The following is a 121,896-nucleotide window of genomic DNA, read 5'->3' on the forward strand; positions in this document are numbered from 1 at the left end:
GAAACTGTAGAGTTGAAATTAAATTGCCTGGAGGTCCTGACATTATATGCTACATTGAACAGGGCTCTTAAACAGGGCAACCATACGAGAAGGAGACTGTAAAGAGAAGAGAGAGATTGCATGGACAGTATGGGGATCACCCTGCCCAGAATCTCTAGGTCAGAGGTGATTGTCACGTGGATGAGACACCAGTGAGATCTGATGGAATCCAGCCAGGGAAGAAGGTGGAGACAGCACATCAGGTTGCTAAGAAGGGATAGAGGTGAGTAGGTGAAGGGGAAAGATGAGTGATGGTGATGTCAACTATAGCTAATGACATAGTGAGGAATGCTTTACAATTGTAACCAGAGCTCCAAAGCCCATTGGTATGGGACTCTTTCCTCATTGGTGGATGAGAGGCAGGTTGGAGCTGGAGAGTTCAGGAAAGAAGAGAGATCTGGTTTCTTTAGTCTCTTTGGGTGCTGCTGGCTTCCAGCTTTGAGAAAGAGATGGGTCATTCCATCTCTTCTCATCAAGTTGCTAAAGGGAGACAAAGACTTTTGGAAGAGGCCAACATGAAGGGAGCTGGAAATCTCCAATATGTCCCTGTCCACAAGTTGATGCATAGATACTTTGGAGAATGTTCTCTTTGAGTGACACCTGGTATTCTCTCTTGGGTTAGCGGAGTTCACTCCCAATGGAGAATCCCATCACTTTGTATTTCTAGTATACATTCTCATATTTATACTTTCTTGGAGTTTTGTTTGGCTATCAATTTAGATAACTGGATTTATTTGAGGAATACAACATTTGGTGGGAATAGAATTAAGCCTTGGATACATAGCTTGGGACACTCCATCAAGAAATAGAGATCAAGTCTTTAACTTGAACTTAAAAATGATATCCTCTATATTTAAGAGAAGAGGTAGATATAATTCTAGCCCAGTACCTCCTATCTTTGAGGAGAACAGAGTGTCCTGCCTCTGGCTCCAATCTCTTGTTTCCCTTCCAGACAGGAATTAAAGCCTTCCTTGAAAAAAAAGTGGGAGGTGGGGCAGCTAAGTTGGCGCAGTGGATAAAGCACCAGGCCTAGATTCAGGAGGACCTGAGTTCAAATCCAGCCTCAGACACTTGATACTTGCTACCTGTGTGACCCTGGGAAAGTCACTTAACCCTCATTGCCCTGCAAAAAGAAAAAACAACATCAAAAAACAGAAAAGTGGGAGGAAGAGACTCTAGAGATGTATCTCTTCTGGCCTCCATGCAAACCAGATTGAGATAGCCTCACTTCATGTGGGAGCTCTGTCTGTATGGACACAATTTCTGGTGCTTATTTTTGCAAGAAATTGTGGGGTGTTAGATAGTTTCTCTAAGAAGGCTTGGACATTTTTCCCTTTAACCGCCCTCTTTTTTTGGCAGAGCAGTCCCTAATTTTATGAATGGGTTAGTTGAGTGCAGTTTTTTTATTCATATCAACTCGGTTTTTATCGGATGACCACCGAAAGCTCTACCCTTCAATTCTATAAAGCCCTTTGTTTTGGGAGGTTTAAAAAAATATACTTTTACTGTCCTGGAATAAGTTTAACTAGAAATTGTTTTCTACAAATCACCTGGTTTATAGTTTGCATGCTACTAACAAAGTTTTTGTGAGAAACTTTACAGGGAGGATTTCCACCCCACCAGACTGATTTGTTTTTAAACAATGCATCTTGTGGTCATCTTCTTGACCTCTTGTCTTTTTTTTTTTTTTTGGTGAGGCAATTGGGGTTAAGTGACTTGCCCAAGGTCACACAGCCAGTAAGTGTTAAGTGTCTGAGGACAGATTTGAATTCAGGTACTACTGAATCCAGGGCCGGTGCTCTATTCACTACACCACCTAGCTGCCCCTTGACCTCTTGTCTTACCTAGCCCTTCAGAAATGAGTGAATGTTGCCTTAGGCTAGTAGTCTAAGCCTTCAATAACACATTTGACTTTAAAAGTATCTGGCAATTTTCCTTCCTGTGATCAGTTTCTGTTTCAGAGTGAATTTTGCCTTCTCATCCTGAAAAAACACTTTTGTTTGCATTTTTGTCTTTTTTTTTCTTTATAGGAAGCATTGTTTTTAGTTACAGATAACTTTGTTTCTTCCTGGTTGTATCCTGGAATTTATGTAATTATAATTCTTTTTTTGGAAGTGAAACAAGCTTATTTAAACTGACTTTTTCTCAAAAAAAATAATAATTAGTGATCATAAAGCGCCCACTATATGCCAAGCACTATGCTAAGAGTATTACAAACATTAACTCATTTTATCCTTGTAACAACCCTGTTAGGTAGGTGCTATTATTATTCCCATTTCACAGTTGAGGTAACTGAGGCAGACAGAGGTTAAGTGACTTGCTCAGGGTTACACAGCTAAGAAGTTTGTGAGGTTGGATTTGAATTCAATCCTTTCTGAATCCAGGACCAGGACTCTAACCACTGTGACACCTAGTTGCCTCAGTATGAAAATACTGTAATGCAATTGCTGAATTCATTGACATGGTGTATTTCTTAAAAGTCTGAATGAGGAGAGAGTGAGGTTGGTGACCTTGCACAGCCTTCCTTCACTTAAATCTAATTCACTGCAAGTTATGACATCACCTCCAGATGCCATGGTTCTCTTCAAGATTGAAGGACAGGGGGCAGCTAGGTGGCACAGTGGATAAAGCACCAGCTCTGAATTCAGGAGGACCTGAGTTCAAATCCGGTCTCAGACACTTGACACTTACTAGCTGTGTGACCCTGGGCAAGTCACTTAACCCTCATTGTCCCACCGCTCCCCCACAAAAGATTGAAGGACAAACAACAATATGTTGACATGAGAAAAGGTCATAAGTACTGTTTTCCTCATTTGAATTCAGGGTTTGTTTGGGGTTTGGGGTTATTGCTTAAATACAGTATAGTAATCTATAGACCACTGCTGCTACAACACTGTACATAGATCAATTGCATTGATATTTGTGCATTAATGTGGGCACATGTGGAACATTCTCTTGAAAAGAAGGGAGGTAAAGTAATTGAAGGGTACTGTCTTGATTCTGCAGTTGAGAAGCATAGAGATCTCTTAACACTATGAGTAGACCTAGACAGAGGTCAGAAGAAGCAATACAAGGACACTCTCAAGGTTTCTCTGAGGAACTTTGGAATCAGTTGCGAAACATGGGAGACACAGGCACAGGACCACATCCAAGAAGGTGCCGTGCTCTAAGAGCAAAGCAGGGTTACAGTAGCTCAAAAGAAATGTGAGATGCACAAATTTAGAGACATATCCCTCCCAAATGGTCACGTGGGCTATTTGTGCTCGACCTGTGGTAGAGCCTTCTGAGCTCCTATTGGTTTGTCTGATCAGCCACAGTTGGACACACTGTACCTTAACCCTGTCACAGTGATGTCATTTTGGTCCTCTTCAAGGGCAACAACCATAACCAAAGTCATGGAGCACCCTGGAGTTTAATATTGATAGGTTCATAGCTTTCAAGCTGGAAGATACAGACTCAGACATCATCTAGTCTAACTCCCTCATTTTTTTTTACAAATGTGGAAACTGAGACCCCAGGAGGTTATGGGTCTTGCCCCAAGGTCACACATGTAGTAAATATCAGAAGTAGGATTTGAACCCATGCCTTGAATTCCATATATAATGCTTTTCCCATTGTACCATACAGTCTTTTAAATTCTTAAATGCACTTTTAAGCTATAGTTTGAGTGTATTTTCCTTTGTGGGTCAAAGGAAGTTGGGAAGGAAGTAAGAATCTAAATGGGAAATGGAGGATGAGCTGCCTTTGGAAACTTTCCCAGGACTTAAATTCCAGATAGGAACTAACGATAATGAAAATAATAAAAAATACATAAAACACTGTAAGGTTTGCAAAGAGCTTTACACATTTTAACTCATTTGCTTCTCACACCAACCCTCTGAAGTAGGTGCTATTATTATCACCATTTTACTGATGAGGAAATGGCGACTGAGAGAGGAGAGGGTGGAAGGGAGCAGGCATTTATTAAGCCTCTACTATATACCAGACACTGTGCTAAGACTTTACAAATATCTCATCTGCTTCTCACAATAACACTGGGAGATAGGTGCCGTTATTATCATTCCCATTTCACAATTAAGGAAAATGAGGCAAAAATAGTATAAGTGACTTGTGCAGGGTCACACAGCAAATAAGCGAGGCAGGATTCAAGGGGTTTTCCTGACTCCAAGTCCAGTATTCTATCCACTATGGCATCTAACTGCAAACAAGCCACTCTAATAACTATTGTATGTGGATGTTTTTAGCCTAGAAGAATCTGGTCCGCGACCCTAGGAGGCATGGGTTCATGAGGACTCCTGACTGTTGATGCCCACTGATCTGTCCTTCTTCTTCTGCACAGAGGAAAACTTTCTGGGCTGCTGGCAACTCTATCATCAGAACCTTCCAGGTAAGCGGTACCTACTCTCTGCACTAAGACATGGAGGGATTGTAATCTTATCAGTGGAGAAATTATGTTCTTCAAAGAAATCTCAGACTTCAGAAGACAGTCAGACCCTGGGTTTAATTATCCTGGGAGAGCTATCAAGTCTGATGCTCAACCTGGTAATGGTTGGGGGGAACGGACATGGGTCCAACAAAAGGTGACCTTTCATAAAGTAAGCCTCCACAAAATTCTCACAGACATCAGTGTATATGTATAACATCACACTGTGTATTGAAAGGGAATCTACAGGAAACTGGAAAAAGCTAGTTCATTATAGGGGGATGGCACCTCTCAGGTGGGGATGGGTAGCCACAGACATCCAGAAATAGATACCTAGAGTTCAGAACTCAGGGTAGAAAACAAGCCCAGAGATGTAGAATTGAGAATCAGAGCAGAAACCATGCAGGGAAGTCTAAGAGATGGTGTAGGGGGAAGAGTTTGTATTAAGGATCTCAGGGAACTTCCACTTTAATAATGCTAGGATCAAATCCGGCCTCAGACACTTGACACTTACTAGCTGTGTGACCCTGGGCAAGTCACTTAACCCCAATTGCCTCACCAAAAAAAAAAAATAATGCTAGGAAATGGGCCAGATTCACAGAAAGATAAACTGAGATACGAGGGTTAGAGAATCCAGCACAGTTTGGGTTCAAACTCAGGAGTTATGGTTCTCATCACCCTAACCCCTCTCCTTTCCTCTCCTTTCCTGCCAAGAATGCAGACTATACACACACACACACACACACACACACACACACACACTCCAACCCTGTGCCAAGACTGCTGTACCCAGACACACCCCTTCCCACTATTTCTTTTTTTTTTTTTCTGTCTCTATTTCCAAAGATCCTTTCTTGGAAGGAAAGGAAATCTCAGTTTGGTATGTTTGGACCCCCTAAATCCCCTAGCCTTCCCAGACATAAGGAGGCCAGAACATCTGAGAGCAGCTTAAGAAATACTTTTTGGGTCATAGAAAATTTTTTTTTAATTTTCCTTGTGAGAGTGGAGAGGGGAGCTTCCTAAGGGATCCAGGAAACCCCCAATAGCGTATGATCTCTAGGGCCCCAGAACTTGAAGGCCCTTTCCAAGGTGAGATTCTTCCTGTTCCCTGCCCATACACACACACACCCCTAGAGGGGAAAACCAAACTTTCTCATAAAACAAAGCTCTCAGCTACAACAAAAATGGTTCCCAAGGCCCAGTTTCCTTCTGAAGGGACAGGATGTCTGTTCGCAGATAGGGCCAAAGACTCAAAACCAACTTGAGGCTGAAAGGAAGTACTGATTCTAGGGAGAGATGCTGATTCTTGGGGAGAGGGAGGTCAAAGAGGCCAACACTAACTATAAGAAGAGATCCGCTTCTGAAGGGCGGTGGTTGACTCTGGGGGTTGAAGAGGAGGCAATGCCTGGGGTGGGGGGACGATGCTGATTTGGGGGGGATGCAATGACTGAGGAGAGCAGATGCTGATTCTAGGAGGAGTTCTTAACCTGTAGTCTGTGAACTTGCTTTAAAATGTTTTTATATTTAAACTATATCTAGCTGTATTTCAACATGACTGATTTCCTTTGTAATCCCATGCATTTTATTTTATATATTAAAAACATGATTCTGAAAAAGGGTCTATAGACTTCTTCAGACAGCAAGAGGAGTCCAAGACCTAAAAAAAAGGTTAAGGGGCTGTAGGGTAACACTGATGAGGAGGAGGAAATGCTGCCTCTTGGAGGAGAATTGGCTGGGGAGAGGCACTAACCAGCTTTTGGAGGGGAAGGGAGATGATGGAGACATTGGTTAGGGATAGGGTGGGAGGCCATTGGTTTATTAGAGGGAGATGCTAACTCTGGAAGGAGGAGGGTGATTGATTCTTCTAGTCAAAGGGGGAGTAGCTGGGACTACTCTTCATTCCATGACAATGAGAATAGAAGGTATTGACTTCTGATTCCTAAATCCAGCTCTGATGCTGGAGTTTCAGGCATCAACTTAAATGGTGTAAAGATGGGGGTGAGTGTCCTGGGATTCCTTTAAGGAAGAAGTAGACACTTACTTCCTCCCCACCTTGGGTCTTTGGGCTATTGACTGTGAGACTGAGACTGAGGACAATTCCATCCACCCAGTGCCAAGTGTCCCCTTTTTTTGTTCACTCTTCCCCAGCCTCTTATGAGATGAGGGTGTCTCTGCCAGCATCCTCAGGGAATTCTGAGGGAATAAGCTGAAACATGGTCTCCAGCCAGGGCTGGGCGACTGTCAGGGCATCTTCATTCATTTCACTCAGTCCTTCAAGAAGCCTTTATGTGCCCAAAACTATAGATAAAAAGACCAAAATGAAGTCATCTCTGCTTTGGAGGATTTTTCATTCTATGAGGTGACATAACATGTTTACATATAAACATATACAAAGTAAATACAAGGTAGTTTCAGTGGTAGGGTGGAGGGAGGCACTAGAAACTATGTTGATCAGGAAAGACTTCATGGAGAAGATGAAAATTGAGCTAATCCTTGAAAGCAGCTGAGGATTCCAAGAAGAGATAGAGACAAGACAGAATCAGAGGAGAGCACTTATTAAATGCTTACTGCATTCAGGCAGTGTGCTAGGCACTGGAAATGCAAATACAGGCAAACAAGACAGGTTCTGCCCTCAGGGACCTTGTGCTCTCATAAGTGATACCATGTATAAAGGGGTTCTAGAAATGCTATGGGATACTTGGGTGGGGACATGGTGTAGAAACTGTCAGGAAGTGTCGTGGAGGCCTGGGCCCTGGCAAGATGAGGCAAAAACTCATCTATCAGAGCCAAATTACCCCAATGTGGAGTCCAAGGTTCTGCTGGGCAGAGGTAAGGAGGGAGAACAAGGAATGAGGCACAGAGACAAGAGATGAGGCTGGTTTGACTGGAAAGTGTGTAAAAGGGAGTAATTATAATAAACCTGGAAAGGTCAGTTAAAGCCAGATTGTAAAGGATTTTAAATGCCAAACAAAGGTAATTGGATTCTAGAGGTAATAGGAGTTCGTTGAGCACACATTGAGCTGAGACACTGCGTTTAAATCATATCTCTACTGCTTATTGCTTGTGTGATCCTGGGCAAGTTATTTGCCCTTTCTAAGCCTCCTCTGCTCTAGTATAAATTAAAGAGATTGGACTAGATTATCTCTAAAGTGTCTTCTGTTGTAAATACTTTGTTCCTACTCCCCATAGACTAAGCCCACGTGCTGTTGTTCCTTCTCCCACAATGACAGGTCATAGCTAGCATTATTATTTTTATTATTTTTTTAATTTTTTTTAGTGAGGCAATTGGGGTTAAGTGACTTGCCAAGGGTCACACAGCTAGTAAGTGTTAAGTGTCTGAGAACCGATTTGAATTCAGGTACTTCTGACTCCAGGGCCAGCGCTTTATCCACTGTGCCACCTAGCTGCCCCAAAATGTATGCATGACACACTTTTTTTTTTAAGTTTAATCTGAATCATTAATGTTTTCTCCATACTTTCTTTTTTTTTTTCTTTTTTTGGCAAGGCAATTGGGGTTAAGGGTTGCCTAGGGTTACACAGCTAGTAAGTGTCAATTATCTGAGGCTGGATTTGAACTCAGGTACTCCTGAATCCAGGGCCGGTGCTTTATCCACTGCGCCACCTAGCCGCCCCCGCATTATTATTATTATTAAGTATCAATGTTATCTTTATTTCCATAAATCTTCTTGAGGGCTTGGCTCTGATTTTTGTTAACAAATTATAATTTGTTATAATTGGGACATGTTACCATAGGGCAGCTAGGTGGCACAGTGGACAGAGCACTAGGCTGAAGTTAGGAAGATTCATCTTTATGAGTTCAAATCCTGCCCCAGACACTTACTAGGTGTATGGCCCTGGGCAGATCACTTAACTCTGTTCAACTCCATTTCCTTATCTGTAAAATGAGCTGGAGAAGGAAATGGCAAACTACTGCAGTATCTTTGCCAAGAAAAACCCAAATGGAGTCACAAGGAGCCAAGCATAACTGAAAAATGACACAACAAAGCCGGCATCTGTGAGTTGGTTCCTCCTAGTTCTTTGGAGGTGTGCATCTCTCATACATGTGTTCAATATGGAGACCTGTTGTGATTTTCCAAGCTCCTTGGTCTCGCTCTGATGTATCCTAGCACATTTATGATATGTGCAACATGCAGATTCCATGCCCACAACACCTGCTGTCCTGGGCATGATGGCTATGCTGACTTGCTGATCTTCACTTCCCTGGGACTTTTAATGCTCATCTATTGCCCCAAATTCAGAATAACAGAATAATTAAGTCTTAGAGTAGAAAGGAACCTTAGTCAACATCTATTCCAAACCTTATCTGAGCAAAGTTCTCCTAAGCCATACCTAACAAGTGGTCATCCATCTACTTAAAGACCTCTAATGAAAGGGAGCCTTCTGAGAAACCCTTTTTATTATTTTAATAGTTTTAAATATTAGGAATTTTTGTCATATATCTGTGCAATCAGTCTAGATCTTTTTGTGTGGCTCAAGACTACATAAAGACAGGTTGTCACTGTATGAATAATCCAGCAAGGAAGTACTGGATAATATCTTAATTGTCTACCAGGTGGTACTCTATCTCAGCTATCAACCCATTGTCCTAAACAGTTTCTGTCTGGGGCACATGTGGAATAGTATCCCTAAAAGGCTGCCCTTGTGCCATGAAGCACCATTAAATATTCCTGGGAAAGGGGAAAAAAATCCATGGGTTCAACCCTTCTTCTCCCTCTGCCTTTCCCCCAGGATGCAGGTCTGCTCTACTGCACTATGATCTGTCTCCTCAGAGAGAGAGGGGGGGGGGGAAGAGAATGAGCTGGTCAAAAGTGGTCAGAGTTTGATGTAATCACTGTATAAATACCAAAATTGTATTCATGATTCTTATGGTTTCAAATTATTATAGATGTAATTTATACATCAAATATACACATGCTTATTGTCACAGAGGAAAATATCTTTGCTAACATAGTCAATTATTTACTGATGAAGGTGTCACTAAAGAATTTTTGGCATGAACAGCTTAGATTATCTTTGCAAATCTCCAGGGGTTTTTATTTATTTATTTGTTTTGTGGGACAATGAGGGTTAAGTGACTTGCCCAGGGTCACACAGCTAGTAAGTGTTAAGTGTCTGAAGCTGGCTTTGAACTCAGGTCCTCCTGAATCCAGGGCCGGTGCTCTATCCACTGTGCCACCTAGCTGCCCCCCCCAGGGGTTTTTATAAACCACTGAATGGAAACCAGTGTTCTAGAGATAAAAACTCAGTGAGCATAAGTTCCAAAGATTTACTGGCACTTGTGTGCTCCAAATATGGAGTACAAAAAGGTAATATGATTCCCTGAACACATCAAACTCAGGTCTTACACATTTTAGTAATATCTGCTGCCATCTTGGACCAGTAAACATGGTTTCCATCTAGTTCTAAGGTTCTCTCTTGAGCTTTCTGTGAAAAACCTTGATGTAATTCTTTCACAATTGTAGAGCAATATGCCTTGGGGAGTACCAATTTCTTTCTGGAATCATAAATGGAGTCATTTGAGTGTGCTACAACACTGTTGCACAGTTCCAACTTCTACCATTGTTTTAGCAGTAAGATGTTTTCTAGAGAATAGGACTAGAGTTCTTTAGGTTTGCTTCCTTGTTTCTTGATTTTTATCTGCTCTGAAAGACCTTCATCATCCCTTTACTCTGCTTCCAGTCACCCAAGGAAGACATGGTTAATTCAATGAAACAGAGTTCACATATATTGCTGATATAGTCTAGTGGAAGACTCACATCCTGAGTTTTACTTCCTTTGGGCTATGTTGAAGGTCCCTAGGTACACAGATAGCCTTCACCCCTTCTCATGGTATTGCCATGGGTGCATAAGATTAAAGACTTCATTGTAAATAGTTTATATTTTTTATTCATTCATTTATTTGAAATTTCTGGACCTTCTGAGTCATATAGTCTCTGGATCATAGCATCTACACTCACATTCTTTTTCCTTGGATGATACTGTATGCTGAATTCATAGCTGACCAGTGGTGCTTCTCATCTCTGACAAGTAGCATTCTACTTGGTGTGGAGCTGAGACTTTCCACTCATTTTATTTATGATAACTTAATTGAGAATGTGACTCAATCAATCAATCATTTTTTTTTCTTTTGCTTTTTTTTTGGTGTGTGTGTGTGTGTATGAGGCAATTGGGGTTAAGTGACTTGCCCAGGGTCACACAGCTAGTAAGTGTTAAGTGTCTGCAGCCAGATTTGAACTCAGGTCCCCCTGACTCCAGGACCGCTGCTCTATCCACTGCGCCACCTAGCTGCCCCTCAATCAATCAATCATGCATAGAGCTTATATTGAGTGTTAAAAGACCTTCTGAACTGGAATTATACTGAGCAAGAATCATGTTCAGATAGGCTGAGGAAGCCCTGCTGAATTTTCACCCAGAGTTGAGAAGTGATTGAATGCCAGAACTTGGGGCAAATTGACTTTCCAGTACATCCCTGAAGAGCAACCTCTATGTGTGGAGGTGGAGGGCAAGTGGGGATGATGGTGGTGTTGGTGTTAGCCTTGGACAGATTTCCTCCCCATCTATATATACTTTGGAGGAGGACCTTTGAACTTCAAAGGGTCTGAATGATGCAGTGTCTAAATTGGGACCAAAAGCCAGACATATGGCTCAACAAAGGAATCCAGCAAAGAAACTATATCATGCCTACAGAAAGTTTCTTGAGCATCCTACAAATAGGAGAAAAGTTTGATTTTTTGCAAAAAAAATGGCATTTGGGAGTCACCTCTTTACCATATGTGCTCTCTAAGCATGAGTCTTCTTTCTTCTGGATTCAGTACATACATGTAGTAGATTATCACAGACTTTGGAGAAATGGTTTATACCAATCATTATTACTACTCCTTAGAAAATATCCCTTTCTGAAAGTTATTTAAGGGGGCAGCTAGGTGGCACAGTGGATAAAGCACCAGCCCTGGATTCAGGAGGACCTGAGTTCAAATCCAGCCTCAGACACTTGACACTTACTAGCTGTGTGATCCTGGGCAAGTCACTTAACCCCCATTGCCCCACCCCACCCCCAAATAAAAGTTATTTAAGATTGACTGACTAAAAGGATTCTCAACTTGAGTTCCACCCCAGGGTTCTTGTCTTACCTTCTTGCTGGAGTCACACCCACTTCCCTAGGTTAGATTGAGTCAGGGAGATATGAAATCCATAACTTCTCCTTTCTGGAAAGTAGTGCTGAGTACTTAGTGTTGACTCACAAACTTCCCAGAAACAAAGAGGAAAGGATGGCCTTTCCATCACAATCCAGTCAGTTCCCCTGACTCCTTTGATGCTGAGTGGACATAGTGATGTCAGGGGCCAGGGAAGCAGAGAGACAGCTCTCCCCTGTCTACCACTACAGTCCCCATCTGCTACCCACTCACTTTCTGCAGACCCCAACTGCAACTAGTTGAGGCTTTGAGATAAGCTTCTTTGGAGCCAGGAAGGTGGGGGAAGAGAAGGCTTAATTTTGGACAGAGACATTGGAAAAGTGAGGAGATACAAGAAAGAGCTGAAGGACCCTTGGGTGGTAGTGGCAAGGAGGAAGGATGTAAAGAGGAGGTCATATCAAAAAGGACTTAGATGTCTGCTTAGCTTGAGGGGCAGAAATAGGAATAATGGGAAGAAGTCACAGGAAATAGATTTTTTTTTTCCAGGGCAATGAGGGTTAAGTGACTTGCCCATGGTCACGCAGCTAGTAAGTGTCAAGTGTCTGAATCCACATTTGAACTCAGGTCCTCCAGAATCCAGGGCAGTGCTTTATCCACTGCACCACCTACCTGCCCCCATGGATTTCATTTTAAGAAACAATCAGGAAGGAAGAGGCTGGATTCACAATTCAATGACCTGGCCACGAGGTGGGGGGGGGGGGGGGTTTGAGCTGGATAATATTAACAAATAGACTCATGATCATCCTGTTCAGGACAGACAGAAAATAGGGAAGACCACAAGAGGGTCAGGGAGAGAATACTGCTAACTACATAGTGCTCTCATCTGAAGCCATTGTGTGGGAGTTGTAGGGGACCTTAGAAATCTATTCAAGCTCTTTCTCCTCACACCACATCACCTGTAGACAACCCCAGGGTGTACTCATTGGGATGGATAACATTCAGTCACACCCCCTCACTGGGATATGATACCCACAGACACAAGACTCACCACTGAGGAGAGAAAGACTGTTTGTCAAGATCTCACACTGAGAAAAAAACCAACTCCACCCCTGATGACTTGCCCTCCCATTGACAGGTCCCTAGCTAAGTGGTGGTGGGAAGGTTTTCCAGCTGGGTGGTACACTAGATAGAGCACTAGACCTGGAGTCAGGAAGATCTGAATTCTAATCCAGCCACAGACACTTACTAGTGGTGTGACCCTGGGCAAACCACTTCACCTCCATTTGCTTTGGTTTCCTCATCTCTAAGTTGGTGTGATAATAGCACCTGCCTCCCAATATTATCCAATGTTGTGAGGGTCAAATGAGATAATATTTGTAAATTTCTTTACTATCCTTAAAACCCCATATAAATATTAGATATCATCTCCCACTTCCTCCTTTACCTTCCTTCCTCATCATGCTACCCATCCATGCATTCATTTATCATATATTTGTGAGCTATGGGTGTTAAGAAAGGTGGGGGGGAAATAGTAACTGATTTCTATAGCACTCTAAGGTCCAACCATCTGACAACAACCTTGTGAGACAAAGTAAGGGGAATCTCATCATCCCTATCTTACAGATGGCTCTGCGGGGTTAAATGAATTGCCTTTACCTTTCTTTATGCTCTATCCCCACCACTTAGTGCAGTGTCTGGCGCAGAGTAAGAGCTTAATAAATACTGTTTGACGGGCTGACTTGCCCGTGATCACATGATTGAGGGTCTGAGGCAGCATTTGAAACCCCCAGGTCTCTCTACTAAACCACAAGATGAGGAGGGTGAAGGCTTGTGGTCCCTGACCTGTGGGATGTAGAGCCCCAGTGGGGCAAAAAGACAAACCAAATCCCAAATTTGGAAGGGGTGCCACAGGATATACGGTCTAACTTGTACTAACACAGAAATCCTTCCTATCCTACCCCTAGCAATGAATGGGCAGCCAGGCTCTGCTTGAAGACCACTCATGATAGAGAACTCACCGTCTCCATTCCACTTCTGGAAAGCTCCAACCATGGGGAATAGCTCTTCACAGTGACTGAAACCTAGTAGTTTCTTAATAAATACTTATTGACTGATTAATAGGAAGACTTACATTGCATGAAGCCCAAGTTTCTCTCTGTATCATTCTCCCACTAACTCATTCCCACCCCCAAATGCTCCTAGTTTTGTTCTCTAGAAAAAAAAAAATAGGACAAGTTTAATCTCTCTGTCCTCTGATAGTCCTCAAAATGCAAGTTTTCAAAAGTCAAGTTTTCTCTTCCTGGGACAAATATAGTCCAATTTTAATCCTTTTGTGTCTTGGTTTCTAGTCTTCTCACCATCCTGGTGAATGGATAGAAGAGCCAGAAGGGACCTTCATATGTAACCTGTATATAGCTTACTTTGTATATATTTGTTTCCATGTTGTCTCCCCCAGTAGATTATAAGCTCCTTGAGGGCAGGGACTGTCTTTTGCTTTTTTTATATCTCCAGAGCCTGGCACATAGTAGGCACTTAAGGAATACTTATTGATTGATTACTTGAAATGGAGTCCAGAGTGTAGTGTGTGTGTGTGTGTGTGTGTGTGTGTGTGTGTGTGTGTGTGTAAGCTCTTGCAACTGTATCCTTGACCCATCACTGAGTTTCCTGAATAAAGCATCTTCTGGAAACTTGACAAATGATACATAGCTTATTAAATATATCAAAGCAACAAGAAAAGAAGGAAAGTTGATGACCTCGAAGGTTCCTTCCAGCTTTAAGTCTATGATTCTTGACCTATGCCGATCATTAGTAAGAGAAGGGGTGTGGGGGGAGGAAGTTGGAAACTTCTGGGGAATGAGGATATGAAAAATGTCATGCCAAGAATGTTAAGGCTTGGCTTTCTAGCCAAGGGCCTGGATATCAGATTGACTTCCTCTGGGGAAGGGGGCTCAGTAACGCAACAAAGGCAGGAGAGAACCACACAGAGGCTAGATGGAAACCAAGACCCACCTGGGCACTGCACTGGAAGTCAAAAGACCCGAGTCCCAATGCCCACTTTGCCACTAACTAACTGCATGGCTTTGGACAAGTAACTGCACATTTCTGGGTTTCTCTATTTCATCTTCTATACAATGATGGGCTTGGGGGAGCTTAGACAGCATGATCGCTAAGGTCCCTTCTGGTTCCACATCTATGATCTTATGATCTTATAGACAGAGACCGAGAGCTCTTAGACATGGACCTGACTAAACTGTGCGTCTGGGTCTGGTCCCCAGGGGGAAGACAAGGGGCCTTCTATCTCAGAAGGTGTGATCCTTACTGTCTCATACTCAGTAGGGACCAGCTGGAAAAGGAAGAGCAGAATGGAGGAGGAGGTGACCAGAGTTTCTTTACTTGCTGACTTGACACCCAGCATCTGAGTGGTAATCTGAAAAGGAAGGGAGGGCCTGATAAACGTGACACATACAAGTGAGGATTGTACGGGACGGGCTCATTTCTCCCCTTTGAGTGTCACAGGCTGCATCCTCACCATGAATTCCTACCACAAATGGGAAGAAGACCAGAATTATCCTGCTTCGGACAAGTCCCAGCAAGCTGGGAGCTCACAGGGCACAGGTACCAGGCACGGGTCCCCAGTGTCTCCAGGGGCTTCCTAACATGGGGAGGCAGGATATTAGGAGTCACTTGTACTCTTATGGGTCCAGCCTCTCCTTTTTCTTTTGATTTACCCAGCTCCAGAACCCCCACAAGAGTTGCCCAGGGCCCTACAGGGAAAGAAAGTGCTAGCCTATCCCCTTGACTCTAAGATTAAGGCAATCCCACCCCGTCTCTCCCTACTCCAGAAATGGGACCCAGGTGGCCTTGGGTCTCCTCTGGTTGGGTCGGGCTTGTAAGTTTTAGTATTCTTGTGAGGGTGTCTCTAGGATCCTTATTTCCTGTTTTCCCTCAGGCTGGTGGAGGAAACTGCTTCCCAGAGATCTGCCCTCGAAATCTGTCTTCTTGATGCTAGCTGTGATTCTATTGCTGTGGGTTCTCCTCATTGTGGTGCTGGTCAAGGGTGAGAATACCAGGGGGGAGGGAAGCTTGATAGCTGACGGCCTCCATGGAGTGTGGGTTGCGGGGTGGGGTGAGGAAGGAGAAGAGGGAGGAGAGAAACTTAATCAGGCTTGAGCGCAGGTGCTAGAGGCCTTTAGAGCATTGCTCCCCATTCTAGGTGCCCTTCCCTTCTCCTGGGTCTCACCAACTCACTCCTCCTAATTATCTGTCTTCATTGTCCTGCTCCTTTCCCAGCCCTGACTGAGCTCTGTAAGTCACGATGAGTGGGGATCCTGTACAAGTGTGCATATGTGAATGTGTATCTCTGTATGTATTTGTACACATTTGTGTCCATAGGCTCAAAGACTTCCCAGGAGCTGAATCAGCTGAAAAATGAAGTGAGAACTAATGGTAGGTGGGGTCAGATGCCTGGGGCAATGTGGTCCAGATAGCCCTTTGCAACCCCTGGTGGGGTACAATCCCATGAATCTGTGGAACTAAGGAACTATGGGTGGATCTTTCCAGCTTCTATCCAGACAAAGGATGTGGGGCAACTAAGAGAGGACATCGCTGCTGCCCGGAAAAATGGTGAGAAGAAACAGAGTGGTGGGAGCTAAGAAGGATGGATTGAAGAGGTGGAGAGAGAGAGAGAGAGAGAGAGAGAGAGAGAGAGAGAGAGAGAGAGAGAGAGTGCTGAGGACACAGAAGGAGAGGAAATCTGGCTCACCTTGTTCCAGATCCCTCTTCTGTTACTATGCCTAGGCTCTGCCTTGTGGACTGACTTGGGGAACTGGGAGAATAAAGTGAGTGAGTCCCATGCCAGGCTGCTGAAACTAGAAAGCAAGCACAATGAGTTCAGCACCCAGAGTAAGTCCTCTTCCCAGAAACAGAAGCCTCAGCCACCCCTCAAGGCCAAGGTTATTCCCTAGAGCCCGCCCCACTTTTTGGACTTTGTTTTATCCATCTCTGCCAGACCTCTCCACATCAGACCCTGCTGCATGTCCCCACACCAAGCGTCTTGGACAGTCCAACATGGATCCTGCTGAGCATTCCCATAATAACCTACCCTAACCCCTTCCTGACAACCTCACTGGCTGTCCTCAGAATCAGTCCTCCCAGAAACCCACTGGAGGGCTTGCCAAATATCTTGATGCTTCCACCAGACATCGCCACACTCACTCTTTTGGACACACTCCTCTTTCCCCACTCAGTGACTCAGGCCCTGGCAGAGGCCGGGAAGGACCGACAGGACATTCGCAGCGAGATGTTCCGGGCTGTGGCTGCTGTGAAAACTGAGAACAGTGAGTTGATTCAGCCAAGAGATGCTTGACCGTGGGTTGGAGCTGCTTGGACTGAGGGAAGCTGGAGTAGGAGAAATGGGTATCAGAGACCCTCAAAGGGGCCTGGCCTTAGACTTAGCTGTCTGATACTTGCTTCTCATGGATCCAAGGACAAGGCTGCAGCTCTTCCCCATGGCTGTCCCATTGGGTGGTACCTCTCCATCCTTAGCACTGATCTCTCAGCATACTCAGGGTCCTGCTGGGGCCCTAGATTTACAGAGCCTGGCTTAGCAGCCAGGCTTAGTATGGTCTCCAGGGGTCCATGGTAGCTCAGGAGTCATCATTCAGCATCCTTCCTTGACTTCTCACAAGGGGATGGATGCTGGGATACAGCACAGGAAGGGAGACCCCTTTCTCAGACTAGAAAGGAGGGGGGTGGTCTGTCTTGTCCCTGGAGCAAACTCTAAGTACCATTCCCAGGCTCCTGCTCCCCATGCCCTGATTCCTGGCTGGCTTTTGAGGGTTCTTGCTACTTCTTCTCCACCACAAAATATCACTGGGACAAGTCACAACAGAACTGTGCCAAGATGCAATCACACCTGGTTATTGTTAACAACCTTGAGGAACAGGTAGAAACTAGAGAGCAACATGTGCTCGGGGACAGACCCTAGGGGAGCCTATGGCTTTAGAGGGATGAGACATGGCACCTGGGGGAGCCACTGTCCTGGGGGAAGGGAGGTAAGACATTTCACTTGCCCTCAGGACATCCTTGGTTTGAGGAGAAAGAGATGATACCTGCACTCTCAGCTCCTACCCTGAGGGGATGGGGAAGAACTGCCCCTGTCCCTTGATAGCCCTTTATACAATGGGAAAACCTGGCCCCTAAAGTAGCCACCAGTGTGAATCAAGGAGATATATGTCCTGGGGAGGGTGGAGATCATGCTTCCACTGATAGCTCTTACTCTTTGCTAAGACCTTCCTGACCCAGAACACCAAAGGCTTGGGTTACTGGATTGGACTCACAGCAACTCGTGCCAGAGGAAGGGTCAATGGGTACACGTGGATTGATGGGACCAAACTCACTTTCAGGTAAATGTTTTCCCCAGGAACAGAGGGTGAAGCTCTCAAGGCACACACTCATAGGTCCTAATCATTGCACAGAGTCTGAAGGCCCATTAAATAGGCCACAGAATGTCCAAAGTTGAAGGACTCTTTCCTGGAAAACTAATATGGGAGCAGCTAGGTAGCACCAGCCCTGGAGTCAGGAGGACCTGAGTTCAAATCTGGCCTCAGACACTTGACACTTACTAGCTGTGTGATCCTGGGCAAGTCACTTAACCCCAATTGCCTCACCAAAACAAATAAACAAACAAAAAAGAAACTAATATAAAAAAAATCCAAGTTGGAGGATCCTTCAAATATAAATCAGAGTATCAGAGCTTGAGAGGCCTTAGAACATAGATCATTGAAAAGAAGACCTTAGAGGGACTTTAGACCATACCACATATACTATGTCAGCACTGATAAGGATTGGAGAACAAAGAATATGGAATATTCAACCTAAATGAGATCTTAGAACATAGAGCACGGAACACTGTAGCATAGAATATCAGAGCTGAGAGGGACTTTAAAACACAGGATGTTGGAGGTAGGGCCTTTAGAACATGGGATGTCCGAGATGGGAGAGCCCTTAGAACACAGGATGCCAGAGGTGGGAAGGTCATTAGAATATAAGTTAGTTCCTTCAAGTCATCAGGTCTAAACAAATGACCTCCCCAGGCACTAAAAGCACAACCACCACTTGTTGAGTGATCTGGTGTAGTGGATGAGATACGAATTGATTCAGAAGACCAGAGTTTGAATTCAGCCTCTGCCTCTCACTCCTGATGTGAAAAATCTCTTTCTTTTCCCAGACTTTACTTACATCATTATTAGGGGAAGGGACCAGCACAGATTATCTCTAAGGTCTTGTCCATTTTTCATCTGATAACATTATGACCTTTGAAAAAAATTATGAAGAATAGGAGATTTACCTTAGGACCAGAGAGTAGCAAATGTCCTGATTTTTAAAAAAAGAAAGGAAGGTGGAGTCTGTAAATTATGGGCTGGTGAACTTGACTTTGACTCCCGGGCGAGATTCTATCATGCATTATTGAAGGAGTAGTTTGTGAGTTGGTATAAAAAGAGAAGCTGGGAATTCCTAATGAAGGCTCTCCTGAATGGTCTCTGAGGTCCTGTTCAACTTTGAGATTCAGTGATCTTGTGATAGTGAAGAAACTAGAAAGCAGAAGAACTGGGGCAAGGGGAGGGACAAGGAGCAAGTATTCAAAGGGCTGTCATATGGAAGAGAAGCTGAATTTTTTTCTGCTTGGCCCCAAAGAACAGAGCCAGGAGTAGAGGAAGAAAGGGGGCACATTTCGGATTTAGAGAAAACTTGCAAATAATGAGAGCTCTCCCAGAGTAGAAGGGCTGAGATATACAGTGAGGTCCCAATTAGTGTGAATAAATGAATGTGTGAAGTGATTACATATATTAGAATCCACACTATTTGACAACTACAATTATGTGAAATATGATTATTGGAAATCTGAATATGTGCCCATTTCAGGGGATTCATTATTCTCATGAATTGGGACCTAGCCATTGTGAGCCCTCCACCTAAGCCTTGGACGTCTTTAAGCAAATGCCAGATGACTCTTTTTAAGGATGCTGAAGAACTGGACATTATGTTAGAACTTTGAGTCCCCTTCTGAGAGAGAAAGAAAGAAAAAGAGAGACAGAGACACAGAGAGACACACACAGAGACAGAGAGACAGAGGCAGACAGAAACAGAAAAGAAACAAAGAGAAACAGAGAGAGAAAAAGAGAAGAGAGGAGAGAGAGAGAGAGAGAGAGAGAGAGAGAGAGAGAGAGAGAGAGAGAGAGACTGACTCTGTGATTCTTAGTGGGTCATTCCAGACATCCCTTGGGAATTGCGGACAAGAAGAGCAGATGGCTTTTTACTTGTCCCTTTCTGTTCTATCATTCCCTCCCAAGTGTGTAAGGTCCCCAAGTTTGAAAGTACCAGCAGGTGTCCTATGTCATTTACTAGAATTCCAGGACACCACTGACTTTTGGCTTGGTGTGAGTCTGGAACATAGTGTCTTCTGTTATCATGCTTATGGAACCTCCTGCTTCCTTCCACCCATATAGCTACTGGAATGAAGGGGAGCCCAATGATTCAAGAAGAAATGAGAACTGTGTCATGATGCTTTACTCGGGTCGATGGAATGATGCACCTTGTAACAACCTCAATGACAACTGGATCTGTGAGAAGAGGCAGCAGTGCTGAGCTGAAACCTACTGTCCAGGCTTGGTCTGGCCCAGAGAAGGGACAATAAAAGATTTTCTCTTCTTCCTCCCAAGAATGGATTGTCTAAGGATCCCTGTCTTCTCTTCAAACTGGGAACTCCCTAATGGTTGTTTTCCACTTCAAATTGCCTGAAGGACAGGCCTCAATCTCTCTCTCTCTCTCCCTCCCTCTCTCTCTCACTCTCTCCCTCCCTCTCTCTCTCTCTCTCTCTCTTTCTCTCTCTCTCTCTCTCTCTCTCTCTCTCTCTCTCTCTCTCTCTCTCAGATTTTGATAGGCAGGAATGATGGTCACATATAATAAGACAAAATTTAACAATGTGTTTTTAAAATTAATTAAAATTAGGTTTTATAAATTAATTACTATCGCACCAGTTTGGGCAGTAAGCATCTATTATTTATTAATATTAAATACCAATAAAAGATTGACCACATATCCCCCTAACTTCTCATTGTTTCAGGACATCAGACATACACTGTCCTAAGAGGAAGGGCCAAACCAAGAGCACATCCCAGGAGAGAGAGAGAGAGAGAGAGCGCGCCTGGCATGGCCAAGGATTTTTATCCTCTTTTGACAGAAGCAGGTCATTATACATTGATAAAAGCTAATGGGTTTGCCTCATTCAATTCCATTGCTTGGCATTACTTGAGGATGGTCTAAATTAAAATGAACTCTACAGGTGACATCAGGAAAAGACCCTCACTCAAGTTCCTTATGGGAAAGTTCGTTATCTATTTGATTCCATCACTGAGCTAGACAAAAGAATCAATCTCCATTTCTTTTGTTCCCTTGGGTTTGTCAAAGACAAGATCTGAACTTTCTGGAGCTGGGGGGGGGGAAGGGAGGCGAAGCACTGAGAAGCTGATCTCTGGGTCCCCCAAGAAATCCATTATTAATAATTATTTTCTCACAACAATGATGAATAACTTTAGGTTCAAAAAAATAATTTGATAAATTCCTACTATATACCAGGCACTGTGCTAGGCACTTTATAAATATTATTTTGTTTGATCCTCACAATGACTCTGAGAGGTAGGTGCTGTGATGATCCCCATTTTACAGTTGAGGAAACTGAGGCAGATAGCAGTTAAATGACCTAAGTGACTTAAGCAGGGTCACACAACTAGTGTGTGAGGCCAGATTTCAACTCAAATCTTCCTGATTCCAGACTCAGGGTTCAATCCATTGTGCCATCTAGCTGCCTCATGTGGTAGAAGATGAAGTAGGCATGTCTAAATAGCACTTTATCTGAAGAAAATCTGAGGGTTTTAGTGAACTGAAAAGTCAATATGAATCAAGAATGCAATATGGTGATCCAAGAAGCTTATGATACATAACCCTTTAAGGTTTGCAAAGTACTTTTCAAATATCATCTTTTATTCCTACAACAACCCAAGACACTGGCAAGACATCTATTGCACCTAAGGTGACCATTCGCCAAATTAGAATCACCCTCATGAACCATAATCTTAAAACACTTTAGAAGGCATATGCTAACCTAGTTAGAGGAACCAAAGAAAAGAATGAATTTGAAAGTGAAGGAACCTGTGCATATGTTCACTGAGACACTTTGGATCACAACTAGAAAAACTCCTAGTGGTGAAGGTTAAAAGACTTGGGATCAGTTCCAGATGAAAATCCACAAATACCTTATTGATTTGCACAGTCCCATTGAGATAGCTAAACAGATTGCTTCTATCAGTATTGAATAGTAACTGAGGTCGCCATTACAGATGTCTAATTATCCCTTTCAATAAATTGATTACTTATTTTAAAAATCTATTGATTGGGGCAGCTAGATGGCGCAGTGGATAGAGCACCGGCCCTGGAGTCAGGAGTACCTGAGTTCGGATCCGGCCTCAGACACTTAACACTTACTGGCTGTGTGACCCTGGGCAAGTCACTTAACCCCAATTGCCTCACTAAAATTAAAATAAATAAATAAATAAATAAAATCTATTGATTAAATAACTTATTTTAAAAATTACTTTTTAAAGAAAAAAAGAAGAAAATCAAACAAAAAAGAAAAAGATTGAATTCAAGAAGGAAACAGGCAGGGATAGGAAGAGGATAAAGGAGGATTGTAAGATTGAATGTTGTATCAGAGAGGGAAAAGTCATAAGCAAACCAAACTTTAACTTTTGTCATGGGGCCCAAAGTACCCCAGAAGTTCTCTGGGGCACACTAAGGAATCTTCTCCTTGAGAAACTAAACCAGAAGATAGATATGCCTAGAGAGATAAGCAGAACCAGATCGGATTGAACTAGCTTCAGGACCTCCACCCTTGATTCTGATCTCCCTTACCCCTGGGGAGATAAGTTTGGGTGTGGCTGTGGCCTTTGTGTCCTGAAGAGAGAGATGGCTTGAGAGATCCATAGCCATCCCTCATCCAATTCCCCAGCTACCACTAGTGGGGGATGGTCCTCCCTCACTAAAGGAACTTTCCACAGTCAAATGGTCACCCCGTCCCCACATCAGTCCTCTATAAAAGTACCTGCCAGTCTCCTGCTCAAGGAGATTGGTACCTCAGAGCCATGTGCTTTGTTCCATGCCTCTCTCCCCATGTGAAGTCCAAGGATTTCTTTCATGGTTCCCCCCTTCCCTTCCCTTGCCCCTAAATAAACTACCATCTTATTCTAACTGTTTTTGTGTGCAAAAGGGTGTAATTCTTTAAAGAGGAATTCCTAAGAACCCCAACCCCTAACCCAACCCCATTTTCCCCATAACATTTTGGTGCCCAACATGGGGCACAAGCCATCATTTCTCTCTCTTTGGCTACTGCCAGGTCCCTGTTATTAAAAATCTTAAAAGCAATATCAAGGAGTTGTGAGGATGGGATCTGGGGACCCCGCTCTAACTTCTGGAGTTCTCTCCTAATGTCAGGAAGAGACTGGCTGATAAAATGAATATTGAGGACAGTTATTCCTACATCTTTTGGGGGGTCTAGGTTGGTATATTTCTTCAGAGAGTCCGCTAAGCGGCTTATGAAGACAGCAGGATTTTCATCAGAACCCTGTGTTATCTCTTTCACCTTTTCATAATTGACTTGTTTTTTAACCCCCCTTCTCAAGAAAAGGAAAAAAGTACAAGAGGACAGGATAGAGAGAAATATCAGAAATTAACAATCATAACTGTGAATGTGAATGAGAGCAACTAATCATAGGATCAATCATTTAGAAGTAGGAATGACTGGGGGCAGCTAGGTGGCGCAGTGGATAAAGCACTGGCCCTGGATTCAGGAGGACCTGAGTTCAAATCAGGCCTCAGACACTTGACATTTACTGGCTGTGTGACTTTGGGAAAGTCACTTAACCCTCACTGCCCCACAAAAAAATTTTAAAATTAAAAAAAAAAAGTAGGAATGACCTTAAAAAAACAATGACCCTGGGGGCAGCTAGGTGGCACAGTGAATAAAGCATCAGCCCTGAATTCAGGAGGAGCCGAGTTCAAATCCAGCCTCAGACACTTGACACTTACTAGCTGTGCGACCCTGGGAAAGTCACTTAACCCTCATTGCCCAGCAAAAGACAAACAAACAAACTAACAAAAAAAAACCCAATGACCTCATTTTACAGATGAAGAAACTGAGTCAAAATAGAGGGTAAGGACTTTCTTAGGATCAAAAAGCAAATGTCTGAGACAGGACTTGAATCTAGGATTTGAATCTAGGATTTGAATCTGACTCCAAGTACAGTGCCCTGTCCAGAATGAATCAGAAAGCAGAACTTAACCAGATGTTGTTAAGAAACATACTTGAAAGATAAAGATTTATATAGCATTAAAATAAGGGACTAAAGCAGAATTTATGATGACTTAGCAGAACTAAAAATCAACACAGTAGTAGCAACCATAATTTGATACAAGTAAAATATATCAGTAAAATAAATATAGATATGATTAAATAAAATAAAAATAAAATAAAAATGATTATGATTAAAAAATAAAAGGAAAACTACAACATGCTTAAAGTAGAATGATAACAATCCATATGAACTTAATGGCAAAGTATCTAAGTACTTAAAGGAAAAGTTAACTGAATAACATGGAGAAATGACCAGAAAAACTATATAATAATTGAAAACCTCAATGTACCCCCCAATCAGACTTAGACAAATCAGAGATAAACAAGAATGGGGTGGGGGGGCCGCTGGTGGCACAGTAGATAAAGCACCGGCCCTGGATTCAGGAGGACCTGAGTTCAAATGTGACCTAAGACACTTGTCACTTACTAGCTGTGTGACTCTGGGCAAGTCACTTAATCCTCATTGCCCCGCAATGACCCTGAGCAAGTCACTTTAACCCTATTTGCCTTAGTTCTTCATCTGTAAAATTAGCTGGAGAAGAAAATGGCAAACCTCTATAGTATTTTTGCCAAGAAAACCCCAAATAGGGTCACTTAGAGTCAGCCACAACCTAAACAACTCAACAATAGCAAACTGAAGAAGTGATCAATGAAATAAAAATGTTTGAACTGATCAATAAAACTAGGAGTTTTTTAAACTAATAAACTAGACAAATTATTAGTCTGATTTAAGGAAGTTCAGAAGACCAAATTACCAACATCAGAAATGAAATTGAAGGATGCACAACAAATTAAGAAGGAATAAAGGAAATTTTTGGGAACCATTTTGCTCAACTGTGAACAAAATTGATATCTTAGATGAAATGGTGAATATTTATACAAATGTAAGATTTCTACATTAACAGAATAAGAGATAAATAATTTAAGTTGCCTAGCCTTAGAAAGTGGAAATTGAATAAACTATAAATGAATTCCTAAAGAAAAAAAGAAAAAAATAACCCAGGACCAGATAGTTTTATAAGTGAATTCTACAAAATATTCAAAGAGCAATTAATTCCAATATTATGTAAGGGTGGGGCTAAGATCATCGCAATGAATTTAGCCCTCATTTTTTTTTATCAGGTAAGAATACATCTCTCTCTCTTTTTTTTTTTTTGGCGGGCCAATGGGGGTTAAGTGACTTGCCCAGGGTCACACAGCTAGTAAGTGTCAAGTGTCTGAGGCCGGATTTGAACTCGGGTCCTCCTGAATCCAGGGCTGGTGCTTTATCCACTGGGCCATCTAGCTGCCCCAGAATACATCTCAATGACATCACCTTAATACTCTTAGCAAGTCAGAATATATTTCTCTTGGAGTGAACAAGCCCTGGACACCTCCCTAGGTATGACTGGAAGTCTGCTCAAATTGGCTGAAGGACTTGGTAATGCTCTGTGGGACCTCTATAAAACCAGGAAGCTGGTTGGAATCAGAAATTCACCATTGGAGAAGGAAATGATAAACCATTCTAGTTTTAAGAAAGAAAGGAAGGAAGAAAGAAAGAAAGAAAGAAAGAAAGAAAGAAAGAAAGAAAGAAAGAAAGAAAGAAAGAAAGAAAGAAAGAAAGAAAGAAAGAAAGAAAGAAAGAAAAGGGGGGGAAGAGCAGCTAGGTGGTCAGTGGATAAAACACCAGCCCTAGATTCAGGAGGACCTGAGTTCAAATTTGGCCTGAGACACTTGACACTTACCAGCTGTGTGAGCCTGGGCAAATCACTCTGAAATTAAAATATCTAGCAATGGGGGCAGCTAGGTGGCGCAATGGATAAAGCACTGGCCCTGGATTCAGGAGTACCTGAGTTTAAATCCGGCCTCAGACACTTGACTCTTACTAGCTGTGTGACCCTGGGCAAGTCACTTAACCCCCATTTCCCCGCAAAAAAAAAAAAAAACCAACCAAACAAACAAAAAAATATCTAGCAATGGAGAGGAATTGCATGACAGTGGGGAGATCCTTAGCCTTAACCTAGATCTCCTTCCCCTCCTGTGGTTGAAGGAGTACACTCTGAACTTTGAAGGATCCGTATGAATGTGGACTTCCCATCTGTGTCCTAGGAGTGTGCCCATAACAGCTGACAGCAGTGTCTGCATTGGGAGCTAAGGTTAGATTAGATGCAGATTTGAGGCTCTACAAAGAGTCCAAAAGAAGGGCTATAGGGGAGCATATTCAGGATTTTAGCAAAAGTGAAAAGCTAAATGTATAAATCATTTGGGATTCTGCCTACTAAGACCCATATAGAAACTATGTAAATACAACTATGACAGTGGTGTCAAATTCAAATAGAAAGGGCCATCAAACAATACAGAAGGGCCCATATTAACTTAAGAAAACCATATATTAACATTATCTATATTCTATTTTATTTTATTTATTCATTCATTCACTCACTCACTCATTTATTTATTTGTTCATTTATTTGTTTGTTTATTTTTTTATTTTGCTGAGCAATGAGGGTTAAGTGACTTGCCCAGGGTCACACAGCTAGCGTCTGAGGCTGGATTTGAATTCAGGTCCTCCTGAATTCAGGGCCAGTGCTTTATCCACTGTACCACCTAGCTGCCCCCTCCCAATTCTATTTTAGTCCGGCTTAGGTATTGGAAGTGTTACAATTGGAATGCAACCTCTAGACAAGTGTTTGACATCTTTGCTGTAGAAAATGGTATTTTCATTGGGATTTAAAGGTAGCCAAGGAAGCCAGAAGGCATAGAGGAGGGATGACATTCCAGGCATGGGGAACAGCTAGAGAAAATGCCCATAGCTGAGATGAAACAGTCAGGAGGACAGTGACCCTGTATCAAAGATTACATGTTGATGAGTAAGGTGTAAGAAAGCTGGAAAGATAAGAAGGGGCTAGGGGGCAGCTAGGTGGCACAGTGGATAGAGCACTGGCCCTGGATTCAGGAGGAACTGAGTTCAAATCCGACCTCAGACACTTGACACTTACTAGCCGTGTGACTCTGGGCCAGTCAACCCCAAATGCCTCATCAAAAAAAAAAGGGGGGGGGCAGGTAGGTGGCGCAGTGGATAAAGACTGACCCTGGATTCAGGAGGACCTGAGTTCAGATCCAGCCTCAGACACTTGACACTTACTAGCTGTGTGACCCTGGACAAGTCACTTGACCCTCATTGCCCCAGAAAAAAGGGGGGGCTAGGTTAGAAAGGGCTTTGAATGCCCAAAAGAGCATTTTGTATTTGATGCTAGAGGCAATAATAATAGAAAGTCACTAGCATTTATTGAGTATGGGGCGGGGGTGGCATGGTTGCACCTGTGCTTTGGGAAAATCACTCTGGTGGAGGAATGGATGATGAATTGATTGGAGTGGAGAGAGATTTGAGGTAGGCAGACCTACTGACAGGCTATTGCAATAGTCCAGGTGTGTCCTCCACTAGAATGGTAGTAGTGTCAGAGGAGAGAAGGGGTTATATCTGAGAGATGTTGCAAAGGTGAGTTGACAAGGCTTGCCAACAGATCAGATATGGGGGACTAGAGTTATTCCAGGTTGATTCATAGCTTGTGGGCCTGAGCAACTGGGAGGATGGTGTTGCCCTCTACAGAAACAGGGAAGGTTTATGAAGAAAGAGAATGAGTCTAGGGGCAGCTAGGTGGTGCACTGGATAAAGCACCGGCCCTGGATTCAGGAAGACCTGAGTTCAAATCCGGGCTCACACACTTGACACTTACTAGCTGTGTGACCCTGGGCAAGTCACTTAACCCCTGTTGCTCCGCAAAGAAAGAAAGAAGGAAGGAAGGAAGGAAGGAAGGAAAGGAAGGAAGGAAGGAAGGAAGGAAGGAAGGAAGGAAGGAAGGAAGGAAGGAAGGAAGGAAGGAAGGAAGGAAAGAAAGAAAGAAAGAAAGAAAGAAAGAAAGAAAGAAAGAAAGAAAGAAAGAAAGAAAGAAAGAAAGAAAAAAGAGAACGAGTCTTGTATTGAATGTATTGAATTGGGGGGGAGGGCATGGCAATGAGAGTTAAGTGACTTGCCCAGGGTCACACAGCTAGTAAGTGTCAAGTGTCTGAGGCTGGATCTGAACTCAGGTCCTCCTGAATCCAGGGCTCTATCCACTGCAGCGCCACCTAGCTGCCTCCTGAACATATTGAATTTAAGAAGACTACTGGACATCCAGTTCCAGATGTCTGAAATGCAATCAGAGGTGTGAGATTGGAGGTCAACAGAGAGGTTGGTGGTCAACAGAGAGGTTGGTGAAGGAAAAGTAGATCTGAGAATCATCAACATAGGGATTGCTAATTAAATCCATGAGAGGTGATGGGATCACTAAGCAAAATAGTATAGAGGGAGAAGAGATGCCCCAAGGTTCAGTGACTTGTACAAGGTCATACACATATTAAGGAACAGAACTGGGACATGAACCCAGGTCCTCTGTCTCTAAATCCAGTGGTCTTTCTGTCTTACCATGCTGTCTCAGTGCAGAGTTGATGGTAATGATGATAATAGTTATGCATGATTAGGATGGCTCACAATCCCCCGTTTTATCACAATCCCTGACCTTATCCTCGGGGACTTCAGTTTTGGCCGCCCCAGTAAACAGCCTCTTTAACTTGCACATCTGTCACCACTCTACCTCACCCCCAAACAGGACTGGCCATACCCAACACCCCCAACCCTCATGCAAAATTGGCCCACTTCCAAGCTCCTGAACCATGAAAAGCCCGTTTCTCATTCCAATTGTTTGTCTTTCTGTCCACCTCTCTCTTTGTCTCATTCCTCCTGTATCTTTGTTCTCATTACAACCTGTGGTCTCTCAGCCTCTCCTTGTTCCTCCAGTTCCTCCCCCTGTTTTGGTCTCCCTTCTCCCCCTTTCTATGTCTTGACCCTATCAATAAGTTCAACAAGTCACTATCCTCTCTCAGTTCCCACTTGTCCTTTTTCTCCTGTTCTGCTAATCCTTTACCCTGAGCCACCTCCACCATCTGCCTTCTCTGCTCTATTTCCCAAGTCATCTCTGTAGGAAGCATAATACATAACAGAGCATTCCAAAATCCTGTTGTCTGACTTCAATTGGACCCAAACCACTGCATAGAAATGATTTGATTCATCTGCCCCCAAACCTCTCCTCGCTCCTCAAGTGCCAAATTCCCAAACCACCAACACCTGCCACTCCTTCTTCTCAGCAGGAGCCTTTGCCTCCTATGCTATTGTGAGGGATCAATCTGTCACCACTCAGAACCTCTCTACCCCCTTTCCCCTTGTTCTCAGAGGATGAGAGCTAACCCCTCCACTGAAACCTTGAATACCCTCCCTTCACATCTCTTCCAGGAGATGCTGCAATCATCATTTATCTTCAGTGTCTCCCTTGTTGCTGGCTTTCTCTCTGCTGCCTGGAAACATTTCCAGGCACCCCCATCATTAAAAAACAAAAAGGCAAACCCTTTTCTTGTCCCTGCTATCCCTTCATGCTGTTGACCTATAGCACTTTTCCCCTTCCTTGCAAAACTTCTAGGCAATGATGAACCCGCTACTCATTCACTGGAAGGAGTTGCCCTTCCAGTCTGGCTTCTATAACCACCCCCAACTGAAACTGCTCTCTCCAAGGTGACCAGAGATACCTTAACAATTAAGGCTTAATTACTCCATCCGATCACCTTTTCTCCGTCTTTATCCTTCCTGGTATTTTTGCTTCATCTGACATGGTTGATCACCTCTTTATCCTGAAAATCTCCCTGAAACCTTGACTCCTGTAATACATCTCTCTCATGGTTTTACTTCTACCTATATGCTATATCTAGGTCTCCTAGGGGTTTTTCCTCCTCCTGCTGCTTCTGGAAAGGGAGTTTCCCCTCATTCCTCAACCCTTTTCCACCCTCTCTCCATACTCTTTCTCTCTCTTGTGACAGGTAAAACTGAATGTGGTCAGGCATATTACTGTCCCAAGTGTAGGGAAAATTAGCTGGGGTTTATCATATATTTGTTATTTAGAAATTAGAGGCTACCGCACCAGTTTGGGGCATTAAGCATTTATTAAAGTATATTAAATATTAGTAAAGAGAGTGCATATGGGGGCAGCTAGGTGATGCAGTGGATAGAGCACGAGCCCTGGAGTCAGGAGGACCTGAGTTCAAAGCTGGCCTCAGACACTTGACACTTACTAGCTGTGTGACCCTGGGAAAGTCACCTAACCCCAATTGCCTCACCCAAAAACCAAAAAAAACAAAAGAGAGAGAGAGAGAGAGTGAGAGAGAGAGAGAGAGAGAGAGAGAGAGAGAGAGAGAGAGAGAGAGAGAGAGAGCATATGGCTCTGAAAGATAGGAAAGCCTAGAGAAGAGAGAAAATGGGGAACCCTAGAGAGCTGCATCTGTACTCACCCAGTTCCTGCGCCAAAGAGAGGTGAGTGTCTGTGCAAGTTCACTGAGAGCAGGAGCAAAGACACCCCCCCACCCCGTAAATACTGTTCAAAGCTCATTGGCTAGCATCACCCAAATCTATTGGCTCACTGGATTTGAGGGCAGTTTGGTGCAGTCATGCTGATGTCAGAGCCCAGAGAACGGATCCTCTGGCAGAACTAGGTTTCAGGTAGGTGTGGTTTGGGGGCCCCTGGAAGTCCCAAAACCCCTATTATTTTCTCACACTCTGGAGGTGGTGCATCCCTTAATAAATTCCTGTTGGTTTGACTATTCATTTTATTTAATCCTTGGCTTCAACTACCATCTCCAGGCTAATGACTTTCACACCTATGACTGGAGTGTTATCTCCCTCCTTGACCTGCAGATCTGTATCTTACACCAACCACAAGACATCTCCATCCGTGTGTTGCACCAACACCTGAAATTCAAATATCCCAACCGGAAATTAACATGTTCCCCCTTAAATATGTGTCTCTTACTGATTTCTTTATTTTTATTGTTGCTCTCCACCAACCAGGCTCAAAACCTTAGATTGCTAGCTTTGATTTTCCCCTTTCTTACTCGCACATTCAATTTAAAACCTGACTAGGTTTTGTTTTTGTGTTTTTTTTCCTTCTCTCTCTCCTCTTTTTAATCCATCATTCATTTAGCTTTTCCAGAATAATATTCCTGAGGTACAGATGTGGTCATGTCCCTCTCCTGATGGAAGATTTTCAGTGGCTCCCTTTTACCTAAATGATAAAATAAATCTTCAGTTGGTCTGTTGGTTGCTGTCCTTCATAGTCAAAGAGGACCAAAATGACATCACTATGTTAGAGTCAAGGTACAGTGTGTCCGACTGTGGCTGATCAGACCAACATGAGCTCATAAGGTTCTACCGCAGATCAGGCACAGAGAGTCTATATGAACATTTGAAGTGGAGATGTCTCGAAGTTTGTGCATCTCATGTTTCTTTTGAGCTACTGAAATTAGGCTTTGGTCATAGAGCACAGCACCCTCTTTGATGTGGGCAGCCACCCTGGGTGGCCCTGCTCCAGTGTCTCCCATGTCTCACAACTGATTCCAAAGTTCTTCAGAGAGACCTTGAGAGTGCCTTTGTATCGCTTCTTCTGAAGTCCATGTGAGCACTTGCCTTGTGTGAGTTCTCTGTAAAACAGTCCTTTAAGCAAATGTACATTTGTCATTCAAACAACATGGTCAGCCCATTGGTGTTGTGCTCTCTGCAGTGTAAAGTTTGAATCCCTGGCAATTCAGCTCAAGAGAGGACCTCAGTGTCCGGTAGCTTATCCTGCCAAATGATCTTCAGAATCTTCCTAAGACAATTCAAATGGAAGTGATTCAGTTTCCTGGCATGGCACTGGTAGACTGTACAAGTTTCACAGGTATACAACAATGAGGTCAGCACAATGGCTCTGTAGACCTTCAGTTTGTTAGGTAACCTAATATCTCTTCTCTCCCTCTTCTCTTCTCTCTTTCTTTCAGCACCTCCCAAACACTGAGCTAGCCCTGGTAATGCATGCATCAATCTCACCATCTAGGCGTATATCCCTGAAAAATATACTACCAAGTTAAGTGAATTTATCCACATTATTCAAAAATTTTCCATTTTCTGTAAAAAGATGGTTCCACATATGGATGGTACGGTGCTAATTGGTAGAGAACCTCTGTTTTCTTGGTATTAATTGGTAGGCCCAAATTAGCATGAGCAACAGAAAATTAATCCATACTTTGTTGCAACTCAGCTTCAGACACTGCACTGAGTGCACAGACATCTATGAACAAAAAATCATGAACCAACTCTCCCTCCACATTAGTCTTTGCTTGTAGCCTTTTTGAGTTAAATATTTCACCGTCAGTTGATAGCTAACTTTGAATTGCACATGTATAACCCATACTGATTGTTTGAAACCTCGGGGAAGGGAGGGAATAAAAGAGGAATAGAATTTGGAACTCAAAACTTTAAATAAATAAATATTGGATAGCTAACTTTGACTCTGTTTTTGTCCTTGTTCAATGTGTCCAACAACATGGCCGAAGATATCATGCTAAAAAGCATAGAAGTCAGCACATAGCCCTACTTCATTCCATTGGTGACTTGGAAAATGAGAGAATATCATCCATTATCCAAAACCTGTGCAAGCATACAGTCATGGAACTAGTGTATAATACTAATGAACTTCTCTGGGCAACCAAATTTTGCCATGATCTTCCATGGGTCCTCAGAACTGACAGTATCAAAGACCTTGGTCAGATCAATGAACATTGTGTCCAGATCTCTTTTGGGCTCCTGACATTTCTCCTGGAGGTTTTGGGCAGCAAACACCATATCAACCATTCCTTGGCTCTTTCTGAAGTCTGCTCTTGGGCAGATGACCATCTTCCAGGTTGAGGATCAGCCTAATAAGGAAGACTCTAGCAAGAAATCTTGCCAGCAATGACTAAAAGAGATCCTCTCCCTGCCCCATTGGTTGTTACAGGACAACCTATTTCTTTTTCTTTTATAGAGATGGACAATGGAGGCGTTCTTGAACTCCTGGAGGGATAACCTCTTCTTGCCACCATAACGCAGATGATTTCAGTCAGCTTTTGTTTAAACAGTATACCCCTGCCTTGTAAATCTCAGCTGGAATAGAATCAGCACCAGGTGCTTTGCCACACAAGAGGAGCTGAATAGCATTCAAAGCTCTTCTTCAGTTGGAAGTTCGGCTAAAGCAGGATTGGCTACAATCTGAGATATATGGTCAATAGCTTCAGCACTGATTTATGATGATCTGTTAAGCACATTATGGAATTGTCCTTATCACCACATCAGTAGCTGAGATGCACCATAGGTCTTCGGTCCATAAATAGCCTTTAGGGCATTATAAAACCATTTTGGATCATTATTATCAGTGTAAAACTGGATTTTATCTGCCTTCTTGGTGACCCAAGAAATCTAGCATCTCTCTAAGCTTCACTAGCACTTTACTTTTGATGGAGTTAAAAACTGTCTTCTTAGGGATAGATAAACTATCCTGCTGGTAAACCCTGTGGAGTTCTTGTTTTTTTTGTTTGTTTGTTTAGCAGCTTCTGAACTTCCCCATCATTTTCATTAAACCAATCTTGATGTTCGTGGGTGTTCTGGCCCAGATGAGTAAAGCACTACAATGCTATACACCCCAAAAGCTGCCCACTTTTTTTCTCCTCCACTGTTGCCAACTGTGTGTTGGCTTGGTTTTCCCTCCAAGTTAGCAACGAACTGTTCATGCCTAGAGAAGCACTCTAATCTATTGACATTAAGCCTTCTGGTAGTTGTCTTACCATGGGACTGATGCTTTTGTTGAATGTGAATTTTTACCTTGGAGAGGGTGTCTATGACCAGTCCAGTACTCTGTACCACACATAGCCTTCATTACCCTCACATTCTGTCTAGTCTTCTTACAATGGCTATTGAAGGCCAATGTTTGCTGTGTTTGTTTGTTCATCCACAGAGTTTTATTGTGCTTAAGTAAACAGAAGACAGTGTTGATGATGAGAAGGTCATGAGATGCACAAGTCTTCTGTGGTAAGTGACCATTGCTGTTTCCAACTCCATTCCTCCCAAGAATTCCCTGACATGTCTGATAGTCTGTGCCTACTATTAAAGTCACCCAGAATTAAAAGTTTATCTCTTTCAGCACATTGATGAGGAGAGTCTCCAGGTCTTCATAAAATTTTTCTTTGACCTCATCATGGTTCATTATGGTAAGGACATATACACTAATGATGGTGGCACGGCCTATCATTCACTCCTTTCAGGAGGCATACAAGCTTATTGACTATATTAGCCAACACCAGCTTCACCACATCCTCCTTACTGTGACTACTCCAGAAAAAAAAGTGTGTCCAGCTCTGATTTCAGTAAGATACCTGCCGAGTTCCCTTCCAACAAGAACTGTTCATCTTTCAGGTCTATTGGATTTCTTGTTGTCCATAAGTGTGTACATATTTCATTTACCAAAGGAAAGTGGAAAAATCTTTGTAAAAATTGTTGTACTTTTTTGTGTGTTTCAACCACAGAGTAAGCAGTAAGCAGGCCAGGGTTGGGTGAAGCAGACAATTTTTAGGGCACCTTTTCTAGTCTCTTCTTCACTCCAGGAGGTGAGCAGTGCAGTCCTTTAAAAAGACTGCTCAGACACCCGGGGGCTATTGAATCCTACTGAAGATAACCCTGTGGGCTGGGCCTCCTGTGAGCAGGATTGTGACTACAACCCCCAGTGTATTCACATATGGTACTTCATCATGTGCCCGTTGCCACGGGACTTTGAAAAAGGAAAAAAAGGCTAAACTGGTATGGTTGATGTATTTTGACTCACGCACACATTTGTATTTAAGTGAGACATAGTTGTGTGATGTCATCAGTCTCATTCTCTCTTCCAGAGCCATCAGAGTCAAGTGGCAAGACAAAAGTCAAGGTGGCTGGTGATGGCTTGGAATGCAGTGCATGGCCTTGTTGTCTTCAATGTCTAAACAAAGTCTAAGTGCTCCACAGCCCCTACATCAGCCACCTTCATGGCCGTTGGAACAGATTGTTCACATCTGCCTATTGTACAAGGGAAATCTTCATATACGTGGGGTAGACACCCTCCTCACTCACCAATAGGTTTAAGGCCCTTTACTTACTATCAATCTGGGTTAGCCCATCTGCTGAAACAGTTTACCAGAATGTGTCCACTGCACATGCTACAGCTTCTTGGAGCCACAGGAGAGAGCTGGATGACAGGTGGACACCAAAGGGAAATGAGCAGCACTCACGCCAGAGGTACCTGAATACCCGCACACATCTAAATATCCTTGGTATAACATTCAAGACTCCTTACAATCAGTCTCAAAACAATCTTAGTTCACATTACTTTTTCACATACACTACTAAAAATCAAATGAGATGATTAGATCCTTCCCAATCTCATCCTACCTTCTCCTAGCCACCTTGTGTTCCTTTTTTAAAAATCATAAGAGTAGGGGCAGCTAGGTGGTGCAGTGGATAGAGCACTGGCCCTGGATTCAGGAGGACCTGAATTCAAATCCAGCCTCAGACACTTGACACTTACTAGCTGTGTGACCTTGGGCAAGTCACTTAAGCCTCAATGCCCAACCCCCTCCCCCAAATCATAAGAGTATTTTATTATTTTCCAGTGACATGTAATGATAGTTTTCAACATTTGTTTTCATAGGATTTTTGGTTCCAAATTTTTCTCCCACCCTCTCTTCCCTCCCCAAGACAGAAAGCAATCTGATATAGGTTATATATGTACAATCACATTAAACATATTTCTGCATTAGTCATCTTGTGAAAGAAGAATCAGAACATGGGGGGAAAAGCCTCAAAAAAGAAAAAAAAAGCCTAAAAGTAGAAACAGTATGGTTCAACCTGAATTCAGAATCCATAGTTCTTTTTTCTGGATGTGGAAAACATTTTCTATCATGAGTTCTTTGAAATTGTTTTGGATCATTGCACTGCTGAGAAGAGCCAAGTCTATCCCCATTGTTCATCACACAATGTTGCTGTTACTGTGTACATTTTTCTCCAGGTTCTGCTCATCTCACTCAGCATCAGTCCACTTAAGTCTTTCCAGGTTTTTCTGAAATCTTCCTGCTCGTTTCTTACAGCACAATAGTATTCCATTACATTCATATACCACAACTTGTTTAGCCATTCCCCTATTGATGGGCATTCCCTCGATTTCCAATTCTTTGCCACCACTAAGAGAGCTGCTATAAATATTTTTGTACATGTGGGTCCTTTTCCCTCTTCTATGATCTCTTTGGGATACAGACCTAGTAGTAGCCACATTGTATTCTTACAGTCTAGCTCCCTAAAATGCACCCCCTCTGCATCTGTACCTGTTGAACCTTCCTTTTCTTTCGAGACTCAGATCTTTTCCATGAACACTCCTCTGACCAATCCCTCCCAATTCCCAGGTCCCAGGCAGAAAGTGTTCTTTCTCTTCTCCATTTTTACTAGAGCATTGTTTCTGGATTTCTCTATGCTCCTCACCCTGTTCTTCATATTAGTTAGACTTATTTGTGTGCATGCATATCCCTCACCTGCCAGGAAAGCAACTTGAGGGTAAAATCTCTATTTTAAAAATTATTGGGGCAGCTAGATGGTGCAGTGGATAGAGCACCGGCCCTGGAGTCAGGAGGTCCTGAGTTCAAATCTGACCTCGGACACTTAACACTTACTAGCTGTGTGGCCCTAGGCAAGTCACTTAACCCCAATTGCCTCACCTATATATATATATATATATATATATATATATATATATATATATATATATATATATATATATATATATATAGTATCACAAATGCCAAATTCAGTCTCTTTTACCCAGTTGGTACTTAAAAAGTAGTTGTCTACCATCCAAGAACTAGCCCAGCTTAATATGGAGAAACTCATCATAATAAACTTGGTTATTAAGTGATTAATGTATTGGCCATTGAAACCCATGAAACAAAGAAAAATACAATGTGGCCCTCGATCCTTATGTGTTCTTTTTCCAGTTCTGCAATGATGGTGGCAGAGTGTTAGAAAGGGATAAACTACCCACAAACTAATACTGAGAATGTGAAGATCCTTGTTCAAAGGACTAATGAATTGGAGGAACTGAATCATTATGAATATTGACGTGCTAATATAGTGGTTTTGGGGTTTTTTTTGGTTTTTTGGGTTTTGTTTTGTTTTTTTGCAGGCAATAGGGGTTAAGTGACTTGCCCAGAGTCACACAGCTAGTAAGTGTCAAGTGTCTGAGGCGGAATTTGAACTCAGGTACTCCTGAATCCAGGGCCAGTGCTTTAACCACTGCGCCATCTAGCTGCCCCTAATATAGTGTTTATATCTGACTCTTGGTCCTCTTTGAGAATAAAGGACCAACAACCACAACCTAGAATCCATAAACTCTAAAAAATATATATTTTTTTGGAACTGCATTTCATTATACTTGGTTTCCTTTGTCTTCCTATATATTTTACCCTATGTGTCGAGAGAGAGTTTGCTGAGAAGGGGTATGTGGGCTTGACCAGTCTACCAAAGGGGATCAGGACCCCAAAGCTCTTACCTTGTCCAACATCCTTCTCTTTTAGACAAGATGAAGCTGAAGCCCATAAAAGTAACTTCAGAAAAAAGAGAAAAGGGAAAAAAATTGTACCAAAAATATTTATAGTAATTCTTTGTGGTGGCTAAAAAATGGAAATCAAAGGAATGTCCATCCCTTGGGGAACAAGAGGTGGTATATGATTGTAATGGAATATTATTGTGCTATAAGAAATGACAAGCAGTGGGGCAGCTAGGTGGCACAGTGGATAGAGCACCGGCCCTGGATTCAGGAGGACCTGAGTTCAAATACGACCTCAGACACTTGACATGTACTAGCTGTGTGACCCTGGGCAAGTCACTTAACCTTCATTGCCCTGAAAAAAAAAGAAATGAAATGACAGGCAGAATGATTTCAGAAAAACCTGAAAAGACTCATATGAACTGATGTATAGTGAAGTGAGCAGAACCGGGAGGACATTGTGCACAGTGACAGCAGTATTGTTCTATGAGCAATTGTGAATGACTTGACTACTCTCAGCAATGCAATGATCCAAGACAACCCCAAAGGGCTAATGATGAAGCATACTAGCTACTCCTAGAAAAAAAAAGAGTACTTGTGGATTGTACATATATAACCTATATCAGATTGGTTGCTGTCTTGTGGAGGGGGGAGGAAAGGGAGGGAGGGAGAAAAATTTGGAACTCTAAATCTTATGAAAATGAATGTTGAAAACTACCTTTACATGTAACTAGAAAAAATAATATAAATGTTTGTTACCAAAAAAAGGGACTTCACACTCTGCCAGGGGAGGGGGTAGGATTAGAACCCAAGTTCCCCTGCAATAACTAAACCCTTTGCCCTTTCCAATACACTACACCGCAGCTTCTTTGGGGCCTACTATGCAGGCATTTTGCTTCCTCTCACTGGAACTACTGGGTAGTCCTGGCAGAAAACATTTCCAGGGAGGAAATCTCTTTATCCAAGGGGACACAACCTTCCTCACTTTGCATATCTGGCAAAAACAAGTCATCTTCCTGACTTTGGCTCGTGACTTCTGTCAAAATGTTTTGAGCAGCAACAACAGCTCGTGGAATTGTGGTGGGGTAAACAAGGGAAAGGTGTTTTTGTAAGGAGGATTCTATTCCCTGGGTTCGAGGGAGTTCTCTGTCAGGCAGGTAGGGAGGCAAGAAGCATTTATTAAGCATCTACTATATGCTGGGCACTGTGTTTGGCCTTGGGGATACAAAGAAAGGTAAAAGACTAATTCTTGCTCTCAAGGCCAACAATCCTATACAAAGAAGATGTATACAGCTGCGTGACACAGTGGATAGAATATTGGACTTGGAGTCAGGAAGACTCATCTTCATGAGATCAAATCTGGCCTCAGAGACTCACTAGCTGTGTGACCCTGGGCAAGTCACTGAACCCCAATTGTCTTAAACATCGGGGGCCATCTCCGGCTCCTCATCTATAAAATGAGCTGGAGAAGGTAATGGCAAACCACTCCAATACCTCTGCCAAGAAAACCCCAAAATGGAGTCACGGAGAGTTGGACGTATCCAAACAAATCAGTACAGGGTAAATTGGACATAATCAACAGAAGGAAGCTAGGAGATTGTGGAGCCGTGGGAGGTCAGGGGTAGCCAGAAATCCAGCCTCCCAAGTAAAATGAGGCAGCCCCCAAGGTTCAAAGTCACAGGTTTGGGTCAAGGGATCACATAGAATGGAAGGGATCTTAGAGGTCATTTCATTCAGTCCATTCTTTTACAGATGGGGAAACAGGCCAAGAGAAGTTAAGAGACCACAGTCACATTGCTAGGAAGCAGTAAAGCCAGAATTCCAATTCACTACTGACTCTGAATCAGCACTGTGCCTGGGAGGGAATTAGCCTGAAAAATACCTACTGGAGATATGAGGTGGGGGAGCTAAAGGCCAGTCAGTTAGCACTTATTAAGCACCTAGGGAGCAGTTAGGTGGTAGCTAGTGGATAAAGTCATGGGCCTGCAGTCAAGATGACCTGAGTTCAAATCTGGCCTCAGACAATCTGAGAGAAGTGAACAAAGCACCTACTCTACTAACTAGTATGGTTTGTGTAATTCAGCCTCCTCGTTTTACAGATGAGGAATTTGAAGCCCAGAGAAGTCAAGTGGTTTGCTCAGGGTCACACAGTAAACTAGTTAACTAGGAGGATCAGAATTTGAATCCAGGACCTGGGATTCCAAATCCAAATGTTTTTCAGTGCTGTGAGACCCAGGCAGTTGGGTGTCACATCGCCCCTCCTTCTTGACGCTTCATTGGCTGATTCAGCTGTCTCTCTTTACTGGTTATACGTATTAGACTCCTTGGTGGGGTTCGAGGGTTGGTGTAGATTGATGGCTATTTCAGGTGCCCAAGTCACAGGACTAAAAGACAGCTCGCAGGCGGAGCCTCCTCCGCAGCGCCTCCGCCTCTCCCTGGGGACACACCCCTCTCTTCCGTTCTTTCCTCACTATTGGTTCTTTCTGGATGTCGTTCATTCACTCCCCAAATCTTCATAGGCAAAAATACCTATCCTTTACTGTCTCCCTCCTTCCCATTCGTTCCATTTTGAAGGGGCGGTGATGTTTTTACGTAAACACGGAGTATCCTCTGATTGGCTATTCTCCTTGTCACTCTTGTCGGTAGGCCCGGCGACGGGAAGTTTAGGGCTCTCGGATTGGGTCGGCAGACGGGCGTAGGGCGGGGCTCAGGCTCCTGTCAGTGAGGTGAAATGGCAGCGGCAGTGCCGGCGGCGGCTGCGGTCCCGGGGGGCGGCTGAGGGGGCCGGGACGAGTCGGGGGGCGGGTGGGAGGGAGGAAGGGGGCGGCGGCCCAAGCCCGAGCCGGAGACGGAGACGGAGCCGGAGAACAGAAGGCGGCGGCGGCGGCGGTGGAGGAGGAGTAGACCATGGCGGCGGCAGCGGCGGCGCAGGTAGGGCCCGGGCTGTCCCCGCTCCCGGGAGCCGGCGGGCGGGCGGGCGTCTCCTCAGGGAGCCTCCGCGGAGCGAGCATCCCCACCCCGGGACCCCGGCCCCGGGCCCGCACCGACGATGCACCTGCCGGGCCGGACCGTCTCCCCTGGCCCAGCCCTCTGCTGAGGATGCCCAGCCCGGCCGGTGGAGGGGCCAGGACCCCTCCCTCTTTCTGTCCCTCTCCAGCCCAGCCTTCCTGCCCTCCGCCTCCATCAGCCCCCTCCCATCCAGGGCCTTGGAGACCGTGGGGTTCGTCTGACAGGTGGGGGAAACTGAGGTCCAGAAGGAGGAAGGGGCTGGCCCAAGGTCACCAGCGAGCCAGGGACACCGATGGGATTCGAAATCAGGTCCTCTGGTCCCCAAACCCAGGCATCTTTTCGCTCTCCATCCTTCCCCCCGCCCCCCGAATCCCCCTCCCGCTTTCTCCCTCCCCTCCCTCCGCAAAATGCGGAAGGGGAAGGGGGGGCTGGGAAGTTGCCTAAAATCCTTCCCCACCCATCTTCTCCCCAAGCATGGGGTTGTTGGGGACAGGACCCAACCCCCGGCCCCTGATAGCCCCTAGAGCCCGGCCCTCTGAACCGGCTTGGCTTCCGGCCCCTGGGGGGCCAGGGGGGCTGGGGTAGACATCCAAAGGCATCCATTGGGCGCAGGTGACTGTCCTAGGCAGCTGGGAAGGGCTACCACCCCATGCATACACACGCCTTCCTCCCCTTGGCCTCCTCAGAGGGCACGGGGAGCTCCCCCTTCTCCCCGAACTTCTTCTACCTTGGCTTTCAGGATGAGGCAGAATAATCATGTAGTAGGAAAAAGCACCAGGCTTAGAGTCAAGCCCAGGCTCTGCCTCTTATGCCACCTGTGTGTCCTTGGGCAAGTAATGTAACCTCCCCGCATCTCTGCAAGACCAAGGGATTCCACTAGATGCTCTCCAAGATTCCTTCCGGCTCTAAAGCAGATGATACCAAGATCTCTAAGGTCCTTTCCAGCACTGATGTTACTCAGAACCCTTTCCTTGTCCTCAACCCCATTTCTTTCTGGTCATGGGAACTGCTCTTAGCCTTACCCTCAGAATTGTCATGTATTCTGACCTGCCTTGGAAGTCATGGGCTATGGTGGAGTCAGACCAGTGCCCTCCCAGGCTGATCCCAGGACAAGTGAGGTCCAGTGCAGGGAAGGGGGTGTGATCTGGTACCTGGGGAGGTGAGGAGAGCCATTCCAAGAACAGAGAATATTGATGAGAAACTTGGGGAAAAGGCTGAGGTCAAGGCGAAACAAGCAGAAGGGATTTGCCAACCAAAATCGGGCAAAGAGAAGACTCTATGATGACTTGTTGGGAATGTTGTAGCAGAGAGTTCTGTGCAGAGGTCATCCAGCCTAATCCATGCCTAAGGTCCCTTTCAACTCAGATTCTATGAGTCGACACTATTCTCCCTCCAATACATACATATCCCATCCCAATTTATATCACTTAGCCAGCCCACTAACTCAGTCTGTTCAGTGACAGGAGGTGCATAAGTTGCTAGTCTTAAGGGCTGACCAGACTGGTTGGGTGGCATCCTGACTCCATCTGATGATGCCGACCTTCAGATGGCATTAGTCTGCTCCCCTTTTCTATGGCTGTTAATTGGGGCCGCACCTTGATAGCAAGAATCTAGTCTCTCACCTTTGATTGGATTGTTTTGTCAGAATGAAATATCTTCAATAGGTTGTGGCATTTGGGGCACAGTGGGATTGGATGCAAGTCTGCCAAGAGCAGGCGTTTCTTTGTTAAGGCATTTTTTTTTTTTTTTAGAAAGGAAGATGTACTAAAAGGCTTGGGTAAAAAATTAGTGAATAGGTCACTTCATTTTTCTCTTGCTTCTGGGCTGAATTGAGATTTAGCAGAAGAAAGCTTCCTGTTCTGTCTGAAGCTATCTGTTTCCATCTTTCCAGGTGGCATTAACTATCTATCATCTTGCCTCTATCCCAGTTTCTGCTTTCTGGCAAGAGGACAGTGCCAGAGCAGTTGGTTTGACCTGTGGGTTCCCATGAGCTCCTGTACATAGCTGTGGGGTGGTTTGGGAAAAATGCCATGTGGGTTAGCAGCTGGCAGAGAAAGCTGGCTAGATAGTCAAGTCACCCATATAGAGCTGGTGAGGTGGCATGGAGAAGGATGACAGGGACAGTTTGGAGTATGTGGCAGCAGCAAGGTTGCCCTGCTTCCCATTCCTGGTGGGCTGTTGGGAGAATGAAAACGATAACCTATTAGATCCCTGACCGTATCATTTAGGCTAGGAAACTGTTTTACAGACTTTCTCATGGAAAGAGTTGTAAAACACCAAAAGAGGAAGGAGCCTGGGACTCTCTTGATGATTAACACCTCTGAGTAAACACTTCCCCTCTCAGTGCCTCAGTTTCTCTGTCTGAAAAAGGGGAAAAAAATTATTGAGAATTCCCAGGGCTGAGCCTTGCCCTAAATTCAGTTCAATCCAACAAATATTTACTATTCTCTTTTCCTTATGCCTTCTGTGGTGCAGTATAAAGAGTGCTAGGTTTATAGTGAGAAGACCTGGATTCACATCATCCCAGCTCTGCTACCAACTAGCTATATAACCTTGTGAAAGTCATTTTAACCTCCCCAAGTCTTATTTTCCTCATCTATAAAATGGGGGGCTTAGACTCAATGGCTCTAAGGTCCCTTCCAGTGCCATCTCTGTGGTCCTATGTGACCCACTGTGGACTGTAGGGACTCCAGATAGTTGAAGGTAAGGAAACCACGGGAATGTGGTGGCCCCTCTTCCCTCCAGGTAGTCTGTGTTCAGGTAGAGGAGATCAGCAGGAACTTGGAAGGAGCCGTTTCAATTCCAATGAACTTATCCTGCCTGGTATATGGCCAGGTAGCTACAATAGAAGCCTGCAATGTCTTGTTACTGCTATACTTAGGTTGGGGGTGGGGAGGGGGGTCTCCTTAGTTAACCCTTTGTGTCTGATATGTGTCTTTGTTTTGATTGGAACTGGCAGGTAACTGAGGGACTGGGCCAGTCTGTCCTGTATAGCACAAAGGAAGGAAATTCTGGGAAAGGGACTGTTAAGTGCTGAAGAAAGGACGAATCTCCATGTGCTTTCTTGAAAGCACCACAGCCTCCTGGGGTAGTTTATTTTTCACCATAGGGAGTATAGAGCTAAGTTCCATAGAATACTTAAAGCTTCACCTTCGTAGGCAGAGCTCGGGGACAATTCGAGAGCCATTATGAGCTGAGGGCACCACAAAGATTGTAGCAGTCAGGAACGTCAATATGCCATTGAGAAATAGTAGCACCTGGAAATAGGATTTGAAATTCCCTTGTTAAAGTACAAGCACTCTGGATGATCTTCAGGACGGCACCAAATGGGAAAGCTCTGTCCATTGAAGAAAAAGAGACGTTCACTTTGTAAATGGGCCCACTGAGGCAAGGATGTGTCACAGGATCTTAGAATGTAGACCTGGGAGGCATGCCACTTATTGTTTACAAATCAGGAAACTTGGGGCGGCTGGGTGGTGCAGTGGCCCTGGAGTCAGGAGGACCTGAGTTCAAATCCGACCTCAGACACTTAACACTTACTAGCTGTGTGACCCTGGGCGAGTCACTTAACCCCCATTGCCTCACCAAACAAAACAAAACACACAAAAACTTCAAATCAGGAAACTGAGGCTCCAAGGAGCAACGTGATTTTCCAAAGTAGAGTAGGATTTGAACCCAGGTCTTCTAACTCCACATCTCGTGCTCTCTCTGGGATACCGTATTGCCTCTGCTATTTCATTTGACTCTCATGATCTGGAGAGGTTCTGTTTCAGTGCGTAGATCGGGTCCTGAGAACTGTTCCTCAAGTCAGGAAGCAGAAAGGTCAGATGTCCAGATGTCATTTGGACCAATCTGTCTCCTTTTCCTCTGAGAATTCCCAAGAGATGAGTTGTTCTACCTTCTTCATTGTTCTCCCATCAAGGCTTTTATAGGCTTTGGGGAAAGCTTCTCTTATAGCTCCACTTCTAACCAAACCTTATAATAATGATGGCAATTATCACCTACCTATTCTTCCTGCTCCTTGGTTCTGGACTTTGAAGGGACCAAGAACCCTTGCTGGATACCAATGCATCGTCTCCCTGCTTCTCTCCTGGCTTAACAAGTTCATTCTTTCTCAAATGTTCAGAAGGAAACTGAGCCACTGTGGGAGACAGAGAATGAATTAACCTGGCTAACAGTGAACTGGTCACAAAGGCAGAAAACCTGCAAGGTGTAGGTTGAATTCTACTTTCCAGGTCAGACGGAATATTCCAGTAATGACAGTCCTTCTCTTTAGGCATCAGGGCCTTAGATATGTTGCTGCTGTTATTACTAATACTATTAATAGTTATAATCAATAATAATAATAGCTTACTGTGAACTAGCATCTATCATCAAACAAGGCACATGCAATGGGCATTAAGAGTCTGAATAAGATGAGAAAAAGCAACACACAGTGCCAACTGAAATGGATTTAAGTGCCAGCTCTGTCACTTACTTGCTTTGTAACCTTGGACAAATTCCTTCCCAAGGGATGCTGTGATATATTAGGAATTGTACTGGATTTGAAGTAAGGAGAGACCTTCTTCCTCTGACACTAGGTATTTGACTATCAGGGAGTCACTTCACTTCTCTGAAGTGAATTTCATTATCTGTAAAATGGGGATTATCATCCCTCAAGTACCTGCCTCCCAGAGTTGTTCTAAGACTCAAATGAGATAATGTATGTAAAATACTATAGCACTATATAAATGACATTTACTTTAATCACTGTTGTTTTCCTCTCTGGGCACATTTCCCCATCTGCAAAATGAAGGGGCCAGATTAGATGACCTGTAAACTCTCTTCCTGCTTCACCATTCTCTAAGGATGAGAGAAGTCAGAAACTGGAAACAGAGCCCGGCCTTTGGCCCCAGAAGCCCCAAGACAGTTTTTACACCTTTCCCAAAAGTTAGCAGAGGAATAGGAGTTGAATAGATATAGGATGGTAACACTGGCACAGTTGAGATGGCAGCAATAGGAATAGGTTATGTTAGTCCAGGGGAAGGTTTCCATTATTACCCTGTTATAATGTCCCTGTTGACCAGTGACTGAATTCTGAAATGACTGTGTTTATGTCAGAAGAGAATGTCCTGGGGCAGCTAGGTGGCACAGTGGATAGAGCACCGGCCCTGGATTCAGGAGGACTTGAGTTCAAATCCGGCCTCAGACACTTAACACTTACTAGCTGTGTGACCCTGGGCAAGTCACTTAACCCCAATTGCCTCACTTAAAAAAAAAAAAAAGAAGAGAATGTCCAATTTTGCCATCCTGAGAATGGGAAAACTTTTTTGGTGTTCCTTAGGGAAAGTAGTGCCCAGGGAAAAGAATGTCGCATTTTATTGGGATCATCAGATTATTCTCTCTAGATTGAAGCCAGTTAACATCTAGGAAATACCAGGTGCATATTTATCTCTAAAGGCTAATAGCTATATTAGACAAACTAGAAAATGTGGTTCCCTTTGAGGTCTTTGAATTAGGAATGAGTCTGTGTTAAGGACCTAAATGCCTGTTATATACGCGTAAGTGGGAGATCAGGAACTCGGTGCAGGATGGGGGAAGGGACAGGAAATTCATGTGGGAGGGTAGAGAAGCTGGAGAGTATGAACTTAAATGTTTCCACAGGCAGGAAAATTTGGGTTCCTTGATCCTTCTTGGCAGGGAGAACTCTCCTTGCTTTGTTGGTATACAAAGATCTGGCTGTATTTCTGAAAAGGAGATGCCATTTTGAAGAAGGATGAAATTTTGCATGAAATAGATAGCCAAAAAGCCAGCAGCCCAAAGTCTATTCTAAACTGTCTCAGGGTGAGGATGTTGAGATATCATTTCAGGATGGGGCTAGTCATAGCCGTCAGTGTCAAGAAGGGATGTGTCACATAGCCAGTAGAAGACTTTTCTAGTGCCCAGGCATTGTGCCCAAGCAGAAGAGAAGATCGCTAAGGGGTCAGAAGCAGCAAGGACGTTATGGGAAGTGATGGGGAAATGAATTTTATGCTAGTCTAATGAACGTCTTGTCCTGAAGTTTGAAAATCTCAGACTGATGTTGCTTAATAATTTCGGCTCCCTGCAAAAACTGCTCATTCATTTGAGAAACGCCTGGCTGATCTCCAGTAATTTCCCACTCTAGTTTTGGTTTGGAAATCCAAGTTTATGCTATCCCCTCACCTTATTTGATGTAGTGGAATGGGAGAGAGGAGTAAGGAATCAGAACTCCTATGTTTTCTTCCTAGAACTGATATTAAGAATATTCACTCCTCCTCAATATCAATGCCCCTCCCTGTTTAAAAAAAAAGGGACCAGAAGAGTCCTAGTTCCATCTCCACTGGCCACATATGGTCTGATGTATGCTTTGAGCCTCTTGGACAAGTTTAAGGTAGTAATTATAATGATCCCATAATTCCAGCTAGTTTGGAAATCTCCCTTGTGCACTTATTTTGCCCTCTCTCCTTCCCTCCCTTCCCCCCAAATTCTTGGGTGAATCCTTTAGACTCAGCATTTTCTGTTCACAATTCAATTCCTTCCAGCCCCAGCTGCAGACTTTGACTCTCTCAGGAAGCGCTTGAGTGGACTGCGTTGTCAGAATCTTAAGAATGATTAACCCCCACTTAGGCTGAAGTCATCTTCGCTGAGTCAAAACACCTCCCTTGGACTCATTGGTAGGTTGTTTCTAGGATAGGAGGGTCAGTATACTGGCAAAGATCTATCTAGAATGGGAAAGGTGGCCCTGTTGCTTGGGACTGTCAGCTGGAAAGGGGATGTGGGAGGGGGCATTTCCAAAAGTCATTTACTTTGCTTGAAAATTGAAAAGGGAACTGTTTCAAAGGTTGTTTGTGGCATTTGGAGGTTGTGGGTAGAATAGAAGGATGTTTCCTACGAGGTAAATGGGAATTGGTGAAGCTTTCACATGTTTTAGACATCTAAATATGGCCAGTTCCTTTTCTTCCTAAAGAGAAGGGCAAGGGCATTTCTGTCATAATATCGGAGCAGGAAAAAGCAATCTGTGCTATAATGGAAGAAGAGGGTAGAGGGAATCAGGAGTCTAAGTTCTTATGCCCATCTCCATTGTCCTTGGCAATTCCTTTCCTGGTGTATTGGGCAGGTGTGCACCTGTCCACCCATGGCAAATGTGACTAAGCCGGAGCAGTAATATCACTTCATTTCCCAGAGCTGTATCTGACCTGTGGGATCTGGCCACATACTCTAAAGCTTTGATCCTGGTGCCTACTTATGGAAAAGGAACAGGCTTGTTAACTGAACAGCATCAGGCATGCTGAAGCCCCTATATCTTGACTCTTGGTCCTCTGGGCTACATGGCAGAAAGTATATTTTGATTATTCTGCCTTTTGCCTCCCAGCAGGAGGTGAAAAGGTAGTATTTTTGAAGATAGGTAGATGGGGATACCAAGGAATAAGTAGGTAAGAGCCTTGATACTCATCAGGAATGCCAAGGCAGAGCCCCAAGAGTTCCACTGGGTATGCGAGAAGGGGGGAATGAAATCAGGAGCCGTCTGACTCTGGCCCATACAACCAAGAGGACAAAATGCCAGTGCTTTGATCAATCCTGGGCTCCCTGCTAAGGAAAAACTGACTTCTGGGTCCATTAACAAACAGCCACATAATTAATGGTGAGTGGTAATTGCCCCTGTCAGTGCCAATAGCACACTTTAGTAAATGAGATGAGAACTGTCAGATGCTCAGTTTGGAGGCTAGGATGGTGGGAGAGGATTGTGAGGGGGACAGGGGTGATCAGGACAGAATGCAGAAACAGTAACAGCCATAGCATTAACAGCCCATATTCTCTAGGCACTGCGCCTGAATTCTTTCAGCATTTTGGAGCACTGTGGTGTATTGTGGGACTCAGGCAGGAACCTTAAGTACTATAGAATACTGTTGTACTATGGGGTATTGTTAAGGTTTGTGGAGTATCCGTTTCTTGGATGCTGTTGAGTTGCATTTGATACTTGAATACAATCTGAATATTCAAAAATCAAGTCTTGTTGCTTACTGTTCACTTAAAATTTATCTATGACCCCATGTGTCATGTGGGAAATGACCTTCCTTATTCCCTAAGGATCCATTCTGATCTTCCCTCCTTCAATGAGAAAGCCATGTGGAGGAGTCAGGTTCTGAAAATGGAAAGGATATTGACTAACTTTGTAGGTTTGGCTAGAAGGCAAGTGGAGCAGGGATAGACTAGGGAGAATTGGTTAATTGGTTAGTAAGTAAAGGAAATGATGTTAATGGAGTAGGGCTGAAAAAAGATGATTGGTTAACTCTTATTGGTGTAGACAGAATTGAAGAAGGAAGAGGAGAACATGAATAGAAATCAATCAGATATTTATTGAGTGCACACACTGTGTGGTCAGTATTTTGTATACCTAACCTGTGCTTCTCTTTTGCTACAGATGGAGTTGTAACCTCCCTCATTTGGGCCTTCTGTGAACCTCTTCTCTTCCCCTTCAATTTCCTTCATCCCTAACCATTTCTGATGAACATCCCTGAGACCCTGAGCCTTCCCGGCATGGCGAGCCCAGCCCTCAGCCCTGATTCCTCTTCCCATGAGGCCCTTTCAGGCCCTGCCTGTTCCCCCACCTCAGATTCTGAGAACCTCAGCCCAGATGAACTGGAGTTGTTGGCAAAACTGGAGGAACAAAATCGGTAAGTGGAGAAAGGGACGTTTGCTTCCTAAGTAAGGCCTGGAAAAAGGGCTGTCATTTTTACCAACCCTAGAGTATTTCTTAAAAGGTCGAATTGTACATGATGCTATATTAGGAATTGCATAAAGACCTGCATGGATTCATTTCTTGGGCTTGAAATACTATTCAAGGTAGACACATGAAGAAGGGGAGAATCCAAGGAATTAGGGGAGAAAGGCAGAAAGTCCTGGGGAAAGCCTGGGATGAGGGGAGATTGTGGGGAAGTATAAAATGAGCATTAGAACTGGGAAATTGGACAGGGCCTTACTGATTTAGGGTTGAACTGGCCTGATGTTAGAGGCCTTGGGATCCTGCTGTTGCAGTAGCTACTGCAGCTCTTCCCACTCCTTGCTCCCTAGCTGCAGAACAAGGCCCCTAAAAACTCCATTGTCACTGAGCTGCATAAATGGGCCCACCCAGGCAAAGGGTGACAAGGTAGAGACCTAAGGATTCATTGAGGCCCACGGCCCACTGCCAGGACCGTGGCACCCAGTGCCCAGGAAGGAGAGGAGTCATTCAGATTGGTGGTGACAGTTGTTTCTGTGCTATTTGCCCTCCTTCCCACCCAGGCTTCTGGAGGCTGACTCCAAGTCTATGCGCTCCATGAATGGCTCCCGGCGAAACAGTGGCTCTTCCTTGGTCTCCAGTTCCTCAGCCTCTTCCAACCTCAGTCACCTGGAGGAGGACACTTGGATTCTTTGGGGCCGTATTGTTAATGAGTGGGAAGAGTGGCGTCGCAAAAAAGAAAAACTGCTCAAGGTAGGTCTCCTGGGGAATAGCATGAGCACTTCCTCCAACTCTAGTGGCAAAGCAGAGTTCACCAGACAGGAGGAGGTGGGGGGGGGTGGGGGGGGTGGGGGGAATCCATTTACTGCATGGGTTGACTGGTCCTTCCCTCATGATCGCTGTTGGCACCAGTAAACACTGCCACCCACTATTTGGAGGAAACTCCACTAAGCAGTCTGAGAAATAAACAAGACATGATTCCTCTGGAGTTTTCATTCTTGAGGAGCTGGAATTTAGAACATACAGATAAATTAATAACTAAAATAGCAATTAATAAAAGTGTTTATTAAGCACCTATAGTGCCAGGCACTATACTAAACACTTAGGATTCGAGAAAGGGGCCAAAAATAGTCTCTGCCTTCACAGAGCTTAAAATCTAATGGGGCCGAACACATCTATGCAAATCAATATATACAGGATAAATTCCGAGTAGATAGAAACTAGCCTTAGAGGAAAAGGAACTGATAACTGAGAGGATTTAGAAAGGTTTCCTACAGGAGTAAAGGAAACCACGGACAGTCTAAGATTCAGAGGGTATGAGATGAGTCCTTCCAGTATGGGGGAAGCCAGTGCAGAGAAGCCTCAACGAGAGAATGAGTTTTTTTGTGAACAGCAAATAGGCTATTTATGACTGGATTGTAGAGTTTGTGGAGGGTAGTAAATGTGTTAGACAACTGGAAAGATAGCAAGGGGCAAGGTTGTAAAGAGCTTTAAATGCCAAACAGAGTAGCTTATGTTTGATTCAAAAGCAATAGGAAGCCATTGAGGTGTATTGAGTAATGATATGAGGTATGACCTATGCTTTAGGAATCTCTTTCACAGCTGTGCTGAGGAGGGATTGGAGGAGGGAGACTTGAGGTAGGGAATCTGTAAAGCCTTCCCTAACCCCCCAGCCAATGGCGGTCTCTCCCTGGGAACTCCATGACCCCTACTCCACACTGTCTCTCAGAGCCTCATTGGCCTTCTAAGTAGACTGATCCATTTGAATCAAACATGACCTCCTAATGGGCTATGAGAGGCAGTGTGGGCATCAGGAGTGTAGTGGGTCATACACTAGAATTGGAGTCAGAAAAGCAAGATACTTCACTGTGACCCAGAGCAAGTCATTTCACCTGCCTTGCCTCACTTTGCACCTCTGTAAATTGGGGGGGGTTGGACATGATGGCCTAGACAGTAGGAATATGAAGCTACCATCCTACTTGGGGAATAGGAAAAGTACACAGTGAGATCAGTCAGAAGGAGAGAGATCAGTAACTGGGGAGATCAGGAAGGACTTTGAGTAGGAGGCTGAGCCCTGTAGGAACTTAGGGGTTTAAAAGCATTTCCAATGGGGGGGGGGGGCAACCTGTGTGTAAAGGCCTGGAGGAGGGAAATGGAATCTTAGTCCCTGGGAATGTTGAATAAGCCAGAACATCACTTGTAGGTAGAGGAATAGTGTATAAATCCGAAAAGGCAAGCTGGAGCAAGGCTGCGAAGGCAAATTTAAAGATAAATGGCGGGGGTGGCAGGGCAGCTAGATGGGGCAGTGGATAGAGCACCAGCCCTGGAGTCAGGAGTACCTGAGTTCAAATCCAGCCTCAGACACTTGACACTTACTAGCTGTGTGACCCTGGGCAAGTCACTTAACCCTCATTGCCCTACCCCCCCTAAAAAAAGATAAATGGAAGGAGGTTGTTTTTTATCTGACCCTCTAGTAACAAAGTGAGGTGATTCCCAAAAGGAGTATATAGGTGACTAACCAGGCAGCTGCCCTTATACACAGTAGCAAGAACAGTACTGAGGGTGACTCAAAGGATTGTTGACTTGTCAACTTAACTTGGTCCTCTAGATAGAAATAGGGAAGTTTGGAAAAGGGGTGGGTTTGGGGGAAAAGATAATAAGTCGTCAGGTAAGTGGCATAGTAGATAGAGTCAGGAAGTCTTAAGTTAAAATCCTGCCTCAGACACTTACTGGCTGTGTAACCCTGGGCAAATCACTTAACCTCTGTTTACCTCAGTTTCACCATCTGTAAAATGAGGTTAATAATAGTATCTATTTTCTAGGGTTGTTATGAGGGTAAAAATGAGAATGTTTCTAAACCACTTTGCAAACATTAAAGAGTTGTATAAATGCTAGCTTTTATTATTATTTCACTTAACCTCTCTGGGTCTTTTTCCTCATCTGAAAAAAGAGGGGATTGGTCCACATGATCTCTATCTCATCCAGCCAACCCTTCTAGGATTCTAGACAGGATCAGAGATGTTAACCAAGAAAGTAAATGAAAGAACATGTCACTGAGAATGAAGGGGAAAGAATTGAACCGTTGGAGCCACATGCAAGGTTCTTCTGGTAGTTCATGGATCTGGAGCTTTTGAGGCAAAAGCCGTATCTGGTGCTCTTTGGAATAATAAAGATGTATGGGTACCAGGATATGTGAGAAAAGAATTGACTGGGCATAGAAGGAAGAGATATGTTGTAACCCTGCTCAGTAGTAGGGAGAGTGACTATGTACCCCCTGACATAGCCATTTAAGAGATATGTTGTCATTTTGGAATATATGCTCAGGATGTAAGAACCTTGTGAAACTCATCAAATTCATCAGCTAATCCCCATAATGATTTGCATGGGGATGAATTATGCTGCCATAAAACATATGCAGGGACTAGGAAGCCCTGAGCAATAAAATGAAGGTCTTGGGGAGGGGGCACAAGTAAGATTTTAACCACTACTTTTAATTAAATGATGAAGCTTTTAGAAAGGGAGATGCTGAAAGTGAACAGCAGCCTATGGAGATAGTATCAAAAAGTAAGATTTGCGGATCTGCTTCGTGACTCACAATATCAGAATGATGGATGCTTGCCTAAGGATGGAGGGTGTCTTAAAAATACTAGGAAGAGGGGGCAGCTGGGTGGCACAGTAGATAGAGCACTGGCCCTGGATTCAGGAGTACCTGAGTTCAAATCCAGCCTCAGACACTTGACACTTACTACCTGTATGACCCTAGGCAAGTCACTTAACCCCAATTGCCTCACTAAAAAACCCAAAACAAAACAAAAAACAAAAAACACCAATAAATTAGTGTATTTAAAAAAAGAATACTAGGAAGAACATGCTTGGCAACCTGATCAACAGGACATTAAACTGTAATTAGAGGCAGAGACAGAAGAATTCATAGATATAATCGCAAAACTAGACACTATAGAGAATACCTGAGGCATATACCCTATTTATTCTTAATAGATGCTCGTAAGTAAAAGGACTAAAAACATTGTTGACAACTTCAGATAGCTGTATATCATCATACAGGATATGGATAATAAACAAGGTGAACTTAAAATTTAAACATAAATATGTAAATATGACTTCATAAGAGTCCCCAAGACTTAGTGGGTTGGGAGAGAATTTCGTTTCTTCAATACAAATTTATTAAGTGCCTATTGTGTCTAGTTCACTGTACTGAGAACTGGAGGAAATCCAGCAATAAATGAATGTGGCTCCTAATTACATTCTAGCAAATACATAACTAGGGCAGCTAGGTGGCACACTGGATAGAGTGCTGGGCCTGGAGTCAGGAAGACCTGAGTTTATTTTGTTTTTGTTTTTGTTTTTTTGCAGGGCAATGAGGGTTAAGTGACTTTCCCAAGGTCACACACGTATTAACACAGCTAATACGTGTTAAGTGTCTGAGGCCGGATTTGAACTCATATCTTCCTGCATCCTGGGCAGTGCTTCATCCACTGTGCCACCTAGCTGACCCTGAAGACCTGAGTTTAAATCCAACCTTACTGTGTGACAGTCACACCTGGGCAAGTCATTTAACCCTGTTTACTTCAGTTTCCTTATTTGTAAAATGAGCTGAAGAAGAAAGTGGCAAACTACTCCAGTATCTTTGTCAAGAAAATCCCAAATATGGGATCATGAAGAGTCAGACACAACTGAAAAACAACTGAACTCAAGATCCATAACTAGAATGTAGCAATGGAAAAAGTCAAAGGAAACAGATCTTCCATAGTCAAAGGGATAGTGACTAAGCCTGTGATGCAATTTCATTGGTGAGGAAACTCCATCTACCAATGCAGGTTGATACCCTCTCAGCAACTTTTAACGTCAAGGAGGTGCCCTGAGAGGTTAAACAACTTGCCCAGGGTCACACAGCAATCATGTGTCAGAGTGGGGACTTGAACACTATGTTAGGTTGGCTGCCTCTCTTTACGGTAAAATCCCTAGAATAAAAAAGTCATAGACTGGGGCAGCTAGATGGCGCAGTGGATAGAGCACCGGCCCTGGAGTTAGGAGTACCTGGGCTCAAATCCGGCCTCAGACACTTAACACTTACTAGCTGTGTGACCCTGGGCAAGTCACTTAACCCCAATTGCCTCACTAAAAAAAAAAAAGTCATAGACTTGTTCAATCAACTTCCTCTTCTTCCACTTGTTTCTCAAGTCCTTGCAAAGTACTTTCCAACTTTACTTCTTATCTGAAACTGCTATTTACAAGATTATGATAATATCTTCATTGAAAAAAATGAATGTCCTTTTTTAAAAACTCTCCATCCTTCTTGACCTCTCTAATATTTTTTCTACTAGAATGTAAGACTTCCCTTTCCTCTTAGATTCTTCCTCTTTCCTAGTTTTTTGTGACACTCATTTTCCTCCTGTCTGACCACCTCTCACTCTGCTTTGCTAGATCGTTTTTCTCTTGGTGTCTAACCATAGTTATTGCTGAGGCTCTGTCCTGGGCGTTTTTTTTCCTTTTTCTTTACAACTTCTTCGTGCTTTCATCAGGTCCTATGACCTCAGTTATACTAGATCTATTTGTCTAATCTTTTCTCTGAATTTGAGTCCTACATTACCAGCTACCTAGTGAACATCTCCAATTGGAAGTCTTAAACACACCTTTCCACTAAATTTCTCTATTTGTTGAGGATCCATTATCCTTCATTCCTCTCTTCTTCACTCACCCCAAATGCAATTAATTGCTTCATATGTTTCTTTCTGACCCTCGTTCAGGCCTCTTACCCAGATTATTACAATAGCCTCATTGAACTCTTAGCTTCCAGTTTTTTCCTTCTCCAATCCATCCACATAATTGCCAAGATATTCTTTGTAGAACACTGACAATGTTACTTTCCTGCTCAAGAACCTTCAGCATTTCCCTGTTGCCTCTAGAATAAATGCCCTCTTGGTATTTACAGCCTTTTACAACCTAGCACCAGCCTACTTTTCCCAGCTTATTGCTTATTACTCCCTGATACTGACCTGATATTTTTTTCTCTTATTAACATTTTTATTTAAAGTTTTGAGTTCCAGATTCTCTCTCTCCTTCCCTCCCTAAAGCAGTAAACAATCAGATATAGGCTATACATGTATAATTATGTAAAACATTTCCATATTAGTCATTTTATATAAGAAGACTTGAATAAAAGAAAAAATGAAAGAAAGAAAGTGAATAATAGCATGCTTCAGTCTGTGTTCAATCAATATCAGTTCTTTCTCTGGAGGCAGATAGCATGTTTCATCATTAGTCCCTTGAGATTGTCTTGGATCATTGCATTGCTGACAATACTTTAGTCATTCACAGTTCTTCATCGAACAATATTGCTGTCACTGTGCACAACATTCTCCTGGTTCTGCTCACTTCACTATACATTAATTTATACAAGTTTTTCCAGGCCTTTCTGAAACCGTCCTGTTTGTCATCTTATATCACAATGACATTCCATCACAATCATATACCACAGCTTGTTTAGCCATTCCCTAACTGATGGGCATTCCTTTGCTTTCCAATTCTTAGCCACACACACAAAAAGAGCTACTATAAAGACTTTTGTACAAATGTGTCCTTTTCCCTTTTTTGGGTTGTTTTTTGTGATAGAAAATTAGCAGTGGTATTGTTGGATCAAAGGATATGCACAGTTTTATAGCCCTTTGGGCATGCTTCCAAATTGCACTCCAGAATGGTTGGATCAGTTCACAACTCCACTAGCAGTGGATTAGCGCCCCAGTTTTCCACATCCAACATTTTCTTTTTTGTCATATTAGCCACTTTGATAGGTGTGAGGTCTGAGCTGATATTGCAATGAAAATAGCCTACTGACTGTTTCTTAAATGTGTCATTCCATCTTCCACTTCTGTACTTTTGCACGAATTTTTGCCCGTGCCTGGAACATATTCCTTACTTACTTCCTCATTTAGAATCCTTGGCTTTCTTCAAAGCTCAGCAGGATGTGAGCTTCTCGAGGGCAGAGACTTTTTTGTTTTATTTTTCAATCCCTAGCAGTTAGTACATTGTTTTGTATATAGTAGGTACTTAATAAATGCTTTTTAGACTATACTATAGACTGCCTTTGAGTTCAAATGACTAAGTTACCAGACACAGATAAACTACATGTTTGAATACTTAAGGAACTGGTGTATGTGATTGTTGAGTAACAGTGATCTTCGAAAGACTGGGGAGAATGGGAGTGACCTGGAGAAAGGCAATTGTCCCAAATTTTTTTTAAAGAAAGTAGAGTTTCAGGGATCTTGACTATAGGCCAGGGAACTTGACTATGTCATTGAGCTTGACTTTGAGTCCTGACAAGACTATAAAATATATTATTAAAGGGATGGTTGATGAACATCTAGAAAAAGGATGCAGAAGAGGTCATAGGCTAATAGAAGCATCTATTTAAAGCTGGTGTGATGCTGGCAGTTATTTAGTCCAATCCCCTCATTTTACATTGAGAAAACTGAGGCCCAGAGAGTTGAACTGGCTTTCTGAAAGTAGGTTATGCCTAAATAAACTCCATCAGTAGAAGAATTATTTCTATATTACATATAATATATATTTCACATATATGCATACTGCGCATACACAACTCTATGTTTATACATACATATATGTGTACATGTATACACATATGTATATAAAATAAATTAAAAACATACGTATTTATATGTACACACACTGATATGACCATCCCACACTGAATCCCCCCTCAGAACAAAGGAAAACAATTAAACAAGATCAGTTGCCATGTCTTTTATTGTATATGGCATAGATAACATTCCTCATCCTAGAGAGGAGCAAAATGTTTCATCTTCTCTGGGACCAACATCAGTCATTACGGTTAATCAGTGTCTGGCTTCCTCTTAGTCTTCTTTTAATTTACATTGTCCTATCATGGTGTCCCTTGATTTCTTGATCTATTTACTTCACTCTGCATCAGTTTACACAAGTATTCCTTTGTTTCATTGAATTCCTCATATCCATCATTCCTTATGGCACAATAGTATTCCCTTAAATTCATATACCGCACTTCATTCAGTCATTCCCTAATTGGTATGCATTCAATTCATTTCCATGTTTTTGCTACCACAAAAGTGCTGCTATGAATATTTTCTTTGTTTTTAATCTCCTTGAGTTTACCTTGATTTTAGCAAAAAATTTCATAAAGTTCTTTATGTTATTCTTGTGGTGATGAAAAGATGTAGGTAATTAGCAAATTTGACACTGGTGGCCAGACCAGTTATCAGTAGTTTAATGTCAACTCCTATCAAGTTGACATTAAATAGGAGGCCTCTAATAGAGGAAATTACAGTGCTTGGCCTAATTCTATATAACAGGACTTCTCAAATTTTTTCTACTTGAGAAATTTTTATGTGACCCTGGGTATACAGGTATATAAAATAGGTATACATAACCTTTTATTGTTGCCAAATTTTCACGACCCCCACATTTAGTTATGTGACCCCATGTGGGGTTACAACTCACAGTTTAAGAAGTTTTGCTATATAACTTTCTTATCAATAACTTGGACATAACCACAGTTAACATGCTTATCAGATTTCCAGAAAAAACAATGCTGTTAGGGAAACCTAAAAGACCTTGACAGGCTAGAGCCTTAGGCCAGAGTATAAAGTGTTACATTTGGGTTGGGAAAAAAATCAAATTCATCAGCAAATCAACAAGATGAGAAAAGAGATCATCTGAAAAAGGTGTGGTATCTTTAGTGAACTACAAACAGCATGAATCAAGAATGGTATGGCAACCAGAAGAACCCTAATGCTAAACAAGGCTTTATTCAAAAAGCCTGAGTGTGGGAGGCCATCATTTCACTGTACTTTGGCTTGGTTCGCTTCTGGGTGCCACATATGAAGAAGGGCATGATAAGATGGAGAGTATCCAGAGGAGAGCAAATAGGATGGCAAAGGACCTCATCATGCCACATTAGGATCAATTGAGAGGGCAGGGGTTCTTAGTCATGGGGTGATATGTTCACAATCTTGGAGTATTCGAAGAGCTGCAGAAGGTGAATTAGGCTTGTTCTGCTCAGCCCCCAAAGGGAAGGACCTAAAAGCACCTTCTGTTGCAGAGAGCCATATTTAGATTTGATGCAAGAAAAAACTTCCTAACAACTAGGGCTGTCTGTAAGGCAATGACTTTCCCCCTTACTAGAGAGGGTTTAAAGCAAAGGGTGATTCTTACTCAGATAAGGGTTGGACAAGATGGCCTCTAGGTTTTTTCTAACTCTGATTCTATAGAAGATTCAATATGCTAAAAGCAGAGCATCTGCTAAATTTGTCTTGTTAACAGTTTCTTTTCTCAGTAGGCAAGAGAAACTACTACTTCGAACCTAATTTTGGCCACCATGGAGAAACTGTTTGTGAAATAGAAGTACTAGAACATGGGCAAAAGGGGCCGTGTCATCTTAGAGTTTACAGCAGATAGGGGAATGCCACCACATGATCAGACACCCACAGGGTTAGGAGAACAGATTTGAAAAAAATCAAAGAGAAAATAGCTATGTTCCCAAGACCAGAGACTCTTAAAAGGGAAGGTATTTCTAGAGTAGATAGGAGGGTCTTAAGAACGAAATGCTGAAAATGTGATTGTTAATATTTCTAATAAGAAAGAAAAGGGGGCAGCTAGATGGCACAGTGGATAGAGCACCGGCCCTGGAATCAGGAGTACCTGAGTTCGGATCCCGCCTCAGACACTTAACACTTAACTAGCTGTGTGACCCTGGGCAAGTCACTTAACCCCAAATTGCCTCACTAAAAAAAAAGAAAAAGAAAAAAAAAAAGAAAAAGAAAGAAAAGGGGAGACCTATAAAGAGCCTGATGGGAGAGGAAAGAGTCTGATATAGCTTCTCAGATAGCTCTCTCCCATTCAAAGAGGAATGTCCATGTTACAACTTGATAGGGGATGGTTAACCTGGAGAAGAAAAGGTGGCAGGTCGGGGAGTTGCGGGGAAAGGGGCAAAGGGGCAAAGGATCAGAGTGCACACTACTGGAGAAGATGGAATAAAGGACATGGAACAAAAGAACACAGAAGCATGGCAGAATTGTGTCAGGAAAGCTGAAGTGAAACACAACAAAGGACTTTTTAAAAAAAAGCTTTCTTCAGGACAAGCTAGGCTCACTTCTTAGGAAGGAGGGTGTAATGTTAATGGATGACAAGGGGAAAAGTGCAACTACTTAGCACTTTTAAAAATTCTGGATTGCTTCCCTCCTTTCATTATAGGGAATGATCATCTGTTTGAGAAAAATAAGATTAACATGGTTACAAGGGAATTGGAGAAAAAGATGGATAAGGAGCTAGTGAAACAACACCTAGAGATTCTAATGCTGAAAGTCACAGGAGCAGGATAATGATGGGAAGAGGGGACTGGAAACCAGGCACCTGGAGAACAGAAGGTGGCAAGTGTAGGGCCAGGGGAAGGGGACGTGATTGTGGGCTTCAAGCATTTGAAGAGCTGTCATATGCAAAAGAAACTAGCCTTCACTGGGAATGAGCTGTCCCAGGACAGATTAAGGCTCTACGTGAGGAAGAATTTCTTTTTTTTTTTTTCAGCAAAAGACATTTATTTTCCAGTTACATGTAAGGGAATTCTTCAACATTCATTTTCATAAGATTTAGAGTTCCAAATTTTTCTCCCTCCTTCCCTCCCTTTCCTCCCCACTCCACAAGATCACAATCAGGTTATATATGTACAATCCACAAGTGTTCTTTTTATCAGTTCTTTCTATAGGGGTGCATAGTAAGCTTCCTCATTACTTCCTTGGGATTGTCTTGGATCATTGCACTGCTGAGAGTAGTTAAGTCATTCACAATTGCTCATTGAACAATACTGCTGTCGATACGCACAATGTCCTCCCAGCTCTGCTCACTTCACTATACATCAGTGTTCATTAGTCTTTCCAAGTTTTTCAGGGATCATCCTGTTTGTCATTTCCTGTAGCACAAGACCATTCCACTACAATCATATAACACAGCTTTTCCCATCATTCCTCAATTGATAGACATTCCCTTGATTCTCAATGCTTAGCCTCCACCAAGAGTTGCTATAAATATTTGTACAATTTTTTCACCCTTTTCTCTTTTTCATGATTACTATTGTTAACTGTTTCCCTTCCATCTTATTCCCTTCCCCATGATATTTATTCTATTATCCATCTTCTTTCATCCTATCACTCTTCAAAAGGGATTTGCTTCTCTCTGTCCCCTCCCCCAATCTGCCCCTCCTTCTTTTGCCCCTCTCTCTTTATCCCCTTCCCCTCCTATTTTCCTGCAGGGTTAGAGATATTACTCCACCCAATTGAGTGTGTACATTATTTCCTCCTTGAGCCAATTCTAATGAGATTGAGGTCTTTGAGCCAATTCTGATGAGTGTTAGGCTCATTTACTGCCCAGATTAAACAGTTACTACACCCGGTTGGGTGTGTCTGTTAGTCCCTCCTTGAGGCAGCTCTGATGAGTTTAAGGTCTTTGAGCCTTTTCTGATGAGTGTAAAATTCATTTACTGCCCTGCTCCTCTCCCATCTCTTCTCCCACTCCATAAGCCTTTTCCTGTTACTTTCATGTAGGATTTCACTTCTGCCCTTCCCCCTACCCCAGTGAATTCCCTTCACTCCTCAATTTAACCCTAAAGATGTCATCTCCTAGCTAAGTGACAAAGTGGACAAAGCATCACCCCTGGATCCAGGGCGATCCCAGCCAAAACCCAGCCTCAGACACAAAACAGTCACCCACTATACGACCCCAGGTATGTCCTCCAGCTCCAATTTTTTATGGTTCTCTAGGATCTTGTATTTGAAAGTCAAATTTGCCATTCAGTTCAGGTCTTTTCATCACAAATATCTGAAAGTCTTCTTTTTTATTGAAGTCCCATTTTTTCTGCTGAAAGATAATGCTGAGTTTTGCTGGGTAGGTGATTCTTGGGTTGTAATCCCATTTTCTTTGCCCTTTGGAATATCATATTCCATGCCCTCCAGTCCTTTAATGTAGAAGCTGTTAGATCTTGTGCTATCCTGACTGGGGCTCCACAGTATGTGAATTCTTTCTTTTTGGCAGCTTGCAATATTTTCTCCTTGACCTGAGAGCTCTGGAATTTGGCTATAATATTCCTAGGAGTTTTCCTTTTGGGATCTCTTTCTGGAGGTGATCGGTGGTTTCTTTCAATTTCTATTAGCTTCTTCTTCTAGAATTTCAGGACAATTTTCCCTGAGAATATCTTGGAAGATGGTGTCTAAGCTCTTTCCTTGATCATAGTTTTCAGGTAGACCAATAATTTTCAAATTATCTCTCCTGGACCTATTTTCCAGGTCAGCAGTTTTTCCCAGAAGATATTTCACATTGCCCTCTATTTTTTTTTATTCATTTGGATTTGCTTTATTATGTCTAGGTTTCTCATAAAGTCACTGGCTTCCATTTGTTCAATCCTAATTCTTAGGCAATTATTTTCATCAGAGAGCTTTTGTACCTCCTTTTCCATTTGGCCAATTTGACTTTTCAAGCTGTTGTCTTTTTCTCATGTCTTTCCTGCATCATGCTCATTTCTCTTTCCATTTTTTCCTCTACCTCTCTAACTTTATCTTCAAAGTCCTTTTTGAGCACCTCTATGGCCTGAGACCAATTACTATTTTTCTTGGAAGCTTTAGATATAGGGGCCCTGATGTTGACATCTTCCTCTGAGGGTGCCCCTTGGTCTTCCTTGTTACTGAAGAAACTTTCTATGGTCCTCGCCTTTCTCTGTTGGCTCATCTTGCCTTTCTTTTACTAGACTTTTAGCTCCTTAAAGTGGGGCACTGTTTCCAGGCTGCAGTATCCCAAGCTTAAGAAGTTCCAGGTGGCATGATTTAAGGAGAATCAGGTTCTTCCCTCACCTGGCCTGTTTCCTGGTCCTAGATGACCCCAGACCAACTTGTTAATCAACCAGATTTGTGTGTTGTGTTTGTTAGCTCTGAGCAGCCTGTGCCCTTCCCCCACATGGCCCACTGCTACTGGAGCCTACCTCCTGGTTCTCAGCAGGGGTGTAAAATCCAACTTCTGCCTTAACACCAGCATAGACCCCTGTAGTCTCCCCCCTGCCCAGGGCTCAGGCCACTCACCAGACTGTGAGCTTAGTTCTAGACAACACTGATGCTTCAGCTGATTCAGAGGCTCTGGGGGTCTGCTTCTCTGGTGAGGCCTTCCTGGGACTGGATCTGTGTCAGGGTGACTGTGGGGTTGGGCTCAACTCCTGTATCAGCACAGCAGCTCCCTCCTTCTGACCTTCCAAGCCGTTCTTGGTTAGAAGATGATTTCAGCACATTCTTCTGTGAATTTTGCTGCTCTGGGCATTTTCCTATGGCGTTATTTGGATGTTTTTTGGAGTGATCATGTCATGAGTTCAGGAGCTCACTGCCTTTCCTCCACCATCTTGGCTCCGCCCCGGAAGTGAAAGAATTTCTTAAAATTAGAATTTTTCAAAAGTGGAATGGATTACCATAGGAAAATTTGAATTCCTCCTCTCTGGAAGTTTTCAAAGAGGCTGGATAATCACTTGGGCATGGTGCAGAGGGGATACTTGTCCAGGTTCCTGTTGACCTTCTAATTCTGAGAATCTATGATTCTACAAACAAGGCCAAGCCTCTAGATCAAGTGGATTTATTCCAAGTGTTTAAAAGTAGGAACTTAAATGATTATGTATTTTTTAAAATGATTATGTATTGTGATCTCTGAGGAACTGGACTTAGGAAAAATGGGAGAGAGATTGGAAGGCTGGAGATGGGGAAAATGTTGCCCCTGATTTTTAAAAAAGGGAAAGGGAATTCCACAAACTATAAACAGGTCAGCATAATCAATTCCAAAGCAATTCTGTAATGTTATTTAGTGACAGTTTTATGAGTGCTTAGGAAGAGAAGTAGTAACTACTAAGAACCAAAATAGGTTTACTAAGAACAATTCATGACAGACTAACTTCACTTCCTTTTGAGAATGTTATTAGAGGGGCAGCTAGGTGGCGCAGTGGATAGAGCACTGGCCCTGGAGTCAGGAGGACCTGAATTCAAATCCAGCCTCAGACACTTAACACTTACTAGCTGTGTGACTCTGCTCAAGTCACTTAACCCCATTTGCCTCACCAAAAAATAAAAAAAAAGAAAAGGAAAGGAAAGGAAAATAAAAAAGAAACCTTGAGAATGTTATTAGAGAGACAAATTAACCAACAGACGTTTATTAAGGATCTACTGTATTCTAGGCACTGTGCTAGGTACCAGGATTACAAATTCAATAATGAAATTATCCTTCCTCCCAATGTGTACATATATATAAGTAAGAGAGAAAAATACAAAATAAATACACAGTAGTTAGGGAAGGAGGCCACTAGCAATTGAGGGAATCAAGAAGAGCTCCAATTTTATGAGGGACAGGAAGGATAGTGTTACATTCCAGGCTTTGGGAGGAAGGGGAATGTGCACTACAAAGGCATGAAGAAAGAGACAGAAAATGGAATGCCATGTTTGAGTGGAGAAAGAAGACATATTCCTAATAGGAAGAGAAAGAGTAATACATAAAATCCTGGAATGATAAATTGGGGCCAAGTTGTGAAAGGCTAGAGCCACTGGAGTTTGAGCAGGAGTTTAATGTGGTCACATCTGCACTTAAGGAAAATCATTTTGTCAGTTGCATGGGAATGGGAAGACCAGCGAGGAGGCCACTGCAGCCGTTCAGGTGAAAACTAATGAAGGCCTGAATTAAAGAGGTGATTGTGAATAGAGAGAAGGAGTTGGATTCTGAAGATGTTGTAGAAGCAGAAATGGCAAAATCTGACAAGGGATTTGATATGGAAAATGAGAGAAAGTGATGAGTCAAGGGTAAGCCAAGAATGATGGAAGTTAAGTAGAAGGGAAGGTTTGTGGGAAAGACAATAACTTCTGTTCTGGTCATGTTGAGGTTGAAATATATGTGAACTATGATCTTAGAGGACTGATGATGCCATCCATCTCTTGATAAAGAGATGATAGACTCAAGATGCAGAATAAGACAAATATCTCAGTACATATCCAGTATAGGTGTTTGTTTTGCTGGCTGTGCGTATTTGCTACTATGATTTTTCTTCATCAGCGTGAGGTGAGGGTGGGAGGATAAGAGAGAATAGAGATGGTATAGGAAAAAAAAACAAAAACAAAAGAAAAGAGACCTAAGATATGTTGTTTTTGTTTTATTTTGTTCTGTTTAAATTCAGAGACCAGAAGGAAGCACAGACAAGCAGGGCAGCTTTGAAAGCTACAGAAAATGGGGGGCAGCTAGGTGGTGCAGTGGATAAAGCACTGGCCCTAGATTCAGTAGGACCTGAGTTCAAATTTGAACTCAGACACTTGACACTTACTAGCTGTGTGACCCTGGGCAAGTCACTTAGCCCTCATTCCCCCCCCCAAAAAAAAGCTACAGAAATGTATTATGTACTTTAAAAGGAAAACAAGCTATAAATCAGGGAGATCTGCAATTGCCTGGACAGTCTTCCTTATCTGTTCTACTATGTTTATGGAAATACCCATTTTGTTTGGGGTTTGCTAAATTCAGATTAAGATTTAAAAAAAAATTTTATAGGGAAAGAGAGATCTCTATGATATTTAGTTTGAAATGTCTAATTGTTAGTCTGTGATGTGAAACAAGAATTAGGAAAGACACTGGGGCTGAATATATAGATCCGAGAGTTATTTGCACAAAACTGATAATTAAACCCTTAAGAGCTGAAAAGGTTGTCGAGGAAGTATTGAGAGAAAAGAGGAGAGGTCCCAGGACAGAGCCTTGGGGTGTACTCACAATTAAGTGTCATTACAAGGGTGCAGGACTAGCAAGAAAAGGCTGGAAAGGAGTGGTAAGGCAAGGAGAAGAACCAGGAGAGAGTGGCATCCTGAAGATCCATCCAGGAGTAGAGGGCAGGAAGGATGAATCAGAAATCGTTGACTAGCCCTGTGTAGCTAAAGAATATTCATTCAGTATTGGTCTGGAGGGAGGCTCTGCCCTCTGCCTTGTTCTAGTCTATATTTTTTATCAGCAACTTAGTTGAAGGCATAGATAGTGTGCTTACCAAATTTGCAGATGACATGAACATGAAAGGGAAAGTCTAATACCTGGGATGACAGAATGAGGATCCAGAAAGGGCTTGTCTGACCAGAATGCTGTGAGCCAAATCTTAACAAGATAAAATTTATTAGGGGTAAGTGTTAAGTCCTATACTTCTATTTTTTTAAATCAGCTGTTCAAGTACAAGATGGGGGATTTCTGAATGTCAGTTCATGTGAAAAAGATTTGGGTGTTTGTAGTTGACTGCAAGCTCAGTATATAAAATTTGGCAACGTGGCATAAGACACAAAGGGCTAATGCAATCCAAAGCTACATTTGTCTAAAACAAAGGAGATGACAATCCACATCTAAAATATTGTATTTAGGGGCAGCTAGGCGGCGCAGTAGATAGAGCACCAGCCCTGGAGTCAGGAGGACCTGAGTTCAAATCTGGCCTCAGACACTTGACACTTACTAGCTGTGTGACCCTGGGCAAGTCATTTAACCCCAATTACATCACAAATATATTATATGTAGTTTTGGATGATACAATTTAAGAGACTGACAAGTAGACTATGTCTAAAATATTAGAATCTCAGAATTTCAGGGTTGGAAAGGACCTCAGCAGCCATCTAATACAACCCATACCTAAAATAGTGTGCAGAATAGAAGAGTGGACTTCTTGCCCCTCCTTGAAGCTCTCCAGTGAAGGGGAACCCACTAGCTACTGAGATAGCTCATTCCCCTTCTGGAAAGCTGAGATTGTTAGCAAGGTTTTCTTGACAGTAAGCCAAATTTGCCTTTTTGTAACTTCCACCCATTGTTCCTAGTTCTGTTCTCTGAGGCCAAGCAGAAAGGTCTAATCCCCCTTCCACGGGACAGCTTTTCAAGTCAAGGAAAGTGGCCAGAATGGTGAGAACACTTAAAACCATACTTATGTGAGGATCTATTAAAGAACCTAGCTTTGAGAGGAGAATATTTGGTGGGAATATGGTGTCAAAGGTATTTAGATTTCTGAAGAGCTTTCCTGAAGAGGTCCTGAGGATCAGACTTGTTTAGTGGGCAGAACTAAGGCCAGTGAGATAGAAGGCATAAGAAGGCATATTTTAACTTAATATGAGAATTTTCCATTAACTAGAGCTGCCCCAAAACAGTAAGATGCAACCTTCATCCTGGAGGTAATAGGAGCAGAGGCTAGATGACCTTCTTGTACCGAGGATTCATGCTGTTGATAAGGGTTCACCAGATGACCTCTAAGGACCCTTCTGATTCCAAAATTCTATTATTCTAGTGGCAAATAAGACTAGAATGATAGGCTGGGGTTCAAATTAGAGAAGGCCTTGATTGATGTCTATGAGACTTTAGAGTCTACTTGGTAGAGAGGAACCACTGATAGTGTTTGATCAGGGAAGTGATGCAGGCAAAAAGCCCTGTTTTAGGAGAAGCAGCATAGTTTAGTTCATAGAGAATGACCCTTAGAGTCAGAAAGATCTGGATTCATATCCCACCCCTGCCATATGCTGGCTCCTTGAGCCTGGGCAAGACACTTGTCCTTTCAGCACCCCAGGCAACTCTCTAAGGGTCGAATCAGGAAGCAGCTACCATGTGGCAGGCATCAGAGAGAAGGGGCTGCCTTATATTGATGGAAGATGTTCCTCCCGGGGAGCCCCTCACCCTGATGAAATCACAGGTACAGGCCAAAAAGGAGTGTGGGGTGGGGAAATCTGGCATTGTGCTCTGTGGCATTCAGTGGAATAGGGAAAGATTACAAGTGGGGACACCCATCTAAAACAACTTTTGCCTACTTGAGGTCCTTTTCCTCTGTACCTCATTGTTCCCAACCTGAGTTTCTTAGCCTGAAGTTTCTTTTCTCTACTAAACTGAGAGAGGACCAGAAACCCCATTGTAGCCTGTCGCATCACTTTGGGTCTTCTGTTCCCCAGGAGCTGATCCGGAAAGGCATTCCTCACCACTTCCGTGCCATTGTGTGGCAGCTTCTCTGCAGTGCCACAGACATGCCGGTGAAGAACCAGTACTCAGAACTGCTCAAAATGTCATCTCCCTGTGAGAAACTAATCCGGCGAGACATTGCACGGACCTACCCTGAGCATGAGTTCTTCAAGGGGCAGGACAGTCTGGGCCAGGAGGTGCTCTTCAACGTCATGAAGGTAAAGGGCGTGGGGTAGGCGGTCTCCGAGGGGGTCACTTTTTCCACCGAAATCCCTGGAGCCAGCTTTCTGGCCCCTCACTGCCTTGAAAGTGGCACAGAGTATATGGCGATGTTTGGAACACTGAGCCGCAGGATGTAGCTGGTTCCCAGTGTCTGTTTTAATCATTCTTTCAGCAAGACCCTGAAGCTCTCACATCTTAAATCCTGATTTTCTTGTATCCCAACCTAACTTCTGCAGAGGGAATCAACATTCTCTGCTCCCTGGTTCCCAGAGCCACTGGCAGGGACATTGTTACTATTCTCTTCTTTTCTTCCAGGCTTATTCCCTGGTGGACAGAGAGGTGGGCTACTGTCAGGGCAGCGCCTTCATCGTTGGCCTGCTTCTAATGCAGGTTAGTGGCCTGGCCCCTCTGCTCTCCCCGTTTGTGCAGCATGTGTGTGGCTCTCATCCTGGGAATCCCTGGCTTCTCTTATTATTTTATTAACTTGTTTGGCTTCCCTGGGGTGGAGTGTGGAAGCATTTGACTGTGTCATGTCAGTGCTTATATCCTATTGATGGTGGCCCCCCAGAGCTACCTTCTTTGATGGAAACACAGGCTGAGCATCAATACCATGTGGAGATATGCTGTGGCACTGAGCTGGGCCCTGTGTAAGAATTTTCTGGTTTGTACAATCTAGTAGAAGGACAGAGGGCAGGAATACCCAGTAGCAGCCATTCTTTCTCCATCCTCTTCCAGAGGTTTGGAGTTACCTTAGGGTGGACATTTGGGAGGCAGTGTTGAGGGGAGGATCTGAAGGAGGAGTCAGCACCATTGGGCCATGGGGAAACTTTTCTAGGTAAGAAAGAAGGGCTAGTGGTAGGACAGGGAACACAAAGGTAGAAAAAAGAAACACTCTGGAATTTGGAAGGAAGACCATAGGAAGTCATAGGCCTATGTCTGCCTTTTGGTTACTAGCCTGACTAGCAGAGGTGATATGGAATATAGCTCTTCCCTGCCCTTGTGTGCTAGCAAAGACGCAGTGAAAGATATGAGAAGTGTAGCACATCATCCCTATCCGAGATAAACCTATAATCTTGTCCAGAACCCTGGTCAACACAGCGTCTTTCTCCTTTTCACCCCAGATGCCTGAGGAGGAGGCATTCTGTGTATTCGTGCGGTTAATGCAGGAATATCGTCTACGGGAACTTTTTAAGCCCAGCATGGCTGAGCTGGGGCTCTGTATATACCAGTTTGAGTACATGTTACAGGTGAGGTCTGGGGCATAAACTGAGGTGATTTGTCTGTTGGGGAAGGCCAAATCCTTGCTTCTAATGTTTGGTCGGTTACATCAAGCCCTGTTGGCTAAATCCTTCACCAACCCAAGAAGAGCCTGCCCGGTGTCCCCATGTAGAAGGGCCAGACCTGAGAGCCAGGCTGATAAGAATCTGGGAGGAGGGAGCTATGGCTTCAGATAGCCCCGGAGAAGCCAGAGTTGCTCTCTCTGCCTTCCTGGAGTTGGCTCTTTTTTTTTTTCCGGGGCAATGAGGGTTAAGTGACTTGCCCAGGGTCACACATCTAGTAAACTGGAGTTGACTCTTAAGCCTTCCTATCCTTGTTTCTGGAAGTTCTTCAAGTATTATGGAATTTAGAGTGAAGGAAGTACGTGAAACTCCATCTCTTGTCCTCATCAAATTATGTGGCCTGGCTTGATCATAAGAGGAAACCTTACCTGTGGGTTAACTACACCTTCCCTGCTCTGTCTCCCTTTTCTCCACTATTGTTCTTTTTCTTGGTAACATACTGTAAAAAAAAAAAAAAAAAGCAGCTTTTCTGAAGAAAGTTACTTACTGAGAAGTGTACCCCTCTCTATTGCTTTGAGCCTTTTCTTCCTCCCTTGGGAGGGAGTCTGACTCTGCCTGACCCTGATTTCCAAAGCCATTTGAAAGGGAGGCACTGGACTGGTTGATTGAGGAAATGCCTAGAGTGATGTTTCTTTACTGTCTCTTTAGCAAACGGTTAAAAAAAAATATGAGGAGAGACCGCAGGACAAAGAGACAGAGACAGAGAGAGAGTACGAGCGCCCTAGACGTTCCTCTCCATCCCCCTCCCCCCCTTCCACTCTGTTTCTATGTGTAACAAGGAAAAATGTCTACCCGCCTCTGCTTATTAAAGCAGACGTCTTTGTTTATAAATAGCAGCCCCCACACTGCTCATGGCTGCTAGACAGAGCTGTGTATGTTGGCCCATTCAAGAAGCCAGATGCAGGTGGAGGGGGCTGTTAGGCCCCCTTAGGACTGAGGAGAAGGGAAGGCCTTACCATAGTCTTTCTTACACTTACCCTCCCAAGGACTAGCATTCTGTCTGCTCCTGAGGAAACAGAAAGGATCTATTGATCTAAGTATCTAAACATCCCTGGGACTGAGGTTTCTGGTGGTCCAGTTATATCTGGCCTCTGAAGTTGATTTCCATTTCCTCCGCATGATGAAAAATGACTTTCTCCTTTCTCTTTTACCAGGAATGTCATGATCTTTAGGTCAGTTAGCCAAAAAGTTCTAAAGCTGAATATGTAATTCACTGTTGTCCTGGGAGTCAGAAAGCTCCCCATTCCGGGAGGAAATCTGCAAAGGTGGCAAGGGAAGCAATGATTGGAGAACTAGACTGACTTTGTTTTCAGCTCCATCAAAGATACACTGGAGGAAGCTAACAATTTTCCCATGCCTTACTCCATGCCTTAGTTTCCCTCCTTTGGCATCTAATTTCCTGAAAATCTATGATTAAGGGAAGGGATGTGACAAAGGGATCTGCATATGTCATGTAATAGGAAGGAAGGAAGGAAGAAGGAAGGAGGGAGGGAGGGAGGAAGGAAGGAAGGAAGGAAGGAAGGAAGGAAGGAAGGAAGGAAGGAAGGAAGGAAGGAAGGAAGGAAGGAAGGAAGGAAGGGAGGGAGGGAGGGAGGGAGGGAGGGAGGGAGGGAGGGAGGAAGGAAGGAAGGAAGGAAGGAAGGAAGGAAGGGAGGGAGGGAGGGAGGGAGGAAGGAAGGAAGGGAGGGAGGGAGGGTCATGGGAAAAGAAGGGGAAATTTAAACATGAGAAAGAGGTACATAGAACTGAGTTACCAAAAGAGTTTTGGGGGAGAAAGAATAAGAACTGATCGTAGAAGCCTAAGGAAGCTGGATACCAAGTGAAACATGAGCTTCCCTCTGTGATGAAGATGGAGTGGCTAAAAGACATTTACATCAAGGCTGATGGTTGAGGTCAGGGTGGGTTGTATTAGAGGTCTCTCTTGGAGAGACCTTGTGGGAAACCCTGGGATCTCTCTTGTCTTCTTTATTTTCTGGCAGGAGCAGCTTCCAGACTTGAACATCCACTTTCGATCCCAGAGCTTCCATACCTCCATGTATGCCTCATCCTGGTTCCTCACCCTCTTCCTCACCACCTTCCCCTTGCCAATTGCCACTCGAGTCTTCGACATCTTTATGTATGAGGTGAGGGCTAAGGTTCAGTGGGACCAGGTGAAGGGGAGAATTCAGAGTGACCTAGATCAGTGTCAGCAGGTCCTAGGAAAACAGTCCAATTGTCTTCTTTGCTAATTCATTTATGGTTTTCTCTTTCTCCCATGAGTTTCTCTAGCCTTGCTGTACTTTCCATCTTCTGTTCCATTTTTTGGTCTTCTTCCAACTTAGCACCATCTCTCCCTCTCCCACCCCCAATCCTGCTTCCACCTGATTGACATTTCAAATATTGCAGAGACCTAGAGGTGAGAAATAGGTGAAGCCAGCATTTCTGGCCCTCCTTGTAAAAACATGCAACTTCTTCCCATTGCAGGGACTAGAAATTGTGTTTCGGGTGGGTTTGGCCCTGCTGCAGGTAAACCAGATGGAGCTGATGCAACTGGACATGGAGGGCATGTCACAAGTAAGTGGGGGGAAAGGGGGAGAGGGGAGAGGCTGTGAGTCTTAAGTAGACAATATTCACCTCTTACACCTAGAAAGTGTATTAAAATAAAGCAGGAGCCTGGCTTGGGAGAAAGAAGGCATTAGATCATCCTTAAACCTTTTTTTAAACAAATCTAGGAACCTGAAGGCTATTTCAGAGGCCTTTCTGGTAGAGACAGTGAGCAAGGATCTGAAGGAAGAGCAAGAGTGAGTGAATTTGCTAGTCAGGCCATTCTTGGCATACAGGGCAAGAAGGGAATGCAGAGGGCATAGAAAAGGAGGCTAGAACACATTGTTCCGTCTTCTGCCTCCAGCTTGGGTTCCCTGAAGCCACATGCTGCAGAATGGCTTTACTGTAAATTAGAATAATCAAATAGACATGGCAGTGGGCATGGTTTCTGTCTGGGATGGCCTAGCCAATAGGTCACACCCAGGAGAAAGAGAATAAACAATCTGGGGACAGAGCCTTACAGGGGGAGGAGGTTGATTCTCCACCTCTTCCACCCCCCCACCCCCCCACCCCCCCACCCCCGCCTCCATCCTCCTCTCCCCCTCTCTGTCTCCCTCCCTCCCCCCCCCAATGTTTCCCAGCTGGTGTTTCAGGGAAGAATACACAAAGGCAGCAGTTGTGTCCACAGACACAGGGGGATCCGTTGTATTCAGCCTGAGAGGCCAGCTTGTGGTGGAAGAGCAGGAGCCAATCTCCTTGAATCTCCTTCCCTCCCCCATCTCCTGTTGCCGGCCTACCCTAAGCTGTGCTGGGCTGTTTCTAACATTTAACCCTTTTGCGGGGGATGTATGGGCCCCAAGGTTCTTGGTCTCAGTACCCTGCCCTCCCAAGGGAGACTGGATAATTTGGAGGAGGAAGGTTCCCCTTCTCAAATTCCACCCCACTCTAGCCTTCTTTAAGAGAAAGCTCCTCCCTTTTTGTATCAAGGCCCTTTCCAGGTATACGCTATTTTAGATCTCTACTTTGTTCAATTCACTTTGATTCAGCTGAACATTTGAGTTTCTGTCGTGTGCCCAGGACCATCCCTCAGTACCTACCTCCAGCCTTTTGCCTTGTCTCCTTCTTGCCTTCCTCCTTGTCTTTATGAAAGCCTTGCCTTTTTAAAAATCTCTTTCTCAATCTGCCTGTCTTCCCCCCTTCCCTTGCTTTGTCCTCCTCCTGATGCCTGTGTTTGAACAATTTAGCCCTGGGTCTGAAGGAAGCTTGGAAGAGCTATTGGAAGCTCCAGTAACCCAACCGGCCTTAGCATTCTTTCTCCTACATTTCTTTTCCCTGTCAAACTTAGACAATCAGTTGTTTGGGTTTTTATGGATCTTGGTCTCTTGAAGGAAAGATTCATCCATTCCTGTGTCTTAAATCAGAGCCCTGATCCAGGGAATAGCTGGATCGAGTGGTAATCTTGGGTTTGGGAAACTGGAAAGGGGAGGAATGAGGATGCTGGCTGTCATTAACCCTTCAGGGCCGTGGCCCGTTTTTGTAGAGTCCCAGCAAGTTAAGAATGATTTTACATTTGTAATAAAGTTTTCTTGTGTTAAAAAAAAAAAGTCAAAGCCCTTCTTAGCTATCCACAGGCTGAAGTTGCAGACCCCTTGCTCTAGGGAAACAGGAGGCATCGGTAGGGGTTTGGGGATGACTGGTAACTATTACTCAAAAGGGACCCTGATGGGTTCCATGGTGGGAGGGGTGGCTGTGACTGGGTGTGTCTCCACAGTACTTCCAAAAGGTGATACCCCATCAGTTTGATAGCTGTCCTGACAAGCTGATTCTCAAGGCCTACCAGGTCAAGTACAATCCCAAGAAGATGAAAAGGTCAGTATGTGGGATTCTCAATCCTTGGGGAGTAGTTGGGGTGGGCCAGGAGCTCATAATCAGGAGTTTCTCAAAAAGAAATAAGGTGCAACAGGAGGGCCAGAAGAGGGGATGCTTGACTAGAACTGAACTAGAATTGCCCTTCTTTATAGGTTGGAGAAGGAATATGCTGCCATCAAAAACAAAGAGATGGAGGAGCAGATAGAGATAAAAGTAAGTTCTTGACCCCCAGGATTATTCCTTTCTACCCCAAATTGAGTCTTACCAGCAGCCTACTCCTGAGTGGTGGCATTGATGCTTCTTTGATCTAGGGATCAACCCCAGTCATTTGATCAGCAGACCTTGGGAGGAGAAATAAAAATGCCAAGGGCTGGAAATATTTCTAGCACTGCCTGAGTGACAGAGACTGCTCACCTTCCTTCCTTCCTCACCTTCATGCATCAATGTCTTGTGTAAACCATTAATTAGCAGCCAGTTGGAGATTACCAAAGTACTTCAAGATCTGTATTGGTTCTGTTCTCTCTTAGAGTCCCCATTTCCTACTAAACCAGGAGTCAGAAACCTCTCTATCCCAGTAGGACTTAGAAAGGGCCCTGGCAGCCCTATGATATAGATAGGAGAGAAGATACAATGCAGGGATGTGACATGTCCCAAAAGCTCACTTCATCTTAGACTACACTGAGGGACATAGGGTCCTAAACAGGGGAGGGAGGTGATCATTCTGCTGTCCTCTGCACTGACAAGCCCCCATCTGGAGGATTGCATTCAGTTCTGGGCATCACATTTGAGAAAAGACACTGACAGACTGGAGTGTGTCCCGAGTAAGGCCAGGCCACCATGATGGTTCAGGGCCTAGAGTCTAGAACACATGAAAATTGTCTGAAGGAACTGAAATGAGCTTAGAGGAAAGATTAGGAGGGAAACGGAACAGTTGTTTTCAAGTTATTGAAGAGCTTTCATGTTTAAGGAGGCTTTGGACCTGGCTGGCTTGGCTCCAAAAGGCAAAACTAGGAACAGTAGGTGGGAGCTACAAAGAGGCAGTCTTAGGTCACAAAAACCTGCCTCAAAGAGCTATCCAAATGATAAGGTTTGCCTTGAAGGATAGTGGGTTCCCCATCACTAGAAGTTTTCAAACAAAGACTGGAGAACCATCAGTTGACGATATTGTAGAAGCGATGGTCCCTTCCAACTCTGGGATTCTGTGCTGGTAGGCTGCTCATCAGATCAGTGCCCTCACCCCATTATATCTGCCAAACTGATCAGCCTTCCACTAGAGGGCACCCATGGCCCAGCTCTTAGTCATAATATAATGATTTTTGCATGTCTCTATAGGTCTTTACAAAAATGAATCTGCCTATATTCTCTCACTCGATCCTCTCACCAAGCCTGTGAGTTCGGCTCTGAGGTGATATTATCTCTGCTTGGAAGATCCAGAAACTGAGAACTCTAGAGATAAATGACTTGTCTGAATCCATTCTGTTACTCACTAGCCATATGACTTGCAAGGACCTTGCCACCCCAGTGATTCATTGAGTTTGTGAAAAACTAAGAGTGTATGGCTAGTAAATGTCAGGAACAGGCTTTGAACCTAGCTCTGGCTCTAGATCCAAGTCTTTGACCACTGAGCTATAGTTTCTCCTTTCATTGATACATTTATTCATTATTTAATCGTTATTTATTAAGTGTCTGCTATGTGCCAAGCATTGCACTCAGTGCTGGATATATAAAAAGAGGCAAAAGACAGTCCTGGTGACCTCCCAGTCTTATTCTCTAGTAAGGAGATTTCCTACTGGTGTAAGGGTTAGGCAGCTAGGCAGCACAGTGTATAAAGCACCAGGCCTGCAGTCAGGAAGACATGAGTTCAAATCCGACCCCAAACATCTGCTGGCTGTGTGACCCTGGGCAAGTTACTTAAAACTATTTGCCTTAGTTTCCTCATCTGTCAAATGAGCTGGCAAAAGAAATGTCAAACTCCTCCAGTATCTCTGCCAAGAAAACAAACAAACAAAGAAGCAAAACAAAGAAAGAAAGGGGAAAAAAAGAAAGAAAACCCCAGATGGAGTCATGAAGAGTCAGACATGACTGCAACGATTGAGTAACAACACTAGGCTAAGAGATTGGACCCTTATCTATAACTTTTGAGGTCTCTCCCGCCTCTGGGATTTTGTGAATGGGACATGGGTTCAAACTGAAACAGAAAGGTCAGTTTAACCAGGAGTAAGAATTGGTGACCAACAGAGGCTTTGAAATCTCCTAAGATCATAAGGACTCTCCAATACTGTTCGTTTGGAAGTGGTGGAATAAATTCTGCTTTATGACAGGTAGATGGTCTGATTGAACAGGGTTACTATTAATAGCCTTTTCAAAGTAATATAACTCAGCCCTCATTCACATAATTCCTCACATTTGGGAAGGAGTAAGAGTCAGGGAAAGGGAGATGGCAAGGGAGTCATCTCTCTGAGCCTTAGTTTCCTCATCTGTAAAATGGGGTGATACTTTACAACTTCCTTGACTAACTTCTTGGGAGGATTATATGAGAGCACTTTGTAAACCCTAAAGCATTATATAAATGTCAACTGTTTTTCTTCATGTTTAAGCTTTTTTTTACATGATGTTTTGCTAAGTCACACTTGACCAAACTGCTCAGTTGTAGCTTTCAAAACAAGCCCCTTCCTCTGCATGGAGCAAAAGTAAAGTCTAAGAAAACACAATGGAGATGTTCTTATAACATCTATCATCAAAGGGAAGGTGTACAGTAATCACAAATGTTAAAGACATAATGAAATTATGAAAATGGAATGATTTTTAAAATTGGGAATCAAAACCAAGTTTTCACCTGTGGAAACACTTGCTGCAAAACCTCTCTCTCCAGTTTACCAATTTACTCACCCAGCCTGTGAAATAGTTCCTCTGCTCCATCCTTCATCAGTTGCAGACATTTAAGACCTACTCACTCTTTCTCTCCTCAAACCACTTTTTTTTTCTGGCAAAGAAGAGAAAGGTCTTGGAAACGACTTTCTGGGCAGATGTCCCCTTGGATACCACAGTTTTGAGTCCCAGCTTTGTGAGGTATCAGGGAAGCAGCTGCCTGAAAGATGTGAATGATTTTTACCAGCCGCTGTGATAGATGGACAGACACTTATGTGCATACATATGCACATGCATATACATATAAATAGATACATACGTGTATATTTATATACATATAATCTATTCCTGAAGTTTATACACTAAATTACACATCATACTTTATACATTAATTCTTCATAAAACCACCCCAGCTTCATCACCAATACTAATAATTTAAATTAACCCACATAGAAGCTCTTGAGGTATAGGTAGTAAAAAATATCTCTGAACTAGGAATCCCCAAAATGGATTTATATCGTGTGTGCTCTGGTGCTCAGTAGCCATATGTCTTTGACCAAATCATTTAGTATCACTGAGCCTTAGTTTCCTTATCTGTAAAATGGAGATGAGGCCTGCCCTACCTAACTTAGGCATATCTTGAGGCTCAAATGAGAGCATGTGTGTGTAGAAGTGCTTTGAAAGTGTAAAGTGTTTATTATTTATTATTTATCCCCCTTTTAGCGATGAGAAAACTGAGGCACCAAAGCAAAAGTGACAAAATCACCTAGCCAGGATTATTGATCCCAGGTCCATTCTCTGTACCATTATACCCTATCACTTTTACCTCTTAAATGCAAAGGAAGAAGGATCAGACTCCTTTCCCTTTCCCCTTCCCCTACTCCCTCAATTTCTATAGATACCAGCTCAGCTTGTGACTTCTATTCTCCTTTAGGGATGCCTTGGTGTGAAGAGAAAGGCATACAAGTATGACTTGTCCTGGATTGCAAACCTATTCTTTTTGCGGGGGTTGGGGGGGGGGTCATATGTGGCAACATTTTGATCCTATCTGTAGCCTTTTCCGAGTTAACTCTTGCCACCCCTGTCTGTGCAGGGAATGCATATTTATCTCACCGAGCAAAATAGGAATGGGAAAGTATGTTTACTAATAATAGATGTGGGCATATATTTCCATGACGAGTAGAAATGACATTTTATTTTTCCTAGTTTGGTTTTATCAATGCCAACTTAGCCTTCCATTAGGGTACAAGGTTGAGAATTGATAATAATTCAGTTCTTTTGACCTTTCTTTTTTATCCTATATTCCATCCTTCTCATCCTTCAAGTTGTTCTTAACTGGTCCTTTTCTAAGTTTCATGTGCTTCTGAAATCATGGGGGACCCTGAATGTGGTCAAACGCTAGTTTAGGAAGAAGGTGTTCTTTCTGTTCCCGTAGGCTCCTCCCCATGGGGGTGTAAAGGGCACTGGTGGGACTAGACCAGCTGATAGCTTGGATCTGTGACTCAGGGGTCCAGACGGTATAATGCAAAGTGCATTAGAGTAGGAGTGAAGAGACCTGGTTTTGAGCTATGGGACTTTGGTCAAGTCCCAAGGTCATGGTCTCTTGGGGCCCTTTTAGCCCTAAAATTCTCCTGATTGTGCAGCTAACTCCCTGACATCTGTCCCAGACAGAGCAAGACCTTGGTGGAGAAATAAAAGTTCAGCTAACATTTATTAAATGTCTGTGCCAATCCCTGGAGCTCCAAGGGACTGGACTCTCAAGAGCTCCGTGCCTTCAAGGCTGCTCTCCTGTTCTCCTGGAATGACTATGTCATGTATCACACAAATATGATACAAGGAAAAGTGAAGAGTGGGAGAGACTGACAACTGAGGAAATCAGCAGCAGTGTCATAGATCAGGTGACATATGAGTGAGCCTTGAAGGAAGACGGAGAGGTATGGAGTTGAGGAGGGCACATGTCCCAAGTATCAGGCGACAGCTTATGTGCATGAAGGGGATGGCCAGTGTTCTTGCTAATTGATTGATCTCTGAACTAAACTAAGCCTCGCTATTTTTTTCAAACCGAATGAATGTTTTTTCAGAACAAAACCGTAGGCATTTGAACATGAACCAAGACTATATTTTCTAAAGCTATGCAGGATTTCTTTACCTGGAGTCCAGGAACCTGTTAGAGGAGGAAAAGCCCCGAAAACTTTTGATAAATGTTTTTCAGTCTCCTTTGTAAGCTTATGTATTTTATTTATTATTATTATTTATTTAAATAGTAAATTTTATTTATTTATTATTATTTATTTAAATAGTAAATATTTTTTACTATTATTATTTATTTATTATTATTTATTTAAAAACATTCTGAACAGTCCATAGGCTTCACCAGAAGGCCTGCCGAAGGGGTCCAGGACACACAGAAAGGTTTAGAATCCCTGGACTAGACCAGTATTGTTTGGCAGAAATCTAAAGTCGGGTCCTTAACAGGTGATACATCCAGCAGGAGAATAGAATTAGATGATGACTTAGGTTAGCCACAGGGAAACTGGCATGAGAATGAAAGAAAGGATCCACTCTAACATCTTCTCTCACATTCTTCTGGCATATAGAGGCTACGAACAGAGAACCGGCTCCTGAAGCAGCGGATTGAGACGCTAGAGAAGGTGAGGGGTGTCCCTGTCCACCTTTAGCAGCTCTCCCTTTTCCAGAGGGACCTCAGTCCCCAGAAAGCCTCCCCTGGCATCCCAAGCTACCTGAACCCTCCCCACTTTTGAGCTCTCTGGAGGCTGGATTACCCTGTTCCATTCTTTGAAGATCCCATCTCCTTTTATTGTTGCATTGCAGAGACCACCTTTGTGGTGGAGGGGACAGTCATTAACCCTGAACCGAATATTGCCCCATGTCCTGCAAGACCAAGGCCTAGGGTCTGAGTAACCATGTCCTGTGGGCAGCACTTCACGTTGGTTTGTGACAAAGTTCCCAATGTCTCTCACTGTCAGTGATGCTGTGATTTGTATTGTGATATAAAATGAGACTGGGATATGATTCCACTTGTGCTCAAGTGGCATTGTAATTAACCCCTTGGGTTGGTTATGCCATAACTGTTGCTGGAAAATACCATGACCTATATAGACAAAGATCTAGATAGAGGGACATAGATATAAAAACATATGTGTGCATGGATATGTGTATATACATATAGATATGTGTATATCTGGGGAAAGAGAAATATTGCTGGATGATAAAACTTGTATCTGCATTAGATTAGGGGCATAGTTGATGCTTTAATTGGATCGCCATGTATTTGGGTGACAGTATGCCCAGCACCATGACTTTGACAATCCAACAAGTGCTTATTTAAACTAAACCAGTGCCCCTCTGGTGCTACTAGAAGTGACAAACTCCAAAGCTTGGATGGTATTGAAAGGGAAGGTGAAGGGGAGGCACAGGCCTATGACCTTCTTCCTCCTTCTCTCCCAGCCTCCCAGTATTCAAGAGTACTCCTGCCAGGCTGGCTCTGGATACAACTGAGAACCTTTTCCCTCTTTGGTCACTTTTCTAGGGTCAGAGACCTTCATTGGGATTCTGTTTTCTCTGCCACATAGCCCAGAGATATCTCATGATGTGCGAGGGGATTTTTCTGGTATATATGAGAACAAAACAACAAAAGTAAAACTCTAAAATATTTTTTAAAAGTAAAATCTTACACAGAGAATAAAAAATCCCCTCTTCTACTATAGCAAGAGAGAAGCTTCTGAACTGACGTGTGAACAAAGATGATAAAGCTGGAAAACAGGGGGCGGCACTGGACAGGAAGCAGCGTGCCCTGCTATTCCCACTTCCTCAGACACTCGGGTGTGCCCTTTCCTCCCTTCCCCAGATTATTGCCCCAGACATCTGTGGAACTAAAACAGTGCAGGCCTTGGCTGTCTTCTGGATTGCTGCCTGTGGCCTCTGGTCCTCAGCCTGTTCTGTCTACCTTGCTTCTAGCTCTAGTCTACTGTGCTAGTAACTGCCGGTTATTGTCGTGTTTTTCTTCTCTCCCCTTCCCACATCCCATCCCTTCTGCTCTACCTCTTCCCCCTTTCGGGATCTCCTCCCTGTGGGTTTCGGTAGGAGAGCGCTGCTCTGGCTGATAGGTTAATCCAGGTACAGTACTTTTTTTTTCTTCCTACCCATCTTTGATTTTCATCTGCACTCCATGCTTCTTCCCTTCTGCCAATGCCTAACTCTTCAGTGGTTGCAGCCATTTCTTGGGTTTGTGCATATGGGGACAGCTCTTGGGAAGGAACGAAAATGTTCCCATATAAAGGATGTGGGAGGAGGTGGGTTTCACACAGTGCATGTGATAAGTGTCTCCCCAGTTCTAACCAAATGACCATTTGTGAAGTTATTGGGTGCATGAGGATGCATCTGTAGAGTTTCCCTGTAGTGATTGTATGTGTGTGTCTGTGTATCTGGGGAGAGAAGATAGTTTTCCCTTCTTCAATTGTATGCATGTGTGGAGAGGATAGGAAGGAGGGAGGGGTAGAGAAGAAGGTTTCTCTGCAGTATAAGTACTGTGTGTGTGTGTGTGTGTGTACCTGAATCACCACTCTATTCCCTCAGTCTGCCACTTGTCCTCCCATCACAAAGATAAAATGCTTTTTATGCCAGTGTCTGGCTTCTAATCTAACTCACCTACCTGTTTCACTGGACCATCTTTTCCGGAAACTGTCTGCATTGAGCCTGGATGGGAAAAGTTCATATTTGTTTTGGGGTTTTATGGGGATAGCTGGGGTGGCAGCAGTGTGGCCATATAATATATAATATATAATATAATATAATATAAGGGACCATTAAGAGTCAACTATTTCAGTTTCCCACCCATCCAATGAAGGTATCTCTTCAAGAAAACACCCTTGAACTGTGCTTTTGTTCTCTTCAACAGGCTACCTTGAATAAATTTTATCAGACAGGGTAAATTGCCTAAGAGCTAGGGGATCCAATAAAATAAATAGGTTGGGTTTGCTATCTGCTCCTTCACCTGCCCCACTCATCCCTATTTCTAAGCCCATAAAACATTCATGTATTTGCCATAGAAGACATAAGGGAAGAAATGATGATCCACACTGGGGCAGGGAAGTAACTGACCTTATGTCTGACGTGATTTATATGAACTACAGAATCCTGGAGACCAAGCTTCTAGCCCAGTTTCTCTGTGGCTTCACTTGTTGCTTGATTTTAAATTCCTTAAAGATAGAGTGTATCTTCTTGATTTTTAGAACCCTTTCAGAAGACTTGTACTTAGGCGCACAATAAATGTCTGTTGAACAGAATGATTGATGCAACTTGGGATAATGGAAAGAGCTTTGGATCATGTGTCAGGAGGCCTAGGTGCCAATCTCAGCTCTTTCCACTAAATTGCTATGTAATCTTGGGCAAGTCACTGAGGTGCCTTCCAACTCTTGGTCTATGTTCTTCTTGGGGCCTCAGTTGCCTTGGTCAGTTCAGCAAACATTTAAGTGCCTCCTTACTACTTCTAACAGACTGTGATCTCTCCACTGATGCAGATTCTACCCTCTCCATGCCTCACTAGTCTTTGTTATGAGTTGCTATGGCCATAAGAAAAGAAAAAAGAAAAAATCATGGCCTGCCAGCCAACTTCTAGTATTGAACGACTTTGACTTGAGCTAAGTTGGTGCCTTGATGAAAGCCGTAGCCCATTGCCTCGTTTAGGACCTGCCAGAACTTTTGCTCTGCTTGTATTACCTTCAAGAACCTAGTGACCCAGTCTCTATGCCATTCATGCCTTATTATCTGTGAAATGAGGAGGGCGAACGAGATCATTTCTGAAGTCCCTTCCAACTCTGCCACAGTGTGACTTAAGTCCTTTCCTCTACATTATTTCACATGATCCTCATAGCACCCTATGAGAGAAGCTTTTGAGGTTGGTGAGGGATGGCTCCAACGTGCTGCTTCACTGACTCTGGAGTACCCTGTATTCTCATGAGGATCCAGGAGAACAGCAGCCTTCCTGTTCCACTTTAATAGGGGCAGGCCAGGACTCCTGTAGGCCTACAGGTGGAGCATTTGAGCCACACACTGCTGGTTTATTTTTTAATACTGGGACACTAGAAGTATCAAGAGAATTAGGAAATTGGGATTCTAGGCTCCTGGCAAACCCGAATTGTCTTCTTCCCCACCCTATCAATTTGCTGCTTCTCCTTTTCCTTTCTCACAAAGCTCTTGATTACTGCCTTTCCTCCCTCTCTTTTCTGACTCCTTCACCATGTCCGAGCACCTGACCATGAAGCCTAACCACCCTGCCCATGTCCACCACACCTCTTGTCTCACATCTCCCTTTGGAGCCCAGACTCCATCTCTGTGTGGCATGGGGTGGGGACCAAGGGTTGGGAGGGGTAGGTTGGGAGGCAGGAGCATGAAGAATCCCTGTCTAACTGGACCTCCCTTCTCCCGTAGGGGCAGGTCACTCGAGCCCAGGAGGCCGAGGAGAACTATGTCATCAAAAGGGAGTTAGCCGTGGTGAAACAACAGTGCAGCTCAGCCACTGAGAACCTCCAAAAGGCTCAGAGCACCATCCGGCAGCTGCAGGAGCAGCAGGTAAGCCCCAGTGCCAGACCTGGGCAGGGAGGAGAAGGGGCCAATGGGGATGCCAGCACATTCCCTGGCAAGCCAGCCCTCTTGAAGGGTCATGCCCTGCAAACATGAACAAGTGACATATTTGGGCCAAATACACCAAAAGGAGATAGATCCAGGGAGAAAGCAATGGATACAGACAATCCAAAGGTGTCATCGAGTTAGGTGTCCTAGTCTAGGGGAGAGAACATTGAATTTAGAGTCACACAGCTTGGGCTCAAATCCTATCTCTGCTACTTACAAGGTAGCATGACAGAGTGGATAGAGTGGGGGACTTGGGTGATCAGTCAGGTAGGCAACAGCATTTATTAAGCACCAACTATGTGCCAAGCATTGGACTAAGTGCTGGAAATACCCCCCCCAAAAAAAGGCAAAAGACAGCCCTACTGTTAAGGAGCTCCTAGTCTAATGGGGGATACAACATGAAAACACGTATATACAAATGAGATATAGGTGTCAGGAAGAACTAGCTTCAAACCCTAACTCACATATTCACTAGCTGTATGATCCCGGGCAAGCCAGTTAAACTCAGAGTCTGAGTTTCCTCATCCACAGAATAGGGGTGATACTAGCACCCCCTCACAAGGTTGTAAGGATCAAATATCATAATGCATGTCAAGCACTTGCAAACTCTAAAGCTTAGATGACTGTGACCTCTTAGTGTTTGTGTGACCTCAAGCAAGTCCCCTCCCCTCTGCCAACCTCAGTTTGCTCATCAATCAAATCAGGAGAATAAGATCTCTACTCCCTTCCTCCCTCACAGGATTGTTGTAAGAACTATTCTTTTCAGGGGCGGCTAGGTGGCGCAGTGGATAGAGCACCAGTCCTGGAGTCAGGAGGACCTGAGTTCAAATCCGACCTCGGACACTTAACACTTACTAGCTGTGTGACCCTGGGCAAGTCACTTAACCCCAATTGCCTCACTTAAAAAAAAATATTTAAAAAAAAAAGAACTATTCTTTTCAAACCTCACAACAGAAAAGGAATGTGACTGGTAGACAAGTCACTTCACTTCTCTCAGGCTCCATTTCTTCATCTGTAAAATGAGAGGCTTGGGCTGAGGTTCTTCTTAAAGGCCTTTCTAATCTAGAGGACTGTGGGATTGGGTGGGGGGGGGTAGTTGGGAGAGGAGTGAGGGTGAGAGACTGACCTTCCCAAGGATATTTGTCTTAGGGTAACCTAAGAAAAATGACTTGGCAGAAGTCTTCTCAGAACATACACAAGAGCTCTGTTCTGATCCTACATCTAGCCAAGTGAACTTGGACAAATGGCTTCACCCCCTCTGAAGAATGAGGGGAGTGGTCCAGATGCTCTCCAAGAGTCAGTCTCACAGTAGCATTCTATGGTATGACAAGCTGGGTAACTCAGTGTATAAAGTGCTGAACCTGGAGTCAGGAAGACCTGGGTTCTAGTCCTGCCTTAGATACTTCCTAACTGTGTGACCCTGGGCAAGTCATTTAACTTCTGTCTTCCTCAGTTTCCTCATCTATAAAATGGGAATCATTATAGTACCTATGATCATTGAGAGGATAAAATGAGATAATATTTTTTTGCAAACCTTAAAGCACTATATAAATGCTAGCTTTTTCTAGCTATATGATCAATAAGCTAGTTAACAAGGAACCTGCACATGGGCTAGGAGGCCATGGAAAGCTAGTCTAAGCTATCTACATAGCCACAATACAGATGGCCAACAATGGACTATATTTTCCTTTCCCTCCTCCCCCGCCCCAGTTGAAGGAAACCTTCCTGAATCTAAACCAGGCAAGTATAATCATCCCCATATGAACTCTTCTAGCCCTCTTTGTGTCCAAGGAGCTACGTGGCAAAGAATTTTTTTTCACAATGAACTAAACACACACAAGAACTATCTTCTTAACCCCCAAAGTCTTATAGCAGCATGGAGGGAACTCTAGCTTACCTAGATTACTGGGGAAGTAACTCCTGTGGAGAAGGGGCCAGCCATCCCTCTCAGCCACTGACTAGTTACCACCCCAAGGCAGGCAAGCCAGCCTAACTGAAACAGCATGGCACCCTGGGGAAGAGATGGGGTGGTGTGTTCCAAGTAATTCAAACCACACACACACCTTCCTTCCAACTCCAATGAACCCAAGAGCCTTGGGAACCACAGTGCCCTCCAGACCATTTTCACTTTTAGCCCAGCTCTGCAGCTATCACTGCAGAAGGAGAGCAGTCACGGGGACCACGAACTCTACTTCTCCCCACTCTCAATACGAACTGCCTCTGATGGGCAGGTAAACCCAAGGAGCTCAGGAGTAGCAGCAACCCCAGACCCCTGATTTTGCTTCTTCCCAGCTCCTCAGCCATCCTCCTAGGAAGCAGCCCCTGTGGAAATGTGACCTGGCAGCCACGTCTGAGCAACCACAGCCCTAGCACACCAGGGAAAGAAAGTTCCACCACCAAAGTCCTTGGCATTGCCAAATGGTTCTACACCAAAAACAGATAGGATTTTATCAGTAGAAATGACATTAAAGATGATGCAATACTATCTGCTTTGTCATCACACCCTAAGGACCATGGGTCCTTTCCATATGACTTACAGCTGGAGCTTTCTCTGTGTCTTATTTCCCCCATTAGAATGTGAATAAGGGGGGGGGCAGCTAGATGGCGAAGTGGTTAAAGCACCGGCACTGGATTCAGGAGTACCTGAGTTCAAATCCGGCCTCAGACACTTGACACTTACTAGCTGTGTGACCATGGGCAAGTCACTTAACCCTCATTGCCTAAAAAAAAAAAAAAAGAAAAGAAAAAAAAAGAAGAGAGAGAATGTGAATAAGGACTGGCTTTTTCTATGTGTATCTCCAGCAATAGCACAGCTTTGCACATATTAATTACTTCTAAAATGCTTTTTCATTCCTTAATCCAAAGGCTATGTCAGTAGTTCATAAGCGCTGACATGTTCTACTCACCTTGGAAGGGCATTAAATACTGACTATCTAATTTCCAAGGACCAACCTAGTCAAGTTCAGAGAGGCTTATTACCAGTAGGTTGGCCACTTTTGCCATGACAACTCATGAAACAAAGAAAAGTTTTAAATGTCCCTCAGTCCCATGTGGCCTCTTTCTACTTCTTCAGTGACAGCGTAGTGGAAAGGGGAGAAGATGCCAAGAATCACACAATTTTTAGACCATCTATAAATATTAATTTATTGGTATTTTAGATGTGAAATCCTTGTCCAGCATATTACTTAGAGGAATGGAATCAAATCAATCTTGACTGTCTTGCCAAAAATGAATCCAGAAGAAAAAGAAAGTGGCAAAGAAAGTTAGATAGAAAGATAATTCATAGGCTCTCCTTAGGCAAATAACAGTTAGTTATCATGCATACAAAAACAATAAGAAACATCATTTTGTGAGATATTTGATCTCTTATATTGTACTCATGATAAACATTTGCAAGAAGACATTAAAATATAGTTTATGTATCAACATATATTGATGAAATAGAAAAAATCGATCAACCCAATAAGAACTCCCCTCCAATTAATTTTCATGTATTTTCATACTTGGTAACTTTAGTGCTAAAGTGAGCATGGGAGGGGCAGCTAGGTGGCGCAGTGGATAAAGCACCAGCCCTGGATTCAGGAGTACCTGAGTTCAAATCCAGACTCAGACACTTGACACTTACTAGCTGTGTGACCTTGGGCAAGCCACTTAACCCCCATTGCCCTGCAAAAAAACCAACAAAACAAAATAAAATAAAGTGAGTATGAGAAAGATAGAAAAAACCAAAACCATGTTGGAAAAAATGGTTTAAGAGTGAGAAATGGAGGTGGGGGGGCAGCTAGGTGGTGCAGTGGATAAAGCACCAGCCCTGGATTCAGGAGGACCTGAGTTCAAATCCAGCCTCAGACACTTGACACTTACTAGCTGTGTGACCCTGGGCAAGTCTCTTAACCTTCATTGCCTTGCAAAAACAAAAACAAACAAACAACAACAAAAAGAGTGAGAAATGAAAGCAGCCAAGGGATTATAGATTATACACAAGTCTTATAATAATACATCACAAATGCTTCCTTTAAGAGGGAAGTCAGGAACTACTGAACAAGCTGAGTGCCAAATTAACGTCGCAAAAATAGAATTGGTGATATTTTATAAGAGACAGAAAACAACAGCTTACCCGTGTGGGAGTCATTTCCATGTCAGCTGTGTATACAACTGGACCATCAGTTTGTTAGAGCAAAAGTCAAAATCACCACCATGTTAGAAGAAAGAAAAGATGAGAAGATATAACACAATTGGGCCAAGTCTAACCTGACTTAGTTAAATAAGCAGTTGATATGTAAAAATGGGAAATAAATTAGTCATCAGCACTAGCTGTCACTATTTCCTTAAGAAGTTTAACTGATATAAATCAGTTACCACAGCCAGGAAAACAAGAGACTCTCCCAGACTCCCTCCCAGAAACTCCCTCAACCAGCAAACTTTAATTTCTTTGCTAAACAAAGAAAGGTTACACCTCAGAGCAACATCTGCTTAAAATCTAAACTCATTCATAAAATCATAAAATCAAATGGGGTCAGAAAGAATTGGATGTGATTGAAAAATGACTGACTAACCACCACAACAAAATGAAAATAAGCATTCAAGTTCCCTCCTCCCAAACTCCAGGCATTGAAGTTTCTCTGGCCTCAGCTCCCATAAGGCAGAGATGTATGTGGCACAGGAGAAATACAATGAAATCATTATGAGCAATATTCTTTTACAAAACAAGAAGAAGTAAAAAGAAAAACATGTTTACAGAAAGCTTGGTGAGAAGTTGAACTAAACCAATCACACTGAGAACATTTAAGTATAAAATTTAAAGGACAACAAATGGAGGGAAAGTAGAAAAGACCTGTTAAGATTTCTATCACTAACTCTTTAATGATGGTAGAACTACCACACTTAGACTGTTGACATCGCAGTCCCTAATTATATGGATTACCACATGAGGAAGTAGAAATGAAGCTAAAAACAAAGGTAGAAAGAACAGCTAGACTACAAGTGTGTATGAAGGATATCTATGCAGGAGGTGATACAATTTTGAAGATGTGGAGGGACTGTCCTCAAGATATCTAAAAGAACAGATAAAAAAGGCTTAGAAAAAATGTTGGACCTTATTACCCCCAAAAAAGGCCTCTGAGAAAATAGCAGTAACTCTACTTGGGTTATTAGTTCTACAGTATCTGTAGAAGAATCTACACAAGCATCAAGAAAATCCTTAAAGAGAGTGGTCTGACTTTCACCAATGATATTTTCTAGACTCCATCTTTACAGTTGACTAAACAGTCATTGAGCACATGCGCCCACATACGTACATAGTGTAAATGACCAAGAATTGACAGTAGAAAATACAAGATCACACTTATTTCTTGATTTGGTACAACAAAATGCCACCTGAAAGGCCCCACTCCACCAACTTAGCACCCATGCACATCTCAAACTCATTCAAGCTTCCTTAAAAGATGTAACAGTGAGATAACTGTTCAAACATCTGATGATTAATATCAAATGACGCATAAAACCAGGCAACATGATCACCAAAGTGCTTGAAATAATTATGGAGAACATCTTTCAGAGAGTTCAGTTGGAAGAGGGGTTCATTATATGTGGTTAGAACCTCCAGATGTCCTTGTTGCAGATGACATTGCTCCAATTTCATCACCCCAAAATATTTGGGAGCCTCCTCAACGCAAGCCACAATCACTCAGCTTGGTCCATATCCATACAGGAAAAACTAAGTAGATAAAGGATGCCTACAGTTCAGGCTATGATATAAAGTATGTACAATCCATAGAGCTAGCCCGTCAATACATGTGTCTCAGACATACTCTGGATGGGCCATAAACTGGACCCTGATTTGAACAAGAGAAGGGGAGCAGTCTGGAATGCCTTTGGAAAATATGTAGTGCTTGTAGTGACTCAAAACCTCTCCCTGAAACTAGGCTCATAATTGTAACATCATTATTCCTCTCCCACTGCTCTGTGACAGTGAATCATTGAGCACCACAGTCTCCAAAGAATTAAAGTTGAGGGTCACCCAGAGGGCAATAGAAAGGCACATAGTGGGCTTAAGGAGGCTACAACATATTGCAAATGAAGAATCACACAGGAAAAACAGGTGAATGGATTACAAAAGAGAGACCTCTGACCAGAAAAGGAAGTGAGTTAGGCATATAGCAACAGTGAAAGGTAACTCAGGCCGTGTGATGCAGGGAAAAGAGTTCAGGATTTGAATTTAGACAGGCTGGGTTCAAATCCCAACTCTGCCACTTAGTGCCTATGTGGCCTTGTGGCAAGTTACTTAAACACAGCAGGACCTCTCTTTTCTCATCTGTAAGATGAAGAGATTGGACCAGATGATTTCTGAAGTCCCTTTCAGTTTGAAATCATCCTATAATAACTAGTTTTCCTTCTCCACAGGGATCCATGAAATGTCAAGAAATCCAAAGGAGGACTGCCCCCCCCCAAGATGTTAGGTGAATTCCCTGTAGATTTACTGGAGCACATGGATAAGATATGTAAAAATTGGACAGGCAGAGATGGGCTCCACCATTGGAGGTAGAGGAGATCCACCCAAGCTAAATATCAATTAAATATTGAGTATCCCACTGTGTGTATGTGTGTGTGTGTGTGTGTGTGTGAGAGAGAGAGAGAGAGAGAGAGAGAGAGAGAGAGAGACAGAGACACAGAGACAGAAAGACAGAGAGAAAGGAATTTGAGCTTCAGTTTCTGAATCTCCTTTCCTAAGGAGGAGCTACATAATTATAGCTAATAATGGTTAATGATAGCTAATAATAACAATTTAAGGCTTATAATGGGCTTTACATGTTATTTCATTTGATCTTTGATTTGAGTATAACCTACACCTAGGGAGCAGAGCTGCTGGCTTTCCCTAGAGAGAGGTTGTATCTCCCTAGGGTTTGAACCCCAGGGTCTTTGACCTCAGGAAAGAGAATGACCCAACCCTTTGGTTCTTTATGAACAAAAGCAAATGAAGTATTCTCCTACCTGGAGACAAAATCAATTTCAGCTTTTTTCACACCATGTCAGAAGCATCATTTTAGAACTCTTCATGGCCATGTTTTTGGATGAAGTGAGGCCTGAGTATAGATCTGTCTGGGTGCTTTGCCACTCTGTGCAAAGACCTAAGGCAGAGCTGGAGGATAGGAATATATGGTCCTGCCCAGATGCAAGATCCCAGAGAAATGGACCTGGGTAATAATCAGTCATCAAGCATTTCTTAAGCAATTACTATGTGCCAGGTGGGATACAAATAAAGGCAAAAACGCAATCTCTTTCCCTCAAGGAGCTTACGTTCTCATAGGAGAGACAACATTGCAAACAACTACGCATGCATTCAGTACATACAGAGTAGATGGAAGGTAATCTCAGAGAGAAGGCGCCCGTAGTTGGGGGAGGGGGGAGACCAGGAAAGGCCTCTGGCAGAAAGTGGCATTTGAAGTGAGTCTTGAAAGAAGCCAGGGAAGCCATGAGGCAAAGATGAGGAGGTGGACCATTCTAGGCATAAGAGGAGGCTTGGAGTCAAGAAATGGTATCCATGAGGCTAATGTGGCTAGATTCTGGAGTGCATTGAAGGGAGTAAATGATGAGACTGTTCAGATAGGAAGAGGCAAAGTTGTGAAGAGCTTGGTCAGACACGTAGGATGAAATTAGGACTCTGGGAGATGCAGAGGGTTAGAGGTCATCTAGGCGACAGTGTCCTTGGCCCACTATCCCTTCTGTTCTTAGGAGCAACTGAGATTAAACATAGGGGTCTTTTAAAGCAGGATATCTGGGCTAGATTTCAGGGCCTCTGCCTCCCAGGAAGAAAAGTATTCATCACCACTATAACCTGCTAAATATGTACGTGGTAAGTTCGGGGGACTTCCTTGGGGTCCCCCATAGTCACAGGAAGGCATCTATCCTGGTCCCCCCAGCCTCAGACTCCTTTCTTATCTGATAAACTGTCAACAGCTGCAGAACAAACCAAGGAACGGTTTCTCTGTCCCCACCCATGCTCCCTCCCACCACTCCCCTCTACTTTGTGGTCATGTTTACCTTTGCTCTGGAGCTAACAGGACACTCTCGGAGGAATCTATTACCTTTTTTTCACAGCAATAAAGATTTAGCAGGTAAAGAGTGAGCTGTTGTCTTCCATTCCCTCCCATGGTACTTAGCATGATGCTAAGTAGGGCCTTGTATGATGCAGAAAAGGCCTGGGAGCTGCTCCACACACTGGCTAGTGAGACAAAACCTTTGAAAAAGAAGGTTCGTGAGTCGAGGCCAAAGGAGCAAGGATGATTCAGCCTGGAAATAGAGATTGGTGGGAGGTCGGAGACACAGAGGTCCTCAAGCCTCAAGACCACTCTCTTCTGGGCCTCACCATCTTCATGGGGGGTGGGGGGGCGGCGGGTCTAGATGACCTCTACAATCCTTTCTAGCTCTACAGCCTAGGATCTATATTATATGGAAGGTGGAAAGCAGCAGAAGACGTGAGGAAATGGGTTAAATTTATAGTATGGCAAGAATTGGACTTTAGGAAGACCCTGAGGGGGAACGCTGGAAGTAATAACTGAGGGAAACTATGGGAGTGAGTGAGAGACAAAAAAAGATAAAGAGGAGGGTGGGTGTGGGGTAGGAGAGAGAGCGCTTTTATTAAGTGCTTATGACGTGCTAGGTGTTGCCCAGAATAATAAAAGCAAATGTTTAGATAGAGCTTCTAGGTTTATAAAGCACTTCACATACATTTTTTCATTTGATGCTGACTACAGCCCTATGGGGTAGATGCCACGAGTAGTAAACATCTTCCTTTTACATAGAAGGAAATCAAGTTTCTCCAAGTTTGTGATTTCTCTACAACCTCATAGTAAGTTGCAGAGAGAGGACTCTTTCTGCTACACTAGGATGCCCCTCATGAATAAGGTACTTTGTTAGGTTGTCTTCATTACCACTTAGCTTCATTCTGCCTTTAGACGTTGTTCCTTCCTCCCTTTCGGTGTCCTAGCCTCCCAGCAGTTGCCTGATACTGTCCCCATATTCTCGGAGACCTTTAGTGTGGTTTACCTCCTAAGCCTGTCTACTCTGGACAACAAAATGGTTAAGATTTATAGGTTTTGTTATTGTTGTTTAGTCACTTCAGTCATGTCTGACTCTTTGTGATCCCATCTGGGGTTTGCTTGGCAAAGATATTGGAGTGGATTGCCATTTCCTTCTCCAGATATATAAGTATGGATAGATAAATATGTTGTAGATATCTTTCTTCTCCCTGGAGGGGTGATCTTGCCTAGGAAAACTGAAGAGGGAGGGGGAAATCAACAAAAACTTGATTATCTTCCCCTTCATCCTCTAGGCCAAAGCTTCTTAAACTTTTCCCACTTGCAACCTCTTTTTGCCCCCCAAATTTTTCACAACCCTGGGTATAGAAAATAGGTATACATAACCTTTGACTGTTGCCAACTTTTTCTCGACCCCCACATTCAGTTACATAACGCCATATGGGGTCACGACTCACAGTTTCAGAAACTAGCCTCTAATCATCTCCTAGTTACTTTTTTTTTTTTTTTTGGTGAGGCAATTGGGGTTAAGTGACTTGCCCAGGATCACACAGCTAGTAAGTGTCAAGTGTCTGAGGTCAAATTTGAACTCAGGTCCTCCTGAATCCAGGGCCAGTGCTTTATCCACAGTGCCACCTAGCTGCACCTAATCATCTTCTTCTTATCTGTGTCTCTCATTTCATTGGACCATCTAGAGTCCTTTGCTTGAGATTCCAGCACCCTGCCAGTGCTTGGAGAAATTGTTTGATCAGTGAACAGGATATTTCCTTAAGACTTGAAAACAAAACCACAAATGTAAACACCTCTTTTTAATCACTGGCTTTTTTTCTCTTGTTCTGTCTGCCACTCAGATACTTTTCACTTATTGAATCTCCTGTTATAGTAGTTGTCAATATGAAGAAAAGTAATTCTTCAGAGAGGGAATAAATCTCATTGTTCAGAACTTGGATTCTGTAGTGCTTAACATCACAAGGAACTGGGTCATAATCCTGACAGATAGAAACTTCCTTTTAATGTTTCAGTTTCTCTACTGAGAAATGTTTCTGCTCTATTTCCCATACTATTGAAAGCTTCCTTTGAGCATTTTTCCTGGTTGTAGCCTTGAAAAATCATTCTTTTTCCAAAGTACTGACTTTTACGTGATTGCTCAGAGCAAAGCTTCATTTCTTTTTCAAAAGAGAATTGCTTTCTACCATTATCCATGCTTCTCTCAGAGTCTCCATTTTTCTCTTTTTTTGGAAAGATAAATAATTAAATCTTTTTTCCTCAGTGGAAAGTGCTGTCTTTTAAGTCTAAGCCAAGGTAGCAGTGACTCAAAGCCCAGCTTTTCCCCCAGTTTTAATAATAGTGATAACAATAATTATGATAATGACCAGCATTTGTATAGCACTTTAAAGTTTATAATATTATCCCATTTGATTTTCAACAATCCTGGGAGGTGGGTGCTCCTATGAGGGAAACTGAGGCAGATAACCATTAAATGACTTGCCAAGGGGTCTTGCAGCTCATAAGTGTCTGAACTCAGATTTGACTCCAAGTCCAGGGCTCTATCCTCTATGCCCCCTAGCTCTTCATATACATGCATGCATACATACATACATACATACATACATACATACATACATATGATACTTTAAAGGATGTGTAGTCTAGTTACTATGAGTGCTCTCTCCACTAATGCAACTTGTAAACCTCTCCCTTTTTTGTCCTGCACTATTCCTTATTTCCCCATATAACTTCCATAAAGGACCTCTCTCTGATGTGCTGGATTCCTTCCTCAAGTCGATTCTCTCTGGGACTTCAGAAAGCAAGAATCTGTATAAAAGAATTGGGCGGGGGGAAGGTAGGGGGAGGACGAAATGTTGAGAATAAATGTGGTACCACAAAGCCTCACCTGGAATGAGAACCCTTATAGGTCACTCTTGATCCCAGACCACACCTAGAAAACTGTTGTTCATTTAGGTAGATCTCATACTTGGTTGGATATAGACTACTTAGCCAGGGTCACAAGTCTCAACAGTCCTATCTTCTTCTACACTAACTTCTCTTAATTCCAGTGTCTCCCTCTGTTAATTATTCCCTATTTATCCTGTATATAGCTTGCTTTGTATAAATTTGTTTGCATATACATATATATACACATATGCACATACATATACATAAAGTTGTCTCCCCTGTTAGATTGTAAACTCCCTGAGGTCAGGAACTGTCTTTTGCCTCTTTTTGTATCCCCGGTACTTAGCACATTGATCATTAAGTTCAGTTAACAGATGATGATAATTCTATACTTCCTACTACCTGCATATGCTTTATTTTCCCTTCCTGACCCCTGAACAAGGTATGGTGAGACTGAATACAGAGGGCAGAGGCCCATATTAAAGAGGTATAGGCAGCAGTGAATTCTCAGAGCTGGGTTTCAAGGCCTAGTGTCTGGTTCTAGGGAGAACCCAGTAGCCCTGAAAGGAGAAGTGAGCAAAAGGTGGAATCCTGAACTCTTCTGACATGGAAGGGACTTCTGGGGACAGCCTGTGCCTGAGCGGGCATCTGCCTCCACTATCCCCAACACTATTGCAGCTTCCATTTGGTGTTCATCCAAGACCAGCTTCCAAAGCAGCCTCTTGTACTTCAGGACAGCACTAAGCATTAGGAAACTTTTGTTGGAGCCCCAAACTGCCCTCTCTGCAATTTCCACCTACTGTTCCTGGTGGTGCCTTCTAGAGCCGAGTGGAGCCGATCTTATCCTTCTTCTCTGTGATCACCCTTCATGTAGTTGAAGACAGCTCTCATGGCCTCCCCTAAATCTTCTCTTCTCCAGGCTGTTAATCCCCCGTTCTTTCAACTGATCCTCATATGCTACAGTGTTCAATACCCTCATTGCTTTAGCCAACCTTCTTTCGAAATACTCTTCCTTCTTAGCTCCTTTCTTCAAAGCCATCCCGTGATTGAGCACAGCCCTGTAGATATGGTCTGACCAAGGCGAAGAACAGCAGAACTCTTGCCTCCAGGAATGCAGTTTATCAGGTTTCTATCTTACCCTTTCGTATGTTTTGTCCCGTGCAGGATAACCCTCGCCTAACAGAAGAGTTTGTGGCCCATCTGGAGACAGAACTGGAGCAATCTCGAATGCGTGAGACAGAGACCCTTAGTGCCCTTCGAGAGATGCAGGACAAAGTGCTGGACATGGAGAAGGTGGGACCCATGAGGAAGAGGGGGGCCTTGGAACCAGCAAACAGAAGGGTCGGGCTGGGCAGGACCGAAGACTGTGTTGGCTTTTTTATTTTGCAGCCTATCCATCTTCCTCACCTCAGCCTGTCAGTTGTTTTTGTTGGATGAGATGGGATGGGATAAGATAGACGTTCCCCTCCCCAAACAGCTAAGCTTCTGTGGCTTCAGAGTGAAGCTCTTGGTTTTCCTATATTGCACCCCCCCCCCCAGCCCAGTCACCACCACCTTGTTTGCCTCTCTGGCTTTCCTCTCCCCTGCGGTCAGTCCCCATGCTGCAAACTTTGGTGAAGGTGTTATCTGTGGTGTCTTCAAAGACATGAGCCCACAGCTCTCCTACCACCATCTCCCACACACCCCCTCCCTCGCCATTTCCTTCCTGCCTCAAAGTACCAGGAGAGAGGCCACCAGATAACACTGAGAACCAGTGCCCCAGTAATGAGGGGGAATGGAGGAAAGAGCCAGGAGTTAGGGAGCCAGGGTACAAAGACAGAGGCCAGATAGCTGGGTCCTCTTCTCAGGCCTGAGACAGGGAGTTGGCACAGAACAGAAGAAACAGATGTCTGCATCCCCTTCCTCTGCCCAGAACTGGAGATATGGCTCTGGATGGAAGGCTGATGCCTGCATGCTACTTCCAACTTGGAGGTGGGTAGTCAGGGATCTAGACAGGAAGGGCAAATGTCTGGATCTTATTTTCAGTCCTGAAATGGGGAAATTAGGGCACATGACCAAGAAACCAGGTGTCTGCTTTTGCCTGCGGACCTAGAGACAAAAGTAGATGTGGTAGTTATAGAACCATACTGCCAGCCCAGAGAAACAGGAAACCAGGCATTGGGACTCTTCCACAGAGTTGTTGGAAGATCTCCAAACATTCCTCAGTCAGTCAACAAGTATTTATTAAACACCCACTATGGGCCAGGCTCTCTGTTAAACAAACAAAAAGCAAAAGATGGTCCCTGCCCTCAAGGAGCTCCTAGTCTAATGGGGAAATGACATACCACCAACTATGTACAAACAAGATAGAGACAGGAAAAATTAGGGATATTCTCAGAGGGAAGCCAGTAAGATTAAAGAGGACTGGGAAGGGCTTCTTACAGCAGGAGGACATGAAGAAAGCCACATCTCTATCCATCCTTCCCCAACCCTGTTACTCACAAAACCAGAGAAGCTTGCTGATGAAGATTCTCTCACTCTGGCCTGGAGGATCATTCGGCCCAGTCCCCTGTTTTGTAGAGGTGAAAACTGAGGAACGGAAAAGTTAAGTGCCTTAAGTCTCACCTCTCTGGATAGTTTTGCAAAAAGATATTTTTAAAACGTTTTCTCTGTATTACCACTGGGAAGATGGCGCAGTTATCAAGGTCGGCATGCTTGAGAGAGAGGCAGGTGACATACTTTTTCCTTCCCTTCTCCTCCCATGCCCCAACTATCTGTATGTGTACGTACATACACAGAGATGTGTAGACATATAAACTACACGCATGGATACAATGCACACACACATACACGCCATATAAATGATCACATAAAATGCTGGGCTACAGAGCAGTGAGGCCAGTGCTTGTAAATCCTGTCTCCAAATCAATTTCAGGACTTTATGGTCATACTATGTGTCCACAGCATGGAGAGAAGAGAGACTTGATCTGTGTCTCCCAGGAACCCTCTGGTTGTAAGTCAGGGATCCTCCTGTGGGCCATCTGATGAGGGGATGACAGGTCAGAGAGACATTGGTCTCCCACTAAGGAATGGACCAGTTTAGCAATTGCATTGTGGTGTGTCAGATGGAGCGCTGGCTTGGGATCAGGCCTGGGTTCAGACACGATTGTGAGGCTACCCGGGTGACTGTGCAGGTCACTGATCCTCTTGGAGCTTCAGTTTCTTCGACTAAAATAAAGGTAATAATGCCGTTAGTAAGACCTTCCTCCCAGGGTTCTAATGACACCCATAAGATAATGTATGTATTAAAATGCAGTGTAGATCTCAGTTTGATCATTATAATTTGTAAAATGGTTATAAGGCAAATTTGGCCCTAAGCCTAGTTTTCCTTCGGTGTCCTTCCTTCTTGTTAGGTTTGGCCCTTCTTTCATTTCAGGCCTTCTATTCAGATAGAAAAGAGCTTCGGGCTGAACACCCCCCCACCCCACCCCCACTCCCGCCCATGGTGTCTTATTTGCTTCCAGTGACACAATAGAATATGGGAACCACTGTTTGGAACTTGCCAGCCATTCAAGAAGGCTAAGGGCAAAGTGCGCCCCAGAGGTTGACCCTGCCTCCTGTACCCATTTTGAGTAGCATTCTACACCCCAGCCCCAACTTCTAAGAGCTATTCATTAGAGTAGAGATCCAGGATGCATTTGCCTTATTTCCTGTCCTGGCACAAATAGCAGAGAAGCAAGGGGACAGGATTCAAGGCTCCCACGCCAGCTAGTTTCATATTGACTCCACTTTCCAAAATGGAGACTGCTAATGAGCAGGGATCATTTCATCTTTAGATCACCTCTACATTAAACCAATCCCTACCTCCTTAGGCCATTACTTTGGCCCCTGATCCTAGCAGAAGCTGAAGAGGCCTTGTAAGAGGTACCTTATTCATTTGGAGGGAAAAGCTTAGAGAACATGCTATCTCTTCTCCATTTACTCCCCACTCTCATCAAAAGTCAGGGCCCTTCTCCCAGGGCTCTAAAAATAGTGTTTTTGGAGTCTTCCCCACCACCATTCGTAGGGTGATCTGACATCACTATCATTCTTAGTTTCAATCAGAGTGGTTGGTACTGAATCCAGACCCGGACCTTTCCTGGCATGAGAGGTATTGAGGGACCCAGTTTGTGAGAGGGTATTTGAGAGTCAATAAAAAGTCATTTATATTAATATCTTAGGGTTCCCTGCACACAGAGATGCCTTATAACAAGAGGGGTGGAGCCCAGTGTTTCTGTCTTTACTGAGATCTGGATAAGGAGTAAGGAATTTGGTCTATAATTTGCAGAATAGGAAGTTTCACTTGAACATGAAGAAGAATTTCCTATCTGTGGAGGGAAATTCAATGTCTAATATAACGGGAAAAGATTTAGTCCTAAAGCGAGGAAACTTTTCAAAGTCCAGCTCCAGCACTTGCTCTCTTGTAACCTCAGGCATGTCACAACTTCTCTGAACCTGTTTCCTTCCACCACTGAAATGCCTTACAGGGTTATTGTCAAGTCAAGTCAACAGGCATTTACTTACCACCTCTTAAGAACTGAGGATCCAGAGGCAGCCCGCAAGGAGCTCAGTCTAATGGGGGAAATGATGTGCAAACAACTTTGTAGCAACAATATACAGGCAGGATAAATCTCAGGTGATCAGAAGAGGGAAGGTGCTAGCCTAAAGGCAGATTGGGAAAGTTTCTTATAGAAAGTGGGATTTTAGCTAGAACTTCAGGGAAGTCAGTAGGCAGTGTAATGATTGGAATGATGCCACCTGCTGGAGACTTACCGTAGAAAAGCTCTGCCATGAGGTGAAGATCTCTGAGGGCAAGACCATGAGTCTTTTCTTTGGCATCAGGAAGTGACGTTTGCTTGTGGGAGGAAGAAGGGGGAGGCTGGTGCTCTGACTCGTTCTCTTTCCTGAGGACTCTGGTAGAGACCCAGTGATCCTCAGAAGAGTTTCCAGGTGCAGGCCTATGAAATGAGAAACACAATGTTTGAAATGCCTCGGGTTTTGGGGTTTGTTTTTTCATTATTCTCAAAGGTTAGAGGCTTACCATAATTTAAGGAAAGATAAAGCAGCATTGCTCCCAAGATCCTGGGCACCCATGGAAGGTCGTTCCCATTAGCTGGGGTGGCCACAGTTCTCTGGCCCATATGTTCCAAGAGCCTGACGCACCCTTTGGTAGATTACAGTGTTCAGTCAGTTAAATGCCCCACTCACCCTTTAAATCAGCCCCTTTCCTTCCCTTCTGAGGGACCGTTTTTAAATCCCAGCTTCCCAACCTAGGAGAGAAAAAGGAGAAGAGCCCCCTTTTATCAGCCAAAGAACGTTTGTTTGTTCTATTTGAATTATCAGGAATTGTTGTCTAAATGGCAGCATCTTTAACAATGGTAGGAAAAGCCAGCCCTGCTGGGAAGGCTTGAGCCACTTTTTCATCCTGCAAAGGGATTCGATTTGGATAGTTCTCTCCCTTTCATGAAGGATTCCTCTAGCCTGAGTTGACAAAGGGAGCTAGGAATTCTCTCTCCCTTTAATAGATAGAAGAATCTAGGCCTTTCTCTTGCTCTTCACCAAATTCTTATTCTCTTTAATAAATGCTTAAAAGTCTAACTCTTGCTAAAGCTTATAATTTATTGGCAACCACTCATTAGATTTTAGATAGTTTAGCTAGAATTTTAGCCTTAACAGCAGAGATGAGGAGGGAGAGAATTCCAGGCATGGGAGACCCCTGGAGAAAATGTCCTGAGGAGACAGATAGAGGGTCTCGTTTGAAGAACAAAAATGAAGCTAGCATCGCTGGATTGGAGGGTAGGGAGGGGGAGAAGGCATAAGAAGGTGGGAAGTGCAGGAAGGGGGCAGATTAGGAAGACATGACAATGCCAAGCAGGCTTTCCTGTTTGAGCCTGGAGGTAATATATGAAGCCACTGGTGGGGACTGAATAGAGAGATGACCTGCTGGGCTCTGCACTCCATGCAAATAAGATTGGCTCTTGTTTCCACCTAATTGTGGAACCTCTTCTTGGGAGGAAGCTAGGGAGAACTTCATTGATCCAGGTGGCGCAGAGACTCTTCTCCCTGGAGGGTGCCTTCTCTAGAGGCCGGAGGAGTTATGGTCTCTGCATCTCCTGAGGAGAAGGGGCAGGTGTTAGATCCAGCAATGGAACAAGCCCACTACCAGGACCTTTCCAGAGAGGTCACAGAGCAGGAGACCTGGTCTCCTCTTTCTAACTCACTCTTTACTATACCATTCATCTCTCCCTCGCTGCCTCCTTCTACTCTTTCTCTCCATATGTCTGACTTCATTTCTCAATCTTTCTTCGCAGTCACATAGGCTGGAGGTTGGGGACCTGGGAAATGGAAGCTTAGAGTCACAAAGGGGCTCTCCTTCTCATTGACCTAGAAAGCCAGGGGTTCCTGGAAGTCCAGGGGTCCTAGGGCTCCATTCACCAGCCTAGCTATAAGAATGAAGAATGGGAGTCAGGAAACAAGGACCAACGGGGTCCTGCCTCAGCTGGGCTTAGGGAGGGTTTGGCACTGGCAGTGAAGAGAGGCAAGGGCACCAACCAAAGGGGTCTGGACCAAAGAACTAGGCACTGCTGGATGAGATCACCCACTTTTCAAGTGCCATGCCCAGGGGCCCAGGCAAGGAGTGGGGAGCAAAAGCCCGACTTCCTCCACTGACTCTAGTTACCCTTCTACTCTTCCCAGAGGAACAACTCACTTCCTGACGAGAACAACGTGGCCCGGCTACAGGAGGAACTTAAAGGTCTAAAACTTCGGGAGAGTGAGGCTGTGGCCTCCCTTCGGGAGCTGAAACTACAGGTTCAGGAGCTCACAGACAGCTGGCAGGTGAGAGCAATAGGAGCCACAGGCCTCAGAAGGCTTTCCCGCTTATACTTTGAGGCACTGCGAAGTCCTGGACTGGCAGTCCAGAACCCTGGGCTCCAGGGCTGGCCCTGCCACTTCCTTGTCGTGTGGGTAAAACCATTTCCTTTCTTGAGCTTTGGTTTTCATGAGGCTAGTGTGAGGCTGGCAAGGTTTGCATGCTCTATTAGAGTCTTCTCCCAGTGCTCCTCTGAAGGATGGAGGTGGCTCTGGCCTTGAAGGCTGTGCCAGCCGAGCAAGCCCTCAAAGGTCCTGCCAAGTCAGGGAGAAGGTTGGAGGGGGCACCTGCCTGCAGATAACATGTCTATTGAACCCCAGGATCTCGGTGGTCATCTTACCAACCCTTGCATGAGCAGGAATCCTTTTTCACTGTGACACTATGACCCCTCCTAGTGATCAGCCATCTTCTAACCCAATGCTTCCTGGGAAGGGGAGCCCATTTCCCCTAAAAGGATGCAGCTTCTTGAGAACAGGGCAGTTTTGTTTTTATCTTTGAACCCTCAACACCTCAGAGTGCCCTGCCCATAGTAGGCACTTACTAAGTGTTTGCTGGTTGGAGAACATGCCCAACAGCCCTTTCCACTTGCAGGCAGCTCTAATTGTTAGAAAGGTCTGCCTTTATAGCAATCCTAAATTTACTTCTTTGCAACTTCCTGCCATTGCTGCCCTCTAGGGTCAAGAAGAATAAATCTAATCCCTCTTCCCTCATGACAGCTCTTTAGATACCTGAAGATCACTATCATGTCTCCCCTACATCTTCTCTTCTCCAAGTCAGCATCGTCTCCACTCCAGTCACCCTCCTCTGGATGAATTTCAGCTTGTCTGTGTCTTTCCTAAAATAGGCTCCCAGAGCTGAGCACAGTCCTCCAGATGGCATCTGAACAGGGCAAGGGACAGCGGGGCAGCACCCTCACTCACCTGGGACATAACGCTTCTCTTCTCTTGTCCTATGTCTTCTATGTCCTGCTGTTGACTTGTGCTCAGCTTGTAGTTCACCAGGTCTTTGCCTAGGAGCTGACATCTAACCAGGCCTCTCATCCCATTATCTGTGCCTTGTGCAGGAAAATGGTGTGAGATTCAGCCTAGCCAGGGTCCGTGAGGCTCCTGGACAGGTCAGGCCCCAGTGTGGTTTGGGGTCATAATGCTGTCTACCATGGTGTACACTTGGGGGAACAAGTACCCTAACTGATGAAGCCACAGATGTTCTTGAGGACTGGAGTAATAAAAATAATGCAAAAAAAACAAACAAAAAAAATGCACATTTATATAGTTCTTCAAAGTGTGCCAAGTGTTTTGCACTAACTCCTTCATGGGGCTGTTGGGAGATCATTTAAATATAGAAATGCCAGCTCTCCCTGGTGAGGAGCAGGGAGGACCTTCAAGTTCAGCCCCCTTTGGGCCAGTAACATGAAGTCCCCCTGCTAGGGACAATGCCAGGAAGAGGCCAGCCCCATCGCACCTTCCCCTGTGGGTTTTCATCTTCCTGGGACTGGCAGGGAGAAGGCTCTGAGGCCGGACTCCTGGCTCTTCTTTAGAAGATGCTCATTAAGTCATTTCACACTCCCTGCGCTGCCTGGAGATTCCAGGAGGCTGATCTTACATCTGAGGTATTTTCTGGCTCTAAAACCTAAGGATCCTTCCTCCCTCCTGTACAGGCCCACCTCTCCCGGGGAGGGAGATGGAAGGAGTCTCCCCGGAAACTGGCCCTTAGTGACCTGCAGGATGAACTAATGACTGTCCGGCTGCGAGAGGCCCATGCTCTGGCTGAAGGGAGGGAACTGCGGCAACGAGTGGTGGAGCTAGAGACGCAGGTGAGAGAAGTACCCTCCCCTTCCCCCCCTGCCAAGCCCAGGCCATCTCCCTGCCCCAGTGGACCTCATGAACCCCACTGGGCTGGGCCGTCTCCCCTCATTGTTGGCTGGCACCTTGTCGGTTAGTTTTGTTAGGCCATAGCTTCTGGTTCTAGACTTCCCCTGCACTGCCTTGAGCTCCTTGGTTACTTGCTGGTGCCTCCCCCTCCTCCTAGGACCAGATCCACCGAAACTTGCTGAACCGTGTAGAGGCAGAGAGTGCAGGCCTGCAGGAAAAGGTCCATTACCTGGTGGCTCAGAACAAGGGCCTGCAGACCCAGCTGAGTGAGAGCAAACGCAAGCATGCTGAGGCTGAGTGTAAGGTGGGCCCCCACCCCCAAGCTGGCTTCCTCGTCTGGTCCTCCAGCCCCGTCTGCTGGGCCCCCACTCCCACCCCCAAGCTGTGCTGGCTTCCCATCCACCAGATCTATCCCCTCTCCCTCCTTCCCTCCCGCCCTCCCTCCGCTGAGTCAGCTCCCTGTGCTTTTCCACTGCTTTTGCCCCTCCAGAGCAAGGAGGAGGTGATGGCAGTCAGGCTCCGGGAGGCAGACAGCATGGCTGCTGTAGCCGAGATGAGGCAGCGAATCGCAGAGCTGGAGATTCAGGTGAGGGACCAAAGGGCCAGAGGAGAGGCTGATGTAGGGAAGCCCTCATCTCCTCTGCCCTCCCCCTCCAGCCAGTAACTTGGGATGGGGTACATTTTGCCTGACAGAGAGAAGAGGGTATGATCCAGGGGCAGCTCAACCATTCAGACTCCTCCCAGTACATCCGTGAGCTCAAGGATCAGATTGACGAACTCAAGGCCGAGGTGAGTCCCACGGGGGCCTACCCCGGGCTTGGACTGCTCAGGTCGCTCATCTGCCTTCTGGCATCCCCTCTGTGGGTGTGCTGGGAGACCAGGGGAGAGATGCCCAGGGTCCTGGACTTCCTGGCAGATTTCCCAGATGTTTCGTCCACATCTGCCATGCTAAGAAAGGAGCAAAGTGCGTTTGTAGAGAGCAGTCAGACCTTCCCCGAGATGAGTTCTGGGGCTCCTAACTAGTGCTCTGGCTACTCCTGGGCACAAGCCTCTGGACCCAGACACAGAACAGGGCCTCCGTCATCCAAATGAATGAATGGCAGGATCCCTGGCCTAACAAGTGGGAGATCAGGGCTGTGGTCCTGACTGTGCCCGTGTCTCAGGGGCTGACCACGGGCACATCAGTCCCTTCCTAATCTGTAAAGTGGAGTAAAAATCCCTGGGGCCTAGAGGCCCTGTGAGGATCCCCTTGGGGAAGTTTAAAACCCTGAGTCACCTTCCACTATTATCCCTTATTGCTGTCATATCAGGAGTTTCCTACTGTCTTTAAGGCAGACACAGGATTGTGCCTACAATGGCAGAAGGAGACAGAGAAGGGGATGTTCTCTTGGTAGGGCCCCATTCCACAGGCTGGCCTCCCGCAGAGCCCTCTGGGCATGGCCAGAGTCAGCACCCAGAACGGGCAAAGCAAGGGAGGCCAGGAGGCAGGACTCCCCACCATGGGCTCCCTGGCTGTGCTTGGTGCCTCAGGCTCACCCGTGGGCCCCATGTCAGCACAGGAGCTCCCTGCCCCATAACTCTTGTCTTGATCCGAGCAGAGTCTCTCACCCTGGGCAGGCTGGCAGCTGGACCGAGGCGACGCACTGCATGCTGGGACTTGTAGGCTCCCACAGGCCACCCCTCCGTATCAGAGCCCAGGGTAACTCCCCCTCCCCCAGAGCCTCCCCCTCAGGCTCTGGTGTCTGGGTGAATCAGGGCTGGGCTAAGGTGGAAGACCTTTTCCTTGGAACCTTACCAGCCCTCTGCCTGATCCCCTTTACTCCTCCCCACTCTGGCCCCTTGTCTTCCCCTCAAATGCAGTAACAGCTTTCTTGCTGGTGGGGCCACAATGGTCCACTTCTTCCTCCTGCTCTGTGCTCTCCACCCAAGAGCCCGCTCTCCTCTCTTGGTGGCCCCTTGCCATCCAGCGGGTCTTGCTCCCTCCCTCTTTTTCTGTTTTCCTCCCTGATCCCCCATCATCTCTTTTGTCTTGTCCATTTCCATCTCCCTCAGTCCTCTTTGGCATCCCCTTTATCTCCCATCTCATCCTGGCCACAGCTTGTCTTCCCCTCTTCCCTTCTAATATGGGTTTGGAGCCCTCTGATCCATCCCCTTCCCAACCTTCTCTCTCCTCCCCCATCTCCCAGGTTCGGCTACTGAAGGGCCCACCCCCGTTTGAGGACCCCCTGACATTTGACAGTCTCCATTTGGTGCGTCATTTGGATGAGGACTCACTGCCCTCCTCCGATGAGGAGCTCCTGGGTGTGGGCGTAGGAGTGGGGGCAGCCCTACAGGATGCCCTATATCCTCTGTCCCCCCGAGATGCCCGCTTCTTCCGACGACTGGACCGTCCAGCCAAGGACAGTGAGGGCAGCACGGACAGTGAGGCTGATGAGCTGGCCCCTTCCTATGACCAGAGCCTGGGTAACTGAGAAATGACTGCCTCCCTGGCCCGCCCCACCTGGGGCCCAGACCTCTCACGTCCGGGGAAGGGGGGGGGTAGGAGGGCAGGCTCCCCCCAACCTCCATTCAGCATTCTTCCTGGAGGGATGAGGGGGAGTGGGGCACGTCTTGGTGTGCCTAGCCCCTCCACAGACAGCCGAGTGCGTCAGAACATCTACCTTGAGTGTTGTCTACACTGCCCTCTCCCAAGGGCACTTGTGATTCACTGTATTTAAACTCAACTCCATTCTGTGACTCCCTTCCCATCTCCCACCACTCTCCTTCCTTTCAGGGGTTCTCTAGGGCAGGGACTGGGAGACAGGAGGATGCTAGAACTCCAGGAGTCACAGGCTCCGCTCTCCCTTGGAACACTTCTGTGGTCTCTAAGTTTCTGATTGTTCCCAGTGTTATTTATTTATCTACAAGAGGGTTGTTGTGTCCTCCTCCCCCACCCCTGACTGCCCAGGACCAGAAAGCACTGCCGTTCCCTCCCGAGAGAGCAGCACAGGCATTGGGGTGAGGAGGGGCATAGAGGACCAATGATCAGAACTGGCCTTCTCTGCGGCTACTGCTCTCATCTCTGCCTCCATTCCCAGGATTGGGCTGTCTGTCTTGTCCAGGGACTTGAGAGCTAAGGACAGACACACAGACCTTCCTGCCCCACCACATCCTTGGAGGTGCTTCAGATTCACCAAGCCTCTGCCGGCAATTTCTGTACCTCCACATTTGGGGGTCGAAGGGGGAGCAGGGCAGGGGAGGGGAGATTCAGCCATTAGCAGACCTGACAAGGGAAACAAGAACCAGGAGCAAAAGATTCCCTCCTGAGAAAAAGAGGCCGGCTCATGGCAGATGGGTCCCGACCACAGGCTGCCAGAGCCTTAGCCTAGTGTTGAAGCAAGGCTGGGATTCTCTTTCCTGTGACATAAAGACCACCAGCCGCCCCTGAGCTATAGCCTCCTCCTTGGGTCCAGTTCCCCGCTCACCTCAGGCTGACAAAAGAGGCTGGATCCCGGCCTTGAAGACGTAGGCTGTCCGAGCCACCCCACTTTGTCTGTTTGCTGGGCCTTTTGTAGCCTTGGCATATCCATGCCATCAGTGACTCACTCTTCCCTTTCCAGGCCAGCCTCTTGTAGCCCCTGAGGTGGAGGGACTGGCCCTGGAATAGGAGATGTGGCTGAGGCGGTCCCTGTATGTTTGGGCATCGTGCCTTCCATTAGCAGCTGCCCCTTCCTCCCTGTGCCAGTTCCATCTTCTCACCATATCGTTTCTCCTCCACTACTCCCTTCTTGCTATCAGCCAAGCCAGTACTTGGGTCAGTGCCCCTGGAGGACCAGGCCCTTTTTCTGCTAAAACCAAAGTCATCCCACTCTGGGGAGCAAATATCTAAGAGAATGTCTCGAAGCATCTGCTAATCCCGAGCAGCTCACCCACCCACCCACCTGCCACTGGTCCCAGCCACAGTTAAGGAAGCTCTGTGCCCAGGGCCACGGGTGGGAAGAAGGACTCCTCACTCGGCTCCTGAGCCACTCCGAGAGCTAGTGAAGAGGGGCCTCTGACCATCACAGTCCCGACCATGGAGCCCCCTGCTCATCCCCCCACGCAGCAGTCCTCTTCCCCGACACTCAGCACTTTGCTTTCTAAGAGTTTCCTGGTGTCTCTTTTCTTTGCCAACATTAAAGGTGCTGCCGAGCTTCCTCCCAGCCAGATGGGGACCAGACCCTAGGAGGAAAGGCTGGAGGGGAGGAAGAAGGAGGGGTGTCACTTGAGTGTCTTATCCCATTTGTCTCTCCCCGCAGAAGAGTCAGTCAGTATTCAGCACCCATCTGTGCCACTCTAGACCCTCCACTTCCACTCCAAGCCAGCAGAAGCCACCTAGGAGGGGAAAGAATTTGGGCAAAGAGGAGAACTATTTCCCTGGTAGGCCCTGCCCTAGGAACCTGCTTGTAGAATTTGTGCCTGTGGTCACAGAAGGAAGGAGTGCCACATTCCCTGGGGAACAAGACTTCTGGTCTTCCATTTCATGCCTGACTCCTCCCCCTCGGGCTCTGTCTGCTGAGTTTGAGAACTTAGGTGCCAAAATCCATGAAGTGTCTACTTAAGCTGCTCTGGGGGCACACTCCCCTCCAAACACACACTACGCCCTAAGGTTACTCCTCTCCCCATCCTTGCGGGAGCATCTGCGCTAACTTTCATTCTTCACATCCTGTATTCTTCTCCTCCCCAGATCACTGAGGGCTCATGGCTCCAAGACAGCCCACCACATTGGTGCTCCCAAAGCTATCTCCTGACACCTGCCCCCATTGCCCCTGCCTCTTAGCTGATATCAGAAGCAAATAGTCTGATCTGTACTTAATAGGAAAGCCCCTGTGGGGCAGGTTTCCCACTCTCTCTACTCCATCCCTTTTCTCTCACACACACAACATTACCTCCCATTGGCTCTGTCCTCTGTGCTGAGACCAGAAGGAGTTGAGGGTGACTGGTACTCTGCAGGTGTCTGGCCTGCTCGGCAGTGTCCTGTCAGGTGTCAGTGTATGGCCTCCACCTTTTCCCCTCTGCCCACCACCATCCTCACACTGCCTGTACAAACCCATGTGTCTCCACACAAGGTTGGAAAGATGAATAATAAAGCATATTTACATGGTCTTAGAATTGGTGGGCAGGATGTTGGGGGTGCGGTGTGGAGTTTACTGGGAGAGACTGTAACCTGAGCAGTGAGATGACTGAATAGGGAGGCCTGTGAGCATTTCATGGCTTAGACAGGAAGCAGCAGCTTAGGGCTCTTTCCCTTCCTTAGTCTTTCATTCAACAGCAGATAACATGAAGGGAGCAAGATACTGAGGGCTGCTCACAACCCCCCTGAAATACTAGAGAATAGATTGTTTCAGGACAAAGTATGGCTGTGGTGGGAGGGGATTTTGAATGACGGCAGGGACAGGAAAAAGGACAGGCCCTGGGAGGTTAGACAGGAGGGGTGGCACACAAACTATGAAAAGCCTTATCTCATCTCAAACCCTTGGGTTCCCAGGGGCTACTTGATTGCTATGGAGTTTTCAGTGTGGCTTTTCTTAAGACCTGACTTAAAAAGGACTGGGAAGGGATGAGATTGACAAAAATGAGCAAAAGGTTTGGTGAGATGAGATCCCTTAGGGGCTGAGGTTAAAGTCAGTGGCAACCAGGGCTGTGGAGGGGTATGTGTGTGATAAGGAGATGAGATGTGTGAATGACGTGTTTGTATATATGACTGTTTTGTGTGGGTGGGTGGGTGTGAAGGATGTGTGGGTGGGGTAAGGAGTGTGCTGTGTGAGTAGGTGTCATTAAAGTCACCAAACATGATGTGCCAGGAGAACACAGGAGAATAAGGTTTCACTCCTGTCCTTAAGTGGCTTCCAGACAAGTTAACTGAGTGGAGAAGACGCCTGAAAAAATAAGAACCAGAGGAAGTTTGTGGGAATTGAGACTACAGAGGGTGGAATGGACAAGGGACATTCCAGAAGGAGGTAAGATTTGAACTAGGCTCTGAAAGATGGGTAGAATTTTAACTAATTGGAGAGATGAGAAGGAAATTGCAAAAGCCAAAGCAAGGAAGTAAGAATGTATGTGTTATCTTGGGTGATGGGGTGGAAGTGGAATGATCAATATGACTGGAGTCATTGGGAGAGATGGGAGGTAAGGCTAAAAAGGCAAGTTCAGAACATTATGTAGAGGTTCATTCTGGTCTTTTAGAGATGGAAAGCTACTGAAGGCTTTTAAGGAGGGAATTACTAGGAAGATAAATCTAACAGTTGAAATGCAGAGGGGTGAGATTAGGAGACTACTTTAGAAGACTGGTACAACACTCCAGGTAAGAGATAAGGGGATAAGAACCTACCTCTAATTTGTATGGGAATAATGAGCCTCTCAGATGAAACTGAAAAGGAAAGCCTCCCTAACAAATTTGCTGTCTGGGACAGGAATCAAGAATTTAAGGGCATGGTCAATTCATCTCTTGTTAGTGGAAGGTTTGGAATTTGGAAAAGAAATAACAATTGGTATTCATGTATAATTTTTAAATGTACACAATATTACGTGTGTGTGTGTGTGTGTGTGTGTGTGTGTGTGTGTGTGTGTAATCACTTGAATCTCCCAACCTTGTAAAATAGGGACTATTGGTGTTACCCTCATTTTGCAGATAGGAAACAGGTTCAGGTGAAAGGATTTCCCAAACTCACGTAGGTAATAAGTGTTGAGTCAGACTTCAGATCCAGTTCTTTGCAAGTTCAACATTGAGCATTCTTCTGGATCACGGATTATACCTCAGGGGATCTGTGATTCCATCTCCATTGATGAGATCACAACCCTCCACGCAGTCTTATTGTGTGTGATTCTTTATAGGTGCCTTTCTGTAAGTCCACCCCAAAAGACTTATTCAGTATACTGGAAGCCTTCCAACACTTAAGATAAAAGAATGGTGACCTTGTGGTCAGGGCATCTCACAAGACTGGGGAAAATATCTATGATGAAGGACTCAGTAATTTGATAAAGCTTTAAAACAAGAACATGGCAGGCAGGAAGAAAATGCTCTATATAAACCATTAAAATGATATATGGAGGACAGAATCATAAGCTTTAGAACTGGAAGCGATACTAGTGGCCATCTCATTCAATGTCCTCATTTAACTAATGAAGAAATTGAAGCTCTAAGAGGTGAAGTGACTTGCTCAAAGTCACACACAAGCAGAAATAGGTTCTGAGCCTAGGTTCTCTAGGCTCTAAATTCAGAGGTGTCTTCTCCTCACCATGCCACAAAGAATAGTGCTTTCAGGAAAAAGATTAAGAATGAGGTCTATGTCTTCAGTTATCTCAACAGCAGTTGCACAGTCTGAGCAAGAAACAGTATACAACCTCATAGGTATCACTGAGACTTGGGGAGATTCAGGTCAGGAATCCATCCATGGACAATTATATCTTGTCCAAAAAGAAACATGAGGGGCAGTCTGTATATTAAGAAGGCTGTGCGGGGCAGCTGGGTGGCACAGTGGATAAAGCACCAGCCCTGGATTCAGGAGGACCTGAGTTCAAATTCGGCCTCAGACACTTGACACTAACTAGCTGTGTGACCCTGGGCAAGTCAATTAACCCCAACTGCAACAGAAACAACAAAACCCAAAACAAAGAATCCTGTGCACAAATCTTTAATCTACAAGGAGAATTAATTGGTGGGTGAAATGGAACTACAGAAACCAACCACAAGGGGAAACAACCTTGGCATCCTAGAGTTTGTGATATCCTAGGGTGGGACAAACCCTGGAAATGTTAGGCTCTGTCTCTGAGAGCAGAACTAAAGTGGCAGCTGCAGAGGCCAATAAGAACTTAAGGAATGGGCTGTCCCTTGTTAGAGGTCTTCAAGTCAAGACTGGATGACCACTTGGAAGGGAAGTTGTAGAGTGGATTTATACTCATGTACAGGTTGGGCTAGATGGTCTCTGAGATCTCTTCCAGCTCTGAGATTCTGGGATTCTTACAGAAGATTCCGAAGAATCCAAAGAAAAGGTAGATCTGATTCTGTGGCTTAGAAAAGTGAGGACGCCATTTGGGTTGGAGTGGTCAGGACAGACTTTGTGGAGGTAAGACTGGAACTAGACTTTAATGTGTAGTTAAGATTAGGTTGGCTGTGAAGTGGGGCTGGTAAGAGGGGGAAAGCAAGTGGGTGGGGATATGATGGGGAAGCCCTGCGTGTTGAGCTGCCTGTTCTACTTTCTCTTTTAGGGGGCTTAAGGTAAGTCTATATCCCTCGAGGCTCAAGAACAGAGGGTAGAGGTGTGTGGGTGGGTTGTTGGGGGCAGGGAGCTGCTTTGGCACTCCTATTCAGGTCTGAGGACAGGGACACTTACTTGGATCCTCATTCCTTCTGGGAAGGAAATCTCTGTAGTTTGTAATGGGAGCTCAATTAGTGTGTGTTCCCATGCCTAGTGGGTGGGGGTTATGGTGTGTGTGTGTGTTTGAGAAGCTTGGAGGGGGAGGCTGTGGGAAGATAGGACAGGCCTGCAGGATAGAACCACTTTCCTTTTAGAACCCCAGAGTAAACTGATGCCAGGATGTTGGGGATGGAGAGGGGAAAGAATGGCCCTAAGCATCTTGCTGCTCAGCTCTCCTCCTCAGTTCCATCTTCCAAGGCACATCTGAATGTCTGAGAGCTACAGAAGAGCCCAGGCTAATTTAAGCTAGGGTCTCCAAGGTGGGAGGAGTCCGGGGTGGAGGGGCTAGACACCTGAGTCTCAGACTGGGGGGAAAAGATGTCTGGACCCTAGTCTGCTTTCTTCTACTTCCTGCCTCTGGTGGGTAGCCCCTGAGATGCCTCGATCCTTCCTAGTAAGAAGCAGGAGATCCTCTGGAAGAAAAAAGTTAATTGGTAAGTACGGCGTGTGCTGTCTATAGATCCCCAGAATCCTGCAGGGCTCCCATGGAAGAGCTGGGCAAGTTCTGGAAGGAGAGAAGGGCTGAGGAGCAGAGAATGAGGGCAGAATAGTTGGCCAAATTCAAGCTTGAATTTAAGAGCTTTGGGTAGGGGTAGTGGTAGGTGAGTTAGGGACCAGGATACCTTAGCTGGGGAGAGGGGCAGCAGAGGTGAGGGCTAGAATGTCTGGGTTTTCCCCGGTACTTAAGGAGTGATGGGTTCTTCCTATATAGGCTTTACTCCAGGGGATGCAGCGCTGTCTGTGGGGAGCCGCGGAGGTACATGGGCTGAGAGGCCTCTGTCCCCAGCCCCTGAAGCCGGCTCCTCCCTGGGGTCCTGTGCCCTAGCCGAGAATGACTTCCTTGGTAAGAGCTCCTCTGGGCCTAGGGAGGTGGAAGCCAGAAGACTGTGGGCTAAGGCCCCCAGATTGTGAGGGGTTGCCAAGCAGCGGGATCCCAAGAGTCTCATAGTGACTGAATACATATGACCTAACCCCAGGGCTCCAGGGTCTGGCTGGCCCTTTCTGGGATGGTCACTGCCCCCGACCCCAGCTCCAGCCTCAGCCTGAGACAGGAGTGACTTCCCCAAGTCTGCAACCACAGCTATTGCTGTTACCAGCCACGGCACAACCCCCTCACCAGTTCAAGGTAACACAAGAGGACTGGAGGGCGGAGGGACAGAACCTACTCCGGCTGGGGCCCAGCCCCATCTTTCTGTCTCTAGGGTGGGACGGGACCGTATGAAGGGACCTTAGCTTGGTCCCGCTTTCCACCGCTCCCGTCCTGCCCCCAGGAGAGACTGTTCCCCTGCGGCGTGTGCGGAAAGAGTTTCCGGCGCTCTTCCACCCTGTCCACACACCTGCTCATCCATTCGGGCACGCGGCCCCACCCCTGCCCCTTCTGCGCCAAGCGTTTCCACCAGAAATCCGACATGAAGAAGCACACGTTCACCCACACCGGTGCGGGGCCGGGAAGATGAAGACGAAAAGAGATGGGTGGACGGGGGTGGGGGAGCAAGGTTCCAGCCTGCAGGAAAGGCCACCGAATGGTCTCAGGGGGGAATGGCACAAGGACTGCCCCGCCCCTCTATCTCCTCCCACCCAGCAACAGAAACTTGTCCCGCTCAAGGAGGGAAGTTGGAGAAGAGCCCAGTCCATTGTCAGACTTCTCTCTCCCCAGACATCTCTTCACCCTAGCCAGTCCTCCCATTCATCCTCATAGCTCCTCAAGCCCTTCCATTACTCTACAATGTCCTCATTTTCCCCACCGACTAACCACCCGAATTCTACCATCTTAACTCCCCACCAGATTCCCTATCCCCCCTCAGTATACTCCCATAATTCCCCAGTTCTGACAACTGCCTCATCCACCCTACCTGCATAGCTCCCCTCCCGTCCAACCCCATACCCCATACCTCGTGACCATTTCCCTACATAAGATCCTTGCCCAGCCCCCCACTCCCACCAAGTTCCCCTCTACTTTTCCACAGGTGAGAAGCCCCATCACTGCGGAGTGTGTGGAAAATCCTTCAGCCAGAGCTCCAACCTGCTCACTCACTGTCGGCAGCATGGGATGAGCCGGCCCCTGCCTCGGAGGCCAAAGTACCCACCCTCACAGGAATCCTCCTGCCTCAGAGAATCACCGAACACCTCCCTGCCAGTCCTGAGCCCCAGGGAGGGGGGAGAGAAACTTGTCCCAAAAGCCCTGTTCTCCACTTTCCCAACCACACCATCACCATCAGCAGCAATGGGCGAGTTTTAATGCAACCTATGTGGGAAACCCCAGATCCAAAAGTTCCAGACAGCCCAATCCCCCAAACACAGCAGCTCCAGTTCCACCGCCTCATCTTTATTACAAACTAAAAAGGCCTTAGAAAACAAGCCAGCACACCACACACAGACTCTGGGTCCACGGGAGCAAACCAGCAGGGACAATCTACATCATACCTACAGAGTATGGGATTGAGGAGTTTGCCAGGCTAGTAGCCTTCGGGCACTCAGATAGAAGGGAGTTAGGAAGCTAGAACATCAACAGGGTTTTCCCTCTGCCCAGTTCCCCCTGCTACAAAACTACAGCTGGGAAAATAGGCAAAATGCAGGTATCAAACAGGCTGGGACCTTCAGTTCAGAGGGCACAGTGGTCCTTTGGATGGGGTGGGACAAGGGTGGCTCAGTGGAAGGTCTCCACCTCCACTACAGTCCAGTCTCCCTGTGGTGAGGCAACATCATCTGGGGAGAAGCTAGTGACAGAGGTGATGCTTGCCCGGGACTCATCCAGAGGGGAGAGCAGTTCAGCCCAGCGGCCCAGCTCAGCATCACTCAGAGCCGGGCGGCCACCCCCAGGGCCCTGCCTGGCTCCCCCGGGGCCCTCTGCAGCCAGCAGCAGTGTCCGGCTCAGCAACTGCTGCACTACACTGGCCTGCAATGCTCCCAGCTGCAGCTCACCCACTCGAGCTGGCTTGGGACCACGAGGGGCTGGGGGCATCTTCTCCACTGTCTGCTCATCCTCTTCCTCCTGATCCCGTACCTCCCTGCTTGCTGGTCCAAATGCTGTTTCCGAGGCCTCTGCCTCATAGATAGTGGACAGGCCATCAGGGGGCCCGGCCAAAGGGGACCAGGGCAGTGGTTCGCCTATGGGAGGGAAGGACAGGCTTGAGACTTAGACCCCGTTCAAAGGAAGAGCTGCCCTCTACCTCCAGCCCCTTTCCCTCTGTCCCCTGGCTGGGGTTACCTGGGACCCCATGGCTAAGTCGAGGGGAGGTGGTACAGGGGCTCCGGGTGGGGACCCCCGGCCGGCTCCAGACAGCGGGATGGCAGGCAGCAAGTTCAAGGTCAGGATCAGGCGGAGGCGAAGCTGGAGCCCCTATCTCAGGGCCACTGTCGTAGGCGCGAAGTTCCTCGGGAGTACTTGTGGCACTGCTGCTGTGTCCAGCAAGGTCTGGGCCACTCAGAGTACTAGAAGGGCTTCTGGACAGCTCCCCACCCAGGGCTCCCAAGGACAAGACAGACTCAGGAAGGGGCAGCTCCCCAGGAGGCGGAGTCTGCAAGTGGGACTGGGCCAGCACTGGGGCTGTGGGCAGGGGAGAGGGAGAGGGTGGCACAAAGGGGATGGGCAGGGAAGAGGGAGAAGCTTGTACAAGGAGTATGGGTTGGGGAGAGGGAGGAGCCTGTACAAGGGGTGTGTCCAGGGGAGAGAAAGTAGCTTGGGGAAGGGAGGTGGATGAAGGGGAGGGAGCCTGAACAAGGGGTGTTTCCAGGAGGGAGGGAGGAGCATGAAGAGGAGGCGTGGCTAGAGGAGAGGGAGGAGGGGGCAAGACCAAAGGAACAGGAGAGGGCTGCAAAGGGCATATATCCAAAGACGGCTCCTGAGAAGGCGTGGCCAAATGAAAAGGAGGAGCCTGAAGAGAGGGTTTGGCCAAGGGTGGGGAAGGCGGGACCAAATGAAAGAATGGGGCTTGTTGAGAGTGTGTGGCTACGGGAGAGGGGAGGGCCTGTAGAGTGGGTGAGGCCGGAGGAAAGGGAGGAGCTTGAGGAGGGGGTGAGGCCAAAGGAAATGGAAAGGCTTGAAGTGGAGTTGTGGGCAAGGGAGGAGAAAGTGGGAATAAGTGAGAGGGTGGGTCTGAGGGAATGGGAGGGGCCTGGAGAGGGGGTGTGGCTAAAACAGAGCGCGTTGGGGGAGGAGCCTGGTGAGGAGGCGTGGCTAAAGACGGGGGTGAATCCTGTGAAGGCGATGTGTTTAAGGGAAAATCCTGCGGAAGAGGTATGGCCCGAGGGGGAGAAGGTGGGCACGAGGGAGAGGGTGGAGCCTGAGCAAGGGGTGTGGCCAGGAAAGAGTCAGCCCTTTGTACAGAGGGTGTGGATAAAGGAGCCATCAGATCTTGAAGTGTGGAAGTGGTTGAAGGAATGAGAATATCTTGAACGTGTGTGGCCAAAGGAGAGAAAGGGGCCTGTGGAGGTGTGACTGTAGGGGATGGGGCCAGGAGGGAGGGTGTGGCTAAGGAAGGAGAAGGTGGGGCCTGTTGAGGGGCTGTGGCTGGAGAGGGAGAAGCCTGAGGAGGAGGTGTGACTGAGGGAGAAGGATGGGTCTGGAGAGGACCTGTGGCTAAAGGAGAGGATGGGGCCTGTTGGGGGGATGCGGACAGAGAGGATTTGGCTTGTGGAGGAGGTGTGGCCAAGGGAGAGGGGGTGGCTTGTAGAGGGGATGTGGCCAAGGGAGAGGGGGTGGCTTGTGGAGGGGGTGTGGCTAAGGGAGAGGGTGGGGCCTGCAGGGAAGAGGCTAACAGAGAGGAGTTGGCTTGTGGAGGAGGTGTGGCCAAGGGAGAGGGAGTGGCTTGCTTCGGGGGTGTGGCTATGGGAGAGGGTGGGGCCTGCAGGGGAGCTGTGGACAGAAAGGAGTTGGCTTGTAGAGGGGGTGTGGCCAAGGGAGAGGGGGTGGCTTGTAGGGGGTGTGTGGCCAAGGGAGAGGGTGGGGCCTGCAGGGGAGAGGCTGACAAAGTGCAGTTGGCTTGTGGAGGGGGTGTGGCCAAGGGAGAGGGGGTGACTTGTTTAGGAGGTGTGGCCAAGGGAGAGGGTGGGGCCTGCAAGGGAGCTGTGGACAGAGAGGAGTTGGCTTGTGGAGGGGGTGTAGCCAAGGGAGAGGGAGTGACTTGTTGAGGGGGTGTGGCTAAGGGAGAGGGTGGGGCCTGCAAGGGAGCTGTAGACAAAGAGGAGTTGGCTTGTTGAGGCAAGGAAGGGGGAAGGGCTTGGATAGGGGGTGTGGCCAAGGGAGAGGGTGGAGCCTTCTGGGGAGATGTGGACACAGAGGAATTGGCTTGTGGAGGGGGTGTAGGCATGGAAGGAGAGGGTGTGGCCTCCTGGAGAGACGTAGACAAAGAGGAATGGGCTTGTGGAAGGGGTCTGGGCAAGGAAAGGGGAGTGGCTTGTTTAGGGGGCGTGGCTAATGGAGAGGGTGGAGCCTTCTGGGGAGATGTAGACAGAGAGGAATTGGATTGTGGAGGAGGTGTAGGCAAGGGAGGGGGAGGGGCTTGTATAGGGGGTGTGGCTACAGATGGGGCCTGCTGATTTTTTCGGCTAGGTGGGGGTGTGGAGGGAAGGGAGGAACCCTTGGACCGCATTATTGGGCAGTTTGAGGGCGGGGCCTGAAGAGAGAGCTGGGCCAATGAGGCAGCAGAGGTGCTGTCCTGGCGACGGGTGGGTCCAGGGAGCCGGGACTGAACCCCGGAAGAACCTTCGCTGGACTTCCTCCTGGCCACAGAAGCTGGGCTGGAGACAGGGTCTACAGGGCCCTTGGGGGTTCTTTTGGGGACTGTGGCCTTGGGCAGGGGGGAAGGCCGGGGCTTGGATTTGGGGGGAGCCCGCGGAGACCCTGGCTCGGGTCCTGAGGCTGCGGCCAGACGGGACCCAGGGAGCCCAGCTCTTGAGACTTGGGCTCCCTGAGCTGGTCGAGTGGTATCTGGAAAAGATAGGAGAGAAGAAAGGCCTCTGGGAGGGTCGATCCTATGACACCTCCCCTTGTGCCTGCACCTGGTGGTTGTTTTTGGCTCCTTCCCAAATTGGAATGGGTATTGGGTGGGGGAGGTGGGCTGGGGGTGGCGTCAGCCAGCTCCTTCCTTGGTGCCCTTTCCCCATAGATCTCTCTCCTGGGCATTCTTCACCGCTGACAGGCTGCCACCCTGAGCCCCATGCCATTACTCTCCCCTGACCCTCCTACCTCTCCTGGCCTCTGCTGGGGCCACATTGTTCCGTCCTGTGAGGGTGGAAGCTAGTGGTGTCTTAGCCTTGGCTGCAGACTCTGCCGGGGCAGAGCGGACTTGCTTGGCTGGGGTGGACACTTTGGAGCCCTGAGGCCCCTGCCTTAGATGGGAAAAGAGAGCCTGGGTCAGATAAGGAAAGCCTAGCTTGGGTCCCCCAGAGTCTTTTAGGATTAGCCCCCTTGGGGGGGGGGCAGCCAGGTGGCGCAGTGGATAAAGCACCGGCCCTGGATTCATGAGAACCTCAGTTCAAATCCAGCCTCAGACATTTGACACTTACTAGCTGTGTGACCCTGGGTAAGTCACTTAACCCTTATTGCCCCGCAAAAAAAAAAAAAAAAAAAAAAGACTGGCCCTCTTCCCTGGCACACAAGCTGATGATTTGTACACATTTGCATCTAAGGTCGTAAAATAAATTTCTTTCCTGTGACATGCTCACCCAGGACCGGTTGGGGGGAGGGGCCATGGGGAGTGCCATATTAGAAAGGACTAGCCTGGGGAGGGTACAGCTCTGAAGTGGTCAGATGGGGACAAGGCTCATCCCTGGACAAGTGTTATGCCTGGCGCTCATAAGCCATACCTGCCTGAGGAGGGAACGCTGTGAAGAAGGGCAGTTCCTGGGGAAGGGTCATACCTGGAAACTCGTCCAGCACCGGGGGCTGGTTCTGCTTTCCTCACCAAAGGCTGCCTGGGCACTACAGGAAGAAGCACCAGGTCAGTTCAGTCCTGACCTCCTCTGTCCTCCCATAACACCTTAAACATACCTTTGGAGGGGGCGGGGGGGGGGGGGCAGGGAGTGAATCAGGGGAGGCCTTCCTCTAGGGCCAGGAGCCCTGCTTTATCAGCCCCGGAGGGCAGCTCGGGAGGCTCGGGCCAGCCAATCTGCTTCCCCGCAGTGCTCCTCCTTTTACTCTCTCCACCATTTAGAGAAGAGAAATGAAGGAATAGAAGAGGGAGGGACCATCAAATAGGACCAGGGTCAGGGAGCAGAGTTCAAGGTCATTGTCAGGGAGGAGGACCGAGAAGCAGGGGGCAGGTTTAAGCTCCCAGAAGCCAGGTAAGAAATCCGAGCTGGGGGACGAGGAACAAGACCTGGGGCCCCTTTACCTGTGCTAGGAACATTGTGGCCTGTCTTGTTGGTCCTGGCGGGCCCAGGCAGGACTGTGGTCTCCTTGGGGACAGGCGCTGCTCTTCCTGCCTGCTCCCCTGGAGACTTCTTCACCGCAGCTCGGGGCTCAGCAGTGGCTCGTGGGGGCACTGCCCCTGATCTTTTAGGAGCCCCAAGGGGCCCTGGCACCGAGGAGCTGGGCAGGCGGGGAGCCAGGGGACGACTCCCCCCAGCTTTAGCTTTAGCTCCAGTATTCATCCTGCAGCAGACAAGATAGAAGGTGGTACCTGCATCCCCGCCCCCCGTGCCAGTCTCTTTTGTCCAGTTCCTCCCTCAGCCCTTGTGCTGCTCACATTTTCAGTTGGAGGAGGCAGCCAGATACCTGCCTCTCCCGCCGGTGGAGGACACTGTAGGCGGTCCCAGCTCTCCTGTGTACAACCTCTAGGAACCAGCCCCTTGACACCCAGCGGGTTCTGAGGGAATTAGATGGCAGATGGGGACCCCTCCCCCTCCAATGCCCCCCCCACACACACACACAGCTTAGAGAGAGATTAGCACCATCTTGCCCTCCCCCTCCATGCGAGGATAGTTCTGACGCCACCACCCAGGGCCCAAGCATCCTACCCTCAGTCACCCAGCGTTCCAGAGAGCCAGTCATCCTTTCCCTGATCCCATATACAAACTCCAAAGATCCCTGTCCCCCCCCCCGCCCCCCCCCCCCCCGCCAATATCTCAGGCATAGAACAGAGCTTGCCCTCCCCAGTACAGGTGCGATTCCTTACTAAATGTCCAGCCTCGCCACATCCAACCCCTGAGAAGACTAGGGGAAACCGAGGTGCCAACTAGGCCTGAGGAACGGACAAGGGATCAGGAACCCCTGCCTCAATTCGAGCAGATGGAGAGCCCAGGGAAGGGCGAGCCGCCTCGCTGCTGTCTCCAGCTCGAGTACGGGCGACTGAGTCTGGGTTTGTTCCCTGGGGGGGGGTCTGTCTAGCAGCCCCCACACCCCACCCTCACACCTTGATTCCAGACACCTGCTGGCGGAAGGAAGGGATGGGGGGGGCTGCCATGAAGGAGTTAATGGAGACAAAGAGCCCAGCGCGACCGCCGAGGTCCCCGCCTCTCAACCCCTCCCCCTCCACCTGCTCCGCTCGCTCCGCACCCCCCAATCCCATCTCTCAATCACCTTTAGCCTCCAGCAGCTCGAACACCTGGATCCCCGTGGGAGGGCCTGACCGGGCAGTAGGCCTGGGCGCCGAACCGAGGGGAAGGGGGAGAAGAGGGAGGAGACCAAGGAAGGGGAGGGGGCTGGGGGCGAGGAGACTACAGGCGAGCCCCGCCCCACCCCGCCCCCTGCCCCAGCCTAGGCCCGCTAGAGAGGGGACGACGCAGGAGGGGGTAGGGCCAATGGCCCGGGGTTGACGGGGATGAGACCGAGGAAGAGATGGAAAAAGGGGCGGAGACAAGCCAAGGGAAAAAACGAGATGGGGGGCACACAAAAAAAACCCCTACGAGATGGAGGAAAGAGGAGGTGACAGAAGGAAAGAAGGACGAATGGTGAAGGAGAGAGGAGTGGGAAGAAAGAGAGTGGGGGTAAGATAGAGCTGACAGAGCCAGACAAACCCAGGGAGAAAACGCACACAGCCAAAGAGACGCAGGCTCGAAGCAGAAGGGGGACAGGGGCTGGAAGAGGAGAGGAGAGAGGGACAGCAGGAGAGAAGCCGGAGCAGAGACGGAAGGGAGGAGGAATCTCTGGGGGATCTTTTTTTTTTTTTTAGGGGGTGTTTCCATGGCAACTGCCTCCAGGAGTCCAGAAGGAGCATATGGGGAGTGGGAGGAAGGAGAATGCCTCCCCCCGTTAGATTCCAGCCACCTGCCCCTCATCAACCCCATGCACTACCCTCCCCCAAACCTACCCCTACCCCCAGCCCCGTTCTGCCCCTTTCAACCTACCTGGCCTCTCCAGTCCTCTAGGAAACTGACAGGCTGGGCTTCGGCCAGGTTGGGGGTGGGACTAGTGCTCCATTGGTCTATTTTCTTATGGGCAGACCAATCATCATGCTGAGTATCCCTCCACATTTGTACTCTCTGATCTGTCTCTCCACCCTGGGCTGGGTAATGAGATGTCTGGTCCTGCCCAGACTCCTCGAGGGACCCAAGAACCAGGGCCTTCTTCACCAAAAGACTCCTCCTTCTAAAGAGACAAAAGGATGGCCCTACCCCTGAGGGAGCAAGGGACATGGGGAGCGGGAGGGGGGGGGGAGAGAAGAAAGGGGGGAGGGGGGGAGAGAGAGAGAAGGAGAGAAGGGAAGAACGGAAGGACAGACATGAATCATTGAGGAAGAGGAGGGGAGATTTCTACTGTGTAGTAGAAAGGACCTTGAGTTTGCCATTGAAAGACCATAGACTGAAACGAAGCTTGTCAATTTACAACCTTTCTGAACTGGCAAGGCACTTAAGCCTCAGCTTCCTCGTCCTCAAAATGGGAAGAGTGGTGGACTAATGCTCTCTAAAGTCCCTTCTAATTATGAATGTTGGGGCAGCTAGGTGGCACAGTGGATAGAGCACTGGCCCAGGATTCAGGAGGACCTGAGTTCAAATGTGGCCTCAGACACTTGACACTTACTAACTGTGTGACCCTAAGCAAGTCACTTAACCCTCATTGCCCTGCCCCCTCCCAAATTATGAATGTTGTCTGTATGTGTGTGTGTGTGTGTGTGTGTGTGTGTGTGTAAGTTATTGGAGAACTATAAATCAAGGTAAGGGCCACAAGAGAAATATGAATGTAAAGAATTGTAAGTGGGGGCGGCTAGGTGGCGCAGTAGATAAAGTACCGGCCCTGGATTCAGGAGTACCTGAGTTCAAATCCGGCCTCAGACACTTAACACTTACTAGCTGTGTGACCCTGGGCAAGTCACTTAACCCCAATTGCCTCACTAAAAAAAAAAAAAAAGAATTGTAAGTGTACACTATCCAATATAAAAAAGACAGCTGGGGGCAGCTAGGTGGCACAGTGGATAAAGCACTGGCCTTGGATTCAGGAGGACCTGAGTTCAAATCCAGCCTTAGACACTTGACATTTAACTAGCTGTGTGACCCTGGGCAAGTCACTTAACCCTCATTCCCCTGCCCCCCCCCCCAAAAAAAAGACAGCTGAATGTAGATAGATAGATATCTGATCAAGGGTCTGGCCAACCCTTCTACAAGAGACTGCTATTTTCACTCTTGCTAGGAATAACACGATGATCATGGCTGGGCTTTTGTTTCTTCTCTTGCTTATCTTCAAGAAGAGGATGGAGGAAGAATTATATCTACATATCATAAAATACCTGTAAGTCTAGGAGTTCAAAGTAAAGGAAGCTGTCCCTAGTTGTTCTCAAAAGGAAGGTGATAGCTGAATATAGCCAGCCTAGCTCTCCTACCCCACTAAATTCTGGTTATGTAAAAGATCATCATGAATACAGGTTTGAATAAACCCATTTATCTAAGCAAAACAGTAAGCAAAAGTCAGGGGAGTTATACAGGTTTGAATAAACTGAAGAATGCAGGAACTCCAGTCGGAAGCAAGATAAAACACCTCAGCTCCACCAAGGAGGAAGGGACTGACCTCACCCAGGGGAGTCCACTCTCAGCAAGTTCTAGGGTTGAAAGTACATATT

General features: G+C 45.5%; 4 protein-coding genes and 1 long non-coding RNA gene across 10 annotated transcripts; 3 read left to right on the forward strand and 2 right to left on the reverse strand.

The window, feature by feature from the left end:
• The first annotated feature begins 14,851 nt into the window (after window positions 1-14,851).
• Window positions 14,852-20,681, forward strand: CLEC4G (C-type lectin domain family 4 member G). The gene is made up of 10 exons (XM_043990284.1): window positions 14,852-14,922; window positions 15,125-15,231; window positions 15,566-15,673; window positions 16,009-16,062; window positions 16,177-16,239; window positions 16,414-16,518; window positions 16,863-16,952; window positions 17,412-17,560; window positions 17,905-18,020; window positions 20,124-20,681. Exons 1-10 carry the CDS (start codon window positions 14,852-14,854, stop codon window positions 20,260-20,262), a joined length of 1,002 nt encoding a protein of 333 aa, XP_043846219.1. The 3' UTR covers window positions 20,263-20,681.
• Window positions 20,682-40,360: 19,679 nt separating this feature from the next.
• On the forward strand, window positions 40,361-107,605 carry EVI5L (ecotropic viral integration site 5 like). 5 transcript variants are annotated; one of them, XM_043977954.1, is made up of 22 exons: window positions 40,361-40,482; window positions 47,103-47,234; window positions 48,983-49,235; window positions 49,843-50,032; window positions 67,297-67,521; window positions 67,841-67,915; window positions 68,647-68,772; window positions 70,845-70,988; window positions 71,329-71,418; window positions 73,160-73,257; window positions 73,410-73,470; window positions 78,723-78,776; window positions 80,230-80,262; window positions 82,576-82,716; window positions 94,872-95,000; window positions 100,422-100,562; window positions 102,254-102,409; window positions 102,625-102,771; window positions 102,958-103,053; window positions 103,161-103,256; window positions 104,085-104,166; window positions 104,654-104,822. In XM_043977954.1, exons 3-22 carry the CDS (start codon window positions 49,066-49,068, stop codon window positions 104,683-104,685), a joined length of 2,286 nt encoding a protein of 761 aa, XP_043833889.1. In that variant the 5' UTR covers window positions 40,361-40,482; window positions 47,103-47,234; window positions 48,983-49,065; the 3' UTR covers window positions 104,686-104,822. The 5 variants fall into 5 exon arrangements, with proteins under 5 accessions (XP_043833889.1, XP_043833888.1, XP_043833885.1 ...); XM_043977953.1 differs by having other exon boundaries at window positions 104,066-104,166; window positions 104,654-104,802; XM_043977950.1 differs by lacking the exon at window positions 104,085-104,166 and having other exon boundaries at window positions 104,654-107,605.
• LOC122735992 lies at window positions 98,529-102,700 on the reverse strand. 2 transcript variants are annotated; one of them, XR_006354156.1, is made up of 5 exons: window positions 102,524-102,700; window positions 101,517-101,650; window positions 99,959-100,060; window positions 99,666-99,838; window positions 98,529-98,889 (listed from the first exon to the last, which is right to left on the reverse strand). It is a non-coding gene; the product is annotated as an uncharacterized LOC122735992 (long non-coding RNA). The 2 variants fall into 2 exon arrangements; XR_006354155.1 differs by having other exon boundaries at window positions 99,666-100,060.
• Window positions 106,522-113,874, forward strand: LOC122744673 (Krueppel-like factor 16). Its single transcript, XM_043990293.1, has 7 exons — window positions 106,522-106,627; window positions 108,353-108,445; window positions 111,298-111,336; window positions 111,615-111,746; window positions 111,880-112,028; window positions 112,174-112,339; window positions 112,870-113,874. Exons 1-7 carry the CDS (start codon window positions 106,522-106,524, stop codon window positions 113,139-113,141), a joined length of 957 nt encoding a protein of 318 aa, XP_043846228.1. The 3' UTR covers window positions 113,142-113,874.
• PRR36 (proline rich 36) lies at window positions 113,550-120,370 on the reverse strand. The gene is made up of 6 exons (XM_043990303.1): window positions 120,191-120,370; window positions 118,237-118,496; window positions 117,764-117,824; window positions 117,090-117,232; window positions 114,111-116,831; window positions 113,550-114,010 (listed from the first exon to the last, which is right to left on the reverse strand). Exons 2-6 carry the CDS (start codon window positions 118,493-118,495, stop codon window positions 113,550-113,552), a joined length of 3,645 nt encoding a protein of 1,214 aa, XP_043846238.1. The 5' UTR covers window position 118,496; window positions 120,191-120,370.
• Window positions 120,371-121,896: the final 1,526 nt, after the last annotated feature.

Source organism: Dromiciops gliroides, chromosome 1 (genome assembly GCF_019393635.1).
Source record: "Dromiciops gliroides isolate mDroGli1 chromosome 1, mDroGli1.pri, whole genome shotgun sequence".
Classification (NCBI taxonomy): domain Eukaryota; kingdom Metazoa; phylum Chordata; class Mammalia; order Microbiotheria; family Microbiotheriidae; genus Dromiciops; species Dromiciops gliroides.

What these genes read in the sequence shown, in the direction of transcription:
- CLEC4G (XM_043990284.1), top strand. Translation starts at nt 14,852, where the DNA reads ATGGACCTGACTAAACTGTGCGTCTGGGTCTGGTCCCCAGGGGGAAGA. An exon ending in CATTGTGGTGCTGGTCAAGG is followed by an intron (nt 15,674 to 16,008) that starts GTGAGAATACCA and finishes TTGTGTCCATAG; the next exon opens with GCTCAAAGACTTCCCAGGAG. An exon ending in TTAACAACCTTGAGGAACAG is followed by an intron (nt 17,561 to 17,904) that starts GTAGAAACTAGA and finishes CTCTTTGCTAAG; the next exon opens with ACCTTCCTGACCCAGAACAC.
- EVI5L (XM_043977950.1), top strand. Translation starts at nt 49,066, where the DNA reads ATGAACATCCCTGAGACCCTGAGCCTTCCCGGCATGGCGAGCCCAGCC. An exon ending in AGTTTGAGTACATGTTACAG is followed by an intron (nt 68,773 to 70,844) that starts GTGAGGTCTGGG and finishes ATTTTCTGGCAG; the next exon opens with GAGCAGCTTCCAGACTTGAA. An exon ending in TGGTGGAGCTAGAGACGCAG is followed by an intron (nt 102,410 to 102,624) that starts GTGAGAGAAGTA and finishes CCCTCCTCCTAG; the next exon opens with GACCAGATCCACCGAAACTT.
- LOC122744673 (XM_043990293.1), top strand. Translation starts at nt 106,522, where the DNA reads ATGGAGCCCCCTGCTCATCCCCCCACGCAGCAGTCCTCTTCCCCGACA. An exon ending in AAGGGACATTCCAGAAGGAG is followed by an intron (nt 108,446 to 111,297) that starts GTAAGATTTGAA and finishes GATCCTTCCTAG; the next exon opens with TAAGAAGCAGGAGATCCTCT. An exon ending in AGCCGAGAATGACTTCCTTG is followed by an intron (nt 111,747 to 111,879) that starts GTAAGAGCTCCT and finishes ACCTAACCCCAG; the next exon opens with GGCTCCAGGGTCTGGCTGGC.
- PRR36 (XM_043990303.1), bottom strand. Translation starts at nt 118,495, where the DNA reads ATGAATACTGGAGCTAAAGCTAAAGCTGGGGGGAGTCGTCCCCTGGCT. An exon ending in CCACAATGTTCCTAGCACAG is followed by an intron (nt 117,825 to 118,236) that starts GTAAAGGGGCCC and finishes TTCTTCCTGTAG; the next exon opens with TGCCCAGGCAGCCTTTGGTG. An exon ending in CCCAGCAGAGGCCAGGAGAG is followed by an intron (nt 116,832 to 117,089) that starts GTAGGAGGGTCA and finishes TATCTTTTCCAG; the next exon opens with ATACCACTCGACCAGCTCAG.